Raw genomic sequence first — 134298 nt, 5'->3', positions numbered from 1 at the left:
CTAAAGGACCCCATCCTTTTCTTTCCCTTCTTTTGCTGCACTTATGTTTCTCTAACCAGAGTACTCACGGATTTTCTAAGCTGAAATTGTACCATCCTGCAGCAGATATTGTCTGATGTTGCTGCGAAACCTGTTGTACATAATTGCATATCAATCATGTAAATGTAACTAATTAATATACCTTTCACACCCCAGTAATTTGCAAACATTGTGCTGTTAATTAGTACATCAGTTCTGTTTTATCATCCTTAGATTGTAGCTGTAGTACTTGGATAATTTAATGGTTCTTATAAATGAACGACTTTGATTCTTCACCTATTTATTGTGTTTGATTTCTAAGATTTTAAGTTCGGGTACAGGTTTATTTTTCAAGATCAAAAAATGCTCAACAGAAGGATTCCAAAGAAGAGAAAAATGGGAATTAGACTTCTCATTTGGTGAGTGGTGACAAATTCCCAGTAGAACAGAAACGATGAACAAGGTCAGTGTCCCTCTCTCCCTGGTTAATAATGCAACTTTTTCTACTTCTAGCCTTTCTGTTTCCACCATTGAAAGGGAGTTCTTTCTTACCCTAGATTTTGTGGTAATAAACACTGGGATTTCTGATAAATAAATGAGAAAGTTGTTGCATGGTGTGTATAGGCTTTCTTAGCAATCTGTGTCAATTTTAAAAGAATGTATCTGCAGACTGTTTGTTTAGTGCTGTAAATGATTCTATCTGCTTGCTGGAACTATAAAAGCTTTATTTTAATGGTGAGATAGCCTTCGCATATTGCAAGGTTGTAATAACCTTCTCTACCTACACCGAGTGATCATTCTTATTCATGAAATGAAGATGCCTTTTTGACTCGAGCCGGAGGAGTAGAAGATTTTCTGAGATGGTAAAGATATTCCTGTTTCACCTGCTTTCCATGAATTTGGCATGTCTCCAGGTTCAAGTCGAAGCTTATTTTGTGTTAATTATTTAATCTATTTACTGTGATGTTTTTAATCAGTAATTAGTTCATTGAGACACACAACGCAACACACCGAAGACCAGTTCAAACTTGGATAAGGGTATATATGCTTGTTTACATTATCACAGTTGGATCCAATCGAACTGCACAAATCATCATATCATTTTAATTTTCAGTACTGTGTACATAAACATTAATGGCCCACTCATATCTTTTTTCAATCTGGAGGTTTGAAAATTTCTTGTCTGACACATATAACATGATAACTTTTCTGTACCCTTTTCTTTTTTTAATTTTCATGAAGACCTTTTAGAACGTACATTCACATGGTTGATTCAAACCCCACAATATTTGCAAGGAAAAGCATTCTTGCAAAAGCCAATGCCATTTTTTCTCCTCAAAGTAGTACAAATATCCGCAGCAATTTTCTATTGCCTCAGTTTAACCACAATGGCTCCTCCATATCTCCTCCTCCTCATCTTCTTTCTTCTTAGCCCGTTTCAGAAAGTCTCAGGTGTCGGAATAAACTATGGCACTCTTGGAAACAACCTTCCGTCACCAAAGAAAGTAGCTCAGCTCCTTGAATCCACACTTATTGACAAGGTCAAAATCTACGACACCAACCCTGAAATCCTTGAAGCCCTAACCAACACTGGAATAGACCTCATTGTTGCTGTTGAGAATGACCGCGTGGCAAACATCAGTTCGGATGTATCAGCAGCCGATGAGTGGTTTGCTAGCCGTGTGGCACCCTTCATTCCTGCCACTTCCATAGTGGCCATTGCAGTAGGCAATGAGTATTTAACTTCAGATCCTGACCATCTGCGCCCAAGTAATCTAGTCCAAGCCATGCAGAACTTGCATGCCGTGCTAGTAGCACGTGGACTTGACCGTAAAATCAAGGTCACAACCCCACATAGCATGGCTATTCTAGCTTCTTCATTTCCTCCTTCAGCTTCTACTTTTGCCGCAACACTTATGCCAACCATGACCTCCATCGTAGGATTCTTAGCTGAAACTGGTGCTTCATTTATGGTCAATGCCTATCCATACTTTGCTTACAGGGACAATCCTGATTCTGTTGATTTACAGTATGCTTTACTTGGAAATTCTACTGGAGTCCGTGACCCTGCAGGGTATATCTACAATAATATGTTAGATGCACAGATTGATGCTGTAAGATCAGCTATCAATGCCTTAGGGTTTGGAAATCAGAGTATTGATATCACTGTTTCGGAAAGCGGTTGGCCTTCCAAGGGGGATCAGGGCGATACTGCAGCTACGCCTGATAATGCGAAGACTTATAACACAAGGTTGATTGAACGTGCACAGTCCAGTAAAGGAACACCGATGAAGCCTAAGGATAAAATAGATATATATGTGTTTGCTTTGTTCAACGAGAACAAAAAGGAAGGCGATGTCAGTGAGAGGAATTTTGGGATCTTTAATGGAGATGGGTCCAAAGTGTATGAAGTGGATTTGAGTTGCGAGTTCTGCAGCAATGGAGGGTCATTTGAGTTTGGTGAGAAAATGTCGAGTGGAGCAAGAGGTCCTTCCGTTTGGTGTGTGGCTAAACCCCATGCCGATGAGAAGGTTCTTCAATCTGTTGTCGACTTCTGCTGCGGACCAGGCGGCGTGGATTGCAGAGAGATTTACGAGAGCGGTGACTGTTTTGCACCAGACAAAGTCTATGCTCATGCATCATTTGCCATGAATGCATACTATCAGATACATGGAAGAAACTACTGGAACTGTGACTTCAAAGGAACTGGACTTGTCACCTTCAGTGATCCAAGTAGGTTCATCACACTAACAAATTAATTTAATTCCGGTTAAGTTTTTATAAAGCTCTAATCTAAAATCTAAGATAGTTAATAATTTGCCTGCTTGTGATCCTGAAATTTGCTTTGATGATCAGGTTATGGGAGGTGCCGGTACCGTCAACAGTGACATTACAAAGCAGACGATAAGCATGGTAGTGTTTCTCAGTATTGGTAGTGGAAGAAAGATTGTATGATGAAAAACTTTAATAGAGAGAGAAATGGTTTGCTTTCATTGCGGATTTTGAATATTTTGTTGGTTTGTCTGATAAAAAAAAAGCGTCTTTTATTGCACATGTTGAAACTGATGATGTCTCCCTAATCAAAGGCTTTTTTTTTTTTTTGAAAACCTTTTCTTGGGGAAGGAATCTTGGCTTAGTAGCTCCTCTTTCATGATTTTTTGTTTGTTGTAGTGACTCTCCGGGTCTAGCCATACTCAAAAAAAATAGGCTAAATCTTTTATAAAAGTTCATAAAATCTAAACTTTTAATTTTATCTAATTTATCCTAAAACGCAAGATTTCGTTTCAATTGTGTCCAGCTATACACTTTTGCTTAAATTTACATTGAACTAATATTTATTTTTTATTTACTTGATTAAACCGATTCAAATGTAAACCGAAGACATCAATTTGGTCACCCTGTCGATTTTTAAAACACTGGTTATACCCATATTTTGTGTTACCAAAATATTCCCTGGTCTAGTTGATCATAAATTATATGATTTGTCCGAAAATGGCGCAAAAGGTTACATACTCGCTTCACCGTCTTTTATGGCTGCGAAGTTAATATTTGCCCATCATGTCCTGAAACAGAAAATTGTACTCCGTTCGTCCTATCTAAAACATATAATTATTTTTTACATACATTTTTAGAAAAAATAAAATTATATGTCCAAGTTAATGATGTTTTGTAAATTACGTTTAAAGTATTAACCCTTCATTTGAATAGTAAAATAAAGGATAAATGAATAATTTTAACTTAAATTTTACTTAAAAATAGAAATAGTACTTCTAAAATAGGACATTTAAAATAAAAACAAGATTTTTAAAATGAAACAAAGAAAATATTAATTAAAATATTCTTTTATCTCCATCCATCAGTTATGAAGTCAATAGTGCTGTGCTTTTTCCGGTAACTACTTTACATTTTGATCTCAAAGGGATTAACTTTTCATTTAAGCTTCCCCTTATGGTTAATAACATAAATTGTATGTTCTAAAAATCCTGCATGACAAGGACTCTAAATAAACATTTGAAAAATCAAGTGTGTGTGTGTGTGTGTAATTATACATCAATGGCTAAACAATGAAGCAGCACTAAGGTTGATGTTGCTTGCTCTTCACGTCAATTCTATTCCTTTCTTTTTTGTTGTTCTTGCCAACTCCGCATCTCTATCATTCTCTGATAGTGATCTTTCGAGCTTCCTCCGTTTTTTCTTGCTTTTAAACCGGTCTTCCTTCTCATCCATTATCGATAGCAGTTTCTGGAGGCGACCAGAGCGTGAGGAGGTACCTTGACTAGGGGAAGCAGACAATTCTTCAGGGGGAACACGACGATTTAACTGCAGTATAATCTGCAAAAAGTATATCAACAGAGAAACAAAGCAAGCTATTCCACAAATGAGAAATAGTCCCCAAAAACTTTTGAGCTCCAGTCTATCTGATTCAAGTTCTGAACTGTCCAAGCTGCAGCTGCTTCGCATCAGCCACTTATCATGGATCCTTTGGAGATCCCCATTCTCCGATAACTCCAGAATTGCAGTAGACATATCGATAGCTAAGGGCGAGTCCCGTGGAAACGCCTGATATGCAAAAGTAATCATCAGAAATTATAAAGAACATTAAACTTTAAATTTTAGTGCTCTCTGATTTGAGATGAGTATACAAAAGATAAACCAGGAAATGATTACTTACAAAACCCCAGCCGCTTTTCGTGAACTCTTGACCTACAATTCTGAAAGAGCAAGCGGATGAGAGAAAGAGTTCAACGTAAGGAAGTTCATCGACAATAGCAGCAACGCCGCCCTCCTTTTCAGGACCACGTTGGAGGGCGGTAGCATATTCCTCAGGACTTCCAAGGGCAACAAGCCTAGATTTTGGTATTTTAAGTTCCTCGCTCAAATAATACTCGGCAAAAGAACCTACTTGATATCCAATGGGATCATCACTTTCCTTCAAGCTGTCAATCCCTCGAATAGAAGAATATAGATGTTGCACCGTGAATATCGATGTCAGGCTTGCAGTATAGCTTGAGTTTATTATTAAAACCACAAAGAGCCATATTAATAGCACAAAACGACCCAATGTGCTGACAGTGTTTTCTCCTGCAGACAGGAAGTGCAAAATTATACTCGAACTCAAATCAACTAAATGATGCATCCTTATAACTCAACAAAAGCTTAAAAAAGACAAAAAAAAACTATCACTTACTATGAGCAAAAAATAGAGTTGAGAGGCTGAACCTGCATCCATTAACAAATAGGACAAAGATTAGATAACAGATTGTTGCACACTTACAGGATGATATTTGGGATTAAGTGGTAATTACGAGTTCAGTAGTTCACCAAAAAAACACAGAGTTCTAGAAATCATCCAGATAATCATATAAACGAGTTCCTTTTGCAATAAGGGTTCTTTGCTATTGCTAGAAATGAATGCTAGAAATCCGACAAAATGGAACATACAGTAACTTAGCACAAATTTGGCTGATGTCAATTTATTCTAAAAACTCACCATAAAATGGTTATAATTTGTGTTTTAGGTGGACCCCTGAACTCATCATTTGTCCTGTGCTCCAAAATCCACACAACTACACCAATAGCAATGAAGAAACAGAAGATGATAGCCCACATAAGCGGACGAAATGGCTGCATGAAAGCCCAGGCTCCTGTTTTCAACTTCTTAAATGGAGCCACAACAACCAATCCAGATGATACATATGGCTGTGTAAAATCAACAATTTTTGTTCGATTTGTGACTATAGCAATATCACCGATAACAGCATCGAGGGACTGCATTAAATATTATAAGGATTCAGTAAATTGGAAAGGAAAAAAAAAAGCTGACTCCAAATTTTGAACAAGAAATTTATGATGTATTACTTACACCAGCTGTGAGCAAATTCACAAGCTCTGTGTAGCTTGGGTTCTTTTTACCATCTCCAAAGGGGATAAACTGATATGGAACAGCATATGGTAATAAACTCACAGCAGATGTAAACACATCAACACAGAAACCTTTGAACATGTCTGTTCCTCGCACTTGGGATACAAATTCCTTGAAACTGACCCGAATTGGAACACCAATTCTCAATTGTTTCCCATTGCTAGGAAAAACCCATCCACGAGGCTTTAAGAGTGTCTCTCCAGGCCATATAACACTGTGCAATTGCTGGGTTGCACTAGAACGGTTTGGTGGCCTCGCATAGAGAGTCTCAGGAGGCGCAGTTGATAATCCAGAATAGTTTGACCAGAAACCGATCCGCCTGAACCCAGTACCAATTACATTAATAATATCAAAAGCAGGAAGAATTAGGGATTTGTCTGAACCAAACTCTACAGGACCTGTTAAACCAACAAAATTACTCTGCAATATGTTTTCCAGCAGAAGTGTTCCGTTATCAAATTGGCTCATTGCATCAAGATGAAGATTACTACTTCCTTCAGCAGTTCTCAACCTAGAATCATTAGAGAATGAGATAATACCACCCTGTTCAAAAAATGCATCCATTGCATAAGCAACCAGCCAGACAGAATCATATGCATAGAGTCCATAAGAATTCAGCCCGAAGGAACCGCCAGTTAACTTGCTCCACCCAGAGGTAAATGACTTTTTTCTATCCAAATCTGGTGTGTGGTGACGCAAAGAAAGGACTCCTTGAATCGTGTCCATTGTCTCGGAAGGTAGAGGCGAAAATGTATCCAAATAAGATGAGAGCCAATCTGTGGCTATCCATACATACCCATTACCCATCATCCCAAGATACTTTGCTGCAGAAAATACTGTAAGACCCAGCTTAGAATTAACATGAAGAACAATAACACGAGATTCCATTAATGCAACCTTAACAAGAATATCCATGATAGCTTCCTTATTTACTCCAGTTTCTGGTTGAATACCCACCTTGTAAGAGATTTTACACCGTCTCTGAGAAAGTCTATCGCTCAGAGCCAATATTCCGTTTCTTCCGTAATCATCATCTACAAAAATTGCAATCACCTGCTTCCAACTATAATGATCAACAATCTCGGCTACTGCAGCCATTTGATATAAATCACTCTGTGTTGTTCTAACGAAAAAGGGGTACTGAAGGGAGTTGAGGGTGGGGTCAGTTGCTGCAAATGATAAAAGAGGAACTTGGAGTTCATTTACAACATGGGATATGGTATGAGCTACTACAGAAGATTGTGGCCCCAAAATGGCGACAACATCAGTCTCCATGAATCGTAAAGCTGTCAGAAAGACATTTTAGTTTATGTTTAGTAGTAAAGATTATCAATATAAAAAGCAGAAGTAGGTAGACATTTACCTTCAACCATACCCGAAAAACCACTACAGTTGGAGTTCTGAATTTTGACAGAAAGTTTGGTTCCACGCAGAATGCTGGAATTTGCATTTACATCTTTGACAGCTTCCTGAATGGCAAGCTGAGCCACTCTTCCAATAGTAGAGTCTATTGTAAAAATGGCTCCAATATTCACCACAGATGGTCTCGCAGTAACATTCTTAGTTAAGCCGCAAGGAAACAGTCCAAAGAAGACAAAGAGAAAAGAAACAAACTCGACGACTTTCATTTCAGATCAACTACGCACGTATCCTCATATATCCTTAATGAATTTGCTCATAGCTGCTGACAGAGAATTTGCACTCAGTTGACTTGAGGGTTCTACAGAGGTGATAAAAAATATATATACTAAGCGAGCAAATTTAGTAGAAAGAAATTTGCAAAGATGCAACAATTAGACTAGAAGTACCCAATGCTCCTTTTACAAAAATATAGAAGAATACTAATCTGCAACTAACCAATAACTAAATACCTTCCACTTTGCAGAAGAAAAACCAGCAAAATCACCACCTCAAGTAACCAATAAGGAAATTTTCAGTTATTTTTTTGTAGGCCGGGTGAGGGAGAATAATGAAATAACAAAATGAAGCCCCTAAATATGATGGATAAGCAGATGTCCATATTTACACTTCATAGAATTGATACTTAAATTAGAAAGAAAGTGGGGTTCATGAAGCCAAGTATTGTACTTTACAAAACATATGCTCTCTGATGCAGTTAAGTCCGCAAAATAACATTGAAAAAAAAGGTGAATACTCACGGCTTACCTGAAACGCATGTGAAATGAGAGGACCACGAATGAGCAACCTTGTTTCTGAAAAAAATAGAAAAGACATAAATCTATAATTATTGACAAGAAATTCAAAGGAGACACAGACAAATGAATTCTGAACTTGATTAGAAACAAATGATAAAAAGAAACTGCAACAGGTCATTTAATATTACAGTATACATACAGCAGTAGACAATAATAAACATCAACATTCAACACCATTCGTTTGAATTCTCTCAGCCAAAATCTAGCACCAGGCATTCATCACATCCTCGGTGTTCCAGCAGATATATATAAAAGAAGTTGAATAAGATGTAAAAGAAGAAAGAAATTGAAGCAAACGTGTTCTGCTTGCCATGTGGAGAGAATTTTAAAAAGAAAAAGAAAAGGTGCCAACTGAAAGATTACAATCTCACCTGAAAATTATAGATTCCGACAATTTGGAGAGGAAGTATGAGCATTCAGGTATCAGCTAACTGCTTAAGTCTTCACAATTTCAAATCAAGACGACAATTTTGGAGTTGGCGGCGAGAAGATGGGGAGAATGAAAGACATAAATCCATATAATAGATTGAAATAAGTGAGATGCTGAATTTTGTCTTCGCAACCAGACATAAGCAACTTGTATTTACTGTTTTTTTCCCTCTTGCCTCTTCTTTCAATTTCATTTTTAAATTATTTAGTCCACCATTTCTTTTTAAAATCGAACCCATGCCCAAATTGTCTGACCCAACCGATGATTGGTTCGGTGATAAATTAGGTTGGTTCAGTTTTGGGTTTAGCTTTTTGTTAAGTCAGTTCGGTTTCAGTCTCAACTTTAGAAAACTAAAACTAACAAAACCGACTTTATAACTAAATCTTTAATTTTTTTTAATTACTCTTTGTATTTTTAACAGTTTTAACTAAATTAATCGATAACACAACACACATTTTGGTATTATAGTTGGTTTGATTCTAAAAAGAATTCCAGCCAGTTTGGTTTTTAGTAGAATATAATGTCAGTCGGTATCAATTTTGAGTTGGTTGTTTTTCGGTTTGGTCGGTTTTAGACCAAACCGACTAAATGCTATTGGATTGATTTAACTGAGCGATTTCTCTCAATTAATATTTTTATTAATTTGATTGCTTAATTGTCAATCAGACAATAAAAAATTTGTAAAATCTATAATTTTTTGACTTTGAATTTACATCTAGTCACGGGTTTATTAGTTATCTGATCCACTTTGTAAAATGCTGCTTTCACTGCACGGTAAAACTTTATCTTCATTCACACACAGGTGAAGACTGAAAGTAAAAGAATTGTTTGCTCGTAAAAAACAAAAAAGAAAAAAGTAAAAGATTTGGTGGTGATGATTTTATACTTTTATTATAAGTTTGGATTAATCTCAACTATGACGGCTCGGTAATGTAGTGATGTTCAATCACATTGTGAAATTATTCTTCATAGTTTGATATGAATTGCATTTCACGTTTTGACCATTTGACATATTTTCTTAAGTAAAAATTTTATTAAATATTTCAAAAATATCCTTTAATTTTTTAAAAAGAAAATCATTACGAAACCACCATGTTTAATTCTCATATATAATAGAACTAGTTTTGCTTTACGTATTTCACACGTGACTCGTAGTGTGACTCGTCAAATTATCAAACATAATTTGAAATAATAGTTAATTTGTAGGGATAGTTTATCTTATTTTGAATTATATATGATTAAAAAATAATTAGAATAGTAATTATTAGACACTAAAAGTAGTATATTTTAATTAGTAGTTTAGATAATTATTTTAATACAGTAATTTATTTTAGTTAGTACTCTAACTTATTTTAACATAGTAGTCTATTTTAATTAATACTCTAACTCTAATAATTATCTTAATAATTTTTAATTAATAATTAAAATTTATAAAATAAAAAGGACATTATGTAAATGTGTCTGTCTCCTCCCTCCCCCATTCGTACTTTTATATATGGTATAGATTATAGGAATTGTTTAATATTTTTATTGTTAATGATATTAAAGGGGACCAATTTTTCATTTTTATAAGACACAAAAAGTGCTTATGTTTTCTAGGTCTTATTATATGTAGATTTTGAAATTTATTCCAATGGCTTTATTATTATTATCACCGGAGGTCAGGGGCGAAGCTACTCCCTGACCACCTTAAATTGTTTTCATTTCTTATTAATAAAGATACTAACTAGTATAAACTTATATATTTAATTTTGTTTATTTATATATTGCCCACCTTATTTCTATAATTATACATAATGTCATTTTAAATTTATAATCTATAAAAATTTGCCCCTTTTAAAATAACTAGTTTCGCGTTACGTGCTATGCACGTGGCTCGTAACGTAACTCGTACATATTAATAAATTTATTATAATTATATCAATTTTTATTTATAATTAATAGTAAATTAATTAAATTTTTTTGTAAAAATAAATATAATATATTCGGTTATTAAATTTTTTTCCATACTGAATTTATTCTTCTTTTGATTTTATAATAACCATAATTAGATAATTAATTTTATTTTATTAATAATATCTTTAAAAATTATAAGATAAGATTGAAATTTAATAATAATGTATTGACAAAATACAGTGTTTTAATTATGTAGTTCAATCAAACTAAAAGATAGGTATTCCTACTAATTTGGAGACAATTTAGTTATTTTTTACATACTAAAAACTAAATTGGAGATAATTTAGCTACCTGCTCTAATTAGGACTTTAATTATAATAGTGATTAATTAAATAACTAATTAGTTAATGACTATAAAACCTTTATTTAGTAATAAACTGAAAGGATTATTCAGTAAATTTGCCTGTCCCCCCCCCCCCATCCGTGCTTTTATATATAGTATAGATATAGATTTATGGCTTAGCCCTTGCCAGAGGCGAAGCCGATACTCTAGGTAAGGTGGGGTGGGATCTGCCAAAGCGGCGTCGTTTTGACATTACCATAATTTTTAAAAAATAAATATTAAAATGACGTCGTTTTGTTTAATTTCAAAACGACAATGCAGTGATTAAAAATAATAAACCTAAATCTAACTTAATTATAGTCTTCTTTGTGACCGGATTAACCTTATATTACAAAAATTTATTATGTTATCAAAAGAATAAAGGGGAGAGTTTGATTTAATTTAAGTTTTTTGTTGGCGGTGAAATAGTGTGAACATAAAGGCGAGAGAATGTGCAAGATGCCAACATAAACTATTATGAACCCTCAATGCTGAGTGATTATATGAAGGAACGAATTTTTTAGAAAAACAAATTGAAACATGTAAATAATAATATTCTTACAGAAAAAACAAATACTAATGAGATGCCATTAATTGGTTGAATAAAACTATACGAGCATATCCTTTGAATTGGATTGCGAAAGGAATAAGATATTTTTTTATCACAAAGTGAGCCAATTGCTTGACTATTTTTATCTTTTTTTTGTTTCAGATAAATGAAATCTCTTTAAGTAATTAATTTTGATGTTCTGATTAAGAGTGTCTTCTATAATTAGTTATTTTCTAAACAGTGATCAATATTTTTTTCATTTATTATATTAAAATCTATTTCATTTAATAATCAATTAAATAAATAATAATAATATAATTTTAGTCGGATTTGTTTTTTCAGTTTAAAGTTTATATGGGTTTGGTATCATCTAAAGTAAAGTATCAATGGTTGTAAAACTTGTAATTCTAGTGCTGATTAGACAAATTTCTATCGAACTTATTCTCATAATTTCTTAAACCACAAGCCAAATATAAACATTTGTTTAGCCTAACATATTTAGTTATACACACCCATAACTAATATTTATTCTTTAAATAGTTTCACAATATATATCTTTTAGTGTATGATAGTTATTATATATGGATGCTTTGTAGCTTTTTAATTTAATATTTTTATATTTAGTAATTTTAACAGAATTTATAAATAATATTTTTGTCATATTTATTTTCACATCTTAAAAATTTATTTCATTGTGCAACCTAATGTCCAAGTAAAAATTGAAGTTGTTAAATACACACGAATGGTTGTTAAGAACCCACTAAACACATAATCATCTTATTTCAACTCATAACTTTAAACATATGACTGTAATCCAATTTCAATACTTCATGAACTATGGGTGGGTTTTTAACTAATTAATTAAGCCGACTTCCCTTCTAGAATACCAAATTAACCGAATTAAACATAATTGATGGAATTGAAATATAGGGAGTAGTATAATTGTATAATACAATTTTTAATTTCAGTTCTTATAAATTATGAAACGCGTATTTTTGATGGAATTTGAGTTCTTACAACTAGCCTTAGTTATGGTTCGTGAATGGATGATTTCACATTTAAATTGACGGTTCATGACTCAACAAAATTTGAGTCAGTATATGAAATCGTCCCTTGAAATCATATTAGTATAAGGAGAAAGAAAAGAAGGGGAGGGTTTCGCCGTTGGAAATATAATTTTTTTTTATTGTTTGTGAATTGAAATTGACTGTTTAAAATAGAATCTGATTGATCTCTTTATAGTTTTATACCAATTCGATTATAATTTTCAACTTGATCGGTTATAAGCTGATTTTGATCAATCGGTTTGTTTTTGGGTCCAGATCTGCCCATAGCAAGAGCTGCCCAATTTTGGATATTTGCTGTTAGAACATCTCCGCTCAAGTATGCTAAATTTTGTCCGAAATTTTTATGTCATATTTTAAAGGCCTAATGGTAAAAAAAACCCAAACCTTTACGGTTTGTTGCAATTATATCCAAACCTTTTAATTTTTGCAATAATATCCAAATTGCATTTTTGTTGTTGCAATAATAGTCAAATTGATGGCTAAACTTGTTGTTTTCAATTAAGATATTAGGCTATTATTATGTTTTGATGTATAATAATATAGTAAAAGTCCCAAAAAATGACAAAAAAACTCAAAAAATTTCATATAAAAAGTGCAATTTGGATATTATTGCAACAAAATAATGCAATTTGGATATTATTGCAAAAATTAAAAGGTTTGGATATAATTGCAACAAGTCGTAAAGGTTTGGGTTTTTTTTTTGCCATTAAGCCTATTTTAAAATATACGTGAGTTAATTGTAAGATTGTTATTAACAACTGTAATCACGTTAAAAAATTATTCACCATAATATTTTTTTGATGTTTAGCTATTATTTTTCTATTTTCTCTCCATTACTCCTTTCTAGGTTTTGTGTTATGCTCTCAACACAACAAGTTAAGATAACGTACTCGATAAAATCATCTATTGCTTTTAATAGTCATGATGGGGTCTGTCTTTTTAACGGAGTTTGAACATGCAAAACAGTATAGAATGCGAATTGGATGGTGTTGTCTGATTAGCATTCTGATACTTAAGTTAGTCTTTAAATTTAAGGAGTCGTATCGAATGTAATTTTGCTGAATTCCTTTATATAGTGAGCATCATGAATACTTTTTAGATTTGAAGTAGGAAAAAAGTTCTTATTCAGTTGTATGAATCTAAATAGAAAAAAAAAATTATATTTAGTAAAAGTCCTATTTAGAAATGTCTTATCAAATAGAATTACCTTTCCGGATTTGAATATGTTTTCAAGTATGCAAAATCTAGTCTTTCAGAATCTTTACAACATTTGAGTTATTTATGTAATCAGATTTGCCGTTGACGTGTTTTTGATGTGATTTCGAGATTCACCGAATCATATGGAATTCGGCCCTTCTAAGGATTCGTTTAGGGAGAATCCTCTTGAGTTGTCTTCAGTCACGGCGAGTCCTCCATAACTCGAACTTAGCTAACTTGGACGAGTCCTTGGATTCGCTTCGGTGAGCGGATCCTGTACAACTCTGTTCATTGTATTATTTTGAAATTCGGTTTCCATCAGGTTTGAATAATCAATGAGTAAATTTCAAGAATATGTTTATAGGAGAAAAATTCGTGTATTTTATTTGAAGGATATGCTAAATTTTTATATTTATTATATTAAAGATGAAATTAATTAGTAAATTTATAGATTTAGCATTTTACAATGAAATGAAACTTAATAATTTGTGCCAAAAAGAGCATACCATCTAAAACATGAAATGAAGATACTCCTAGTCGATATTTATGCATATATATTATATATGGTGAAGATTCAAAAATTTACCTGCAATTTATAAATTTTAACCGGATTAAGGTTCAATTTAAAAAATTCCACTTTTATCAATTGGTTAAGGGTGAGAGACGAAGCACTCACCAAACCGACTAATGGCTAAAAGTGCTAACTCCTACATCCAATGGTATTTTTTTTGTTAAAAATGGTATTCGACTCTTAAAGTCTCAATTGTTAGTTTTTAGTTACGAAATTAAAATTTGAATCCACAATCTCTCAATGCACTTAGAAATATATTAATCATTCCAAATTACACCCATATTAGCATCCGATGGCACTATAGAATATACATTATTGGAAATTTATTTATTTTTTCTTTTGGAAATTGATTGTAATTAATTAATTAATCAATTTCTTGTCTCGGTATTTTCAATTGAATTTCGGCCCATGGGTTCTTTTGGGCTTATATGATCGTCATAAACAGTGTTTTAAAAACCGAACCGGTGAGGTCACCGGTTTCCGGTTCAACTAATTCAACTGGTTCAATAACCGGTTCAACCGGTTTAATAAATTTGAAAAAATTTTAAAAAAATCTGGTTCACCGGCTTTTTACCGGTTCGGTCCGGTTTTATATCCGGTTTTTTATCGGTTTAATCCGGTTTAACCTGTCCAATCTGGTCCAACCAAAAAATCCGATTTTTTGCAGTTTCAGACCGGACCACTGGCCGGTTCGTGGTTCAACCGGCCCGACCGGCCGGTCCAGTCCAGTTTTTAAAAAACTGGTCATAAAATCCAATTTTCAAATGTACTCATGCTTTCGACCATTGACATAGATCAGAGCATCATCATTCAATATTCATAAACCCACTTGTCATGGTTTCACATTCGCTATAAAAATCACAAAATTGGTATAAAATAAAGTAAAATTATAAAAATATACTTCCTCCATTTTAAAATAGTTGTCGTTTTAAAAAAAAAATTGTTTTAAAATAGTTGTCACTTTAAAATATCAATAAAATTTTTATTACTATTTTTTCATATATAACCTTTATCAATTCATTGAAAGCATATAAAAATATAAACAAAGGGTTATAGTAATAAATGTTAACAAATGTTAAGAAGGGTTAATTTAATAAAAATACTTATAAATTAAAACATATTTATTGTTTTCTTAATTTGTGTGAAAATGGCTAAAGAGACAACTATTTATTTATGAATGAAGGGAGTACTTAAAATAAAAATAAAAAAGGTTTATTCACAAAAAAATACCAAACTTTTGCGGGTTATGTCAATTTTAAACAAATCTTTAAAAACCACCATATTTAGCCAAACTTTAGGTTGTCCGTTCCTTTTTCAGGCATTTGCGATTCAAACCGAATTTTGTGTCTACATGTCATCCACGTCAGTGTCACTCAACAAAATTAGCTGACATGGCACATTACAAATCACTAACCAAACCAAAGTGTAAATTAAATAAAACCAAATCTAACTAAATCAAATCAATTCATAAATTATTTCTTAAAACTCGTAAATATTTTAACAAATTAATATTAATTTATTTTGTTTTCCCCAATTTTCCTCTGAATCTATTCCGAACACAAAATTTCCGCCCGCCAACTCAAACCGACCGCCAGATTATTTTTTTCCGGCGGTCTTCCTCGACCTGTTCTTCCATGGAAGAACAGAGGTCTGTTTTTCCATGGAAGAACAGAGGTCTGTTTTTCCATGGAAGAACAGAGGTCTGTTTTTCCATGGAATATAGGTTATTGAAGACGACCATCGAAAAAAATAAATTTGGCAGTCGGTTTGATTTTATTTTTTTGCGGACGAAAAATTGTCATTTCGGAATAGATTTAGGGAGAAAATTAGTGGTAATTGAAATTTTTTTATATTAATTTTAGTTGATTTAATTTATATTTTTTATTTAACTAATTAAAATTATATAAAAATTAATTGAAATTAAATTTAAATAAATTTATTAGTCAGAGTAAATTTTAATCGGAATAAAAAAAAATATTAAGATAATGAATATTTATTTTAATTAAATATAATTTTAATAAATTTATTTTAAAAATAATAATTTTTAAATTGATTGGATTTATTTGGATTTGGTTTTATTTGACTTACTCTTTGATTTGTTTAGATTTGAGTTAGTGATTTGAAATGTGCCATGGCTGCTAGTTTTTCTGAGTTGGCAATGTTATGGATGACATGCAGGCATAAAATCCGATTTGATTCGCAAAATGGCTGAAAAAGGAATGGACAACTTAAGGTTTGGTTAAATATGGTGGTTTTTAAAGGTTTGGTTAAAATTGACACAACCCGTAAAGATTTGGCATTTTTTGGTGAATAAGCCAATAAAAAATCAGCACTTAAAACATTTTATTCAACACTGGTGACGGAATCAGAAATTTTATCAAAGGTGAAAGGGCGTCGATTTTTTTTTGATCGAATGATTTAGCATTCGTTTTATGTTTTTCAAGTGAAGCGACATTGTTGTTCAACTATATTTTTTTACTTTTCTTTAGCTAAAGTGCTAAAAGATAAATTATTTGATCTAATATTAAAAAAAATTATTTTGTTTTTCTAATACTAATCATATTAGATTTTTATTAATTATAGTATTAAATTAGCAATTTATATGATTAATTTTTGAATTAAAATTTTAATTGATTATAAGAGCTTAAATAGTCATTTTACAATATTTAGAAGGTTGAAACAAAAATTTTATTAAAACAATTATAATATTTAGAGGTTGAAATGAACCTTTTATCAAACGTTTTTTTATTTTAAAAGCTTTAAAGTTTAAAATGTTTTTTTTCTTTTTATTTTATTAATGGAGCGGTAAGTCATTTGGGTAGGGCAAATGGTCAACACTCATTGTTTTTCCCGGCGGAGGAGGGTTGACTGACCCTCATAGACCCCGCTACACTTGCCCTGTTTCAACATTTAAATTTTGTCACTTTATCAGTCAGTTTTGTATCGAATGTATCTTTGAGATATTTGATATATGTTTACAATGTAATTTTCGTAGACAACAATAAAAAATAAAAATATTTTTAGTTTTTAGATAGAGATGAATTTATGGATTTATTTCGGTTTTTAAAAAATTATATAAACTTTTGGATAGTTTTATGGTTAAATATGAAAAAAATGGAGTAATCCAATATAAGGTCAGTTAACTTTCATACTTTAATAATTGGACCCTTCAACTTTAATTTAACTTTATTTATCCCTAAAATTTAATTCTTATCATTTATGAATCCCTTACTCAGTAATTAGTATGCAAATAGTATATGAAAGAGCGTGAATGCCGATAAACAAGCAATATATTTTTGGCTTAATCACCAAAAAATGCTAAACCTATACGTCTTGTGTCAATTATAGCCAAACCTTTAAAAATCACCGGATTTAGCCAAACCTTATATGTTCTGTTTCTTTTTTAGCCATTTTTGAATCGAACCGGTTTTTCTAACATCGTGTCGTCCATGTCACCGCCAACTAAGCAATTGGCTGACATGACAGCTGAAATATTCAAATAACGTTTGGCTATAACTGACACAAAATGCACAGGTTTGGTATTTTTTGGTGAATAAAACTATTTTTAAAATTAAATATTTATAAAATAATATTTTTATTTAATGCTAATTAAAATTAATTTATTTTTTATTAAATTTAAATAATTTTAATAAATATATTTTACATATTTGATGGATATATTATTAATTTAAATTCTATTAAAAACAAAAAAATGTCATATTCATCTTAAAATTTATTTTTTTTAAATTCCAGTCGTCGGTTCTTTGACACCGCCGCCACCAATTGTTCGTCTTCCGACGAACAATCTGAGAGTAATATACACAACAAACATATGACAGTGTTCATAATTCAACTATACACACATAAACATAAAAATAATCACTGAATAGACTGCTTATTTAAAGGACGAGTGTAATTATTTTTTTTTTATTTTTTTCTTTAAAAAGTGAAGTTCATTATGGTGTAATCAATAAATATCATGATGTTTATAAGCATAAACGCATATGTCATTTTATTCGGCATAGCCAAAAACTTACCTTAATTTACACATAATTATTTTTATTACCTAAACTCAGTCATAACAAAATCTCAAAAACATTAAAAATAATAAATCAAGTTCAAAATCGACATGAACACTAAACCCTTTCACCAAATTTAATTCAACACTAATTACTAAGTAATACATTAATTTATTTTTTTAATTACATATTCATCAAAATATATTAAAATATAAATTTATTAGATTTAAATAGGTTTAATAAAAAATTAAAATTAATTTTAATTAGTATTAAATAGGTAAATATAAATTATTTTTAAATATATATAACTTTCATAATGATATAATTAATTTACTAATTATTAAATTTAAAAATTGGCTTGAATTTAAAATTAGGTTTATTCATCCAAAAAATACCAAACCTATTTTTTTTTGTCAGTTATAGCCAAACTTTATTTAAATATTTCAGCTGTCATGCCAGCCAATTGCTTAGTTGGCGGTGACGTGGACGACACGGTGTCAAAAAACCGGTTCGATTCAAAAATGGCTAAAAAAGAAACAGAACATATAAGGTTTGGCTAAATCTGGTGATTTTTAAAGGTTTGGCTATAATTGACACAAAACGTATAGGTTTGGCATTTTTGGTGATTAAACCTATATTTTTTATAATTAGATTTCTTAACTTATATTTTGATTCAATTGGATTCTAAACTTTTTTTTTTGTTTATATTCAATTATATCATATGGTACTCCTTTTGTTCCAATAGAATCATACACTTTTTCATAACATACAGTTTAAGAAAACACAATTAATACCGTAAATTTTATAAATTTGTTCCTACTTTTCCTGATATATATCCTTATTTAATATAATAATAATAATTTGAATTTTAAAAATTAAGTTGAGTTTTTATAAGGCATAAGATGAAATTTCATTAGTTAGAGATTTATGAATGAACAAATTGAAATTTAGTAACCTAATAAATAAAAGGCTTAATTGCATAAAAAATCACAAACTTTAGCGTGTTTTGCAAATTTAACATAAACTTTCAATTTTGGCAAATTAATACACAAACTTTTGATTTTTGGCAATTTTAGCACCGATCAATTTTTCGTGAAAAAAATGCTGATGTGTACACCGGAATAACCACTATTCCGGCGTCCACACCAGCATTTTTCTCTATTTTTTTGAAGGAAAATTGATCGGTGCTAAAATTGCAAAAACTCAAAAGTTTGTGTATTAATTTGCCAAAATTGAAAGTTTATGTTAAATTTGCAAAACACGTCAAAGTTTATGATTTTTTACGCCATTAAGCCTAAATAAAATAACAAGGTTGTATAAGTGCTATGGACGTGCTGGGCAGCAGTTAGTCAGGATTCATGAATGGTAAAATGATTGATATAAGGCTCCAATCGAACTAAATTAAAATTGGAGGATTCTAATACATAAATTGTACAAGTTCAAGTATCCAGTTATTAAAAAGTCTCAACCAACGAAATCAATGACTGGAAATCCCATGATTGCTAAAAATCCATGCAAAATTCAACTGCATTGACGACGCTCTCTCCTCCTTCTCAAATAATTGCTTCTCCTCTTTTACATTATTTTTTTTTTAAATAAAAACTTATATTAATGAAAAGCTGATTAATCAGCCAGTACATAGAATTTGATAATCGGAAGAACATTACTCCAACCAATTAGATAAATTAAAATAGTCAAATGCTATTATATGGGATTTTTATGGTAATTAAAACAACATTTATGCATCTCAATTAAGATAAAATAATCATGTGCTATAAAACTGATAATATTACAAAGTAAAAAACTGTTGTTGAAAGTATCCATTACAATTTTTAAAATAAAAGGTATTAAATTAGTTTTGTTTGCCATGATAATATAGTAACTTTAATCGCACGACTGCTACAGCTACCAACTATAACTTCATCTTTAAAGTTTATGATCACATCTTCTGTTATATATCTCTTCTCTTGAAGATTAAAGACATTATCAATATTGACGTAAAACATACCTATATTTGATGAAATTCGTCGTAAGATGTTGGCTCTAATTATTTCAAAGATCCAAGTCGCTTGCACTGCAAAAATTAATTCCATTTTTCAAGATGAAAAATAAATTATTTTTAATTTTGATTAGCTTAGATCTAATTCAATTAAAATATTAGAGTAGAAAATAATTTTTAGATACATTAATTAATGTTACAAAAGTGTAACCACTCTTTTACATTAATTAATGTGGCAAAAGTGCAACCACAATATTACAATTTTTTTTTCTTCAAATTATACAAAATTTGAGACTATTAAATTGAAGCAATGGTTGTCATATATTTTTATATACAAATTTCCCACTAACCATTAGTCAAGATTGATGAAAAAATTATTACTCACAATTAGAAAAAAAGAGTGCCAGTGAACCATCGAAAATTTCAATATTTTTTTTAAATAAATTATTCTAAAACTCCTCACGCTTGTTATAATTTACAGTTTGATATCTTTTATTTAAAAATCAAATGATTTAATACCTCAATTTTGATTTTGTAAACTATAAAATACTTCTGATAGTTTCGTTAATAATATAAAATTTATTTTCAAACGATTTGGTACCTCAATTTTAATTATATAAACGATTTGGTACTTCATTTTCAATTATATAAACGATCTGGTATCTCATTTTCAAACGAGTTGGTACGTCACATTTCATTCTGCTAACGATTTAGTACTTATATTTAACAGATAGGCCTTATAGTTTACAAAATCAAAACTAAAATATCAAGTCGTTTAATTTTCAAATAAAAAGTAACAAATTGTGAATTATGATAAATTGAGAGGCCTTAGAATAATTTACTCTCTTTTGTTGCCTTAAATTATTTTAACGGCCGTTAACCAAACCTAACCCTCTCAGGAAAGAAAGAGGGATGGAAAAAAGCAAGGTGTAGCGTCAAGATAGCGGTTCGTAAATCGAACGGATGGGAAGCCACTGCTGTACGAATCCATAAACCAACAAAGTCACAACCAACCAAAGAAAAACACGTGTCGGTTAAGCTATCTTCAGCGCGACAGCTGGAATATCCATTTGGATTACCTGGAATCGCCAGTAGCCAACCGATTGCCAACAACAACAACAACTGCAACTTTTCTCTCTCTGCAATTCCATCGAAAAGCTTTCATCTTCTTTAATCTTTTATTTTTTTAGGGTTTCTTCAGTGATCTGATTGTTAATTTTCTCTACCTTAATTTATTATTTCTGGGTTTGTTCGAGTCGGTTAATCGCTGCTTATTTTATGTAATTAGGGGTGAATTTGAAATTTTTATTGAAAATTTGAGAATTGGTGGATTGGGTCACTTCGATGAAGCTTCTTATTGTTTGTGGAGGTTAAAATTTGGTGTTTTAATAGATCAGAAGGGGATAGATAAACTTTAAAAAGAGGATCAGATAGTAATTTGCTAAAGCAATTGATTTGATTTGAATATATGGCTGCTGGTATGGATTTTTCCCCTCCGTTTACTGTGTTAGAAGTATCGTCCATGGAAAATCAGAATTCCGATAATCTTAAACAAACGACCACTGCTAATGGCAAACCTCCACGTCATCTCTCCGTTATGCGCCATAGTATGAGCTCCATGAGGATGCTCTCTGCTGCTGATCTGGTATCTTTTCAATCTTTTTATATCAGCAGTTTATCTTTAGTATCGCCTTTTTAACGCAGTTTGTGCTCAACTGTTGATCTTGATTTTTCTCCAGGCAACGGATGTTCATGTTGGAATTGTTGTCAGTAAATCTCCTTCTGATGAAAGTTCAAATTTTCTTCCCGTCTTTCGATCAGGGAGCTGTGCTGAAGGAGGGCCTAAACAGTATATGGAGGATGAACATGTATGTATAGATAATCTTATTGAGCATTTAGGTGCCGATGCCAACTTCCCCTCACCTGGAGCTTTTTATGGGGTGAGTCTTGTCTTGTTTCTATCACTTATCTTCAATATATAATCAATAAAACAATACAGATCGAAAGTCGTTCTGATGAAGAATTATTTAAGTTAGGAAAGTTATTGGTACACATTACTGTGCGCAATAAATGATCTAAGAACTTATTAAATTTGTTGGAAAGATGGTTGTTTTTATTTTTCAAAGTTGTATTGTATGTATTTGTTGCTTGGTTGGTTATATTTATTTTGCTGAGACTTCTTGGTACGTGTGCACAGGTGTTTGATGGGCATGGAGGTACAGATGCTGCATCATTTGTTAGAAATAATATTCTCAGGTTCATAGTTGAGGATACTCATTTCGCAATTTGTGTGGAGAAGGCGATTAAGAGTGCTTTTGTTAGGGCAGATTATGCATTTGCAGATGATAGTAAACTTGATATCTCCTCTGGTACCACGGCACTAACTGCCCTTATCTTTGGAAGGTAACATCTCCCACTTCTGATATTTGAGTTTTTCGCCTACGATTTATTATTGGTACTAGTGAAGATTGACTTTAGGTTTAAGCGTAACTAGTGGCCCAAGTTCCTTATGATGCTGATGGACGCTGACCTCTATAGCTACTTCCATTGTTGGGAGATCACATGAATGACTCTATTGACACGTCTTTTGAATTTAGAGCTGTAAGATTATAATAAAGAAGCTATGCAGGAAATGACAGTTATGGTTAAACGTTTGAACTATCAAATTTTGGTTCATTAGGATGCGAACCAATTCGCCTTTGCAAATTGAGAGTGGGAGCTAGGCAGTTCACAAATACACTGGACGAAGGGGGGTGTATCCATCATTCTCTTCATTGTGCCATTTTTCTAGTGAAACCTAGATATTAGTATATCATTCTGAATACTGATTTTGACCAGTCTACCGGTATTCTCTTATTCCTGAATCAGAATGTATGTTACAAGTAGATTTTAGATCATTTAAATATTATCCCTTTTTCTTTTCTCTCGAGATTTGTTTTCATGTTTGCTTTGCATCTGAAACAACATGCATTTTTGCAGGAGTTTGGTGATTGCCAATGCTGGAGATTGTCGAGCAGTGCTCGGAAGGCGCGGTAGAGCAATTGAGATGTCCAAAGACCACAAGCCAAATTGCATTTCTGAGAGATTGAGAATTGAAAAATTGGGTGGAGTCATATATGATGGCTACCTCAATGGCCAGTTATCTGTTGCACGTGCCCTAGGTGACTGGCACATGAAGGGACCTAAAGGTTCTGCTTGCCCTCTAAGTGCAGAGCCAGAATTGCAGGAGACAAATCTAACAGAGGACGACGAGTTCTTGATCCTGGGCTGTGATGGCCTGTGGGATGTAATGAGCAGCCAATGCGCGGTAACAATTGCAAGGAAAGAGCTGATGCTCCATAATGATCCAGAAAGATGCTCAAGGGAATTAGTCAGAGAAGCACTCATACGCAACACATGTGACAATGTAACAGTAATAGTTATTTGTTTTTCCCCAGATCCACCCCCTCGGATAGAAATTCCTCAATGCCGAGTTCGAAGAAGCATATCAGCAGAAGGTCTAAATTTACTCAAGGGTGTGTTGGATGGAAACTCATGAAACAAGCCGATGGCTTAGGAGACGTGTACAAAATGCATTGAAATCTTAGAAGTGGTAAGGATGAATTTTTGTCTCTCAACTGCTTGTTCTCTCTGACACGGATGGCATTCAGCCTTGTTGAGGGAAATAAAGATGGTAACAGAATGCGATTCTTTCGAGTTTCAAACCCCTGTAAATCTCTGATCTTTTATGTTGTACGATTTGGATGGGTTCATTGTTCCATAGGCTTCTTCCTCTCCTTCGTCATTTCTCCTTTGTATATAAACTCAGAAAAAAGGGGTATGTATTTTATGCTCATTTAGTTGGTTGAATCTCTATCATGTCAATTGATTTGACAGAATCTTCCATAACATACCTTAGTTATGTTTACTTCGATCATTTATTTAATTCAATTCGTTATTGAATTGTAGATTTTAAGAAATGCTGTTTGCAAATTGAATAAAATTGGCATTCGGCTATTTATGAGGATGTTGTCTTTGTTGCTACAGTTTAAAACTTTAAAGTGTTTCAGCTATGAGCTTACATCATCCATTATGTACCTGAAATTTCCAAATGAATGCAATGGTGTTGATTAATACTACCGTCTCTATTGAGAGAAATTGGATAGTGAAAACAGCAAACTGAACCAATCCGTGAGTGGTCTGATTGGTTCTCACTCTGAGAATTGTAAAGTTCTCAACTTCAAGTCCTGGTGTAATTCTTGATAAAATAAAAAACAATCAGACAAGAAACGAAGTTGTTGGTGTTTAATGACTAGTTTCAAGTTGGCAAATGGCCACAAACAGAAACATGAGCGTCATTTTCGCATTGAAACAAAATTTGTTGTTCGCAGGAACAGGATTAACAACTATGAAGATTTTTATTGTTGGCTTGCAGAGACTGGATCAACAACCACAAAGATTTTTCCTCTTAACAAAACTGGTTTACATTACATCTATTTTCTTTGACAGCATCACTTTTCTCTGATGGATCAATTAGAGTTCTTCATCTGAATCATCGTCAACTTGCTGAGAATTGCTGCAGACAGAAAAGGAAGTTTGTGTTACATAGAGATCTAAGTACAATAACTCGCACCTCTTTAAGGTTTCCAATTTTCAAGTATAAGAGTTGGCTGTTTATGGTAAATCCCCATTTCAACAATATTTTCAACCAACACAAAATAAATATACCAAACTTGTATTTCCCTGATATCTAATCGGTGCAAGTTCCTGGATAAACTTGGTTCAAGTATTGAAACTTGTGAAATTTCTTGCAAAACTTGTAGTTTTGATGTCATGCTTTTTCTTTTCCCCATTTTAAACCAACACACACCTAAAATGACCCTTCGTTATCAGGAGACTAGGCGTCGTACTTTGTTCAGCATTTTAAGCTAACTTCGCCTATCAATTAAGATCATATCATTTCTTATCTCAAGCACCTCGTGGGGCAGGTAGAACATGCTTAACCAACCGGGTTTGTTTAAATTAAATTACAAGTAATGTCACTTTCAAAATTACCTTGAGCCGGTGCAGTGCTTGCTCAAATCTACACATAGAACCTTGCTTACACTTCCCACTTCAAGGGTACCTTTCTTTATCACTTCCGCCAACTGTCATATTATTTGATTGTAAGCCTTTTAGATACAGATAAGAGAAATATGAACCTAGAAACGGTTAATTAGAATAAGAAAACTCACCTCATCTTCAGTTTCCTCCAGTAACCTATCCAATTTACACACACAAGTTAAACTTAGTGAAATAGTTCTTGCAAGCTTTAATGCCTAGAAACTAAAAATTAACATCAAAAGAATATTTCAGGATGGCATAAACAAGACAATAAGTTAAAAGCATTTGCAATCTCACCTTCCACAATAAGACGATATTGCTTTAGAGTGTGCACGAGCTTCTTGCTTGTCTATTAAGAAAGGAAAATTGAAAACGGCAATGAATTTAACAGTTAGTCCAATGAGGAAGCTACCAATGAACATGCTTCCTTGAGCCAAATCAATTAAATTTGAAGTAAATGAGATGCCCAAAATTCATAGCTATCCTAATCCTACCATTTTGGAAGTATACAAATGCAGAAAGCTACTCTATCCGTCTCATAAATATAGAAATTTTTTCTATTTTGAGTGGTTTCAATATATATAAAAAATAAATTCTATTTCCATAGTTTCTTTCCGTTATGGTTATTTACAATTATGGACTAATATTAATAGTTTCAATGGATTCCTCAACACTAGCCAATTAAAAATTACTAATAAGAATAAGTTAGGGCAAAAAAAAGAATCTTTATGGGAGGGAAGGAGTATAATTTATTGGATAAAAACATGATCCGAGAAATGGTGGAGTGCAGCAAAGTATTGTTCAATCAAGGAGGAAAATCGACAATTAAAGATAGTTGATATAATCTAATTGAGGTACATACTAGTCGTAACATTATCCCAGTTGTCTACTCTAACCCACGAGCTCCCAGTTGAATCCACCTGCAAAAATAAGAAGATGAATAATGAATAAGGACGCACAAAGGTATCCCAGTCATCTACCAATATGTTAAGTAAGGTGGTAATAAAAGAACTACCTTCTGAAGAGTATAATCTAGCATCTTTTCGCAAAGGCCATCCAAGAGTTCGACAACTCTAAGTTCACTAACTCTGTTTGAAACATTTAGAAAAGTGTAACAATGTTATAGATTGTTGAAGAACAATAGAGACATGTAATATATTATAGAAATTCATAGTATACCTGTAGTCAATTAACTTGCCTTCACGCTGACCTTTAGAATTCAAACGGTTTCTCATATCCAAATGATTCCTTGGTTTTTCCTATATCCATAATCCAAATAAATAATTATAGAGCTACAAATAACAACACCGAAAGATGAAATGTGAGGAGATGCTTACATTAGAAAGGCCATACTCTAACTCATCCTGCAAACCATTTTCCGCTGCAAATCAGATCCTCAACTCAAATACTTAAAAAAAAAAACAATTTCTATATGTATTCTACTAATCAAACAATTTACTAGAGAATGAAAAATGTTAAAACTTACCGCAACAGCGTGACAAGCGGAGCACTTATTGTCCACGGCCGACACAACGCTGAAAGTAAAGACGGCGATTAGCATCATCGCCATGACCACTGAGTTCCCCATTTTCTGCTTCGCTCTTGATCTCCTACCAAGCTGAGTCTCTTGTAATTTAATTTGTTGTCCCACACTCTCATTTTGTCGACAAGGCCTTTTCCTCTCAGCTACAATGTTAGGCCCAAAGGGTGTAACCCACCTGGGGTTCTCCACTTTCTAATTTTTTAAAAATAGAAATCATTACAAAAATACCTAAAAAAAAATGAACTAGTTGGATTAATAACGTCGGTCATTTATTACATAACGATAATATTTTAATGGTAATAAAAATATATAAACTCTAACTCTGTAAATAACATGTCAAAATTTAAGGTACAGGACTCAAAATTTGAGTCATATGCAATACATTTTCAAATTCAAGATTTTTATGATCAAGCGGAGTGGAAAACAATAAATAATATGAATAAAGACAAGCTATCTAACTCCTAAAATTACATATTGTTTGATTCTGAATGAAAATATAGGAATAAAGACAAACTCAAACTTTCAATATATGAACCACCACTTATTTAATTATATGATCTAGTTTTTGGACCACCAATTCTAATTCCAATTTATAAGACATTGTATATATTCATTGTTTTGAAATTACTGAAAATTACATAGTGGTCTTCAATTTTTGCAACGGTTTCACCATCTGGGTGATTACCGGTTAAAAATTCTCTACATATTTAAACCAGTCAACGGGAATGTAATGCCGATGAAGAACGAGATTGCTCGGTGGTTTCTGGATTCGGCTACGGTAACAAAACTAAGCAACGACGATCTAACTGTGGTAGCTCAGGTATGCACATTAGGGATGATCTTTCTCGATCCAATTTGATCCGTGACCTCCATAGCATCAACAGTTTTCTACTTTTGTGCTACTTTCAAGTGTATAAGCACTTGTTGCTAACCATACAGTAAAAAGCAACCACGAATTAACAGATCTCTTCCGCAAAGATAATATCAAAAATGAATTGCACTGCATTGAAGAATTAATCAGTAGTTAGAACAAATTGATGAAATAGTAATTGATATTAACAATAGAAATTTGAAAATGCTGCAATTACCAGCTAATAGAGTTGAAGCAAAAATATTGGGGAAGTAAATATATTATTGTTGGAGAAGATACTTCCAACAAAAGATAAACAATTTCACAGTTTCACAAGACTCACTATAAGAGATCAAGCAGGGGCCTCAAAATACTATTCTAATGAAATACCATTCATTTTGCTTTGCTTTTCAAAAAGCTTACAAAGTGGACAGCGGACAGTTTACACTCTCCGTGATTCCATTTTCCAAACAATAAGTAGCAGAATTTTAAAGAAGTCAGAATGGTTTCAGAACTTGGAGAAAGAAGATTTTAGAAATGCAAGCATATGGTTCAAATGGTATCTTATGAACATATTCTTTTTCTAACACCAAGTTCAACTTTCTATACCATCTATGAACTGTGACATCTTAATCAATTAGCTGATAACTTTAAACTAGCCATCACACAGGTTCAATTTTCTTCATAGTGGATATGTACAAGCATGTATTTATGAGAAAGCGCAAATACACACAAATAAGTAGATAAAATTTCCACATGCACTTTAATTTATTGTATGCCGGCGTATACCTTCCTCTTTCGGGATATTAGGCTGATCAACCAAAAGTTGTTGGAGTGCAGCGAGATCACTTGAACTGCAAGTAGTCGAATGCACATTATAAGCCTCAATATAGATTATATAACATTGTATTTGTAACTATATTTGACTAAATCTCAGATAAATGCACAGCTCAAAATTTCTGAGGACATATAGTGGATCTAACCCATAATCATAAGCAGGGGACGAAATGATGTATAAAAACCTTACTCTAAATTAAGAGAACATACATCACATACACACACACAAATTATGCTAAAATTTTAACTTTACAACTGGAACTTAAGAACAACGCTACGCAGATCAGAATTTGAAGCCACCATTTCCAAAGCGTAGGAGCATGCAAAGATTAATAACACAAATTCAGAGAGTTTCAGAGTATAGCGAGGCTTTCAATAATTTTAATAATTAAATTTAAGAAATCAGAGCTTCGTGTACCTCGGTTTCAGAGTAAGTGTTGGAAGTGCTGAAACCAGAGATGATTTAAGCATAAACCTGCCAAAGAGAAAAATTAGATCAGTTACTAAATTCTAAAAAAATATGATTCTGCCAATGATCATTCCACATGGTAATAAATGTAAAGAGAATAAAAATTTGTTGCAGGCATTGAACAGATACAAACTAATTCTTAACTGTCATGACAAACACACAAAACAAACAGAAATCGGGAACATTTCATACTCCGCGTGATGCATTTCATGAAGAATCACGAGTCCGTCCAAGCAATCGGCAAGACACGGCTTAATACCGACACGTTGCTGCAATTGTTTCTTAGTCAACTTACTAGAAGAACTTCCCTTAACTACCTGCTTGCCGTCCCTATGCATCCTCTCAAGAAACATAACAACACTGCGGAAATCTTCCCTGAATAAAAAGTTTTAATTTCAATCCAAAGCTACATATTTTTGCACTACTTAAGACCAAAAAGAAAACTGAAAAAACCAACATTACAATGTCTTATTCATGGAAATTAATATAGTCTGTAAGGACTCCATTTGCTTCCTCAATACTACATTAGCTAAGCCATCCACACCGTTCAAAGTTCCGTAATTCTTAGAATCTTTAATCACCTGGCGATTGAAAAACAAAAACAGGGTCTTGAGATAAAATAAAATTCGAGAAATAGTTGAGAAGAGATTGAAAAAAGAGATGTACCTGTAATCTGTTGATAATTGAAGATGCGTTTCTGAATTGAGAAACGAAGGTAGATTGAACATTATCCCATCTCTCCAATTCTTCTTTGATCTTTCTAAATCTCTGTTGATATTTCTTCACCGTTGATTCCATCTCTTAAACCCTAATAATTTTTGTGTTTTACATTTTGTTGCAGCTGTTTTTATGAACCCTTTTTTTTCTCTTCAAAACAATAATAGGAGCAAATTACTTTAAAATCCTCATATTTGTCACAATTTACAGTTTTGAAAATCAAACAATTTGATATCTCACTTTCAATTCCGTCAATATTTATGGCTTTTGTTAGTTTCATTAATAATTTGATATTTACTTTCAAACGATTTGCTACCTCACTTTTAGTTATGTTAATGATTTGGTATCTTACTTTTAATTATATTAACGATGAGGATTTCCCATTTAAGCGGGAACGGGGATGGGATGGCTTTTCTATACCCACCCTGCTCCATTGTCATCTATATTTTTGATTGAAGCACAATATTTAAAATTTTGTATAAAGAAATCTCAATTTATTTTTTGGCATTTTATAAATATTTTTTCCAATGTTGTTTTAATTATGGCTAAGACGACAATTTTTTTTGGAAAAAACATTTATAACGTTAATGAAAAGGCTACGAGTGTCATATTGTGAATAATGTGTTTAAACAAAAAGGGAATAGAAGATTATTGTGAAGCCTAATATATGTTGTAATTTATAGTTTTGTATCTCTTCTTTAAATATCAAATAATTTAGTGCCTCATTTTCAATTTCACAAACAATTACAACTTTATGTTAAATTAAAATATCAAATTGTTAAAGAAATTAAAATGGAGGTACTAAATCGTTTAAAAATAAGGTATCAAATCATTAACATAAATTGAAAGTGAGCTACCAAAATCGTTCGAAAGTGAATATCAAATTATTGATAGAGCTAACATAAACCCTTAATTATTAACGAAGTTGAAAGTGAAATACCGGATTGTTTAATTTTCAAACAAGAGGCAACAAACTGTGAATTATGACATATGTGGAGAGTTTTAGAGTTTATTCTAAAAAAAAGGCTTAATCACTCAAAAGCTCTCCACTTTTAATTTTTTTTTCAATTGCACCCTGACGTTGAAAAACTTTCTCAAAACCCTCCCACCTTTAAATTCCATTCCAATTGCACCTGACGTAGGAAAATCCTTTCAAAATCCCTCTACCTTTATATATTCTTTCAATTGCATTCTAAATTGGAAATTTTAATGGTTTTAATTTTGATAAGTTATTGAATATAATTTTAGGAAGAATAATTTTTTATATTATTAATAATATTAGTATGTAATTAGAATATAGATTAAAAATAAAAAATTATTTAAAATAAATTAATGTGAAAAGAGGTTAATTTAATAATTTGGAGTATAATTGAAAAAGAATCTAAAGATAGGGTGTTCTGGGAGAATTTTCCTATGTCGTCAGAGTACCAAAAAAAAACCATGAAAAGTGTGATTTTTTTATGCAAAGATGCCAAATAATCCTTATATTATTATGAAATAACAAAAGAATCCCTTCATAAAGGAATATACAAGACTTCTCATTATTGTAGATCCCAAAATATGTCAATGGAGGATGCAAAAGAAAAACAAATGGGTTTGGAAATTGCAATAGAGAAGAAAACCCAAGACCTAAAAGTTGAAGAAGAAATAGGAGATGACAAAGTTTTACAATTTCTGGATTCATTAGACACTTATTTGACTCTTTCCGATTCTTTATCTTCTACACTTCGCCAGGTAATCAAACATTTTCATCATCATCTGTTAGTAAATTAGCTGAAATTCACTAAATTTTAATCACTTTATGTGAATTCAAGTTAAATATTTAGCTCAATGCTGAATCTTTGTGCAGGGATGGTTTGAATTGACGAGTGCTAGACATTCAATGGGGGCTTCACGCCTCAATAGCGTATTACTTGACCTTAAACCTCATCCTGCTGCTACTTCACTCCAACTAACACAACATCATGGTAATCTTATTACTTCTTCTTCACTTCTGGCTAGTCATTTAGCTCAATGCTGCTTTTATTTTTGCTTTGCCCTAATACATTTACATGATCACTGTTATAGACGATTCTATTGACAATCAGCCTCAATTTATTTTGCGTAAATGGGGATCCGTTGATGATCACAGCGACGTAAACACAAAGAAGGACGAGTTCCTGGAGAAACCTGTTACTCCCCAGCTACGGCATCGTGGAAATGCTCAGTTATCTGGTATTCTTATGTTTTCCTTATTTGTGGAAGGTGTATCTGCAAATTAAAGCACAATCTTTACACTGAACTGCAATTTTATCACGACTTTTAAAACTCGTCACTAGTGTTTTTTTTCCTTTTTACAATTTTTTTATTATTTTGTGTTCTGGTATGTTGGTGTGACAATTGGAGTTGGGGGCAGCGGAGGGTAGTTCGTTTGCCCTGTCAGCATAGATTCACCGGAATTTTGAAACGGTGATAGAATTGCATAAAAAATCATGAATGGCATTGCAATTCAGTATAAAGGCTCTGATTTTATTTATATATACCCTTAATGGAAAGTTGTGTTTTTTAAGGTTGATTTTATTGTTTGTTTGTAATGTTAACATGCTGTTTTCAATCTGATTGAAGAAGAGGAGAGCCCCTTAAAGCAAGATTTACTCAAGGTTAATGATGAAGTATGCCCCCACAAACTTCTGTTTTTTACATTTTTAATAAGGAGATTGATCTTGTTATTTGTACATAATTTTTTATTTTAATTCTTTCCGGCATAGGTTCAGAAGGAGCGATCAAGATCACTATCTGTGTTTGGAACTCTAGTTTCCCCAAAGCTTCGAGCTTCTCAACTATCATTTGAAACAGGTGAGCATCTAACACATATTGCACATGAAAACAGCCAATATATAGGTTCCAATATATTCTAAATGTTGACGTCATACAGCTCTCGAGACACTCGTAGAAATAGCAAACGCGCGCTCAGCCATGCTGTCTGCTTTTGGTGAAGTCCGTGAAGAACTGAATGCGCCAAAGAGATGAGATCGATCGTGTTTCTTCAGCCATTTACAACCCTTGCATAGTCCGACAGAAATGTTTTTGTGGCTTTCTGGAGCTTGCTTTTGATCTGCCTAAAAGACCGGTCAAATTTTAGTTTCAGCCTGTGGTGGGTTGTGAATTGTGATTTGTTAGTGTTATTGCTCATTCAAAGGCTTTGGCGTTGCATAGACTCACTTTTGGTATAATATATTGCACATATGAAGGCCTATTTGCAGATTGTGCAGTGCTGGCTTGCTAGAACTGAAAATGATGGAAGTTCTCCACAATTTTTATACCATTTTCAAGAAATTGTTCTCGGAGTAAATAACATGAATGTAAGTATTAAAATCGAAAACAAATGGAACATTTTATGTTGAATGAATGTAAATAATAAAATTGAGAACAAATGGAACATTTTATGTTGAGTAACTTTCTTCTGAAATCTACACACCAAAATAAACACGGAAATGTTTCTAAGATTTTGTTCTGAGGTACAAACAGGGGCATATGCTAATTTTCACCCTTGAAATAACGCAGAACCAGAATGAAACTGGAAAAGAATACAGAGTATTAACCTCACTTCTATGTGTCTGACATCATCGTCATCCTAAATTTGTAACTCGAAAAAACAATCGATATATTTTCCACAGGAAAAAATAAAGTTCTGCCCATGCGCAAATTAGACGTTACCACACCAAAGAAAATTTACATCAATCCAGCTCTTCAATCTTCACCCTACTATACAGCACAGACAAAACTGGCCACAATGAATTCGCCCAAGAAGAACGATGGTTGAGACTTGGACTGCCCACTAAAAAGTAGAATCCACTCCAATTTTCAGAACCTCTTATTTTGAGTTTGATTGTCGGATGAAACCTTAAATGGTCCGCTGGATCCAAATGGGTCTGCATCGTCAAAAGATGAGAAGGCGCCTCTATGGCCGAAGTCCTTTGAGCTGTTCATGGAATCAAACCGTGAAAACCTCTCTCGTGGAGAAAATCCACCTTCATGCGTGTTGAAGGAATCCATTCTTGAAAAATTGTCCATGTGGTCCCCTGCTTCGCTATACCTCGGGGAGTTCCCAAACCTGGAAACCGGGGAGCCAGCTACTGAATCTTCAAAAAATGGACTCTTTTTCTGGAAAAAATTGTCAGAGGAAGGGGATCCTGTTCTTATTGGATTTAAACCAAAATCATCAGTTCCAAAGAAATCGTTGTGCTTATCAGAATCTGCATCCTGCTAGACAAAATAAAATTAAGATAATTGATACAGAGTATCTACCAAATATCAAATGAACCCAGTAGGCAGCAGCTAGCAACACACATACAGCCATAACCTCTACACCCTTTTAAAAATAAAACATTTCTTTGCAAGGAGGATTGATCTTTTTAGGAAAAACCATCATCTGTTGCAAATACATGGCATGTACAGGACGTTCAAAATTAAGTCCAACAATTAGAATGCCCTAACCAAAAAAGTGGACAAGATCAGGGGAACTGTCAAATTAGTCCCAAGTCCATAACTCCACCGTAATCTATAGAACATATAAAATTTTGGATGCCTCTTTGGACCTTAAGGCAAGAAAAAAAAATGCAAATGAAAGTTTTAATATAGTGGACAAGATCAGGGGAACTGTCAAATTAGTCCCAAGTCCATAACTCCACCGTAATCTATAGAACATATAAAATTTTGGATGCCTCTTTGGACCTTAAGGCAAGAAAAAAAAATGCAAATGAAAGTTTTGATCACATATTAATAAAAACTTCCAGATATCCTTCCATGTTTTGCCTTAAAACTAGAAACCTAAGATAACTTACAAGGCCTAGAGGTATTCATCTTAGGTAAAAATCATTGTCCAGTACTCAACTAGCTATCTAGCCATCTAATAGAAATCCAAATGAACATGATGGGTTAGGAAAAATACATAACAATTGTTCACTTTACTTTATAAATAAAATGGAACAGCATGTTGGTTTAACATACAAACAAAACAACAGAACTAAAGACCCAACACGGATTCGTGATAAATTTCAGAAGCATAAGAATGTGCTTTAGTAGAATAAGACTGACCTTAGTACTAGCACGGTTAAATCCCCAGACTGAGTCTGTGTCATCATGAGTATCAAAAGCACCCCATGTCGATTCATCAAAACTTCTATTTCCAGAAAATATAAAGGTTGTCATCAGTGTAACAAGTGAAAAAAAGAAAGAAAAGAAAAACACGAAAATGATCTTGCATCTGTACCTATGCGATTCTGCATCTGCATCAGCACTCTTTGTAAATACATCAGAGAAGTCCTGTGATGGACTTTCTAAGGCAGTTCGTCCAGTTGAACTGCCTCGAGGGCTTCTTGCCAATTCATCATCGCTGTGGCCATATGCAGATTCACCCTCAAGAGCATCATCCCCAGCAAACAAGTTTGCTGACTTGCCACCACCATTAGATAAGGAATCAGGTGTTAGACTACCATCCTGCGACCCTATTTCTTTTTGCATAGTGGAATTTGAATTTGCAGCAGATACATTTTTCATGTCAATAGTGAGGTCTTTGGAAAATCCTGAAAGTAGCCATAAAAAGTTGCAAAATGAAAACCTTACCAAGATGGTCAAATTATACAGGTAAAAGAAGAGTACATAATTAATGATAGTTATTAGATAGTGATGGAGAAGAGCAAGAGAAAAGGAGGAGGAGGGAGGGGATTGAGAAGATGGCAGTGAACAAATGAGGTGTGATAAAATGTGGCATGCATAAACTTGCCTTCATCCTCAAACTTATCCCAATCTTCATCCCAGCCAGCTGCACCCTCTTGAATTCCAGGTTGCCAGCCTTTAACATCACCACAAGGAAGAAAAGTCACAAGTATGCTGGTTAAATCAATTTGTTTGCGATATAAATAAAAAAGGCTCCAATGATCATTAACTCACAAAACAATAAGCATTTTCAAGAACAATTCTAGAATGTGAATTGCGCGCATCATAAATGTGACATTTGATCATTGCTAGCAAAAAATTATATGCTCAAAATGCTTCTCAACAGGAACCAAAAGGCAAAAGCAATCAATAAAAAGTACAGCTATAAAAATACTTCGTTCCCTTGGAATCTAGGCATATAAACCTGCATAACAATGAATGATCTAAATGCTTTCATGGGAAATTGTGAATGAGAAATACAGTTTTAAAGTAACAACAAAAGAAATTCGACCCCTTCTAAACCCTGAAAGATAAAGAAAACATAAATGAATGTTGACCATAGCAACAGTGTTTAAAAAGTGACCATGAAATAAGCTTAAACAGAATCGTTGCTCCAAGAGAATTCCTAATATTCATAATGCACAGGCACAGCAACACAATGCTTCCTGAACTGTGGGCTCACTATGCATGAACACATAATTGATATTTATTATCAGGTCAAATGGTGTAGATTATAACCAATCTTCATCATAAAATACTACTGAAATTAAATTAGCTCATCAACCCAACTGCATAACTCTTTTCTCTAAATAGATACAGCTTGTTGAAATGTAATTATGACATGAGTGCAGTGTGTAACAGGTTTAAAACTCGAGGGGAAGTATTAACAAACCTAAATGCATACCAGTTTCATATGACAATCTTACACTTACAACGTGTGATGTAGATCTTAAACAACGTGCTATAAGAGATGATAATGTGCAAATCTTGAAATGTAAATGAATAGGGATGAAAAAAAGGTACCAAAAGGAAGCTCAATCATTGAACTTGACTTGATCTCTAACCCGTGTTTCTTGCAACGCTCAATCAAAACTCTCACTAGCTCATCAAGATCAGATTGTATACGATCAGCACGGACCTATACAAAGCACCAACAGACTAATGTTGAATGGAAGCATCACTAAATCAATATACATAAAAATGAGAATGTAAGTGTTGAATGGAAGCATCACTAAATATGTTACCTGAAGAATACCATCAGCACTTCCTCCTTGTTCCATGTTGACCATTGCTTGATTCAATTCGTTCTTCCTCTCCTAAATTTTTATTTCAGATAATCTTGCATCATAAACTAATTCCATGTGGTCAAAAATTTCATAACTAACAGACTAGGCATTGGTCACAACACAAGCATACTAGAAACATACACGAGGTACATCATGGAGAAAAGAACCAAGGGTTCAATATGAAGTCATAAAATGCCGCCCTAGGTTAAGTATGCGGCAGTAAAAGTGTCGAACTCTATGGACTCTGACTTGTACAGATTTAGATTTCCGCAGAATTAGTTAGGAAAACAAAAAACAAATGTACCACGCATAAAGACAAAAAATTAATGATGAGAAAGAGGGTACTCCGGACACTGAAAAGGCTTTAATTGATTGGAACAATTGTCAAATTGCTATTGTCAGGACAAAGTATAATTTGCACCTGAATATCACGGAAAGTTGCCTCTTCAATAGTTAATTTAGATGCCACTTCTGCAACTTGCTTATATTTCTCTTCATACTTCTTACCCAGCATCTCGGCCTGTTAACAAAAATGGGCAACATAAAGTCAACATAAGTCAGATATTGATAAGTAAGAGGAATCCAATCCTTAAATTTAATGAATACCTCACGCTTATCTGCCAAGGCCCTTTCTGTAATTTCATTCAGCCTATTGTCGCATCTGCTTTTATAAAGAACCTGAAATTAAAACAAAGATGGCAAAAATTAAAGAAACATTCATTTGAAAACAAAGTTGAGAATTTAGAATTTTCATCAAGAGCTTAGAACAAATTATATAGCATAACAAAATTAAGATAATTCAAGTTAATAAACACATCAAAGACATTACATCAAAAAATTCAAAATTTAGAAATAATTTTTTTATTAAAATAGAAGTATAAACAGTCAAAAATGACAAAAGCAATAGGTGAAATATGCTACTTACAAGGTCCTGCATTTTACTCCGGTAAAATTCCATCTTCTCTTTCGAGTCCAAAATAACCTTTTCTGGTTCACCAGCCTACAATAAATGTAAGATGATCATTTAATTGTTCAAAAAACACACTGGCACCTTTAATTTATGGAGTAATGTACATAAAGATTTTATAAAGACGACCAAACCAACATTAGTACAGTCAAGTTCAAGTCCACATGATATGCTTGAGTTTATGCTGCTGTCCTCAAAACATGGTCATGAAGCTACCAATGTTTATGCAAAGAGATGTTCAAGTCAAAGTTTCAGACCGTATATAAAAATGGACTAATCACTCAAAAACCCCTCACCTTTCAACTTTTTTTCAATTCCACCCCGACGTTGAAAATTTGTCAATTTTACCCATTTTTGAATTTTCCGTTTTCAATTGTACCCCAATATTTTAATTTTTGTTAATTTTTTTACTTAAATGATGAAATCATTCAATTAATTAAGTCAAAACATGAAATTAAATTCTTTTTTATTCAAAAAAGTACAAATAAGTCCTTTATTTTTAAAAACTAACTAAAAACCATAATCAAATTAACACTAATTTAAATTCTTAATTAATTTAACTAAATTTAAATAAATTTTAAAAATATACAATCAATATATGCGAGACATGGAGAATGTTTTAAACAAATTTCCAAACGCAAAAGACGTTAATTTAATTTTTCAGGGTACAATTGAAACACAAAAATGCAAAATAGGGTAAAATTGACAAATTTTCAACGTCAGGGTATGATTGAAAAGGGGCTAAAAGGTCGGGGTTTTTTAAGACATTAGGCCTATAAAAATTTACAAAATGACGCTGAAAAACACCTTTTTCTCCGTGCCAGTTCCATCTTGAGGCATTGAGTTCTGCTCTCCACTATTACTTTGGTTCAGAAAGGAATCATCCAAACCAACTGCTCTTGGATTCTGCTGATTAGACACTGCACTATCAGGCTGGGACTGGAGGGCAGTCACCTGAACTGGTGGCCTCAAACCAGTCACAGGGGCCATTGATCGAGCACCTATTCCAGGCTGCTGCCCAAAACCTAATAACAATGACAAACTGGGCTCACAATCTGAAACAGAAGGAGAAAGGAGAAATGAAATAAAGACAAAAACCAGGATATACCAGGATTGGGACCCCATGCTACAGTTCCAGCTTTTGGTTGACCTGTCATGGACAATAACGTATCATCAAGCATAATGCTACTTGGAAGAGATGCTGGAAGTTGTCGACCTTCCCTATGCCGCTCCATCAAATAAAGTGCAAAGCAAAATTCCCTCAAAGAAAGCATGCTATCACTATCCTGATCAGACAAGTCCCAAACCTGCTTCAGAACCTCTGTAAACAGCCAATAAAACTTATAAAGCATAACCCAAGCAAAAGAAAACAAGTACGCACAAAGAAATATGCAAAAGAACAAAAAATAATACGCAGAGCACACCAGCCAAGACATTATTTCTCAACATCAAAGTATACGCCAAAAAAGAAAAAATCCTCAGTTTTATTAGTTATGGTCGTTTGTAAGATGGAATCAACTACGTAGTTGCTTTGCCATGAATTAAAACTATTCTAAAGCCACAGGACAACAGAGTGGAAGAGAGCATAGAGCCCAAAAATTTACCTCTCGGTAGCCTCCAGCTTAAAAATAGATTCCGTGCCTGCTCACCAGTGATTCTACCATCTCTATCGGTATCTACTTCCATAAACACTTTAGAGTACTTTTGAACATCTGATGGTTTCATCTTAGGCCATGGGGGTTGTGCATTATCAGACGAATTTCCAACTCCAACTGAAGTGCTAGGAGATGCAAGGGAGGAAGAAACTGAAGTTGAAACCTGTTGGCCAGATGTGGGCAGTGACTGAGTTCGCTGCAGCTGACCTCCTAGAGGTTGCATTGCATAAATACTCTGTAGCGAATCAAGTGAGTTGGACTTTGAAGAGAGGCCCCCACTTGTAGCTGGAACTGCAGTTGATAAGGCTGGTGGTCCACTAGAAGAAAATGTAGGCACAGAAGGTTCTTGATTTCTGGTAGACGGCATGGCAGAAAACACATCAGCTCCAAAGGACGAGCCAGTAGCAAACCCATTTCCAGAAACAACCAAGGCTTTAGAATTATTAGCAGATTGCTGGGATTGCATGGAATACTGAGTTTGTGATTGTAAAGCAACATTGGATGTAGATGGAGGACCGGACATAGCCGCGCTAGGCTTTCCACCAGACCAATCAGTTAGGATGTTTGAGGTTGATATGTTGGGACTGGCTGTAGAGCCAGGCATGGATTGAGGTGGACGGGGAGCAACACCGGTAGGCATAACCTGCGAATGAGCCATCATACCACCTCCTCTGGAAAAATCTGGACTGTTAATGCCCTGAGGGGGACGAGAAGCAATTCCAGGAGGAATAGCCTGAGGAGGTCTCATGGTCTGACTATGTTGAGAAGGAAAATACTGCTGGCCCATAGTTGGATTTGGAACTCCAGGCCCTCTAAAGCCAGGATTCTGAACTGATACCGGGGGGGCAACAGCACCGATTTGAGTAGCAGGAGGCCTTGGGTTTACCTGTTGCATAGGAGTGGCTGGAAGATTGATTTTAGGTGGTGGGATCTTAGCTGCAGCAGGGCCATACAATGCTGCCTTGACAATATCAGGTGTCAATTCTCTTTTACTTTGTGCAACAGTTGCAAGCTTGAGAAAGTTGTAAAATTCAGGACGACCAAGGAAGCCGGTACGACTTTGATCAGCATGCATCCATATCTAAAATTACATAGCAAATAGAGGAAAATAAATCCGACTAGCACAAACCCATATAGAATGACAACTTACATATGCGTTTAATTTAACTATAACCTCCACTATTCTCCTCCATCATAACAAGATTACAAATGCAACCACTGCTTCTTTAATGTAATCACTCGAGTTAAGTAAATATCATATAAAGCTCTAATCCAAACTAAACATTAAAAAGGGCAATGATTATTCAAACAATCTACCATTGGAAAAGTGCACAAGCAGTAGAGTTCACTTAGGTTAACTTAATAGTAAATATTATGGAATTAGGCATCTGATTTGATTAGATGACTAATAATACTGCAGTTTTGGCAAATGAAGATGAAAAATTAAAATAAATAGGCAGTGAGGTGACCTGAGCAAGGATTTGTTGGGGTAAATTGGCTCCTTGAAAGAAAGAAATAGCTTCATGTCCACTGATTCTACCGTCTCCATCTAAATCTGCTCTCCTGAAATAAGCTTCGAACTGATCCATATTCGCTTCCCCTGCAATTCAATTCCTCAGATAATAATTAGATCTCTTCTCTCCACGAACATGTTGATGAATTAAATTACATCTAAATCAACTCCTGACGATGAGAATTTGAAAAGGAAAGAAATCTATAAGGTGAAAGCTGATCCAAAATTCGTCGGTCGTGGAAAGGAAAGAAATATGGAGGCGGTGACGGTAATTCAGAAATGACCCGATTCCGGTTCGTTAGATCGAAGACAGTAAAATGGTTATCTAATTTAATGTTTTTTTTTTTTTGCCAAGTCTAATTTAATGATTGGCCTTTTGAAATTTGTCCTAATATTTTAATTTTGTGTTAAGTGGATTTATTTTGTATTGTTGGTTGATTTTATGGATGATTTTTTCTCTACTCCAAGCATTTATGTCTATATATTTTTGGCAAACCCCATGACAAAATCCCTAAGCTTTTACTATTTTGTAGCAGTTGATTCCCCTACTTCCCTTTTGTTTAATTGAATCTCTAAACATTATATTTTAGTATCGTGTTAATATTATAAAATTTCATAAATTTTACACATTTTTTTCCAGTTTAATCACGACCAATAAAAATATTAAATTTATAAATTAATTTTTATTTTGTGTCAAAAAAATACACTGTTTTAAATTCGGAATTATTTGTTGAGATTAAAATCATTTTTCATTGGAATCTGCTAAAGTGTAATTTATAGATGTAATATAAATTTGTTATAATTCAAAAACTTTTAAAAATAGAGATAAAAGCGAATCCCTATAAAAATAATTCATCTTTGAGAATTTTTCATAATTATTGTCATAAATGCTGACAAACCTTAATAGATTAACCAACAATTAACCAACGCAACGAAAGTACAAAAGAGTTATCGATGGATCTATAAATCTATCGATTAATAAATTAATGTCAGGATTATAGCTTTTAAAATATAGCGATTCTAATTAATAATAGGAATTAATAACAGTTCTAAGAAAAACAAACAACAGAGGCGGTTGAAATACGTTTTGAAAATTTAAAGACTGTCAGGATACTTCTAAAATTTTAGGGACGGTTAGAGGAGAGAGATACTGTTGGTGAAAATTACACAAACAACACATCATCTAAACATAGAGATGTAAACGGGCCGAACCGAAGCCAAGTTAGGTCAAGCTCGAGCTTGAGCTCAAGTGTGTTTTATAAGCTCAAACTCACAGACTTAAATTATTAAGATCGAGCTCGGGTTCGAGCTCTAATAAAATTAAAAATAATAATTGAAACATGATCATACTTAATTCGTTTTAATTATTTTTTACTATGTAGTATGCAATTTAACCTATTTATGTGATACACATTTAGATTTAAAAGGTAAAAAAATATATAATTCAAGCTCTTTTAGACTTGTTTAAACTCGCTAATAGATATTCGAGCTCGGCTCGAGATGAAGTTCGAATAGTTCGAGTTCGACTCAAATTTATTGAGTCGATTTCGAGCTTTTTTCTAGTGAGCTCGAGTAACGCATGAATAGCCCAATTCGTGTACATTAATATGTGGACGTTACATGTTTTTTTGGGGTCTTTGGGCCTTGCCAACAAGGCAAGGGCACTTGCATTGACCATGGTGTATTTTTTTTTGTCAAATATGGTAATTGACTCTTTGGAGTCTCAGTTGTTAGTTTGTTATTACTGTTGTTCGAACCCACAACTTTTTGATGTACTTAAAGGTGTCTTAACCATCGAAGCTAGGTCCACATTGGCTGACCATAGTGTATTGCCACCTGTAATACGTGGCTTGGGGCACGTCATCTCTAGATGATTAATAAGCTTGTGGATGAATGAAAAATAATTTACCGCCTAAAACTCTAATCAGCCATAGCTTTCCCGCCAAAAGTTCCGAACTCGCAGTAGCAAAATTTCAGTATCAAATGCTCATGTAAGGTCCTCTTTGAAGATACACCACCCATACCAAAATTAGGCTGCAATGGTGATTGCGAATAATAACGATAATCTAAACCTAAAACCTAAACCTAAACCTAAATCCAAAAATGCATACAATATCAGTGGAATTTCAGTTGAGTTCCCTTACCAACCGTACGGGACCCAGCTAGCGTTCATGGGGAGGGTCATTTCCACACTCGATCGAGCCCTAAAAGATGGCCACTGCCATGCCTTGCTGGAATCTCCGACCGGTACTGGAAAATCCCTATCGCTTCTTTGCTCAATCCTGGCGTGGCAACAGAGTTACAAGGTGAAGCAGCAACATGCCAATCTTACTCATTCAAAACCTAATCCCGAGGCAGTCACTGATCCTTTAGGTCATGGCGGTGGATTTATTCCCGAAACTCAACCTTCAAGTATGATTGACATTTTATTGATTCAATTTTATTAAACCCTTAAGTTTTATTAATAAAACGCACAAATGCAAATTTTTTAAAAAGCTAAAATACTACCTTTTATTTTGTTCATTTTAGGTATTCCACCTTCGGGAAATGCGGAGGCAGCTCAACCTGCTGTAAATAGCAACAATCAAAAGAAGAAAAAGGCTGCCCCAACTATATTTTACTCATCGTAAGTTTCTTTAGTTTTCATGTCATATTGTCATTCCTAGAAAGATCATGGCATGAGAAAGTATGCATATTTCCTGCCTAAATGATGTATAGGGAAATTTGCATGTTTTGCTTGAATCGTTTGGGCCTTCGAATTTATTTTAATATAATGTGAGCTTGTTTGTGTGAAATCATGCAGATGTCTTACTGATTTCAATTTAATGCTACACTATTTAATGAATATTTGTCCTCTTGCATTTTTTGTGGTTCATAAAGGAGGACACATTCACAAATTACTCAAGTGGTTCGCGAATATCGAAAGACTGCATATAGGGTGCCTATGGCAGTGTTGGTAGGTTCATCTCTTCCCTCGTACTAAAGTTAATCTGCGTTAACTATGGGGCATTCATGAATTATTGTGCATTTGACTACTCTTGATTTTTTCAAGTACAGAACTTTTGTAATTTCTAGAGTGAGTTTTCACATTATGCCTAAAAGTTTAGTTGCATCACTTAAAATTGTGATAAATGTCACAGAAGTTCATCTTGATCATTATTAAATGTAACAGAAGCTTGTTTTTGTACTTTGCAGGCTTCAAGGAAGCATTATTGCACAAATGCCCATGTACGTGGGAAGGAGAATATTGATGAAGAATGGTATGCTTTTAATGTTAAGAATAAATATCCTTTCTCTAACATATATCATTTTACCACCCTGAATTCTGTTATCAAATTTATCAGCAAATTGCTCTTGAAAGATCGAGAAGCTGGGTGCTCACAATTCAAGTAAGTTGCTTGTGCAACAATATGTTATCGCCTCATCTATCATTTGCCATTAACGCCAATATTATCTACAAGCAGAAATGTAAGTAAAGTCAAATCCCATCTATCACTTCAAAAGGGAGGCTGTCATGAGGTCCATGATATTGAAGATCTGGTCAAAGTTGGAAAAGCTGTTAAAGGTTAATGTTGTGCATATTAACAATATTCTTACAGCATATTACTTCAAGTTCGTTTTGATTCAGTAATCATAGGCACCTCTTCATTTATTTTCTTTTCTTTCAGGCTGTTCATATTATGCAGCTCGCTCAATGGCAGATGAAGCACAATTAGTTTTCTGCCCGTATAACTATTTAATAAATCCGGTCATTCGAGGAGCAATGGATGTAGACATTAGAGGAGCCATTCTTATCCTCGATGAAGCTCAGTATGCTCTTTTATTTTTTCCATTCAATTATCAAATAATTTAATAAATTCTTATTGTTCTTCAGCAATTGTGCATATAAATATTAATTCTCATTCTTATTAAAACCAAATCATGCTGCTTCTTTTCTTGTATTCGTCCATATTACCAAAATTATGGCCCATTTATTGGTTTGAATGGTTTCCTAGTATCATTTGGTATCTGTTGGAATACATTTTACACAAGCATAAGCATACACTCCTTTGCATCTTGCCATCTTCGTAACCTATTCTTTAACTTTTTTTCAAAGTTTAGAAAAATTGACATCTGCCAGCAGTTTAGTGCATATGAGCTACTTACTTGGTAGTTGATGTTTATTAATTGATGCAAGTATTTGAGCAATGTTCCAGTAGCACCAGTCATTATTTTGATTGACCAAGTGACTAGGTTTCATTCTACATTTGAAATCAGTTCAAGTTTATTTCTTACTGAATCTGCTTGATCTGCAGCAATATAGAAGATGTTGCCCGTGAAGCTGGTAGTGTGGATGTTGAAGAAGATACACTATACAGTAGGTTATGGACATGTTACTTTTCTTGTATCTTAATAAAGCATTATGTTGCTTATTCATGGCTTGTGTTGTTAAAGAATTGCAGACGGAGTTGGAGCAACTTTGCTCGATTGATACTTCAATCTACCAGCCATTATATGAGATGTCACAGGTAATCATTAAATTTCATTTGATGATGTTATTCAGAAATTTTTTACTAATTTATTAGTTGATAACATGTGCTAGTTCGGTGAATGTTCAGGATCTGCTGAGTTGGGTTGACAGAAGGAAAAGCACATTGCAGAAGCGTGAATTTCAACACTATTGCTCTTGGTGAGTTATTGTGTTTAACATTTTTGGCCTTATCATGCTTGTTTTTTTTTTTTTGCACGTTTTATTATTGTTTTGCTTATTCCTGTACATAAATTCTTAACTTTAGAATTGATTTATGCATTTTGGCTCTTATTGTTGCATAACCCCTTTTGCATCTTATTTTTCATTTTTATTTTTGGGAACATATGATTTATGCTTTCAATATGGTGTATCTGAAATTGCTTTTTTGGGCATTCACTACTGTACTTGCTAATTTTTGTGTTAAACTGTGTTATAGTTGGACTGCTGATAAGGCCTTGAAAGAGCTTGAAGAGGCTAATATTTCACAGCAGTGCTTCCCAATCTTGCTGGATTGTGCCTTAAAGGTTTCTTATCACATTAAGATATTTTTGTTTGATGCATGGTATTTGCTTATTCCTTTGCATTTACACTATTTCTGAATTTGACTTTTGTTAAGGCAATTAAAGCTGCAACAGATCCAGAATCGGAGATTGCTCATTTAAGTGGCATGGCAGTGATAGTATTGGAAGGTACAGATCCTTTCCTGTGTTTGTTTTGATGGCCATTGAACATCAACTTTGTAACTGACTGCTTCTGAAAGTTTCAAACAGGGTTGTTTTCCGCGCTTACTTATTTCTTCTCGAGAAGTGGCTCTCATGTGTCAGACTACCAACTTGCGTTGCAACGAAAAATTAAGAGAGATAGAAGTAAGTAACAATAGAGTTATTTGTGAATTTCTTGTTGAATATCATTATAGACTTGGCTATAACTCAGATGGAGTGGATAAATTGTATATATAGGTTAAAGAAATTAGCCACGAGGCAAATGATCTGTGCCATTTGCCTGATGCTATTATTGTTGGTTTCTTGTGGAACATAGACTCTTTTTCCTGTTTGATAAACAAAGAATACCAAACCGTAAGAGTTCTCCCATAGTAAAATAACTTACTTTTTTTATACTCATTTTAAATTTACGCAGAAAGTCCTGTGGGTGAGTGGACACTAACTCTAAGCTTATGGTGCTTGAATCCTGCTGTTGTCTTCAGAGATATTGCTGATCTTTCTTTGTCAGTCATTTTAACTTCTGGGTAAGTGCGAAGCATTCACATATTTTATGATGTACAAGATATTTTGTCTGTAAATCAGCATTACTTCACATGTCTGTACTAGTAGTTCCTATGTACTTGCGATGTGGTTATGTACTTAAATCCAATTTTCCAAGTAACTCTAGGATAGTAAAAATAATTAATCAATCAATGACTATGTAATTGCAATCAATTTGCTACTCAATCTTCCAAGTTCCAAGCACTTAATTATTGGCTAAATAAATATTACTAGTGCGAATAGTCAGTTTTTCCATAATGGTCTTAATATTACAGCTCTTGAACACGATGACATGCAACCACTCTAAACATTTCCTCTTACCTTTCCAAGAAAGAACAACTGAAGAGATATTTCATTCATTGTAGTAGTGAATTAATGTTCATAAATTAATGTATCCTTCTTTGATGCGTCAAATGCTCCAACCAACTGTCCCACATTGAAGTTGTACTTATGTGGGGGTTCTGGTATTTTAGGACTCTCTCACCAATGAATTCCTTTTCATCCGAGCTTGGAGTACAGTTTGGAACCTGTTTGGAAGCGCCACATGTAGTTGACACCGACTCGCAGGTAAAATTGACACCAAACATTTTTCTTAACTTCTAAAGTGTCACATATTACATTGACGGTATATCCATCTTTTGCTTTAGGTCTGGGCTGCTGTGGTATCCACTGGTCTAGATAATAGTCCACTGAATGCGAGTTACAAAACGGCAGACGAGTTTTCTTTCCAGGTATCTTCTATTCTCTATCATTTGTCTTATCATTCAGAATCTTCTTCTATGTGTGAATAGGGTATTGTGTTTTATTGTGAAGGATGCACTTGGCAAAACTTTGGAGGAAATTTGCATGATCGTTCCAGCTGGATCTCTTGTTTTCTTCCCAAGTTATAAGCTGATGGAAAAATTGTGCAGTCGCTGGCGTGAAACTGGTCTATGGTCTCGACTAAATGCAAGAAAATCGCTCTTTGTGGGTGAGATTTATGATGTGGAATTATGTAATTGACCATAAACATTATCACTACTCACTAGCACTTGATAAATTAAAATTGAAGATCACATGAGTTCGTTGGATTAAAACTTTATCCTGCTTATATGTATTGCTTGAGCTCTATTTTTCATGGATTCTTTGCTGGAGTCGTATTAGTTGAAGTGAAAATGCTGTGGTTAATGCAGAACCAAGAGGAGGAAGCCAGGAAGAGGATTTTGACTCTGTTTTGAAGGATTATTATGATTCAATTTGTCAACGTAATGTACATGCCATTGGGAGAAAAAGACGGGTAAAAAAATTGGATTCTAAAATGGCTGCACAATTTTCAGAAAATTCCAAAAGAGATGGAGCTGCTTTTCTTGCCGTTTGCCGGGGCAAGGTGCACAAATTTTATTATGGACACATAAATTTTTGAATAGTTAGATTCTTTACGTAGCCCATGACATTTTCCTTTTCCCATTTCATCATTTTCACTTGCAGCATGCTTGCTCATGTTTGATGAGCCGCTTTTTATTTTGTGTACATAATTTTTGGCTTATGTGCAGGTTTCAGAAGGAATGGACTTTTCTGATGATAATGCTCGAGTTGTTGTATCCTTATACTAGTTGCTGCTTTATTGAATTTTTCCTGTTGTAGATATTGGTTTGAAGTGCCACTTTAGTCTCTGTCATGTCTCAATTCTCAACTTGAGATATTAGATCTTTACGGTTGGTGTGCATGTCATTGATTAATTTGCTCCCCTGTCTGTTTTAGTAAAAGCAGAAATCAAATAAACATCATTGATTTTCCCCTTGGTAAACCTTAACTCGGAATGCATGATCATCTCAGATAGTAGTTGGTATTCCATTTCCAAACATGTAAGAATCTTTGAAAGTTCTAAAATGATTTCAGAAACATATTGCAGTTTATGATTTAACACTTCTGATGGATTTGACATTTCTTATTAGGTATGATATCCAAGTTGGCCTAAAGAAGAGCTACAACGACACATACAAAACATCCAAGAACCTTGTTAGTGGGAACGAATGGTATTGTCAACAAGCATTCCGTGCTCTGAATCAAGCTATTGGTATGCCGTGTCATTAGCAACGCTTTTGATGCCATTGATGATTAATTCATGATACCACGCACAAATGTTGTATTATTCTTTTCAATGGTTAGCAGTAATTTTTTTCTTTGTTTTCTTTGATATCATGCAGGACGCTGTATACGGCATAGGTTTGACTATGGTGCCATCATCCTATTAGGTGATTCTTCACATCTATTCATCGTCAATATCCTTCATTATCAGTATTATGAAGTAATAAGTTGTAATTATCATATCAAGGTTGCTTCAGCCAGTGCCCTTTTGTGTTTTGAAATGAGATTCTGTTTTACTACTGTATTAGGCCTAAATATTCTGGAGTGATTACTTCAAAGTTTTTGTGCTAGGCCAAACTGGCATGTTTGGTATACTGACAATAAAATACAAATGATATACACTTACTAATTTATGTTTTAGGATTTCAATTTATCTCTTCACGTGTAAGTTTATTTTGTCTTTGTAAAAGTAATTACCTCAAGCACTATTTCTTAAGATAGCTTCATTTATTATTATGATTATTGCATGCATGGCCTATATTTATTTTTCCATTTTCGCAGCGTAACTCTTATGTTAATTTTTACAAGGATACCTGGTGTTTTGAGCATGTGAATATTAATGCAATCAAATGAATGCCATCCAATGTTAAAAGATTTGCTACTTATGAAATGGACTTTCAGTAATCTACCTTTAATGAAGTGCCATTTCTGCATATCATTTTATTAAGCTTCATTTTGAGCTTCTATTGACAAGGAAGCTCTTGGATTTTCAATATCAGAGTCAGATTGTTGCAATTAGTCATTACTTCTTTTTCTCTTTTTTTCTCACTAATGTTTCCTTTGATGTGAGTTTTCTCAAGCAGATGAACGTTATAGGAAGGAGCAAAACAGAATGTATATTTCGAAGTGGCTAAAGAAATCTATTTGTCAATATGACAGCTGTAGCATGGCTATAGAGGGGTTAAGATCCTTTTTCAGAGATGTCAAGGTCAGTGGATCTTGATATATTATGCATCTTACATGTGAATGCTTCTTTCCTATGGAAGTGGATGACTGATTGGGATTCTTTTATTCGTGTAAATGAAATTGCTTCCAGGAGAACGTTGGCAAGAAGATGGTGGATCTCTTACCAAATACTGAAGCTGATGGGCAACAGATCTCTCCAATGGGTCCTGCCAAAGGGTGTAGAAGGGGAAAAAATCAGAAATTGAACGAGTCTGATAATTGTGGAGAGATACTAGTCTCCTGGACAAAGCGTGATGCTGCTTCTCAACTTAAGCCCAATAATGGTGCTGGACAGTCATATATGCAAGTGGATATGGATATTGACAGTCAGAAAGAAATTATAGACCTGGAATGTGACTCTCAGGAAGAGCCAGGGTAAGTGTTTTGCTATTCTTAGACTCTTAGTCCTTGTCGCTTAACAGAATTAACAACTATTACTGTCGTCTAGCAGTCTTTTAATGGATTTGCCAGCAACTTATGGGATTCATCTTACTGTTAGATTCCATCTTAAAACCAATTGGTATTAAGTGGAGGTGCCCAACTAATATATAAACACGAATCCATTCACACACACAACCAATGTGGGATTTCCCACTTTAACACTCCCCCTCACGCGTAGCGTGTACGGACCGAGCAACAAAATCCCCCCTCACGCAAATCTCACGTGGGCCGGGCCAAACTCAAATTGTGTGAATGGACAAGGCTCTGATACCATGTTAGATTCCATCTTAAAACCAATTGGTATTAAGTGGACGTGCCCAACTAATATATAAACACGAATCCATTCACACACACAACCAATGTGGGATTTCCCACTTTAACACTTACAAATAATTTTTCATCGGAAGCATTTGTTATGGTCCATGAAATATTACCATAGGAACATGATGCCGAGTGGATTGCACAGCTAAAAACAAGCCTTAGGAAACTTCATTCAGTTCATTAGTTGTTGAAAGCTCCAGACTCAATTATTTAAAATTCATTTTTCAGATTCAGCCAAAAAGATAATCTAAGAGCATCTTTCTGGAACATTATGAAACAACTTCAACAGAATGTTAATATGAGACTTTTTTGCCTATCACTTGCTGCAGTTTCTGTACCACACTTCACTTTCAAAAAAAGCTCTACTGGCAAGATAGCTATAACAAACAAATCTTAAGTAATTTATTTCTTCATATCTATTTGCATATTGTAACCAGAAATACTAAGGTTGAGTAGAATTCTCAATGATTTGTATTAGATTAATCATAGGTATTTATACACAAGTATATGCTAAAGAAAGGAAAGGAATTCCTAGAGTTATGCTAATCTAATCCCTATAATTAAGCTATGTAACTGACAATTAAATGTATTCACATTGTAACTGTAACACTCCCCCTCAAGCTGGAGCATAGATATTTGTCATGCCCAGCTTGTTACAAATATAGTTTACCCGAACCCCATTTAAAGCCTTAGTAAAAATATCTCCAAGTTGTTCCTCAGTGCCAATGTATTCTGTGGAAATAATGTTTTCTTCTAGCTTCTCACGAACAAAATGGCAGTCAACTTCAATGTGCTTGGTACGTTCATGGAACACAGGATTAGAAGCAATATGAATAGCTGCTTGATTATCACACCATAACTTTGCTGGAGTGTTAACCTTGAATCCAAGTTCAGACAAGAGATGACGGATCCACACAATCTCACAAACAGATTGAGACATTGCTCGATATTCGGATTCCGCACTAGAACGAGAGACAACATGTTGTTTCTTGCTCTTCCAAGAAACGAGATTACCTCCAACAAAAACACAATAACCAGTAATGGATCTTCTATCATTCTTGTCTCCTGCCCAGTCTGCATCAGAGAAACACTCAATCTTAGTATGACCATGATTCTTGTAAAGTAATCCACGTCCAGGTGTCCCTTTTAAGTAACATAAGATCTGCTCAAGTGCATTCCAGTGATCAATGGTAGGAGAAGACATGAACTGGCTAACAACACTAACTGAATAAGAAATATCAGGTCTTGTTACAGTAAGATAATTCAGTTTACCCACTAAACGCCTATATCTTCCGGGATCTGCAAAAGGCTCTCCCTCTGATGTGAGATGAGAGTTTGGAGTCATAGGCGCACTACATGGCTTAGCTCCAGACTTTCCAGTTTCTGTCAATAAATCAAGAACATATTTCCTTTGAGATAGGAAGATCCCTTTCTTGCACCTTGACACTTCAATTCCCAAGAAATACTTCAGAGCCCCCAAATCTTTTGTATGAAAGTGATCATGAAGAAATGTTTTCAGAGATGAAATTCCCGAAACATCACTTCCTGTAACAATAATATCATCTACATAGACAACAAGAAGGATGATGCCTGAAGGGGAACGCTTATAGAAAACCGAGTGATCACACTTGCACTTCTTCATCCCAAATTGTTCAACTACTTGACTGAACTTACCAAACCACGCTCGAGGACTCTGTTTCAACCCATATAAAGATTTACGGAGACGACAAACTTTGCCATACTCCCCCTGAGCAACAAAACCTGGTGGTTGCTCCATATAAACTTCCTCTTGAAGGTCACCATGTAAAAAGGCATTTTTGATATCTAGTTGATGAAGGGGCCAATCAGAACTGGCTGCCATTGAGATAAAAAGGCGAATAGAAGACATTTTGGCCACTGGTGAAAAAGTGTCAGAATAATCAACCCCATAAGTCTGAGCGTAGCCCTTTGCAACAAGTCTAGCTTTTAGACGAGCTACTGAACCATCAGAATTAAGTTTTACAACAAACACCCATCGGCATCCTACAGATTTCTTTCCCACAGGCAAATGTACCAAATCCCAAGTATCATTAGCATCTAGAGCATTCATTTCTTCCATCATTGCCATACGCCATCCAGGATGGGATAAGGCTTCCGAAGTAGATTTTGGAACAGATGTAGAGTCAAGCGAAGCAATAAAACATTTTGAAGGGGAAGATAAAAACTCATAGGAAACAAAAGCAGAGATAGGATAAGTACATGATCGTCTACCTTTGCGAAGGGCAATAGGAATATCATCGGTAGCATTACTTGACTCAGGAGGATCTTCAGCCGAAACAGGAATTGGTACTGGACTGGAAGCTGGAGGTTGCTGACGTCGTGAATAAACTTGAGTAATAGGTGGCTTAGGCTGTTGCTGAGGTAGCGAAGTAGGATGAATATGATAAACCAACATATCATTATCAATAACATCATCAGATTTTGACACATTAGAAGACATGGGAAAGAAGGGGAGATGTTCCATAAAAGAGACATCATAGGACACAAGATATTTATCAAGAGAAGGGGAAAAGCAACGATACCCTTTTTGCAGGCGAGAGTACCCGAGGAAGACACATTTTAGTGATTTTGGATCAAGCTTAGTAACATTTGGACGAACATCCCGAACAAAGCAAGTACTTCCAAATATACGAGGTGGCATGCTAAATAGTGGTTTATCCGGAAAAAGAATACTGTAAGGAGTCTCACCATTCAACACCGCAGAAGGCATGCGATTGATCAAGAAACATGCTGTAGAAACAGCATCTATCCAAAAATGTTTTGGAACCTGCGTTTGAAACAAAAGAGCTCTAGCAGTTTCAAGAAGATGACGATTTTTACGTTCAGCTACACCGTTTTGTGAAGGTGTATCGACACAAGAAGTTTGATGAAGAATGCCCTACAGCTAATGATTCTTGATACTTGGCATATTCTTCCGCGGTAAGAGTGTAAGATTGAGCAGAGGATGGAGTAGAGGATGGAGCAGAGGGTATAACATCAGTAGTAGCAACCTGAGCAGACCGATAACGTTTCTCCTTAGCCTTGAGAAGAGGACAAGTTCGTTTGGTATGATCAGGCTCATGACAATAAAAGCATACAACGGATCTGCTACCATCATTTGGACTTCGCATGTCCCGGTTACTCCCCCTGGTTGGACCCTTAAAAGGTCGGTAAGAATTATGCCTTTGACTATAAAGAGCACTAGAACCAGGATCAGAAGGAGTGGCTGAAAGAACTAAGTTACTGCGCAAAATACGAGTCAGGGCCTCCTCACCATCAGGAATGTCAGCACTGGAGAGAATCTGAGAAGTGACCCCTTCATATTCTGAACCGAGTCCACATAAAAATCGGAGAACAAACATTTGTTCTCGTTGAGCTTGAAGGACCGTGATATCTGTGCTTAAAGGTAGCAATTCATTCAATTGCTCAAAGGTGTCCTTTAACTGCATATAGTAATCCTGAACAGATTGCCCTTGGCGATCAGTAGTATAAAACGACTTATATGTATCATATAAGCGAGAAACATTACCCTTTCCAGCATACAGAGATTTCAAATAATCCATAATTTGTTTGCAATACCCACAATGACGAACTAAGCTAACAATCTTAGCATCAATAGAGTTCTTGATGCCAAGTAAAAGACAAGCATCATCAGCCATCCAATCTTCATCATCCGTTTTCGGGTCGTCGGTCAAATGGCGGGATTTTCTGATACTCCGAAGATACAACGTAACATTGGTGGACCAATCAACATAATTAGACGCCCCGGTCAATTTATGATCAGTAATCCTAGGAGATACCGCCATAATACCACTAACCATAGGTTTATTATGCCCACTAGTTTCAGCTTTCTTTCCCTCAGCCATAATAATCAGAAATAAGCACACTAAAGAACAGTTCCAGCAGGTACAAAAATAAAATGACAGCAGAATCACCACAGTACAGGTGCACCAAAAAAAAGAAGTTGCTGAAATTGAAAACTGACCAGATGGGAAGACCGGAAATAAGGTACTGATCTGGAAAAAAATAGGACGGAGAAGAACCGGTGGCCGGAGGTGGTCCCACGCGCCGGCGCGTGGCAGAGAGTGGCCGGAGGGCGGAGGCGCGTGGTGGCGCGTGGATGAAGGAACAGCAGCCGAAGAAGCAGAATCCGGCAATTTGGCGGGCTGCGAGTCTTCTCAGAGGGGTGGTGAGATCAGGTGATGGCTAGAGGTTGGTCACAAGAAGAAGCAGGTGATGGCTAGAGGTTCCTGAAGAACTGCTGTTTGCACACAGGGGCAAACCAAAAAAAAGAGGATCTGCACACTAGGGCAGCTCTGATACCATGTAACCAGAAATACTAAGGTTGAGTAGAATTCTCAATGATTTGTATTAGATTAATCATAGGTATTTATACACAAGTATATGCTAAAGAAAGGAAAGGAATTCCTAGAGTTATGCTAATCTAATCCCTATAATTAAGCTATGTAACTGACAATTAAATGTATTCACATTGTAACTGTAACACATATCATAACAAATTAACAATATATCCATACACTCACAATGAGTGTCCAAGTTATAAAGTTAAAAGTGTCTTTTCTTCTAATATGTTGAAGTGTTGCGACTTCCACAAAGATAAAATGATGCAATTTTGTAGGTGCTCTGAAGCATACTCCCAGGAAGAACTAGAGGTGACCTATGTTAAAGAAACCCCAGGAACGGGCTGCAATGGTACCAGTACCACATCTAGTTCAGGCTCCTTCTCAAAGGATGAGAATGTTAGTTTAACCTTATTTCAAACCTCAGTTGGGTGTACAGATCAAGTATCATCCTATTCAGTGTCTCTAACAAACGCGAGCAAAGCTATTGGCAAAGTCCAGTGTTCAGAGATGGTCACTCCTAAAAAGAACTTCAATGCAAACACCTGCAGCATGATATCAGAAGCTGAGTCTACGCTTAATTTAAGTGTTAATTCTCATACACAGAAAAAGAGGAAATCTATAGGCCTGCCATTTATGATAGATGAAGAACAATCTGCCTCTCCTGATGCCCAAGCTCCTGCTTGTTTAGGATCTAGAAGGATTGAATTTGATTTGGTGACTAACGGTGCAGAACCGCCCACTGAGTCAAAATCACAAGCTCTGGCAACAGATAGCTGTGCTCCATCCTGCATTTCTTCCGATCCTGTCATTGATCAGAAATTACGAATTTCTTGTTCACTCTGCAAAAGCCCCTTAGGTCTTCCTGAAAACCAGTTATATGTCACATGTTCAGTGACTTCGTCGTCAAAAGTTCACTTACTGTCTCTTGTAAATGAAAGACATGAACCCTGCAGCAAGAACCCAACAAGCATACCTGTCCTGATAGCCGATGCTGCGTCAGTAGATCAGCATCTGTGCAAAAGTGCTAAAGATACTCCAGGATGTGGGGTTTGGCGAGAAGAAGATGGGTGTGTTTTCAATTCTATCTATTGTCCCTTCTGTAGCACCTCTAACTGTCTTGGAGCGCAGATCATGGCAACTGATGCATTGAACACTCAATTACTTAACAAGGTTTGTATGAATGGAATTTTGACATTCTTCAATTCTGCCAAACCAAGAGTAACTGCTTTATTCATATTTGTGCTTGCTATTTTTTCTTACTACTGTTAAATATACAGATTTTGTTTTACTTTGATCGTCTGAGAATTGAGAATCTCGAAGGGTCAAGGGATAATACATCAACAGAAAATGTATCCAAGCGGAAGGTAATTGTATATAGTTTGTGAGGTTTATGATTCCACTATGAGATTTGTGTGAATACGACGGAGTGATGAGAAAACTCAATAATTGGAGTCTTCACAAAGCTAAAAATAGCAATGTTCCAAGTTCTGTTTACTGCTTTGGTCTTAACTAAACTAGTTAGAGTTTCTCTATTCACATTGCAGGAAAAGGTAGCTCACAGTCCAAGCTTCAATAAAATGGATGCTTTAAATGCCATTGATAGATTTGCGTATTCCCCGCAGCAGAATTCTGGAGGTTGGAGGACAACAAGGACAAAGGTAAGAATTACATGCATGCATTTAGCTATTACTCGTGACAAATTTTTGCTAGGCTAATGTCTTACATAGATGTTTCATGCTCTGCAGCTGAGACTACCCAAGAGAGACCAACTCTTGAATGGACAAAATAATTACTGAATCTAATGCAGGACAGCATCATTTTATACATTGCATACACCTAGTTTTAATGCACAATTCATTCACTTAGAATTGTGATATTATTAGAGATCTGGGTGAGATCTTCCTTCTTTATCAAGTGCATATTGAAGGGTGTACATGGATCACTGTAAATTATCTTTTTGGTTGTAAGAGTAGTTTTTTATTTCTTGGTACAATAAATCAGGAATCTGCAGTTATATTCCAATTAAAAATATTATTTTTAATTGGTTATATTCAATTCTTGTTCATTATTTATACTCATATGAGGTATTTAGGCTTGATGGAGTGTGAGGGCATATTTTGTAGAGGTTGAACCAATTTGTTTAATGACATTTTGTAGATACGTATTCTATTGGGTGACATTTATTTAGGCTTGATGGAGTATTTATTTTTATGGATTCAATTCATCCACTTCATACATGTTAATTTAATTGCCAAACAAAGTAAATCTTATGATCTATTTTTGTCATATTGTTTGTTTGCCAGATCAATTTTTAAATTCGATACCTAATGCATAGTTTTATTTACAGTGTATCCAAAAAAGAATATAACTTATTAATATAAGAAACCCAGTTCTAAAAGCATTTCATTTCATTCCTTGAAATAAACATTTCATTTCATTAGTCCACATGATATTTTTAGCTTGAAACAATATCAAACCAATTAAAATCTAACAATCACAATTAATTGAATTATCAAAAGCCACAATCAATTGTTTAAAGGGCTAAAAAAACCTAACTAAATCTAATTACTGTTTTTATTTAATCTTCCATCATCATCCAAGTAAGTCATGCTCCAATTGACGGTAAGGATTATAGCTTACTGGAATTTCTTCTTTGCCCATCAGATAATCAATCCCTGCGTACACAAAGCATGCGCAATAACCAAAGATGACAATGCTTGATTAATGACAAAAAGGCAAAACACATAGTATTTGTCTCCATGCACTATCACACTTTTTTGAATTAGATCTTTCCACTATAATTTATATACATTTGAGTCCTTTTATTTTATTTTTTCTAGACATTAGGTCATCCGTCACAAAAAGTATAAATAGCGTCATCAGACCGAAAAACTGATTATAAACTTTTTTGTTCAAGTTGCATGGAGTACACGCATTTTTATTTCTGTAACGGAGAGTCCTAACATTTATGAATATATGAACTCATTGTTGATAAATAAAAGTGAAGGAATCCAATTTTAAAAAGTGTAACAGTGCATAGATACAAATACTATGTGTTTTGCTAAAAGAAAATCAATACCTTGTATTTCAGGACTCTGGCTGTACATTTGATTAACCATGAACTCTAAATTCTCATCAGGTTGGATTTCATCAACTTCTTCTGTCTTCTTTTCTTCGGATTCTCTAATTTCCGGTGGTGCTAAACGTGACTTTTTTCTTTTAGAACGAGCCCTTCTGTTCTGAAACCAATTACACACATTTGCTTCAGAAATTGGGCCATGCACTAAAAGTTGAGCAGCTATCTCTTTCACCTTCTCCCTATCTGGAGTTACACTCGATTCATTAAACATGCTCTCTAGTTTCCCAAGCTGTTCTTGTTTCGGAGCCCATCGCTGCCTAGACGGGATTCTGTTCACAGTATACGGCCAAAACGGACCATTGTATGAACTTGGCATTCTCATTCCTACATAAGTAAAACCAAATTAAATCAAAGAAAGAGCTAAAAACACTATTAATATAAAAGATACCCATTAAATTACATCAGACACTCTCATTAAAAGCAACAAAGTTTTTCAAAAACAACAAGAAAAACATATAATAAGAGAGGGAAAAAAACCAGAGAGATGATGTTGGCCAGAAAAGGCGGTGTGGGTCTGAACAAGGCTTTCACAGAGAGAAGAATAAATGGATATCTGTTTTCTAAGCATTTCCAACTGATCATCAGTCATCACTTTCACTCCAGCTTCATTATTATTTCCAAACAACATCTGATTCTGATACTCTTCCATTTTCTTGCCCTGTCTTAATAAAAACAAAGTATTAGCTGTTTAATATTACAGAACAGGAATATTTCTGTTGATACCTTTGCGTGTGTAGTATACTCATCATTATCGTAAAACTAATTAGGAGTTTGTATTTTTGGAAGAGTATTAAATAGTGATTCTACGAAATATATGATCAGTATTACTTTCTTCTTTTATGTATAGTTTATTTATCATTCACTCTGTAATTCCATTTTTAGTCAGATCTTTACAGATTCTTTTTCTTATTTATTTTTGGTAATCAGATTTCTAAAATCACTCTGTTTCCGCGTTTTTTTCTTTCAGGAATTCTTTTGCTTACCTATATTAGATTCATGCATTGTTGGGTACTATCATCAAATAATAATTCTTATCAGAATGTTGCCTCCACGTCAGCAGCCTCTGCTCGGAGTTCAAACTGTACCTGTCATGGCAAAGAAGGTGGAGAGTATCGGAAAAGCTTGGCCTGAAAAGTCTGTTATTCGCCGTATGGCTGATTACAGAATGTTTCTTCGTGATATAGCGAGAGATGGTGTTGATATTATTTCTGAGAAGATGAACCGGTTGTCTGGTGAGTTTCTTGCTGAGTTAAAGAATGGACTCGGAGCTATTCTTGAACCAAATGGCGATCCCCGTCGTAGGGAGGAATGTTTTATATTGCAGAAGCTTGTGAAGACTAGATCTGATTTGACTACAAATATATTACTCAGAGCTCACAGAGTCCACCTCGAAATTCTTGTTGCCATAGCTACTGGAATTCGAGCATTTTTGCATCCAACGGTTGTCCTCCCTCCGACATCTCTGATTGAGGTGCTTATTTTCAAGAGATGTAAGAATTTAGCCTGCCAACATCAACTTCCGGCTGATGATTGTGTCTGTAAAATATGCAGAAATGGTTTTTGCAATCAATGCATGTGTGTGATTTGCCACCAGTTTGATTTTGAAGTCAATACTTGTCGATGGATCGGTTGTGATGTCTGCTCTCATTGGACTCACACGGATTGCGCTATTCGTTATGGACTAATTTGCTCGGCCCCATCGGAAACACTTTTCCGATGCTTGGCGTGTAATCGGACGTCTGAACTGCTGGGATGGGTGAAAGATGTTTTTGGACAATGTGGACTAACGTGGAATGGAAGAAACGCTGTGATGAGAGAACTCGATTTTGTGAGCAGAATCTTCAGGGGAAGTCGAGATGGTAAAGGCATGAAACTCTTTTGGAAATGTGAGAAGGTTATGGATGAAATGAAGCGTGGACTCGCTGAATCAGCAGCCTGCAGAGTATTTCTGACGTTTCTACAAGAACTCGAGGCAGACTCGCTGAAGACTCCAGTTGAGGAGCCATGTGACCGAATTGGTCGAGTGTTGAAAGAGGTCGTAAAGAAGATGGAGATGGTGGCGGACGAGAAGATGAGAATGGTTATGAAAACCCGCACAGCTCTCGAGGCTTATGATTGTGAACTGGAGAATAAGGCTAAAGAAGTGTCAGAATTAATGGTGGAGAAGCAAAAGAAGAAGCTACAAATAGAAGAACTAGAAAGAATTGTAAGGCTTAAGCAGGAAGAGGCTGATATGTTTCAGCTTAAAGCAAATGCGGCCAAACAAGAGGCAGCGAAGCTGCAGCGGACTGGTTATTCCGAGACTGATCATTCAGAGGAAGAATATGGCAGCAGTTACCTCAAACTTAGTTTAAGTTAAGCTCAAGTAGAGAAGCAGTTCCTGTTTCAGAAGCTTCAGCTGCAGGAGACCAAAGCTAGTTAATAGTTTACTAGGTTCTAAGAAGATGTTCTAATAATAATTCTTTTATTTTCTTGCTAATTTTAGTTATATAACCTTGAAGTTGTTCATGGTGTATGTCTTTGATATTAGCTTATTTAATGAACCAGTAACTTAATCATTTGTGTGTGAATCTCTTCTGTTACTTTCATCGATCAGAAATGCCAACTTTTTCGCTCTGCAAATTCTTGTAGGGTATTCCTGAAGATCAGTTGTATGTCAGGTGCACTGGCTAGACACGCACCATGAACAATCCATGAGGATGTTGGCCTCGCCATTTGGTTAATGTTTAGACTTTAGATACTTTAAGAGTAGAGAAAATGGAATTGTTTGCATGTAAGCAGCAGTTTTGTTTCAGTTGACAGTGAGTGATGGCAGAACCTTGCTGAATCAACAATGCAAAATCTCATTAACTGTTGTTTCATCCACCCGTCGGACGGAAAGAGAAATCTCAAATTAACAAACAATTCCAACAAACCAAGTAAATTGAAATTAAATTATCAAGAGACCTTACACGCACGATCTACTGATTCAGATACTAAGAAACCTAGCTATCAAAAACGTGTATAAATGAAAATCTCTTGCCATGTCTGTCCGTTTCCCTAGCATGATCATCCAAGCAACTCATGCTCCGCCTGCCAAAATGGAGTATAGCTCACTGGAACTTGAGAGTTGCCCATCAACTGATCAATCCCTGCATACATAAACCATAACCTTAAAGTAGAGTCAATCAAGCTATTGAGGTATGAAACTCAAAATTAAAGAAGAACATTTTAGCACACCTCCTATCTCAGGACTCTGGAAATACATTTGGTTAACCATAAGTTGTAGATTCTCATCCAGTTGGACATCATCAGGTTTCGTCCTCTCGTCTTTAGAAACTTCAGGTTCAGATTCCGTATTGTCTGGTGGCGGCAAAGCTGATTTCTTTCTTTTAGAACGAGCCCTTCTGTTCTGGAACCAGTTATAGACATTTGTTTCTGAAATCGGTCCGTGCATTGAAAGTTGAGCAGCTATGGATTTGATCTTCTGCCTATCCGGAGTTACATTGGATTCATTATAAAAACTTTCTAGTTTCTGAAGCTGTTCTTGTTTCGGAGCCCATCGCTGCCTAGAAGGAATCTTGTTCAGTGTATACGACCAAAACGGAGCATTATATGAGCTTGCCACCCTCATTCCTAATCAAAAACGGCAATCTCACTTTTAGAGACATAAATAAACAAATTTATATCGAAACAAGAAATTCTTAGGTAAACTCAGTTCACAACATGTCAGATTATGAACCGAAAGTTGATAATCTTAAGCAGTGGCGGACCCAGAAATTTATTATAAGGTGGGCAAAATTGTACTAAATATTTATAAGAATGAAAAATTTAAAAATTTAAGGTAGTCAGTACTATTAATTTTAAGGCCGAAAAACTATACTGCTAAAGTGTGTATTCATAATTTTTTAAAGATTCGAAATAATAAGGTGGTCAACTGCCCACCATAAACTCTTCCTAGATCCGCCCCTGATCTTAAGTGATGAACTCTGTTAACTGAAGTAGTTTTCCATAGAAACAGATCAGATTAAAGTAAAGAGATTCGAAAGAGAAAAAAACCTGAGAAATCTTGTCGAGCAGAAATGGAGTTATGCATCTGAACCAGACTTTGACAGAGAGTAGTATAAACAGAAATCTGTTTCCGAAGCATCTCCATTTGATCATCAGTCATCAGTTTTACTCCCAATTCATTGCCTGATAACATCTCATCTTCCATTAAAATTCTGAGTGTGTTGTTTGTAGTGAAAGAATAGAAAAGTTGACATTGGCATTGATAGATAAGAAAAAGAAAAGGTAAAGCAGGTTTGGATTGGAGGCGAAGAAGCGCATTTTAGCTGTGATTGCGCGGTTGCCTTTGTTGTTTAACTGTTCAAGTCTACAATACAAACAACAACATATATTCACATATCATGTCATGATCTTAATTAGGTATATATATGTATATTTGGAATTCAATATTTTTAATTTATTTTTAATTGGAATACTCCATAATCGAATAAATTCAGAAAATTTCTAACATTTTAGCTTATTTATTTGAAAGGAAACAACTTATTATATTAAAAAATGGAAAGGAATATTTATATGTGATGAGTTAATTATTACTATATTAAAAAATATAAATGAGCTATATAACTCAAATGGTATAAGTACTGGGCACCAAACTGATAGGTCATTCAAACTCTTCCACAAGCGCTCTTCCTTCCCAATTATAAAAACAAAAACCAAATTAGAAAATCAAAAGTAGTTTTTGAATTATTTTATTGACATTAGTTTATTTAATTAAATTATACCATATACATCATTTTATAATACATTAGGGTTTAGGTCTTATCTATTCTTTTTCTTATGAATTTTTAAAAATCACTGTTTATCCATTTTCTTTAACTAAAGTCCCTTTTATAAGAGAGTTTTAATCATATAAAATATATCAATTAAAGAATAAATAATAATTTTAAAATTATAAGGAAAAACAGTAGTTCACGGAATAATAGTAATTAATCCAAAATATTATAATACTATTTGGATTTTTCATTATTATTAGAAAGACATGTTTTTGGCACTTGTGTAAGAAACATTGTATGCCATATATATTTATCAAAATATTTTTAGCATTACTTTCCAATAATATTGAAAAAAAAGAAATGGTCTAGATACTGAATTGAGGTCATTACACTCATAATATAAAATAAAAAATGGAAGATCAGATGGGAATTTGATTTGAATATTTTTAAACATCATAAATTTTAATTTGGCTCGACCTATCATTTAATTTGGAACACAATAAAATTACATTTACATCCATCACTTGACAAAAGTACATGGAGATGGAATGTGGGGCGAATGTAGATTTGATATTTCTGCACAACTGGTGATTAGAATAGAAATCTACATAAGGCCCAGATTCATGATTTGGTCTACCACTTCCTTCGATTTATTTACAGTAGAAACAAAAAAGTTTTGATCAGTAGGTACTCTCACCTGCTAGACAGAAAAAGTCTATATTTTTGTATCTAGATTTTTCAAACAATTTTAAATTTTCCAAAAACAAAAATAAGCTTAAGAAATTTAAAGAATTTCCTTTTAAACTTTTAATGTTTGAGACTTCAACAAAATTTATATATTCTCTATTTAAATAATACTGTTTATATATTTTATATAATGTGTACTAATTGAGTATCAATCAACTTTTAAAATACTTTGACAGTTAAGTCATATATTATATTATCTGATAATTAAAAAGTAAAAGGTCAATCCGGATTTCGAATTTGTGTTTAAGAATCAAATAAGTTACTTTTATTTTTTTAGTCAATTAGATTACAAACTCTCTTAATTTATATATATACCTCAAACATGTGCCTCCTTTGATCACGAGATATAATTTTTGGATATAGTTGACTTAAAAAATGACTTATTTGACCCGGAGACATAAATTCCAGAGCCGAATTGACCTCTTTCTCGATAATGAAATAACAACTCACTATTGGCTTAAAGAAAGACTCAATCACGTAATGTGTTTTAGTTACTTTTTAAAATTGTGTTTGGAGCACCACAGTAAAATGTTACGTGGAGAAGTGATCTACTGCTGAGATGTATAATATAAGAAGATTATATTGATTTGAGTTTGAAATATAGGTGACTGAAGAGAAGATGGCAGCAACAAGAATTCAAGAAGAAATGGAGGAACCCACATCTTTACCAATTATGCCCCTTTTGACACCTTACAAGATGCAAATTTTCGATCTCTCCCACAGGTGAGTTAGCATCTACAGAATGGTGAATTCAAGTCGAGTTAGGGTACAATCCGAGTCGAGCTGAGTGGAGTATTTGCATACTCAAACTCCAGCTCGAACATAACTAGTCGAGTTCAAACTCGAACTCCATGTCAGCAAATTTGTTGAGATTTAGCCCAGTTCGAGTTGAGTGTTTGCATACTTAAACTTAGCTCCGATCTAGTAATCGAGTCTGTGGTTGAGTTGAAATTTAAGTAACTTAAACTCGAGTTGGTGACAAGAAGTAGTGTTATGTAGGATTGTGTTGGCACCTCTGACAAGGATGAGATCGTACAATTTCACCGCTCAACCAGAAGCTATTTTATATTACTCTCAAAGAACAACAACCGGTGGTTTCTTGATCGGAGAAGCCGCTGCTATTTCAGACTCTGCTCATGGGTACACAAACAAACTTTTCTCTTACTTCTGCAAATTTCTACTAAAATTTTTCAATTTGATTTAGTGTTTTTAATGTTTTGGTGGTGCAAATGCAAAAGTCTTCCGAATAGTCCTGGAATTTGGAAAAGAGAACACGTGGATGCATGGAAGCCTATTGTGGAGGCTGTTCATCGGAAAGGCGGCATCTTTTTCTGCCAACTATGGCATGCCGGAAGAGCTTCTGATTTTTGTAAGAAAAATCTATGCTTAATATAATTAAAAGATTTTTTGTCGTAAATGCGAAAATATAATATGGCACAAAATATAGGATAACCACTCATATATGATTCTTTTCATTCAATTTATTGTTGAGCGTAGTGCACAAATTCAAGAGACTCTTGTAAATTATTCAGGTTTAATGCTGAACGGGCAGCCTCCCATTTCTAGTACTGACAAGGCAATAGGAGCTAAGGTTTTCATAGATGGCACTACTCCGGCAGACTTCCCGGCACCTCGGCGGCTCAGGGAAGAAGAGATCCCTCAGATTGTCAATGACTTTAGAATCGCTGCAAGAAATGCTATTGAAGCAGGTCAATTTTTTTTTCTCAGATATTCAAACTTGCTTTGGTCTTTCTATGATCAGGTTTAAAAAAAAAAAATCATACCTTTTCTAGAGGAGTCAATTCTAGCTATTTCTTTTAAAAAAATAAATTTTAGCTTATTTTGCATTTTTAACTTTCAAGTTTAAGTATAGTTTGATCAAAAAAAAAACTTTCAAGTATAGCTATTTATCCAACTTTATGGCCTATTTATCTAGAAAGTGTGACATTGTTTTGGTGAAAATTATTAATCAAAATTAGAATACAATTGATAAAATTAAAAAAAAAAAAAGAAATTCACAAAATATGATATTTTCTGAGTATAAGCCTTTAAGTTGTTGTTCCTATGATTTAAGTTAAAAATGAATTGGTTGTTCCTATGATTTAAGTTGCAGGTTTTGATGGTGTTGAGATCCATGGAGCCAACGGTTACCTCATTGACCAGTTCTTAAAAGATACAGTGAATGACAGAAGGGATGAATATGGAGGGAGTATGGAAAATCGTTGTCGGTTTCCCTTACAAGTAATTAAAGCAGTGGTTGATGAGATTGGAGGCGATAGAGTCGGCGTTAGACTTTCACCATTTGCTAATTATAACGACTGTGGTGATTCTGACCCTGAAGCACTTGGCCTATTCATGGCTGAGTCGCTAAACAAATGTGGAATTTTGTATTGTCACATGATAGAGCCGAGGATGATCACACAGTTTGAGTCAGAGCAGATCAAATATAGTTTGTTGCCAATGAGGAAGGTATTCAAGGGAACTTTTATTGTGGCTGGAGGTTATACAAAAGATAATGGGAACGAAGTTGTTAAAAATGGAGGCGCTGATTTAGTTGCATTTGGACGCTGGTTTCTGTCCAACCCCGATCTACCCAAGAGAATCGAGTTAAATGCGCCGCTTACCAAGTATGACAGAAGTACATTTTATACATCTGATCCTGTGGTTGGATACACAGATTACCCATTTCTTGAAGCTGATCACTAATGTCTTTCACAAATCTATTTGATACACAGATTATCCAATTCTTGAAGCTGATCACTAATGTCTTCACGTAAACTATCTTCTAATTCTCAAAATTATCATTCAGACAATGTATTCTTCTGGTGTCACAAATTTATCTTATATTGATTATGTTCAACGGGATTATTATATTAATTCAACATATAATGCATGTGAGAACAATCATACCATTCAACAACACGTAATTTGTTACAATAATAAACAGAAGTCGATCACAGCAGTCCATAAGATTTAGTCAATTTTCTTTTCCAAACAGACATGAAGAGCAATCATTAAAGATCAAATATATTAACCTATCAGATGCTAGATCCCACAACATGATCTCACACAAAAGTAGTCAACATTCAACGAGAATGCAACATAGAACTTTCGACAAAGGTACAATATTCAACGCATGCAAGTCCAAACAAACCACGGGGGACATCACAACTATAAACCTGCACCCCTGAAGCATACAACACAACAGTGCACCACAAACGCGATGCCACAGACAGCATAAGACAAAATCCAAAAACTATGGCTTACCATTTTTACAAACCTAAATGATATCTAAGGTGCAATAATACAAAATTTCTTATTATGTTCAATAGTATAACAACTACCGAAGATACATGATCAGCATGAAATTATAGATAGAATTGGAAACCACTAACATAAAATACAAAACTGCAAGCATATTTTTGTGGAGAACCAAATGCAACGACATATATGATATAACCGAGTGAGTAAAGGCAACAAAATCAAGCAACATCAAAAGTAAGGCAACATATTCTCTACAAAGGCTGACCAGCTAAATCATTGATTTTGGAAAAAGAGTACACAGAAGCAATATCCCTTCTACAACTATTAATTTTTTCCCGATAACAGAGAAGGATAAAATAGGAGGGAGCAGAGATACCCTTCTCTTTAAAGATAGAAGTAACAAAAAATTTAACAAGCAAATATCCCAACCATTATCATGGGTTGTTCAAACATTGTAGCATCCCTACATTACTATGCTATTCTTCTTTCCACTCGCCTACTCATCATCATCATCATCGTCCTGCATTAGTCAATCACCAACAAACCATCAGTCACCATATAATGAATTTATAGTCTAATAATTGAATAAACAAAATAACTTCATCACTCAAACAAACCTCTCCACTGCCACCCTCTTCATCATCATCGTCGTCATTCACCTCAGACATAGACTTCTCAGACTCTTCTTCTTCTTTGGGAGCTTCAGCCTAACATTATTTTGAAACAGAAAAAAGCAAGTTAGTAAATTGAAGTACATCCACATAAATTAAATGAATAGCAAATAAATAATCTGTTATCACTGAGTAAACAAACTCACCTGTCCCTTATTGTATGCTTTCATTTTCTTCTCATACTCAACCTTACGCTTCTCAGCCTTGGCAACAAAAGGTGCTTTATCCTGTATGGATCATAAAAATTGCCAACATGTCAGATATAACATCAAAATTGCAATATTGCAACCAATAATTACAACAAATATTAAATACTTACAGACTCGGACATTGACTTCCATCTATCGCCACCAGCTTTACCGACCTAGTCTCATAAACAACATCAAATTAATAAGAACAAAATTCCAAATTCAGTCATAACGATAATGGAACAGCAAATTAAAAAAAAAACTACTCACGGCGGCAACAGATTTGTTCTTAGGGTGCTCCTTCTTGTACGTTTCTCTGAAATCCTCCCTTCAATCACCAATAATAATGCACAGATATAATAATCAAAATCTCTAATTATGCAAATAAATACTAAAAATGCAAAATTAAGCCATAATTAAAGAAAAATCGGTCGAGCGTTGATTTTAATTCTTACATGAAAACGAAGAAAGCACTAGCTGGCCTCTTGGGTTTGTTAGGGTCCTTAGCTGCCTTGCCGGCTTTCTTGCCGCCCTTAGCAGCAGCCGGCTTCTTAGTCACCGATAGCCTGTTGCCGTACAAATAACCACGGTCACAATACGACAGAAATAGATATATGTAAACAAAATTAAAAAAATAAAACATGCACGCAAAGTCAAAACCGTTCATATTTCAGATCTAGGAGCAATAAAGAAAAACTTACTTGGTGTTCTTGGTCTCAGCTCTTGATTTACCTCCTTTCATAGCGAATCCTGCAAAAATGAAATTAGATCAGCAAAAAACGAATGAAAATAGAGAAAAATGGAGGAGAATCGGCGAGAAATACCTGAGGTAGGGTTAGGGTTTGAAGGAGGAGAGGGGTTAAATAGTAAATAAAAAAAGAGAGAAAAGGGTGTGAATTGTGAGGGAGGGAGAGAAGGGGTTGATAAGGCGGAGATATTAATATAAGGTTAAGGCTTAAAGAGAAAAAGGAAATTGAAATTCAATTGCGGATGAAATGAAAGAAGGGGTTTAGGCGGGATTTTAAAAATTGTATCCCACGTCATCCATCTGTGTGCCTTTGTTTATTGGATCTCTTATACTTGTGCTTCCTTTGTGCTTCTTCCCTCTCACAACACTATCCCTTCCTTACCGTTTTCTGCTCTTTTTGCATTTATTTTTCCTTTTTTTATTATGTATTCAGGTTTCTATTTGGGCCCTATGTTAAACCCAGTCCTGCCTTTTCATATGGCCTTTTTAATGGTCCATTCCCCATTTTTGTCTTGAAAAGTTTATATTTTGAAAAAATATACATTTTTTCTTTTCAAAAAAAAAAATAGCGTGTCAAACTATTATTATAACCTTATCATATATATTATCATAGTTGTATTATGCAAAAATATCTCACATACTTAATCATAACCTTATCATAAAAAATATTACCATGTGGTAATGTTATAATACTGATATGATAATATTATGATACTGATTGGGGTGTGCTCGAATTTTAAATATCTCCAAAACCGAACGAAAAATATCCATGACTGAAAAAATTGACCATTGATTTTTCCATAATCGTACCGAAAAATTTATTGGTATTATTCTGCATCTTAAAATGATAATTGTACCAAAAACCATAACTGAATCGTATCAAACAAAGGAACCAAAATTATATATACATTAGTCTATTTTTAATCTAATTATTATATTTATATTATATTTAAATTACTAAACATTAATATTATTTTATGATATTAAATTATATATTCTAAATATATTAGTCTATTTATATTACAATTTTCAGGCTAATAATCACCCATCCCCCTCGACCTTTACCCTAAACTTCTCTTGGGTTTGAGAAGACGAGTTGCTGCTAGTCTTCTCCACATTTGTTCTTGGAAAACAGATGTGTATCTGTTCTCCAAGAACATATCGCTTTGGTCGGCGGCGGGTGGCGGTGAGTCGTTCAGGTTGGCGGGTGGGGTCTGTCTAAATAGGTTGACCGGTGGGTTGGGTTTGATTAAGCGTAGTTGAATTTTGGTTTGGTTTAATTCTTTTAGGGAGTATTTTGGGTGTTTTAATTTTTTTGACATTAAATGACGTGTCAACTAACATGTGGCACCGCTATTATTTTTTTCAAAAAGAAGAACAACTGCCAAAAAATAAAGGGTAGTTTCGTCCATAAGGAGTGTGAATGGCGCCGCCACAAAGATCAGGGGGTGGTTTAGTGACCGTTTTGAAAGCACAGGGGGTTTAGTGAAGGTTGAGTCAAAAATCGAAGGGGGTGGGTGATTATTAGCCCAATTTTCAATGTTTTATGTAATTGTGTTTAAAATTATATCAAATAAATATTACTTGTTTCGGTAAAAATTATATAAATTTGTTAGAGATCTAATAATTATTAACATTATTTTTATGGTAAAAGTGTTTAAAGCTAGGTACTTTCCTAATTCTTCATTTCTTAAAGCGAAATTAGGTTAGAATTCGAACTATGTGTGAAGTAGCATTTTTAAAATCCAAACGGTTATGGTGAGAGGGACTAAAGTTCGTATCGCGAATGGTAAAAAGACAAAGGTGTGGAACAGCCCATGGCTTTTAAGTGAGGGTAACAGGTACATCACTACACCTATGCCTAATAATCTTGCAAAGACAAAGGTTTGTGATTTGTTTAAAGTTGGCACGTGTTGCTGGGATACGGGGCTGATTAGGGACGTCTTTGAAAGATCAGATGTTGATCGGATCTTAAATATTCCTACTAGTTCTCAGAATATCGAAGATGGTTGGCTTTGAAAGTTTGATCCTAAAGGAAAGTTCTCGATTTGTAGCTGCCATAGGGCAGTTTTTAGCAACATCGGAGGGCAATCAAGCAAACTCTGGGGTCTTATTTGGCAGTTAAATATTCTGTTACATATTCAAAATTTGTTTATGGAAAGGGTGTAAGAGATTTCTCCCGTTGCTGGAAGCTCTTGCAACTCAAAATGTTTTTGTATTTAATCAATGTGCAACGTGTGGTGTAGGTCCTGAAAACGTGTCCCATATTCTTTATAAGTGCTCAGTTGTAGAACAGGTATGGCGGGTTGTTTTTGTTCGGAAGCTTGAAAATGATGACAACTTATCTAGTTGGGTTCTACGGTGGTTGTCAGAGATGAAACACGATGATAAAGCACTGGTGGCAGTAATCTATTGGCAGCTCTAGATCAATAGAAATAACCATGTTTGGAAGAATAAATTTGGGATAATGGAGTCTATTTTGGCGACAACGAGCACTATGTTATCTGTATGGAATGTTGCTCATTCTTCTTTATTTCCTCTTCACGTAGCAGGAATGGTGAAAGAAGATGGTTACATTCAGTGGAGGCCTCCCAAGCTTGGCTTTCTTAAAGTAATCATTGATGCAGCCAATTTTTCAGATGGGAGTGGCACTCGGATAGGCATCGTAGTGCGGGATTGGAATCGTGAGATGGTGAGTGCTTGTCAGGTTTGTTTACGCGGTAGCCTTAGCACGAGAGTGGCGGAGACGATCGGTATTAGAAAGGCCCTTAGCCGGCTAAAGGGCTATCCAAATTTGATTGTTGAATCCGATACGATGGAGGTTGTTTTGGAGTTGAGGAATCCGAGTTTGGTGGATCCAGACTTTATTATTGGCGATTGTTTAGATTTAGTTAAGCAATTTAGTAATGTTATTTTTGTTTTTGTGAGACGATATGCGAATCAGTAACAGAGATACAGATTACAATATTACAACTACTACTACAAAACAAAGTTACAAACAAACAATATATATACTTATATTTACAAAATATGTGCAAATTTAAACGTCAAACACGCCATCCACACCGTTTACGTTAAATGCATCGCCTTTACGAGTTCGCCAACATGTGAGAAACGATGCCGCATCCGCTGATTTTGACACTTCTGACGCTGTGAACCTTCACCAAATGCCTTCAATAAATCTTTAAATTTTTTCTTTCTCTTGTCCACATGAGGGATCGAACCAAAGACATTTAGATCTTATGCCTCACTCCTTAACCGATTGAGCTAGGAGGTCATTGGCTAGTCGCTTTCTTGAATATCTCACAAATATAACTGTTTTGGATTTTTAATAAAGTCTATGTTTTTTCTAAAAAAAGGTAGAAAAATAAATTTTTAAAAGTAAAATATTGAGAATAAATAAGTTTAAAAGAGGAGTGTTTTTGTGTAAATTCCTCGTTGTGATTTGTGACAAACAGCTTAATACATCCATAAACCGTAAACATGGACCTCGTAGCCCAATCTCTTATTTGATAAAGAGCCCAAGTTGTGTTCGGATAGCTGAACAATCAACCATTTTCCCTTCCACTTCCATATTTTGTTGTTCTTCTCCAGGTAATGTCTCCCCTCTCTTTTATATTTCTCTCCTTTTGTTTGTTCTCTTCTCTAAATTTATTTTCTTTAGCTTGGATTTGCTACCGTTACTCCATCTTAGGGGTTTCTTTACGCTGGTCAGGGTTTTCCGCTTGCTTTTTTTTTTTTAATTTAAATTTGGAATATGAAAATTGGTGTGAATTAAGATAATTTGTAAAGTTTTAAATGTTGATAAAGCTGTTTATTTTTTATATGTGTTTGTGCAAAGTCAGTGCAAATGATGCTTTACACTTGATCTCTGAACTTCAGGTAAGTTCACTTGTTGACAATTTATCTACTGATGCTCTTGCCTTTGCACTACAATCTGTTAATCTACTTTCTAAAGGAAAATTTTAATTTATTTTTCTTTTGGTTTGTCATTTTAATGGCAATATTTCAGTATTTTCTTTATTACTAATCTATTTGTCTTATATGTCAATCTGCAGGGAAGGGACAAAGTAAACTAATCCATACAAATATGTGGTATGTGTATTTCTTCGCTTCTGCAATGCCTATGAACTCCAAGTTTCAATATTATTGAGTCCGCTGCGAAGAAAAATGGTCTGCAAATTCTTGTCGTTGAGCCTGCATCCCACATTGCCATTGGAAAGTAAGTTTTCTGCTGTACATTTATATTCGATAGCCCATTCGAATACAAAAACATTCTATAGAAAGAAGCTCCCCAAAAACCTTCAAGCTCCTCGACGAACCAAGCTTCCTCCTGATTTTGGGGTTAATTTGTTCCTTAAAAAGCCAACCACCGGCATAGACCCGTCCCAAATGGATTCCTTTCTAGAAAATGATGGTGATGGTAATTTGATCGAAGAAGAACAAAAAGAAGCACAAGATGGTGATTTGGTTTGGGATTCAGGTGAAATTGAAGCCATAACATCTCTTTTTCAAGGGAGGATCCCTCAAAAGCCAGGAAATTTGAAGCGAGAACGACCCCTCCCACTTCCACTTCCTTACAAGCTAAGACCTTTGGGACTTCCTTCCCCCAAGAAACACACTAAGACTCGTTCACGGTCATCTGTATGCAATCAAGTGCATAAGAATCCAAGCTTTCTTGTCAATTTGGCCAAGCAGATTAAATCTCTTAAGCCAGATGATGATGTTTCTGTGGTTCTTGATGGCTGTGCTTGTTTCTTGCGGAAAGGGTCCTTGTCCTTGACGATTAGAGAGTTGGGTCACATGGGTCTTCCTGAGAGAGCTCTGCAGACTTACTGCTGGGCTCAGAAACAACCCTCTCTTTGTCTTGATGATAGAATTTTAGCTTCAACTATTGAGGTTTTGGCTAGGAATCGAGAATTGAAAATGCCAATTGATTTGCACAAGTTCACTAGTTTGGCCACTAGGGATGTTATTGAAGCAATGATTAGGGGTTTCATCAAAGGTGGACGCTTAAATATTGTTTGGAATCTCCTCTCTGTTGCCAAGCATGAAAAAAGAATGATAGACTCCAGTATATATGCAAAATTAATACTTGAGCTTGGTAAGAATCCAGATAAATACATGCTAGTTGAACAGTTATTGGATGAGCTTGGAGACAGAGAAGATTTGAATTTAAGCCATCAGGATTGCACTGCTATAATGAAAGTCTGCATTAGGCTTCAAAAATTTGAATTTGTGGAGTGTCTTTTTGTTTGGTTTAAACAATCAGGACATGAGCCAACTGTAGTTATGTACACTACTTTGATTCACAGTCGTTATTCTGAGAAGAAATACAGAGAGGCATTGGCTGTGGTCTGGGAAATGGAGGGTTCGAATTGTCTATTTGATCTACCAGCTTATCGGGTTGTGATAAAGCTTTTTGTTGCCTTAAATGATCTCTCGAGGGCTGTAAGGTATTTCTCGAAGCTTAAAGAAGCAGGTTTTTCTCCAACCTATGACATTTATAGGGACTTGATTAAACTTTACATGGTTGATGGGAGGTTGGCTAAGTGTAAGCAGATATGGAAGGAAGCAGAGATGGCAGGATTCAAGCTGGATGAACAAATGAGTTCAAACTTGTTGCAGCTTGAGAGGCATATTAGGTCAGGTTCTTGAACATACTTCTTTATGTTGATATACTTGTATCGATTGCCGTAGGGAATGTGTATTGATCTAAAAAAATTGAATGAAAAGTTTCGATGCGTTTGCTTTCTTAAATGCTAAATTACCTGCACATAAATAACTTCAACTCTTACCATCAGTTGACATGACTGTAAGACTGTTTGTTCATTATCCATAAGCACCATTAATCTTTGAATTCTTGATTTAATTTATGCAATGCAGTGCCCAAGTCTTTATTATAACTCCTGTTTGTAGGTCCATTCTATACAACTGATTACAGCTAAATAGAGTTCTCTTTGGAGGTTCTAGTAATCCATTATTTTTTACCATTTTAAATGTTACAGAAACCATTCCCAGAAATAATCATATAAGAAAACAGTTATTTCTAAAATTCTGTTTTGGTTCTTTACATCATCTAATTGGGTTTGAACTTTTCTCAGTAGTTTTGATTGACTGGTCATTGCAGTTTGAAAGTATCTTACTCAGAAGTATTTGGAGATTGGTAAACATGAAAAAGAGAAAGATCAAAAAGTGATGGGTGCATAGTACTATAGAGTCATATTAATAGTGATACTCCATAGATATTTATGCCTAATTGATACAAAGATTATAATACACAATCTGTATTTGGCAATAAAAATAAAAATTGGTCTATCTGTATGTTAAGTTTGGTTTTACCATTGGATATCTGATAGATTTTGGTCATGATGTGCGTTGAGCAATTTGTTTTCTCATTTCTTCTTACTTTTAGTCGCAATTGAAAGTAAATGCTTCAAAACTAGACTGGCAAACGCGTAAGCTACCCACCCCTGATGAGCATTGAGGATCCATTAAACAAATGGAATTGAAAGCTTTAGAACATGTGAAAATCTTATAACTTCAACTGCATAATTCCTATTTGTATAGTTAATTTTATCAGTTCAGTAGCAGAATAGCTAGTTGTAATTTGTTCTAACATGTTTTTAGTGTGATTTCTCTCACAGAGATAATTTATATGCATGCTTGATACAATAGGCATGCTGTCCTCAAACAGTTACTGAATCAATTTGCATGGTTTGACAACCAATAATAGTCATTTTTTGATATCTTATTTGTTTAATAGATCTGGATCCTGATGAAGACGCATTGAATTGGAGCACTTGGATGAGGATTGCTGTTGGTGCTGCTCGGGGCCTTGAATACCTACACTGCAAAGCAGATCCACCTGTTATATATCGTGACCTAAAATCTGCAAATATTATGGTAGATAATGATTTCAATCCAAAACTATCAGATTGGGACCGGTTGGTGAAAAGTGAAAACACACATATTTCAACCAGTGTTATGGGAACATATGGATATTGTGCCCCAGAATATGCCATGAACGGAAAATTGACTCTTCAATCTGATATTTACAGCTTTGAAGTTGTGATGTTGGAGATAATCACCGGCAAAAAGGCAATAAATCCGAGAAGACCCTAGTCGCTTGGGTGAGTCGAGCCTTTTTCTTTTCTTAGCCTGGTTCTTTAACATGTTTACTCACCATGCTCCAACTATTTAATGCTAATCTTGATACCCCAATAAACTGTTTGATGATTTTATCAAGGTGTTAAATAGTTAAATTGTTTGATGGTGCAATTGTGACTAAATGATCAACTCATGAGAGCCAGTGCACATTTACGTATATGACGCAGGAGTAGGTGATTTTTCTTTTGAAATTGTTTGTTATAGGCTAGCCAATTTCTGAAAGACCAGAAGAAGTTTTTTCAATTGGTTGATCCTCTGTTGCAAGGATGCTACCCACGCCATTGTTTGAACTATGCAATTGCTATTACTGCACGTGTCTTCACGAGGTAGCAAGTTTCCGCCCTCTGATTGATGATATAGTAGTTGTCCTTGAAGTAATGTCTTGGAGTACAACACTTCAAAAGCCGTCAGGCAGAAGCTTTCGGTAAACCCTCTGATTACTGTAAATGAAACTGTGAAAGCATAAATCATGAGCAGTTTTACTATGGATTAAGAATCTAAAATGAGATAATTTTTCCTCATAAATGAATTCTCTTATTTATGTGTTTTAATTCAAAGTTTAGATATTTTTTTTGGTTAGTGGATAGCTCTATGTTTCTTTCTTGTTGTGGCGGTGTTCTGCAAAATTGAAATCTTGAAGTGGTAAATTCTCATTGCGGAATTGCTTGTTAATACCATTACATCCTGTCTCAAAGAAGAAGATGATCCTGTTTTTGTTATGCTTATATGCGTCGTAGGGATTTCGATCTCAGATACTTGGATATAAAGTTATTTCTATAAGCTTCACTTTTTGTATAAGAATGATGGTGAGTAATGGTAGTAGAAAATTTCAGAATACTTAATCTTTGTTGTTTGCTCTTTGTTTGTACTAGAAGAAGAAAATTTCCAATATCGATTGCGAGTCTAAGCTTTCTTCTGCTACATTTGAAGTCCTATCGCAATTTACTAATGATATATAAATTTACTAATGATTATAGCTCAAATGGTATGCATTCTGTTTGAACGGCCTTGGTTAGCTGGGCTGCGTTCTGCTATAATTATGAGATTAAATCCACCCACAAGCCCTAAAATCTAAATATCAATACGCTATTATGACCTCAAAAAGCTGTTCTGCTCATCGCATCTCTAGATTATTCCTCAATTTGCTGTTTCTTGCAAGTAAAAGGATCCAGAAGATGAGCCTTTTTCTATATTCTGGTTCTTTAAATTATCTGATATGGTTTGAACTTTTCTCAATAGTTTTTTGATTGAATTGTCATTGTAGTTTGACAGTATCTTATTACTCAGAAGTATTAGGAGATTGGAAAACATAAAAAAAAAATGAACAAAAAGTGATGGGCGCATAATATAGAGTCATATTAATGTTGATACTCCATTGATAGATTTGCCTAGTTGATGCAAATATTATATTGCACAAATGATTTACCAACCTCATTGACTAAATAAATCAAACTAAGCATGAAAATGCATGTATATTATAAATAGATGAATTTCCTTATTTAGGCACTGGTAATCACTTCAGTGAATTTTTGCTTTTGAAATGCGATAATTCAGTCTTGTTCTTCCAGATATCGTCTTCAAGATATGTTTCATACAAGCTTACTTCTCCGTTTGCTCTTACAGTCAACCCGATACTGCTTCTTGTGCCGTAACAACCCTGTACACCAGACAAATACTTTATAAGCAAAATATTGTAACTCGCATTCAATCAACGAATTTACTTAGTCTAACATTATTACCAGTGGGGTGTCAACTTCAACGAATATGGAACTTAAATTGTATTCCCAGTCACGAGAGCAAATTCCAGGCAACCTATTTATCTCAGCTCTAACAGTGTCTCTCATTAGATTTTCAAGCAACTCTTCAACAGGTATTTCATCGTCACCATATTTTTCGAGCTGCTGTTTGAAATTCAGTTTCAAGCGGTTCACCTGAATGAGAATCAAATCATAAGCTGTCAATCTTGTTCTATGTCTATCAGAATTTGAAAAATGAAAAACTTGTGCCAACCTTCGGCCAGGGCGAGTTGAGGTTTGCATTTGAGAGCACATGAATTCCCGGAGGAACCTCTTGAACGACAATAGGTTCACCTTTGGGCCTGTTGGAGATATAGAGCATAGTTTTGGTTGATAAGTCTGCCAATATGAGGTTAAATCCATTGTACATGTGAGCCTCTTTCACCAGCATGTCTGCAAATTCCTTGGGAGTCTTTAGGCTCTGTAATAATTCAGAAAGTTGACAACAAAAAAGTGAGGCAATCTAGAGACTAAATCCAGTGTTCTGCAATCCAAACCGGTGGTCGAACCAGTTCAACTATCGGTTCAACCACCGGCTATTCTTGAAATATATATTTTGATTAATTTGTCACCTCGAGGAAAAGGACAGGAAGTTGCCCTCGGCTCTTAGCTTCAGGTAGGGCATGAAGCTCCAAAACATTTGTAAGAAAGGCAACCCGGCCTGCTCTTGAACATCCCAACCATGTTCCTCCTGCCACCGCATCTCTTCCGCCTAATACGTCGCATCCGCCCCACCACGCCAGGGGCTCCGTTGGCCTGCATGAAACAGAAAATGCAATTAGTTAAGCGCTGAAGCTTAGGTAGATAATGACATAAAATGTAGTGAAAAAGAAAGTTGCCTGTGGTGATATTCATCTCTGTTTTGCAAGAGAAGGAGAGGGTACAGAGGGTGAGCTCGCCAAAGAAACGCAGCAATACACATTATCAATCAATTTAGCTTAATTATGGAATCATGGCGTTGAAGAAGAGGCGTAATATTATATAGGCACATCCCGCAGCCGCAGTAGTATAACTATAAAGGATAAACATGAACTGCTTTTGCGTGCCTTTTTGGATTTTGCATAAACCATAAATAAACATGCATATCTGCTATTGCTGCTTTTTTATAATCATCAAACCAACCAACTATAAATAGATATCTATATATATAAACAAAACTACGCGCCTTATTCCGCTTGTTTATTGGCAAAGTTTAGCACTGTCGCGTTTCTTTTAAATTAGACCCCTTTATTTTTATTTTCAATATTAAAACTCTTTTACTTTTACTTTCTATGATATTGTGTTTCACACGCTGTTAATGCGACTTAAATATAAATTTTTTTATTCACTTTTATATCTCTAGTTTTGTTGAAAGAAATCTCAATCGATTTTTTTTGTCTGATTTTACATCATTAACACTTTTTCTGACTGAAGTATCTAATGTCAATAAAATTTAAAGTGTAAAGATTAAAAATTATGATAAAATGACCCGACTCAAAAAAGTGCAATGTTTATATAAATATAGATATGTGTTTACTTTGTTTATTGAATAAATTGGTGGTGAACACTGACCGATCTAAGAGCATTTCCAGTGATCTATTTAAAATTGTACAAACTCTCTAATTTAAAGAATTTTGTCAATAAATTAAGCATAATGGACTCTCTAAAATTTAAATTTAGAGTAGATACTGAAAATGGCTCTCTACATGTGAAGAGTCATTTTCACTCTTTATTTCATTTTTAAAAAGATAAATTTTTAAATTTTAAAATAAGATGATTATTTTTTATTAATGTATTATTTTGAGTTTTTAAATTTTTAAATTTAAAAACTTAATAAATAAATTAATATTATTAATATTTTTTATAAAAGTAAAATAAAACAAAGAGTAAATATTAAAGAGTCTATTGGAGTAAATCTAAATATATTACTCTTTATATTAAAGGTGTTCTTTATTTTAACATTCTAAAGAGCACCATTGGAGGTTCTCTAAACATATAATTTTGAAGAGCCAACTTATTATTAATTTATATATATAATTTCTAATATATTTATTATATTCAGTTTGATTTTTAAAGTAAAAATTGTCAGTTCAGTTTTATTACAAACCGAACTAAAAAAAAGCATATAGAACAACAATTAAATATATTAGTTTAGTATGATTTGGTCTTTTGATAAATTGGTTTGATTTGATTGTAAAAAATAATAATAAAATAATTAGATTGGTTATATTAACGAGTTATAACTCAATGGTATAAGCGCTGAGCATCGAATTCCTAGATCGCGAGTTCAATTACTCCCACAAACACCCCTTCCCCAACTATCCAAAAAAAAGTCGGTGTTAAGTTTTAACTGAATATACATTCCTAAAAATAGACTCAAGACATATTATTTCAAATCTCAAACTCAACTCGCTTTAAATTACATTTTAAATTTAAGTACTATCAATTATATGAAATTTAGTTTTTTTGTTCACTGTAATCTTAAATAAAATCTTCATAATATTTTAATTATTTTTAATTTAATCTAGAATTGAATTAAGGGCTTTTTACACAAACAACCAACTTTCTTTAATATTTTACTTTTATACAGGTCTAACTTTTATATTTCTAAAATACGGTACACGGGTGAAATAATATCTTTTATACAGTTTACATATATACCTCTCCTCTCAAACAAACCCTCACAATTACAATTATTTTCTCTCCTCATATTTCTCTCTCAGCTCTCTCTCAACTCAAATTTTTACAAAGTTTCTTCTTCTTCTCCATAATCATCTTTGTTCATCTTTAATTTAGTAGATCGGCATCTTCAAATCTGTTCTTCGCGCTCCATCTCCGCTGTTACATGTTTACCTCGCCATCGAAGTCATTTTCTCTGCTCGTTTTTACTATCGCCGTTTTTTATTTCGATTTCATCAGATCTGAAGTTCATCATTTCTATTCTTCTTCTTCGTTTCAGATCTGTAATTTTTTTTTCTGTTTACTTTTTTTTATATAATAGTAAGTTTTCATCATTAAACATGTATAAAGATTATCTTTTCATGATATATAAAATGGTTTTATGGTTTTATGGAAGAAAAATCTGTTATTTCTGCATTTTTACTGTGTTTGGTTGTATTTCTGCATTTTTTTTAATTCTGCAGTACAATTTGTTGATGATTGTTGATTGATAAATTATTGTAATGCTACGGTGTTGTTGATTTTATGTTGATAATCTGTTGATATTTTTTTTGATTTTGACATTAACAAATAAGATAATACTTTTCGTGAAATAAACTAAAAATATAAAAATTAAACTGAGACTGGATAATGATATGTTAGCATTGAGGAATAAGACAAATAATCATGTTGAATTATTGTAATGTTGCAGTGTTGATATTGTGTTGATTTTCGGTTGATATTTTGTTGATTTTAGCGTTGGTGAAAAATAAATAATAATGTTGAATTATTGTAATGTTACAATATTGATATTGTGTTGATATCGTGTTGATGTTATGTTGATATTTAGTTGATTTTAGCATTAACAAAAAAGACCACATTGTACGTGAAGTAAAATAAAAAAATAAAAATTAAATTGAAAAAATGATGAAAAATAAAAATAAGTATAAAAAAAATTTAAAAATTTAAAATAGTTAGTTTATTAAATGTTGTTGATATTGTGTTGATTTTGTGTTGATATTAAAAATGACAAAAAATATCAACAGTTAAAAAAAGTCAAAATTCAAAACAGTCAAAAATAAATAAAAAAATAAAAAAAATTAAATTTAAATATGTCATATATATTAAATGCAGGAATATAATGGTGAAAAAATAAATTAAAAATAATAAAGAAAATGTTGAAAAATAAGGATTAATATAAAAAGTAAAGTTTTTCAAAAAGTAGTATAAAAAAGAAAAGAAAGTTGGTATGAAAAGTAAAGATTTAGAAAGGGTAGTAAAAAAGTAAATGTTAGAGAAAAAATAGTATTTCATATAAAAAGCCCTTGAATTAATAGCTAGTGCTAAATATATATTTTATTTTGAATTGAGATGCTAAATGATGATTATTATATAATTTCACTTATTTACTGCCCTAATTATATTGTTTTGTTTATTTGAGTGAATGGTATGGATCTAAATATTTGTTTGGAGGGGCATGGCCCTCTCTGGTTATCGGGAGAGTCCATCTCCTGTGGTGGATAAACATTGCAAACGATCACACGATTTTTTTATTAATTATATTACATTACTCTCTCTAATTTTATCCATAAATATTAGGCTTAATTTCTTAAAAACCCCTCACCTTGCACTTTTTCTCCGTTTATACCCTGACCTTGTAAAAACACCATTTTTACCCAATTTTGAGTTTTTATGTTTCATCCCTACCCAAAAGCATTAAATTGTACTCTTTTCATTTGGAAAAGAGTTTAAAACATATTTTTTTCTATTTTTAAAAATACAAATAAATCCTTAAACTTAAAAAATAATCAAATACATCCAAATAATTAATTAATTGTTTTAATTTTATAAAATAATAAAAAAATTATTATTATTTTAAATTTTTTTATCGGAAATATTTTTTTTTAAAAAATTAAAAATTTAAAAAAAAATTCGGAAATATTTTTTAAAAAAATAAAAAAAAATAATTTTTTTTTATTTTTTGAAGAAAATGGTATTTTTGTACTATTAATAACATTAATATCTAAATAGTATATAAGTTAAAAATAAAGCATTGTTTTAAACTCTTTTTCAAATGAAAAGAGTACAATTTAATGCTTTTGGGTAGAGATGAAACATAAAAACTCAAAATTGGGTACAAATGGTGTTTTTACAAGGTCAGGGTATAAACGAAAAAAAAAATATAAGGTGAGGGTTTTTTAAGGAATTAAGCCTAAATAATATAGTTGATAAACTCTATATAAATATTTTTTAATCAAGCAATCTCAAAATCTTATTAGAATAAAAATCTTTAGTTGATATGAGATAAAATAAGCAATAATAGGTTGTTGATTAGGACTTTTATATGCTAATCACCACCAATCGCATATCAATATGGAATGCATTGAACCACTAATAGTTAATAATTGTATGAAATAGATCAGAAATTTAAACTTGATTTTCTTTTCAGAAGATCAAACATAAAAGTAAGCAACAAAAAGAAAGTCATGAACATCAATTGGTGGCAATTAAGCAAATTAAAAATGTGTCATTGTACTAAACCCATAAAAATGGCTTACAAATTACAATGATGAATGCACATCCATTTTCGTTGCCTTATAATTGTACCAAATTTTTTTTTTTTGATTTAAAAGGAATGGCCAAGGCCAAGAAGACTAGTTCATCCTACACATTCTAGGAATAGAAACACCCGCAATATCCTACACATTCTACAATGCTATGCTAATGCCTCTTAAAATTATACTCTCTTAATCTAATTAAAAAGATACCATATACATTTTTTTTAAATAATCAATAAATAATAGTATTACTAAAATGTTTCTTTCATATCTTCATGTTACATTAAATAGACTACATGTTATATTTCTTTTAATAAAGGCTTAATTACTTAAAAACCACCCACCTTGAACTTTTTTTTCGTTTATACTCTGATCTAGGAAAAAATTCATTTATACCCTGACGTATGTGTTTATGTTTCACCTCTACCCCAAATTTCAAAAAAAAATGATTTATTGAAAATTACTAAATATAAGGATTATTTTATACTTTTTCTATTAAAAAAATACAAAAAAATACTCCATCTTTATAAAATGTTCAAAAGTAAGGATTATTTAAAACTTTTTTCTAAATGAAAAGAGGTTAATTTAGTGCCTCGGGGTAGAGGTGAAACATAAACACATACGTTAGGGTATAAATGAATTTTTTCTCAGGTCAGGGTATAAACGAAAAAAAAGTTCAAGGTGGGTGGTTTTTTAATAATTAAGCCTTTAATAGAAGATATTAATCGAAGATGGTTAAAAAATGAAATATTAGATTGAGACATCTAGAAGAATTATAGACAGAGCAATTAGTGTGACACTTTCTAGAATTTGATTTGTCATTATATTTTGTAAAATAATGTGATTCATCTATATCGATACTATCTATAAAAGCACGGATAGGGAGCACATTTATATTAATATCATTTTCACTTTATAAAATATAATTATTAATTTAAAAACTATTTAAATAATATTAAAGTTAGAATACTAACTAAAATAAACTACTATACTAAGATAACTATTAAAATTATAATACTAGTTAAAATAAACTAATATATTAAGATAATTGTCTTGAGCACTAATTAAAATAAACTATTTAAAATATTTAATAATTATTATTTAATTATTATTTAATCATATAAAATAAACTATTCCTAATTAACTACTATTTTAAATATAATTTTATAATTTGACAAGTCACACTACGAGTCACGTGTGAAATACGTAAAATGACACTAGTCATTTAAAAATGCTAGTCCTTTTAAACATGGAGAAGAAACAAGTAGGCAAAATTCTATTAGAAAGTTATAGCACAAATGGTATAAATATTAGTAAATAAACTGTTAAAATTATGAATTCGATCTCTTTTACGGACGTTTCCTCTTTCAAATTATATATACATATATAAAAAACAATTAAATCCCAAGGCGTAGATGAGTTGGTAAGACGCTCTTCTAGTTTAAGTGAGGTCGCGGGTTCGAACCGTACTCATATATGCAACCGTTTAAAACTTGGGGTCAGAGTTTGCCTCTCGCAAGGGACCTACACAGCTCGAATGGAAATTAGTCTGAATGTGAAAGGCTTAAAGGTGCCGTCTTATAGTTGAGACCCGTTTAGGAAATCTCATGGACCCTGTACCCAAAAAAAAAAAACAATTAGGCGAAATCCTCGGAAAATGGGCGTCAAATTAAATAGGTCACCATACATTTGGGCCTCCAATTATAGCTCAAGGTTGTTTTAGTTACGGTCCAACCTATGTTAGATTTTCAATTCATATCATTTCATTTATTAATTTTGGGGACAAACATATAAAATAAACTGGAAAAACAATACTTAATTTTACATGTATAAAATTTATCAATAAAATAAACCTAAAATATTAGGTTCAATCTCTTTCTCTTCATTTGTAGTAAAAAAATAATATTTTTAAATAAAATAAGATAATAAAATAAAATAGAGCAATAAGTCCTAAAACCTTTCAGTTTCCCGATGTAAAATAAGAAACAACATCATAACTAAATAAAAGTTACAATTGGATGATGGTTTGAGCAAAATAGATTAATAAAATAAACCAAAACGTTACTTAAACTGAATAAAATAAATATAAAATGTATTTTAATCACGTGACTCGCTGAGGTCCTGGCCGGGTTAGCAGGCCGTCCGTACGAGTCGCACGTACCAAACCCAATTCAACCCGACCCATATTTCCTCGACTTATTTGATTACTTACAGCAATTCAATTAAGAAAAAAAGAGTTAAATAAAATAAAATAATAAAAAAATCTTAACGCCTGTTTGGGGAGAGAGAAAAGATAATAAAAGTACAGAAAAGAAAAAGAAAAAGGAAGAAGAATGGGAGAGATGGAAGCAGGGGAAATGGCGACGAAGAAGAGAAAGAAAAAGGGACGCCCGTCTCTATTAGACCTTCAAAAACGCTCTCTCAAGCTTCAACAACAGCAACAACAAATCCCTGATTTTAAAAACCCTAATTCTCTCAATGTCTCTTCTACTGTCCGATCCAATCGCCGTATCCCTAATTCTCTCAATGACTTCGACGACGACGACGAACGCGCTCAGAAAAAACATAAGCTTTTGCTTGGTTTGAACAATTCCCGAATTGCCCTCAAAACCCGCAAGATCAGCTCCGGATCTGATCATTATTTGGTATTCTTATTCTTATTACTATCACTGTTGTTTTTTATGAAAAATATTTGGTGGGGGATAAGTGTTGTTCTTTTCAGTATTGTTTTATTTAAATTAATTGAATGCTTTTTTTAGATTTTCGCGCGTTCTTTTTAATTTTTTTAGTGTTGGATCGTATTTGAATTGACGGGGTCAATTTTTTCTTTTTCTTTTTTGGAATGTAAATAAATTATAGGAATTTATTGTTTTTGGGAAATCTAGGAATTGGTGGTTTTTTTTTTCATGGGTAGATATTTTAATAATAATATTTGATTCTTTTGTTTGTAAATAATCTGGTGTGGTGTTTCAAATAATAGATGCACAGACATCTTGTCTGAAATAAAAAGCTCTGTTTTGTCTTTTCTTTTAAAATTCCTTTCTTCTACTTCTCTCCATAACTTTTACTGTAACTTCCCCCTTTTTTAAATTAATTATTGATTGTTGTAATTAATTTGTATAATTTACTTGCAGGGTGAAAAGGGTTTGAAAGGGACAGACACTCTTCAAGGTATTTACTGAAATTCATGAAAAGGATATGAGATTTTCTTTGAAGGTTTCTCTTTTGTTTTTTTAAAGAAAGTTTTGAGCAGTTGTGATTAATTGAAACTGTGGCATTTATATATTTATGTATGCAGAGTCACCGGTGGAGCCTGGCCCCACTACACCTTTGCCAGACAAAAAGTTGTTGGTCTTCATTCTTGACAGGCTTCAAAAGTGGGGTTCTTCTTCCCAGACTTTGTTTCACCTGGCTCATTACTGCTTGCTTTCACTTGCTATTTGATTGACTTGCTTTAACTAATTTATGCTTGCAGAAAGGATTCTTATGGGGTATTCTCTGAGCCTGCTGATCCTGAAGAGGTGTGTATTTTATATCTTTGCCAGTGATACATTTGAGTACATTGTTAACTGAGAAGACAAATTTTGATGCTGTGCTGCACTGATTTTGATGCAGCTTCCTGATTACCATGATATTGTTGAGCATCCTATGGACTTCTCCACCGTTAGAAAAAAGCTTGATGGGGGAGCTTATACCGACTTGGAACAATTTGAGGTTAGTTTGTGGCTTTTGCAAATCTGGATTCTTGAAGTAGAAGTTTTTTAACTGATTTGCTTTGATGATGATTTTAGTGAGTATGGTAGATATTGTTAGTTAGAAAAGCTCGAGAATTTTCCACTTTGTTTCCTTCTTGTGATTCTGCTGCTATTCAGCTCTTTATATTTATGGAAACTTTCTGTTGGAGTGCGATTTTTCTTTGAGAATTTCATATATGTTATAGATATAAATATTTGAAACATGAAACTTTTCCCTTTAGGTTAATTTGTCATTGGATAAATAGACTAGGGGGATAAGAGAGAGAATAACACTTTTTTGATATTGTTGCCAAGTAGATTTTTCCAGGTGTAGATTTATACGATGTATAGGGACTGTTAATTGCAAAAGCTATAAGTTAGTTCCAAGCTCCAACTCTCAACTTCTGCCTATTTGTCTTACAAGTTGCAACATATAACAGGTTTTTTTCTTATTGCTCAATGAAGCATTTTATTTGCACATCTGGTCATATTAAGGCAGGCTCAGTTTTTTTTATTCCGAAACGAATAAGGAACCTCTCAATTTGTCCTCTAAGACTAACTGCAGATCTATAATTTTCTAATACTGCTGCACTCTATAGGCTACCAAGACCACAATAGCTCTTTGGTTTGAATTGGTGGATGATAATGTCTTGCTAGTTACATAATTTGACGGTATTATATTTATAATTAACCTCAATATATTTAAAACGGCTTGAAATTGAAGTATAACATCATCAACACATTGATGAATTTTGTGGTGAAATGCTCTGGTTTTGTTATTGAGAGATTATATCGAAGAGTTTTGTCTGGAAGCTTCACCAAGTTGATTCATCTCGCTTCTTTTTAAGCTGATTATGTATTCTTATTTTTGTGATTACTGCAACATATACTTGGAAGCGCAATTCCTACGTCAATTGATGCAAATTTGCGCGTTGACAGTTTCGTGTTAACTGATTGTTCTGAATATTTTTTGGTGCAGAAAGATGTGTTCCTGATATGTTCAAACGCAATGCAGTATAATCCTCCAGACACTATTTATTTTCGACAGGTTTGGTTGGCCATCCTACTTTGATTGGTTACCTGTATGATTCTGTCTGCCATAATTTTAATTTTTTAACTAATAACTCTTTTTCTAGGCACGATCTATACAAGAGCTTGCAAAGAAGGATTTTGAAAACTTACGGCAGGACAGTGATGATGGTGAACCAGAACTAGAACCAGAACCAGAACCGAAAGTTGCTAGGAGGGGAAGACCACCAGGAAAGCAAAAAAAACCAGTTGAGAGGTCGCATTTGGACCGTGTTGGTCCTGAAAGTTTCTCAGATGCAACTCTTGCTTCCGGAGGGGATAATACCAATTCAACTACTGGTTACAATCTCCGAAAAACCTATTCTTACAAGTATCAACCTTCAGAAGTTCTGGTTAGAAACTCTTATGGTGGTGAAACTTATGCTAGCTGGATGTCCGAATGGGAAAATGAATTTCCAGGTTTGTAATTTAATTGATTTTCTTTTTTCAAATTCTGCTTGCTTCTTCTGTCGTAAAATTATTTTGATTGCCTCTCTTGGCTTGCAGCTTCTGTTCTGAAGGCTGTGCTTAAGTATGGGAAGAAACCAAACGCAATAGATGAGAATAAGCGCGACACATATAAACAGCCAATGGATTCCATTCATGAGTCATCTGCCTTGAATATTTTCGAAGTTGAACAGAAACAATTGATGGCGGTATGTAAAAAGAACTCATCATTTTTTTTATACATTTTTTTTGTGTTTTTGTAATGATACATATTTCTCAATATTTCCTTCTTTGTTTGGTTTAGAGAAGGTACTGTACAGAATGCAGTTTCATATTAACATCATATTAATTGTCAAAAATAAAATAAAAAATATTAACATCATATTCTTGGTTACAAGAAAATAGCAGATGAGATTTTCTGAATTTTTTTTGAATGGCTTTGAATTTTGCTTGGTCCAAGGAATCATTAAGCTGGTCTAATGGAATGACGATCACCTTTTAGAACCCGGTGTTGTCCAATTTAATTTCTCTATGAAGACCATCAATTGTTTTATTTGTTGGTAACCTGTTCTTGTGTCTGATTGATATACTTCAGGTGGGTTTAAACGCGGAGTACAGTTATGCAAGAAGTCTATCTCGTTTTGCTGCAAACCTCGGGCCCACTGTTTGGAAAATTGCTTCAAAAAAAATTAGAAGTACGCTGCCTACTGGACTTGACTTTGGTCCTGGTTGGGTGGGAGACGATAGGGTAGTTGATGGAGAGCAGCAACTTCTATTTTCCCGTGAGCAGAAGTTTTTAAACAATTCTCCGGGTAAAGATCTTTTAAACATGCCTCAATCTACTGCTACCGGCAGAAATTCTGCCGTTACAAGTAGATGTTCAACATGGAGTAGAGAAGACATGGCGGAAGGTATTGGCGGATTAAGTTCCCAATGTGAATTAACTTCACTAGATAGTAGTATGGATGGGATAAACCAAGAGTCTTCCGTCCCGGTTCAACAGAAACCCATGTTTCATTCTGATTTAAATGGTTTGAATGGTGGTTTTGGATATAATAATAACTGTTCACCGCTATTAGGAACCGAAAGATTTGGGATTTCGACTGGGAAACCCAGTTTGGATCACAGTGCAGTTCCTTCGCAAATGTTTGGCATGGTTTCAACTAGCACCAGTAATCACTTCTCAGTGCCAGTGGATTATTATAATATAAACAGAGGGAAGCTATCAGAAACTTCAAACGGGCTATTACACTCAGCACCAAATTCGCAGACAATGGGGCATTCGGGGATTGTTGGTGGTAAATCATCTTGGCAGGGATTATCACCGCACAATCAACAAGAAATTATTCAATTTCCACCAGACTTGAATGTTGGATTTTTGGCACCGAATTCACCTAGTTCTTCTAGTGTGCCGATAGGCTCAACTCAGCAGCCAGATTTAGCACTACAGCTCTGAGGAGCTTTTCGCATAAACAATGGCGGACGGTACAGCACTAGGTATGAAAATTTATTTACCCAGAAAAAAAGAATAATACTTTTTAATTAGCAAGTTGTCTCTTCAGAGTTAGGGTGGCTTGCTTTGTAGTTAGTCAAATGATTCATAACATGAGAAACTGTAGCAGAAGATTTTGTACAGATTTATGCATTTATTTTTTAGGTTAAAAACCACAGCTTTATATTTAATTTCTAATTTGCACACTTTGAAGAACAACATTGAAATTGTAGCTTGAAAATGGTAGAGACTGCTATGTCGTCATGCTTGTTGATTTCATTGTCTATTACCCTGTTCTGACATAGTGGAGGGGTTGGATTTTAGCATTCTGGTTTGGTATTTTTTTTCTCGAATCAAAATTCTAAGATTGATTTGTCTATTATAAGAATGATTTGCCTATCAAAATTCTAAGAATGATTCTAAGAAATGTCCCTCCTGAACTTTTGCATCTTGTAATGGCTGATATAGCTCTTTGATTAATAAAGTACTGTGTTCCCTCAAAAAAAAAATGAGTTGGTTTGGTTATATTCTTATAAATGTCCGGTTTGGATATTTTAAAAATCAAAATAACTAACTGAACAAATGATTAAAGTAATCTTTTTTTTTTAAAAAAAGCTGATATATACATTCATATATATATTTTATTGGTAATAATTCAAAAATAAACATGAGTTATGCATATTTGTTGCCATATAAATGTGTATTGTATTTATAATAAGTAAATTCTTTTATTTTATTTTAAAATATCGTAACATTCACATTTGATGCTAATTTTTTTTTTCCATAAATTGAACTTTTTAGTATAAAAAGTTTCTGAAAGTAAATTTTTAAATCATTTACTAAGGAATACAAATGAATTGTTGTTTTTCAAAAATTCTAATCAAGTAACATTCATATTTAACATTAAAAATCTTAAAATTAATATGTATTTATCATTATAGATTCAAAAAAATTTAATCAAATCTATATGACCAAATAATTAAATTTGATTTGGTGTTCGTCTGAAAGTGCCAATGTCTAACATGTGTGTAGTTCGTTTGAAATGACCAAATAGTTTGGATAAAAATTTAATCAGACCAAAATGACGGAATAGTTAAGTTCAATTTGGGTTTGGTTTGGATATTTAAGATATTTTTGTTTTAAAATCGAAACCACCGATGCACAACAGATGCAGATGAATAACATCGGGCTTTGTGATTGTGAGAAATTGCCAATATTGTTGAATCTCACATAAAGTGTGTAAATCCTTAAAGCAAATTTGGCCAAATTTCTCATGTTTTGCAGGTTGTGTATATCAGTTAATATGTACCTTCAAACAGAAATGTTTGTATAGATGTCACTAGTACAACATAAGATGGCAAAGCACCAAACAGAAGAATCTTCAATTGGAGGCCGTTTCTTTATTCCTTCACTTTCATAAGGATACTCATTCTCAAATATTTTCCAGTTTTCTATAAAATCTAATTTTATCCCTCATACAATTACTCATCAATACTAAAATTTAAATGAAAAATCAAAATTTGTTTTGAAGGGAGAACCGAATATTGCTTACTTGTGCTGGCAACGGGAGTCGTATTCATTTCCCCATTCAAATATAAATATTGTCCCAAGTAGCACGGATGAAAAACCCAGACACAAAAAACCCGAAACATCATGTCTACAATGTTTTCAAAATGGAGCACGTAAATCTGATAAAGTGTCTGTACATTATAAAGTGATGGGTATAGGATGGATATTTTGCCTATATCTTCATATCAGTTATATGACTTGGTTACATATTGAAAAATGTTGGAAGTAACAAACTTATCGAAGATGAGAAAATAATTTTGTAGCCTGAAATGAAAAAACGTGCACACTTTCATGAAAAATAAGATTTATGTACACCTAAGCCACTACTTGCAGCTCTTGTATATTCTTAAGAGAAGTGAAAATAAACCTAAATTAATCAAATTTTACAATTAAATGAGAAATTAAAGAATGAATTAAAATGGAGCTTTTTGTTATCACCTAAAAGAAACTAAACAAGTTAGAATTACAAAACCTCCCCCACATTTTTTAGTCAAAAATATTAGCACCAACCGAATTAAGAGTCCAAGAACCTGATGTTCAACTTTGCCATGCCATCCTGAACCCTGACTCCGTCTCTGTACCGAACCATTTCTGAGTCAGCAGCTTCAACCTATCATCTCTAACCTCACAAAACATATTTTCCCATCCCGGTGGCTCCACAGCCTCGTGCCCTAACCCCGGCGTCCTATCCTGAGAAGCTAGGTTCACCGTGTTATTCCAGTCCACCACATAAGAAGACACTCTTCTTCTAAACTTGGCTTTAAACTCCGACCACGCTTGATACTTATAATGGCTCACCACCGCCGTTTCCAATCTCAGCTGTATCATTCTATACTGTTCTTTCAAACTAAAATGATGTATCACATTCAGCAACGAATCGTCGATTGCTTCGATTAGCACGATCGATTTGTGCCGATTCTCTAACCGCCGTCTGCAATCGTATCCTTGCGTCACGCCTTCCGCCGGATGTGATTTCCGATTCGACGGTCCAAATTCGTTGCACTTGATCGAAACTTCTCCTGTCATTTGACTATGATAATCATCATCTGATGATGGAAGTAGGGATTTTAACATTTGATCAGACGGCTGAGATTGAGTTTCCCATGAAGGTGAAAACACAAATTCATCGACGTCAACGTACATCATCCATTTACATGAATCTCCGGCGAGTAAAGCGGCGTGTGAGAAACCGGCTTCTTGCGTCTTAGGCCAAATCCAGAGCAACGTTTGGACGTTAAAACCTTGTTGATTAAGCTCTTTAACCACACTAATTAAATCATCGTCGCTCTCATTATCGTATAGTATAAACTTATCAACTCCAATTTTTGAATGATACATTACCCATTCTTTCAGAAATTTCCCTACGTTGTAAACCATTGTAGCGGCGCACAGTTCTGATTTTGTAACCGATTCTGCTATCTTACGCTGATAAGGTGTGTAATACGCCAGAGTCGGAATTACAGTTCTGCCCTCTATTATTTCGAGAGATACTTTGAGTTTGATTGGCTCATTATTATTCTCTCCTTGTTGCGCGCCAGAAAAAAACGGCGTTAAATCCGGATGACGACACCTAAACACCTCTTGTATTGAGCTAGTAACGGCAGTCCTAACGGCGTTAATACCATCGACGAACACGCACTCGAACTCGTCGGGGGACCTGTTAATCCCTTGCCGATTGTTTAAACCTTTAGCAAACAGAACGACGTCGTCCTCGGTGGAAAACGACTCGTAAACGAGTTTATTCCATCTTAACAACTCCACCGGAGGTGATGACGGCGGCCAGGGAACCGGTAACTCCTTATCGGACAATCTGGTCAATAGCGGAGCCAAAAACGGTAATCTCCGGCGACAATTTCTGGGAAGGGAGCACTTGAAGGTAATCTGGTTGGTAGAAGGCAAAATTCCAGAAAATCTGGCGGGAGAAGCAACATTGTTAGGGTACAAACAAGTGAATTTATGATGATCAGTGTTGTTCGGTATTGTTGTCACCTCCGGGGACGAGACGACGAGGAGAACCTCCCAGCCCGGGAATAGAACGGAAACAGAAGGAATAAAATTGGAATCAATGGAAACGGTGCGTGGAGGATGAGGGAGGCTGAGATTAAGATCTTGAATAAGATTATTGGTAGATTGATGAACAAGAAGAGGAGTAGCGGCGTAAATTGGATAGCGAGATGAATAAAGAGAAAAGGAAACGCATAAAAAAACGGAAACGAAACAGAAAAGGAGGACAGCAGAAACGGCGCGTTTCATGGTTTCCGTTATGTGAGAAACAGAATAGAGATTGGAAGCGGCATATGGTCCTGCTCCGGTTCCGGCGCCGCCTGATGATCTGCCTACAGAGAGCAAATAGAGAAGAGGAGCCGATGGGGATTTCTTTATAGGAGCAGCCGTCATGTTGTTTGAGTTGGAGTTGGATACGAATTCAGGTTTTTTCACAGACTTTCTTTTTATTTTTATTCAAATAAATTATTGAATTGGAATGTTTGATCGTTGTGTGTTAATTTTGGGAGGATTGCGTCACAGGCGGCATTCAATTTGTTTGTGAGAATGAGTTACTATTATGATTGGACCAGGTGGAATGATTCATAATCAATTACTACTAATTTTTTTTTTATAATTAAGGAAGTAGCCATTATGGGTATTTTAATAAGGAAATTTGCTTCATTTCTGTTTACAAGAGAGACTTACCAAATTAAAAGACTCCGCACGTTTCTTTTCAAACATGACAACCCAATTCTATTCTACATACAGATTATTCAAATATTTTATTTTTATTTACGTATATTTGCATCATTTTTAAAGACAATGTTTCAATTTGAGATTTCTAGTTTTGATGAAATTTTTAATATATGAGACGTGTAATTTATAAATTTTGAAAACTTACCATTTAAAAAATACGTTAATTTATGAGAATGTTTTTAAAATAATAAAAATATTATAACATCATTTATTTTAGAAAATGACGATTTTTTAATATTTGGTAAAATGCTCTTATATATCCACAACTATGCCTCGTTTGCCAAATATTACAATAATTTTTAAATTTTGCTAGATTGATCTATTACTTTTTTATTTTTATCAAATATACCCCCACAACTTGATTAGAGTTGTTATGGCACAATATTATACCTCGACGTATACACAATTTATATTCTATTCGGTGTGTATAATGTCGTGCTATGTTGACTAAAAATAGGCATAGATACGTTTAGTGACACTCAGTCAGTGGACCGAACTTGTAAAATTTTAAAGTCATAATAAGATAATAGACAAATGAGATATCTCTGTGTATTGATAAAAAAATTCCTCTATATATTTTTATCTGATTTTTTTATCTTATAGTAACATCCTTTTTGAGTAGGATAGGAAACGAATTAGGAATTGCCTGAGCAGGAAGTAGTATATAGTGGATAGAATTTGGCTTTACAGATTCTATATAACTGGATCATGTGGACGAATGGACTTGCATTGCACATAAAGCTTCGTTCCTTAATTTTGAAATTTTGTTGAATAAAGTGGATAATATATCCATTATTTGCTGCTTAAGTTATCACATTTTACTTTATAAATTATATTTCTCTATTTCAATTCCATGTATCAAAACAATTTATTACAAACTTATAATTATGTTTTAATTAAGTTTAACTGTTTTGCAACTAAACAACTAAGAGCATCTTCAACAAGCTCTTTCAAGAAAATTTAACTTTTTATTTTAAAGAGTTTAGCATTAAAATGGGACTCCAAAGAGCATTTTCAAATGGTACTCTTCAAAATAAAGAGTATATTAAAAATAAAGAGTGATCTAAAAAATTACTCTAATGGACTCTTTAATATATTAACTTTTTTTGTATTTTATTTTTATAAATAAAAATAAAAATGTTAAATAGTAATTTAATTAACTCTTTAATATTAATTTAATAACTTTTAGTATTTTATTTGCTTTCATTAATAATAACAAAATATCAAATATTAATAAAATAAATTTATTTTTTATTTTTATTAATTTATTTTATCTGTTTTTTTATTGAAAATTAAAAATATAATATTTTAAAGTTAAAATAATTAACTTATTTTTTGAAATTTAAAATTCTATCATTTGAAAAATGAAGTATAGAGTGAAAATGGCTCTCTACATGTGGAGAGTCATTTTCACTCTCTACTCTAAATATAAAAAATATAGAGTCCATTGGACTTCTTATTTATTGTCAAACTCTTTAATTTAAAGAATTTGACAATTTTAGAGAAATGCTCTTAACATAATTTCAAATTTAAAACACATGTATTATTTTTTTGTTGTTTAAAAAATGATTTTTTGATTTTTTTCTCACCATAAAACATATAAAAAAATAAAATTAGAATAGAATAAAATTAATAAAACATTTAAATAAATTAATTTTATTAAAAAAATATAATAAAGTGTTATATTTTAAAGAGTTCATTGGATTAGAATTTAAAATTCCACTCTTTATATAAAAAATGCCTTTTATTTTTAAAAATATATTTTTCATAATAGAGATCACTATTATAAATGCTCTATCTATTTCATTTATATATTCAAAACTTTGTTGCAATTAGTTGATAATAATCAAATTCTAAAGCTTAAATTTGTCAATTTCTTGGGCTTAGACTCGTATGTCAATTTAAGTTTGGGCATGCAACCCAATTTAATTTATAAAAGCTCAACTATGCTAGCCCATCTAAACTATTTTCCTCAATTCCGTCAAATGCTAAACCCATAAACTGTGGGCCTCAACTCAAAATTCAGAGTCTACCAAACTGTCCTTTCCATAAATCAAATGATTCACATCCTTTTTCTTACAACAAACAAAGCAAAGACAATTATAACAAACGACATTAAGAGTGAAACGACATAAGCTGAACTGAGGTATATCAAATTGATAATCCATTGCCATTGGGCTAAGAATAGGTGTAGAACAAATCAAATTATACAGAGTAAATATAAGAGTTAATTAGACAAAATACTACAACTTATAAACTTAATTAGATAATTACGTCCATATCTTTTGTTTTTGAAAAATACAATTTGTTCTTTTCTTTTTTAATTTCTATACTTTTGATTTTACACAAATATCAAATACTCCTTTAATCCTTTCATAACCTAATTTCTTCAAATCAAACTTAAAGCCATAACAGCAAAGAGTAAATAAGAGGGGAAGCAGAGGAAGCAACTGTTGACGCCGTTCGCCGGTGGACTTGAAGCCGCCGCCGTTCATGGGGCTCATGACGCTGATTATTTCATGTTTGATTCTTCATCTTCTAACCGGACTGACTGTCACTGCTATTGGATTAAGGTCATTGCCGTTGCCGAAGAAATCACCGATCGTCGCTGTTAGTTAAGAAGACGCATAGCCTCCACTATCGACGATGAAGATCCATGAACCTCCGCTGCCATAGAAAAAAATAAATTGCTAATCAAAGGATAAAAGTTGATTTTCAAATTTTTGATTTTAATCTCTTTTCAATTTTTTTTCTAAACTTGTTGATATGTATAAGTTTAGATGGTGATTTGCTTAACTATCAAATTATATGTTTTATGGTTGCCGGGTTCGATTTTCTGGTGTTGCACAGATTTGCATTCTAGGTGTTTGAAGAAATGCTTATGAGAATTGTAATATTTTTTGGGTGTTGGGTAACTAGTGGTTAATATTGGATAAACCGTTAGGTAACCTGTAATTTTTATTTGCGATATATCATTAATGAAATCGTTAGTAAACACCGTTGCTGAATTTTATGTTTCTGGTTCGATTTTTTTGTGTTAAACAGCATGTTGCACTGTAGGTGTTTGAAAAAAATGCTTGTGAGAATTAAGTGATATATTTGGGTGTTGGGTAATCAATGGTTAACATTAGGTAAACCGTTGGATAACTTATAATAAATGTTATTTTAAATATATTATTAATAAAATCGTTAGTTAACTGTTGTTGATTTTTTTTTTTTACTATTTAACCAATGGTGTACTAAAGGTACACCAACGACCTTTGTTTTTAATACATTGTTGCTTAACAAATGATTAACTAATGGTTAATCAATAATTTTAGATTTTAAAAAAAGACGATTTAGGTTTTATTTGCTGATTGCTCTTGCGGTGATAAAGGCGGAGGGGTTTATAATACAATTTTCAACTAGTTTAATAGAAATAGAGGTTTGAATTTGTAATAGTTTTGTTTGTTGGTTAACCAACAGTGTTAGTATACCGCTGGATAACCAAAATCGTATTTCTGAGATTAAAAAAGATATTTATGAGATTAATAAAAGTCATTTTTGCAAAAAAAAAAGTACAGATTGTATTTCTCAAAAAAAAACTTTATGGTAGTATTCTTGAGATTTTTTTTTTTGGTATTTATCTAAAAAACCCTAAATATAATTAGTAACAAAGTCAACAAAACCAACTGGATAATGATTATTATGCCAATATTTTCGCTCTACTAACAGAGAAATTATTAGGTAGACTCGGTCTACCACGTCATCCGTAGACCAAACCTATCACATTATGACACATCATTAAAATGATGGCAATCTTGTAATATTACTATTCAAAGGTGTAGATAAGTAAAAAACGAATTTACAAGATTGCCATCATTTTAATGACGTGTCATAATGTGATAGATTAGTCTATAAATGACGTGGTAGACCGAGTCTACATAAGAATTTCTCCTACTAACAACGCCTAACAAGTGAAATTAGGTTGAAAAAATAATATATTTGATCCTTTTATATATTTAAATTACACTTTAATCTTTAAATTTTATTTATTAATAATTCAATTAATTTAATATTATGACAGCTTATTAACATAATTAAATAAATAAATTCTATTACTATAGCATAATAAAATAATTACTATAGAAAATGAATGCAAGGCTGGCTTTAAAAATTAAACATTATAAAATAATTTTTAATCTATTTTGAACTTTATACAATAATTAGTATACATATTTTTATATGATTTTAATATTAATAGACTTATCAGATGGAAAACAAAAAAATTCAATGCATTTTATATTTTAAAAGTAATAGTAAGAGTCCAAATTATATTAAAAGTGGAAGTGAAAAAGATAATATATAACTATCGATTAGGACAAATGCATGAGGAAAAAGATACAAGTATTAGAAATATAAATTTTATTCTCATCATAAATTTAAATTTCACAATAATTTGTCTCTTTCAGTTTATTTTTATTACAATTTATTATTTTAGAGATATTTTCTTTCATGGGTGTTCTTTTTTATCACTATTGAGTTGTCAATTTTTTAAAAACTAAAAATAGATATTAAATATAGAAAAATAAGAAGAAATAATTATACCCAAAATGGTTCAATTTAATATCATTATATTATATATAATTATTAATTTAGACAAGTAAAGAATAAAAAAATTACTTAGCACTGGTTAAATGTAAATATATTTTTCTATTGGCAACTTTATTTCTCATATTAGTTAAAATAATTTAAAATAATATAAAATATTTTTTCATAGTAACGTCAAAAATAAATTTACGATACTTTCATGATTTTGAATTTTTTGATGTATAATTTAAATTAACAATTCTATACATGATATTCTTAAATTAATTTTGTAGTACATATAACTATTCTTAATGTATATTATTCTTTGTACTTTAATTTAATAAATTTTTATTAATGCAATCTTTATCGGTGTAAATAATCTTTTTAAAATAAAATATATTAAAAAAGTTGGAATGTTCATTAAAATATTTTCCTTAAAATATAATATATTAGATCTCAAAAGAAAAAGTATAATATATTAGTTCAATATTAATAATTTGATTAGTCAGAAAAAGTCAAAGCAACGCTCGACCGTTTTTGCTAGTTTCCATGGTAAGTAGGCAAGAGGACCATCCGTAATGGTGTCAAAATAGGCAAGAGGACTATTGTAAGGATGAACATGACTCATTTAACTAATCGTATTAAAATCTCGAATATAAAAATAACACGAATTTTAAACAGATGACATGATTAACACGTTAAGATAAACGGATAACACGATTGGCACAATTAAACGACTAACACAATACGATTAATAAAACTCATTTAATATATAAAAATATTTTAATCACAAATTGATCGGTTAATACTCAAATGGTGAAATTTAAATAAGGCAGGGCGCGGCGAGAAGGCGCACCTCGCATCGCGCCCTAGCCTTTCTTGTTAAGTTGAATGCTTTTGCATATTTCATCAAAACAACATCTCTAGTTTTTGAACCCAAAACGTTTAATGTCTTTTTTGTTAATTTCAAAACGCTTAATGTCCATCAATTTTTTAAACTGGAATATTATTTGCCAATACAATTTTACAACTAAACATACATATATTTTTTTTGTTAGATTTCAGGTTAAATTAATTGTTTTCTTCTCAACATTTATTTTTTGAACTGTCGGTTCAATTTCATAAAGTTTAATGTCAAGTGAATTTTTCTGATCTTTTTAAATTTAAATTTTATTTACTAACACAGTTTTCAAAGCTTGACATGAATTTGATGTGTTAGATAGAGCCACAATGAGTACTGCTGGAAAATTAAAGGCCTTTGACCCATTGATTCTTTTTTCTAAGCCCCTTCTTTCTAAGGTTTGTAATTTTTTTACAGAAATCTCCTATTTCTAAACCCTAACCCTGATGTTTATCAAGAGCTACTGCTAAACCCTAGTTCTATTAAGATATTTTTTATTACAGCGTAACAAATACATAAGTGATGGACATTGTAATGAAGGAGAAGGACATGGATGTGAAGGAGAAGAACTTGGTAATACAGTTGGTAATCAGGCAAAAAAAACTTGAGATGAAAGAGGACCTGTCAATGTAGTTCACAATCAGGCAGAAAAACCTGTCAATGCAGTTCACAATCAGGCAGAAAGACCTGGCAATTAAGGAGAATGAGAGCCTCCACTTCTTGGCAATTGAGGAGAAAGAAGTGGTTATGAAAGAGAGAAAGGGAGTTGAAGTTTCGACCGCATCAACAACAAAGTGATGATAAGGCTATGATAAGTAGCTTTCAAACAAGGATTGCAAATATGAAGACAAAAGAAATGTCTCTCATCAAGCAAGGTAATGATGTGGTACTTTTACCTATTCAAATGCCTTTGTATGGGATATTGATTGTTGTTATGAGTTTGATTTTCCCATATGAGGACCCTATTGTTCAAAACAACACCTAGTAGACCCAAAACATCATCTCTAGTTTCCGGATCTAAAACATCATTATGTTTTGATGCAGAAAAAATTGACTTAAAATATGCAGCCCAGTTGTGAATGGTTTCCAAATAATCAGCATCAATTTTCTCCGTAGCTCCTTCATATGAAAAAATCAAAAATCAATTAAAATATTAAAGATCAAACAATAAATTGAAAAATAATAAATGAACTAGTTTACCATGATACTTCGCAAAATCTTTTTCGGATAAACTCTCACCAGCTTCTCTTTTGGGTTTCAAAATCCACATCTGCTGCCAACTGTGTTTTCCATACTTTAAAAAGTACTGCAAACCAACTTTTTATATTCGTCACTTGCTCGGTAAACAAATAAAATCAATTAGGCTTATTTTCAAGTGGTAATTTCCTGAAATACATGTTTTGGTAACTTATTTACACATTTACCTGCCAAGTTTTGATTTTTTTTTACTTTTTTTATTTACGAAAAATACCTTTTTGTTTTTTTGATTTCAAAAATACCTTTTTCTCGGTTTCCAATTTCGGTTTTTGGTTTTTTCAGTTCGGTCGACCGAACCGACCGACAATTTTTTTATATAATGTAAGATTAGTGTATGTACAATGTTAATTTTCAGATTGAGACGTCAACCATACTAGGTGAGCGGCCCGCTGAACCCCGCCCACTTTATAATGTCACATCATGTAATTTATTTATAATTTATATAATTATATAAAATATTATTTAATGATTTAGTATTTTTAATTTGTTATTCTTTTTATATACTAACTATTAATTTTATTTTATTAATTTTTATAATAAAATATGACTATATCTACAATATAAATATAATTAATTATCAAAATTAATAGTAAGTAAAATTATTTAGAAAAAAATAATAAATGAGATAAAAATACTTACTCTATTATGAAAAATAAAATGTCCAATATATCATTTAAATCGGGAGCACATGTCTTAGTTAGAAAAGAGAAAGACGCATATTTAGCCTACTGACTAAGTAAACGTCACAAAACTTTAACTGTTTGACGCAACCTTAAATTGTTGGAATTTTCAAGCTTTTATGAGAAAATACTCTTACTGCTCTTTCTTCATTAATGTGAATATCTGAATTTACATTAATCTGACATCCTTTTTGAATTTTAGGAATTTCAACACTTTAATGATTTGTTTAAATTAAAAAAAATCAAAATTAATTAAAATATTAAAAATTAAATAATGAATGAACTAGTTTACCTTAACACTTCGCAAAACCTTCCTAAGATAAATTCCCACCAGTTTCTTTTTAGAGTTTCGAAATCCACATTCGCTGCCAACTATACTTTTCATACCTTAAAAAATACTGCAAACATAATTTTTATATTCGTCACTTGCTCGGTAAACAAATAAAAGCAAATAGATCTTGTGAACGAGTTGAAGAACCATTTTGTTGGACTAAAAATATTTTCAAATTATCAACCTCTAATTCTCTTTTCACTTAAACATGTAATCTTACCCATAAGTTAAATGGTTTCGTGAGTTAATCCGTGACATGACCCATTTATTTCGTGTCATAAACGGGTTGATACAATTTCGGCACGAACCCGCTAAACCTTAACCCGGATTCTCTAAATACGTGTGAGGCGAATCGTGTTACCGTGTCATGATTCATTTTGACATTCCTACCTAGCCGTTCGTTCAAGTTGAGTTAAACTGAATTAATATATATATTTTTAAATCGAGATGAGTGCAAATGAAATTTTAAAATAAACTTAACTTAATCGGGTCGATCGATTTAAAAAAAAAGATTTATACTAACATTTAGCCATTTTTTGATATCTAGAACTAATTCGTCTCAAATAAATTAAATAATTTTCAAATTTTCAAATCAAATTAAAGTTTAGCCAGACTCTCCATTGCTTTTTTGAGGTACCCGTTTCAAGCCTCAGTAAGTAGTTTATAAAAAATCTAACTAATAACTTGCTACCGTAATTCAATTGTATTTCAATAATAAGAAGCATTCACATAGTTAGTTGCTAAATTGGTATAGAAAGCTTGATCATGATTCATGTGTAGTGTCACCCAAATATGAAAAATGAAAGTAAAACCCCATGTACGAGTCCAATGAAACCAAATGAAAATTGAGGATGATGATGTTTGACCCACTTTGGGGTTGGGGTCCCTATGTCTTTAAGATAGTCTTGTGATCAACAATTACTGTACATAGAGAAGTGGGCCCTTTTATGTTGAGTTGCTCAAGAATCATTACAAAATCGATAAATTGAATTGAACCAATTGGGCAGTGTTAATTAACACTAATCATAATTAATTATGACATTTGAGGTATTGTGTTTTGTAGTACTACTATTAATATGGGAGGCGTGGCAGTCAAAAAGGCAAAAAATGTCCATGATCATTTGCTTCCCAAAAGTTAGTCTTTCATCACTTCATGGAATGGGAAATAGAGAAATGACCCTTTGATTTTGACCCATTACCAACCATACTCTTAATCTTTTGTTTGTCATTTTCAATCTCTTTGCATCAAACCAACAACCATTTCAAACCAAACCCTCTCCACCGACTCAATCAATTTCACTGCAAATCAAAAATAAGCTAGTTTTTCTTTTTTCCCAAAATCAAAATTTTAATTCAATCATTTTAAGTTGAAAGAAAATAGATTATACGTACAGATGAATCATTGAGCCGGTTGAACGGTAAAAAAATGACCATTTCATAAAATTTGAATACATATTTTTACTAAAAATCTTAAATGAAATTAAAAATGCATTCGGAGAGCCTACCCATCAGGACCGGCTGATTCATACTTACCAAATCTATAAAAGATACCTTTTCTTGGTTGTTGGTGCGACGCATATCAAGTCACTCTAATGGAGTACTAATTAAATAATTCAACCATATCTTAATCTTTAGTATCTTATAACCAAAGATCCATCATCCTATTTACTTTATTTTATTTCACTATCAAAAAATCTTCCCCATCATTTCAGAAAAACTTTTTGACTTTTTTTTAATAACAAAAATGCAGCTGTGGAATTCTGTTTCTCAATTGATTTTCAGTTTATAAGAATCATCAAAAGCTACAAAACACAAGATTTGTTAGAAAAGGACCAAATCCTAAACTGCTGGGCTGGGATCAAACCAAACCATAAAAGACAAAACCGAAAAAGCTGTAATATCGGTCACATTTTTTGTAATAAGAAAGAACAATGTAACCGTAATAATGTCAAAAGCCAGACGTGAACCGGACGTTATCCACCGAACCGGAAATTCTAAAAAAGTGGGTCTTCTTTCTTTGTGTGTATGAGAAGGATAGAGAGCGACTTACAGTTCAATCATGCACAAACATTAATGAAAAATACAATAAATCAACGCTGTATTATTATTCTATACTTTCTTGAGAAAAAAAAACAGTAAAAACGCACACAAACAAGAAAAATAGCCCCACATTCATTACTACTACTACATTGCTCTCTTTAATTTATTTGTTGCCGCTAAATCTGCCGCTTAATTTGTTGTATGTATATTCTCTTTTGCTAAATTTAGCTTTTTAGCAACTTTACTTACCTGTCTTTTTCTCTATTTTGCCCCTTCCCTTACCATTTCAGAGCTGTTGATGTCTTCAATTCTATTTCTGGAAATTCTTAGTATATACTAATTTTTGGGTTTTTAGGGGTTGGTTGTTGGCTCAGCTCAGGGCATTCATCATTTGGCTACTTTTTTTGGTTTCTCTCCTCTTCTGGGGAGAGAAAAAGTTAGCATCTTTTTCAGTTTTGGAATTTTAAACTGCAGGGTATTTAGGGTCTTCATTTAATTATGATTAGTTTTTATGTTAGTTGATATTATTACTGTTCGGTGTTTTGCTGAATTGTGAGGCTTTTAATCACTAGAAGAAAGATTTTATTTTTGTTATACAAGAAAAAGAAATGGGGTGTTTTTCTTGTATAACTCCTCACCGGAATGATACTAAAATCGACATTGAAAATGACCCTCGATCTGCTTCTCACCATTCTACTGATTCCTCTGGTTTGTTTCTTCTTCTACTAGATTTTTTCATTATGTTCTTGGATTTCTTTTTCTGGTTTTGATTTGCCAACTGCATTTTTTTGGGGTTTAATTGTGTGCAGGTATAGGTAGCAAGAAGGGAAAATGGAATTCTAATGGTATATTTTGAGTCTTTTTTACAATGAGTTTGGGTTAAATTTTCATTTTGTTTTGTTTTTCTGAGAAGGAATCTCTGTTTGTGGTGTATGTAGGTAGTAAGAAAGTGATGAATGGTAAGGACAACGGCCAGGACAGCGGAGCGCAGAGTTTCACATTTCGAGAGCTTGCTGCTGCAACCAACAATTTTAGAGATGTAAATTTGATTGGAGAGGGAGGTTTTGGAAAAGTTTTTAAAGGCAGGTTAGATTCTGGCCAGGTATATTCAGAATCAAGTTATGCAAAAGTTGAATGTTGAATGCTCTCTTTGTGTCAAATTTTGTTCTTGATATATGTATAGTGTTTCTGATTCTTTGTAATCGATGATCAGGTTGTCGCTGTGAAGCAACTTAATCAAGATGGTGTTCAAGGGAATCAAGAATTTATAGTGGAGGTTCTCATGTTGAGTCTGTTGCATCATTCTAACCTTGTTACCTTGATTGGGTACTGTACTTCGGGTGATCAGAGACTATTGGTTTATGAATACATGCCCAAGGGTAGTCTTGAAGACCATCTTTTTGGTAAGTTCTTTTTCCAACAGAGTAACTAATGCTTATTCTTTATTTTTCTTCCTGTTGTGTTCTTATCGTGATCATTTTGCAAGAAATTGGTATATCTGTATATTAAATTTGGTTTTACCATTGGATATATCTGATAGATTTTGTACACGATTTGTGTTGAGTGATTTGTTTTCTCAATTCTTCTAACTTTTTGTCACAATTGAGAGTTAAAATGCTTCAAAACTAGACTGGTAAATGCGTAAGGCTACCAACCCCTGATGAGCATTGAGGATCCCTTTAAACAAATGCAATTCAAAGCCTTAGAACATGTGAAAATCTTGTAACTTCAACTGCTTAATTCCTAATTGTATAGTTAGTTTTATCAGTTCAAGAACAGAATTGCTGCTTGTAATTTGTTCTGACATGGTTTTAGTGTGATTAAATAATTGTGATTTGGTTTAGTATTTCATTAGTTTATTCTCTCACAAAGATAATTTATATGCATGCTGTTCTCAAACACTTGCTGAATAATTTTGCACGGTTTGACAACCAATAATAGTCATTTTTTGATATCTTATTTGTTTAATAGATCTGGATCCTGATAAAGAGGCATTGAATTGGAGCACTCGGATGAAGATTGCTGTTGGTGCTGCTCGGGGCCTTGAATACCTACACTGCAAAGCAGATCCACCTGTTATATATCGTGATCTAAAATCTGCAAATATTTTGCTAGATAATGACTTCAATCCAAAACTGTCAGATTTTGGTCTTGCAAAATTGGGACCGGTTGGTGAAAACACACATGTTTCAACCAGAGTTATGGGAACTTATGGATATTGTGCCCCAGAATATGCCATGAGTGGGAAATTGACTCTTAAATCTGATATTTACAGCTTTGGTGTTGTGATGTTGGAGATAATCACTGGCAGAAAGGCAATAGATCGCGCTAAGAGGCCTGGAGAGCAGACCCTAGTTGCTTGGGTGAGTCAAGTCTTAAACTTTTTGTTTTAGTATTGTTCATTAACATGTTCACTCACATGCTCCAATTATTTAATGCTAATCTTGATATTCCTCTACTCCTTCCCGACTCTACAAACTTAGTTTTTTGGCTGTAAAATTTTAAAAATACTCCTCTTTCCGCAATTTTCTTCTCTTAAAACTCACATGGATCATCAAAGCAATCTGTGATGCTTTACATCTTTAGTCAATTAGTTTACACATGCTTTTTTTTTAAGTCTCTACGTCTCGTCATAGAAGTGTGTTATCCCATTTGTCAGGAAGTGGTAGCAAATGATCTTAAGTTTTTATCCAGGTGTTAAATAGTTAAATTGTTTGTTATAGGCTAGCCAATTTCTGAAAGACCAGAAGAAGTTTTTTCAATTGGTTGATCCTCTGTTGCAAGGACGCTACCCACGCCGCTGTTTGAACTATGCAATTGCCATAACTGCAATGTGTCTTCATGAGGAAGCAAATTTCCGTCCACTTATCGGTGATATAGTAGTTGCCCTTGAATATTTGGCCTCCCAGTGTCATGTCTCAGAATCTAATAGCAGGCAGGTAAAAAGCGCCATTTCAACAACAAACAGGGATCCTGTAACTCAAGAAGTAATGTCTAGGAGTACAACACTTTAAATGTTATCAGGCAGAAGCTTTTGGTGAACCCTCCGATTACTGTAACTGTAAGTGAAACTGTGAAAGCTTAAATTATGAGCAGTTTTACTACGGGTTAAGAATCTAAAATGAGAGAATTTTTCACCGGAAATGGAAAATTCTCTTATTTATGTATTTTAATTCAAAGTTTAGACACTTTTTTTGGTTAATGGATAGCTTTATTTTTTTTCTTGTCGTGGTAAATTCTCATTGCGGAATTGCTTGTTAATACCATTGCGTCCTCTGTGTCGAAAAGAAGATCCTGGTTTTCGTTATGCTTATATGCGTTGTAGGGATTTCAGAATACTTGGATGTAAAGTTATCTCTGTAAGCTTCACTTTTTGTAAAATAATTATGGTGAGTAGTAGAAAATTTCAGAATACTTGTTGCTGTGTTGTTTCAGGTATCTTAGGATCTGAAATCTGTGAAATTAAAGTAGCAGTATATGTATGCATAGGTACTTCGGTTTGGAATATAATTTTTATTATTATTAGTCATGAGCCTTAGATTCTTTAACTTTTATCATTTATTACTTGTATATCTTATTTCCATTAGTATTTTAAAAACAACAGTATATAGGTGTGTGCAAAAACCGAACTAACCATAAAATTGAACCGAATTGTACCAAACCAAAATTGCAACTATGGTTCTGTTATTTGATAAATACGGTCTGGTTCGGTTTACAAATAAGTAAAAGCTTGGTGATCGGTATGGACATTTTAAAAACCGAAAAACAAAAAAAAATATTATATATATATGGTCTTTATTCCTTTATTATAATTGATATACAAGTTGATAAATTTTATACAACATATAAATATACAAATAAACATATGTAAAAATATATTAAACACTAAATATTTAACATTTAAATTAATTTTAAGAGAAAAAAATTAAAAAATAATATTTCTTTTGATACAGAAACAAACTTTTCAGTTGTTTGGTGTAGTCTGAATTTAAAATTTGGTCTGGTTCAATCTAAAAAATTTACAAATTTTAGTTGGTTAGTTTCGGCAAATTCCAAACTGAATCGATGGATGTTCAGTCCGAAACTCTTCTTGAGCAAAGCCTTATAGACTGAGTCCGCAGCACAAAGCTAGAAATTATTTGACCCCAAACTGGATGAATTTTATGACAAATAACTATTTTAAATTTTCTTTTCACCCTAAAAAATTGAATTTAAAATTATCTTTTCTGGACAGAATATAATGTACTGTTTCTTTTATGGCCATTATATTCCAATATGTCTTAATTGTGGTCAAATTTGCTTTTTATTATTATTATCCACTTTAAAACAAATTAATCTATATGGACAGCTATTTTCTTTTGTTTGGCCGGCAGGTGGACTAAGTAATTGGAGGTGTTTAAGAATTTTATACGTCATATAAAGATAACCTGACTGCCAGCATTTCTAGAAGAACAAAATGAAGAAATTTTCCACATGATACTATATAGTTTTAATTTGATTTGATTTCTTTGCAAAGTCAATCCACTAGATCTATTTACTGAATTATAGTCGTACAATTATAATATTTTAATTAGAGTGTAATAATAGTAGATTTGTAGTTTTTGATGCAAATTTAGCTTAATCTTTTTATCATTGTTGACTAATCCTGCTAATTTATAATATGGTTTGACACAAGTTAATAGGAATTATAGGACTAGGTCCTTCAAGACCGAGTATAATTATTTTAGATAAAATTAATGGCATGATTAGAAGAATTCTTCTTCGTTCTGATCATTGATTTATTTTTGGGTGTCAAATGCATACAGTTCAAGTCATGAGGTTGACATGCATTATTCCTATATTTCAATTTAATTGGTAAAGTGCTAAGTCAAGCGAGCTAATTTTATTATAAAAAAGAAATTATTATTAATTTAATTAGCTTAATGTCATGTTATAACAAACGATTGTATTCATCAGTCACCTAAATTTACCTGAACTGTGAAAATGAGTATAGCTCTAAAACTAGGGAATAAATGTATAAATTATAACTTAGGAGATTAGAAATTAAGATACCAAGTAATGTGGTTATATTATATGGACAGTCTAAATAAATGTATAAATTATAACTTAGGAGATAAGAAATTAAGATTCCAAGTAATGTGGTTATATTATATGGACAGTCTAACTTCACTCAATTTCTAGATATGAAAACTGGTCGAAGCTACTGCTCCATTTGACTTTGTGCTTTCAAAAATATATATGTATATATTTTTAAAGTAATACTATCTAGTTCTATTAATTTAACTAATTTTCACAAAAGATACAAAAATATAAAGGCATAAACAATGTAGATATTTTTATCATTTTGTGATCAAGAATTAATTAGTTGTCAATGTACTATATCAATTAAATTATTTACATTACTCTTTGTCATAATTCATTTCTTCATTAGAGGGGATTTGATTATATTATTCTAATTAAATAGTTAAAAAAATCTGAATTTATATGGTAATCCGAGAACAATGTTTGCACATTATTGCTCAAACATTCCGTTCTATGTCACATGTCAGGTCAGCGGGAACGGTTTAGATTTTTAAATGCATTTCTAATTTTAATATGGCTAAAGAAAAGTTTTCATGATAAAAAAAGAACAGATTAAGAAAAAAATTACTCCCTCCGTCCCACTTTATAAGTCCCATTTGACTTTACACACAGATTAAGAAAACATTAATTATTCTTGTCTTTTCATGTTTTTTCATGTTTTGCCCCTATTAATGATAGTATAATTTTCCATAAAACTCTTTTAAGATAACTAAAATAAGGGTAAAATAGGGTATTCAATGGAAAAATATTCTAAAAATAGTAATGGGACTTTTTAAATGGGACATCCCAAAATAGAATATGAGACTTCTTAAACGGGACGGAGGGAGTACTTAATTACTAGCGTGGAAACGGGGCAGCAAAGAGCAAGAAAGTCTCGCTATTTAAATACTACTACAATTCGAAAGGTATGTTTGTTTCTTGGTTGTTTCCTATAAAAATATCTCTAAATATTTATTAATTTATTATACAATTTCAATTGAAACTATGGGAACTTGTTTCGGAACTCCGGTCAGCAATCATCATAGCTCATCCACAACCATAAATTCAGGTACATATTTTCATTTATGGCTCTGAAACTTTTTATTTGAAATGGAATATATTAATTTCTGTTTGTTTCATAGAAGCATCCGGCGGTGGTAAGGCCGCAGGAAAAGCGGCGGCTGTTGGTGGATATGAAAGTGAAAGTAGGAGGAATGATCCTCCTCCGGCCGGAAACCCTAAACTGAAGATGTTCACATTAGAGGAGTTGAAAAGTGCAACCAGAAACTTCAGACCGGATACTATTTTAGGAGAAGGTGGATTTGGAAGAGTTTTTAGAGGCTGGATTGATGAGCAAACTTATGCTCCCACCAAAGTTGGCGTCGGTATGGCAGTCGCCGTCAAAAAGTCAAACACTGATAGTGCTCAGGGTCTAGAAGAATGGCAGGTAAATATGCTCAAAACTTCTTTCCTTGATTAATTTGTACTAAAAATAAGTTGAGGTGTTAAATTAAACTTTATTTTTATCATTGAAATCCTTCAACGTCAACATTTGATAGAGAAGAAAATAATGTAGATACTTTACTTTTTGAAAATAAATGTATAAACTAGTAATTATAACTTAAATGTAGGAGATTTTAGCAATTATTTTTATATTATACAGATGACACCTATGACCGATTATTATCTCAAGATATTTAATCACCATGAAAATCTTGATTAATAGATTTATTTAAGTCTTACTTAATTTAGTGTTGAATTTGTTTTGTAATTGTAGTCTGAAGTGAAATTCCTAGGGAAGTTTTCACATCCAAATCTTGTGAAGCTGTTGGGGTACTGTTGGGAAGAGAAACAATTTCTTCTTGTGTATGAATGCATGCAAAAGGGAAGCTTAGAAAAACACCTCTTCAGAAGTAAGATGTCAGACTGTTTTAACTAGTTAATAAATTAATTTTGAATGTTCATAAACAAAATAATTTCCTAAATTACGCTGTTGATAATGATTACAGAGGGGGCAGAGCCACTTTCATGGGATATTAGACTTAAAATAGCAATTGGAGCAGCTAAAGGTCTTGCTTTCTTGCACACATCAGAAAAGAGTGTTATCTATAGGGACTTCAAGTCATCTAACATTTTACTGGATGGGGTAAAACTTCCTTCTATCCCTTTCTTTAAAACCACCCAATTCTTTTAAAAATCACTACAAGAAATACTCTATTTGGCAACAATAATTTTGCAGCAAAAATATATTTTATAGCAATAATTTTAAAAACTGTTGCCACTAGTTAGTTATAAGCAACATTTTACATCAAATTTTATTGCCAATTATTTAAGACAACATTTTATTAACAGCAACATGCCATAATTTTTGAAAGTTACTATATATAATAATAAGGGTTATCCCCTTAAAAAACCCCCACCTTTTAGCCCCAATTCGTTTGCACCCTCACGTTGTAAAACCACCAAATATACCCAAATTACGACCTTTCACTTTCAATTGCACCCTCAAACATCAAATTGACCTTTTTTCACTTGAAAAATGTTCAAAAAAATAGTTTTATTCTCGTTTTAAATATAACATTAAGGCCTATTTAGAATATATGTTAAAATTTAAAGTATTAATTTGAACATTTTTCAAGTGAAAAGAGGTCAATTTGATGGCTGAGGGTGCAATTGAAAGTAAAAGGTCGTAATTTGGGTATATTTGGTGGTTTTACAACGTGAGGGTGCAAACGAATTGGGGCTAAAAGGTGGGGGGTTTTTAAGGAGATAAGCCTAATAATAACAATTCTAGCACTAATTCTAATATTTCTTATAGTGAATATACTTTTAAATCCCTTGGCATTTCAAATATTTTTCACTCAACACCTAAATTTTGTTGTTTTATCCGCTACGTATTAAAATTGTATATGAACTATATCGACATCATATTTTTTATAAGATAAAAAATAAAGGTGTAGATAGTAAAATTATTTTTGGTTTTTTAGATAAAGATAAAATTTCTAATTTTAGAGCATATTTTTTTAAAAATTAAATGGTTATTTTGGATAGTTCCATGATTAACCTATAAAAATAAACTAAATTCGAACTTGATATTTCAGGACTATAATGCTAAACTTTCAGACTTTGGGTTGGCCAAATTGGGCCCAATAAATGGCGACTCTCATGTCACAACAAGAATTATGGGCACATATGGATATACAGCACCTGAATATATAGCCACTGGTATTTTTCATAATTCATTCCCTAATTTTTCATTTGAAATATGTAAAATTTAATTACGTTTACGTTAATATTTAATGTGTCTGGGAGCTTTGGCCTGGTTGGCAAAGCTCTTAAGACATCCTTCTGAGATTTTGGGTTCGACCCAGGCCTCAGCAGCCAGTGGGCTACTAATAAGTAGAGTAGGTCTATTTTTGGCAAAAAAAAAATGTTAATTTTTTAAAAATTGAATTTAAACCACTAGTCCTATTGATGTTTGAAACCAAAACTTCGAAAATACACTCAAAAAGCCTTAATCATTTGAGTTAGGCTTCACTGGCAGCTCATTCCCTAATCTGTACATTATAAATGAAGAAAATGGTAACATTTTGCAGGTCATTTATATGTGAAAAGTGATGTTTATGGATTTGGAGTTGTGCTATTAGAAATGCTAACGGGCCTAAGAGCATATGATACGAATAGGCCCAGTGGGGAGCACAATCTGGTAGATTGGGCTAGACCAAATCTTCCTAGTAAAAAAAAGATGAAAAGGATAATGGACCCAAATCTTGAAGATGAGTACTCGATAAAAGGTGTAATGCAAGCAGCTGAGATTATAATGAAATGTCTTGATCATGATCCAAAAAATAGGCCTTCTATGGATCAAGTATTGGAAACATTACAAAATATTAAGGAATTGCCTAAAGATACCAAAGCTAAGACCAAAAAAGAGATTAAGAAGCACAAAGAACACCACCACTCTGCCTCTCAACCTCACAACAATTATCAGCAAAATAGATCTCCTTTTAATTCTAAGTATGGTGGTCACCATAAGAATGGAGCTCGAGCTCGAGCTCATCCGCCTACCGCTAGATCGGTCTAAAATGCCTGTCAGCCGGTCTGAATATAATGTTACATATGTTCTTACTTAGATGTTTCGTTCTAGCTGTTGTAACTGTTTTTGATACTATTTAACAAAAGTTCCTATATATAAAAGGAAAAACTAAGAGATTGTTGGATGTTATTTTCATTAAAATTTTCTTTCTTGGTGGTCTTTTGAGAGTTTGTTTAATTTACATTCTAGAAAAAAAAGTGAGGATGGAAATTATGTATATTTAGTTAGAATAAATTACATGAATTGTGGAAATAAGCATTAATAGGAAGAGCAAAGGGTCATTTATGCCCCAAAAATTGTCTTCATGAATCAAGTAAGCCCTCAACGTCCAGAAAGATTCAAATATGCCTTCAACGTTTTATAAAATGAACAACTAGACCCTCAATTTTAATGCATAAATGAGATGTTAGGGGCTTGGTTTTCAAAATTGAGGGTCTAATTGCTCATCTTTTAAGACGTTAGGATCATATTTGAACCTTATCGGACGTTGAGGGCTTAATTGATCCTGGAGCTAAATCTTAACTGCGTAAATGACCGTTTTTTCTAATAGGTATCATCTATTTTAATTCTTTCTATAGAGATCAGTTTTATTTAATTTTTGTATTCACATCTCTATATCATACTTGGCATTTTAATTTGTATTTCTATTTTTAATATTATACCAAATTATTCCTAACATAATTACATTCTTCCAGGGACGTTAATTATGCAATAAAATAATTTATTTTCTTATTTTAGTATAAATCTATAAATTCCAACCGATGTTATTATTTGGATGCATAAAAATTCCGGCCATTTCTATTAAATTAAAATTAAAATGGGGCGTGAAGTATGCAATAGAGAGATGGGTAGATGTGATGAAGAAGAGTGAAACCTAATTATAGGTCCTGTTTTTGTTTGCAGAGCTAAAGTTATGGCTTGGTCCTAATACAATTATGCAACTCAAACCTGACTTCAACTGCCCATAATTGTATACTTGAAAAGGATTTTTTTTATTTTTTTAAAAGATAAAAAACGTAATGTGAAGTTGTGAACTAAGAAAAAGGAGTTGCTTAAAAAAAGACGATGATTCCAAAAGTTGATGACAAAGTGTTGACTGTTGAGTCGCAGAGTTTCAAGTACAATATAAGAATGTGAGCTCTAATTCTCTATATATATATGTCACATTTATCATTATCAACAATAATGCAACGGCCCACATATATGTGCGTGTTGCTTCTGCTGCACGCAACAGCATTGCATGCTTAATTTTTGGCTCAGGCTAATTAGCGAACGTCTAATTGTTTTACGTGCTTAAATAGGCACGCGTCAGTTAATAAATGATTAGTGACATCGGCTTGGTTGTCTATATTCTTACATTTCAGAAGCAAATAACCGTTATATTTGTCGCTATTTTGTTATCTCATAAATTGAAGACCCATTACCATATATAAAGCCTGGTGGCCCTGCTGCACAATAATGTCAACGTTTCTTGCGTGCACAATATGGTTTTGCTTCGTCTCTTCGTGTTAATTAGCGCGTCTTTGTTGTATTAGTTGATGAACAAGACAGAAAATCCATTTCTGAGTTGTGGTCTCATTGTTATTATCACTCAACCACATTCGTCTCTAAAGATTTATATCTATATACTTATATAATTGAGAGGATCAACGGAGGCCTCTCATTGATTTCTACAAAATAGAGCACTCTCATTGATTCTCACCAAATAGAGCATTCTCATTAGTTCCCATTCTTTTTAAAACACTTGTATTATTTTAATTTTATAAATCACATTTAATTTACATTAACTTTCTAATGTAAAACTCTAAGGTGTAAAATTTAAATGACGTGTAAACCATCATCACTAACCCTACCGCTAACTTTGAAAAATTCGAGATCTCCAATTCATTTCATCTTCAAGCAGAAAGCTCAAATTCTGTAAAATCCATTATTTAACTAAATAATATTTAGCTAGCCAAGCTAAAGTTGCACCCATCTATATATTTCTTTCTGTTACTCATAAACTCATGTGAATAATTGGAACCATAAATTAGAAATTAGCTCAGATATGACATTCGTGAAATATGTATTCATCTAGGTGTATAAGAGTGTCTTATTAAGGATTTAAATATCTTTAGTTGTGGAAAATATGTACTACCTCCGTTCTTTTTTAGTTGTCCATTTAGCCAAAATTGCACATATTAAGATAGTGGGATTTTTGTCTTAAATAATAGGAGTAAATACTTATATAACCCTACTATATAATAAATGCTTTGTAAATTGAGTTATAGAGTCATTTATTAGGGAGGGTTAAATTTGGAAGATAATAGCTAATGTTATCTTAAAATTCTAAATGGACAACTAAATATAGACAAATTTATTTGGCTAAATGGACAACTAAAAAAGAACGGAGGGAGTATTTATTATTTGCTTTGCCCTCTATAATAGTTCCTCTCCCATAACTCAGTGCATATATATTGTTGTATTAATGGAAAAATCATCAGAGTGGTCTTATTGGAATATATATATTGTTCTACCCAGGATTGTTTATCCATGTTCATACATACAAAAGGGACTTCTATCGCAGCATTATTCAGGTAACTACGAGAATTACATTGATAAAACGCTTATTTAATTTTTAAAATTTATTATTATTATATAATTCTCATTAGTCTACATCTTGAAATAAATATTTATACCAAACAAATATTTTTATAAATACTAAATTTAAGTAAAATATTTATTTTAATTTTCTATTTTTTAATATTAAGTAATTCTTATTAATTTTTTAAATTGAATAAAGTAATTATTTATTGTTTTATAAACTATAAGATATTACATTTAAGTCATTATTTATATGAATTTATTTTTAAATTATTATTATTAATTAGATTCCGTGCAAATGCACGGGCTTACGACTAGTATTATATAATTGAGAGGACCAACGGAGCTGTCTCATTCATTCTCACCAAATAGAGCATTCCTGTTGGTTCCCACCTTTTTCAAAATACTTATTTTAATTAAATTTTATAATTATTTTAAATTACTTATTGTTAGTTACCACCTTTTTCAAAACACTTATTTACTCTTTTTTTTTTTAATTTACTAATTAAATTTACATAATCCTACGTACTAAAAATTAGCTCTTCCATATTCATCTACATTAAATTTCAAAAGGTATATTTTTCTCCATCTTTCAATTATAATGATATTTTCATATTAATCTTCTTAAATTAATACTTATTGTTACTGTGTGAATGAATTCTAACTAAATTAGAGCCTTGAGGAGGCCTGTAGGAATTCTCAACGTGAAAGTTGTAAGGGAAATAAAGCTAAAGAAGAAGAATATGCTGGGTGCATCGGAATGCTATGTGAAAATAAACAAAATTAAACCACTGGAGGACTTTCCCTATATTTCATTCAATTAGAATGATATTTTTATATTGCAGTTTGATTATAAGAACTGTAAAAAAGATTGGTTAGTTCGGTTAATATTAGAGCCTTTTACAGGGATAGTGCTAGAATTCATTCATAAAGTAATAAATCATTAGAGCCTTGACAGTAAAATTCACCTATTTTAATAAATAGAAATAATTCTTATAATCAAATTGCAGTTCTTATAATCAACCAATCTTTTCACAGTTCTTAGACATTGATGATTTATTACTGTGTGAATGATTTATTATAGCACTATCCCTATAATAGAGCCTTGACGGTAAAACATTATTAACACCAAGGTACGTAGTCTGTGAAAATACACTACATGAAGTATTTAATCTATCTATCTATATATATATATATATATCTATATACTTATGTACTTATATAATTGAGAGGACCAACGAAACTTTCTCATTCAATTTCAACCAAAGAAGGCTTCTCATTAATTTTCAATCAAAGAAGACTTCTCATTAATTCTCACCCATATTCTTTGATGCCGGTCTTATTAGTTCCCACTTTTTTTAAAACACCCATTTTAACTAAATTAATAATATTTAATTTAGATCAACCAATTAATGAGAAATTAAGATAACTTAAGAGACCTCACATCAATTTTCTGCAAACATGTAACCTATCAAAAACTTTTTTTATGTTAGATTCCCGTGTATCAAAAATTTATTTGTTATTATGCATTCATAGCTTCAAAAAATCGACAAGGAAATAAATTGTGAGCTATTGATGATTTATATTTCCAACATGAGCAGAATCACATAAAGCCTCTGAATTTTGTTTGTAACCTGCAATTCTCTTCTAATCTCTTTTGTATTTAAACGTTAATTGTTTTAATTAAATATATTCAGGTGTCTTTTATTTGAATCATTTCTCTCTTCAAATACCAAATTCCAGTTTCGTGAGTGTTGGAGACTTGATTTCTTTTCTTTGTAGAGAAATTGAGCTTCACCTTTTTGTAAAATCGTCCAATTACCAGCCGGAAAATAAAAAATATTTTAATTATCTACGGGTTTATTGATGCGTTGGTACATCTTTGAAGGATTTGACAAAGTGTGATAAACTGTTGTATAATTTTTTTGTCAAATATTGTATAGATTATCATATAATGCTTAATTAATGTTGCTATTTGTTTCGTGATTTCATGTTTATGTTAATTATGTGTGCCAAGCCGTTTCCATCTCCAATTTTGAAGTGCTTAAAAGAAGTTCATGTTGAACGAGGGTGTTATCCCCAGATCTTGGATTCTTTTATTACGCATAAACTAAATCTTGGACCGGATTGCTGCAAGGTTGTTTCAGAATTAGATGATGATTGTGTAGGAACTGTTTTTGGTAGGTTTAATAATTATTTATTTGCTAAACTTTTGAAGAAACATTATTTCGAAGAAGGTGGTCATTAGAGTTCCGATTTTTTAGGGTTATAAATTCATATACTCCTTATTAGAGTTAGTTCTTAGTTTTTATATTTATTGTTTGTGGAAGGCCATTTCTTTATTTGTTTCTAATTTAGTAAGGGTGGTTTAGTTCGGTTATCGGGGTTTGCACACCAAACCGAATCGTACTATAAGACTATAAATAGATTCATTTCTCAAATCTAAACAAATCCAAAATATAGTTAAATAGATTCATTAATATAAGTATATACTATAAGGGTTAAGAAAAAGAGTGACACTACTAGAAAACAGTCGATTTGCGACGGATTTTAGCGACGGATTTGAAATCCGTCGCTAAAATCAAAATTTGCGACGGATTTAGCGACGGATTCAAAATCCGTCGCTAAATCCTAAAGAAAATTGGCGGGATGAATCCCGCCACTTTTAGCGACGGAAATTCCGTCGCTAAAAGTGGCGGGATGAATCCCGCCAATTTGTTTTTCACTTTTAGCGACGGATTTTGTAATCCGTCGCTAAAAGTAATACATTTAGCGACGGAATACCACGTCCGTCGCTAAATGCTTACTTTTAGCGACGGATTACTAAATCCGTCGCTAAAAGTATTATTTTTATTAAAAAATTATAATTAAAAAATATATTTATTAAAACAAATATTTATTAATAAAAACAATATTAATTATAAAACAATTTATTAAAAAATTATTTATTGTAATTATTTATTAATAAAATCATTATTTATTTAAAAATAATTATTTATTTATTATAATTATTTATTTAAAAATAATTAATTATTTATTATAATTATTTATTAATAAAATAATTATTTATAACAAAATTATTATATTAGAATGTGGGAGTAAAGTGTAATAGTAATAATTTGTTGTTTTTATTTAAAATAATTATTAAAAAATAATTTATTTTATTTAAAAATAATTAGTATGAAAAAATAATTATTTTATATAATATGGGAGTAAATTGCGGGAGTACCTTTTTGTTATATTTAAATATAATATACATAGATATAAAACAAGAATCTGAGCTGGATAAGTTGGAGTCACGCGCGGGGGAACTACAAAGTTAAAGAGGAGTGTATGGGAGTAATGTGAAGGATGGGTGACCTACTGGGAAGTTGGAAAATTTGCGATATTTGCGGGTCAGTGCGGGTGTGTGTTGTATAGCCAGTGGGTGTGTGACGGGGGTTGACCGTTTAAATAATATTTCATTTTACGATTTTAATTAAAAAATAATTTTTTTTTTATTTTTAAAAATTTGCGACGGATTTAAATCCGTCGCAAAATCCGTCGCAAATTTTTTTAAATCCGTCGCAAAAAAAAAAGTATTCGGTCGCTGCAAAATTGGCGACCAGATATTTAGCGACGGACGTTGTCCGTCGCTAATCCGTCGCTAAACGAGTTTAGCGACGGAATTTAGCCATTTAGCGACGGAAAAATCCGTCGCTAAATGGCTGTTTTTTAGTAGTGTGATTTTAACTAATACTGTTTTCTTCATATGAAATATATTTTACCACTTATATTAGGATGGATTGGCGACATGAAGGATTAATTACCACTCATATTGTTGTATTCATATTTTTGTGGGTTTTTCTTACTACCAAAGTATCGAACAGTTTATAATAAACAAAGAACGCAAATTTTTTTGGTTTCTATCTCATTGAAATATTTTCTTGGTATGAATAATTACTATCATACTTCCTATTTATTTTAATATTATTATATAAGTTCTGAGAGAGAATCAACTATGAGATAAGAATTTTGATTTTCTCTTAATAGGTTAAATGCAAATTATATCAAATTATGGAAAAATCCAACATATTTTTTAGCGTAAGTTTAATAGATTACTTATAGAAAAAAAATTATTATTTGTATTTTTTAACATACCATTCAAAATTTATGCTACAATTCAAAATTCAAAAGCATGTCTTTTATGATGAAAATTGAATTTGGCTATCAATTGTAGACAAGACAAACATATTTGAAAATTATTTAGAGTATTATTTATATTTTTTTAACAATGTCATTCAAATTCTATTCTACAAAAGGTTAATAACAAGAAAAAATTGTAAAACAAACTACTCAAAAATACAAAAAGGTTTACTATATAATGTTATAAAATTAAATATCTATTATTTGAACTAATCTAAACAAGAATACAATAAGTTTAAGAGATTTTATGATATATTTTTATTACTTTTGTAAGATTATTTAAATATTTATTTTATTTTGTACCAAATTTTATCTATATTTCTTTGACTACTGATATTCAGCAAATAATCAATATATATATATAAATTAAGTACAAAATAAATTTTAATATAATTATTCAAATATAATAATATTATATTTATTCCGCGCAACTGCGCGGGCATTCGACTAGTGGAAATTAATTGTAAAGAATACTAATAAGAGTGTTATTCCTGTTATATAGCTGAAGCCTTCAATAATAACAGTGATTCAAAAAGACACATTAAAATGTAGTCCCAATTTAATTTTAAATGGCCTAATGATGTTTTAAAAAAAATTGACCTCTTACAATTTTATGTAATTTTTTTAATTTTTTCACAACTTAATAATTTTGTTATAATTAGATTTAAATTTTTTAATCAATTGATTGTGTCAATCTTTTATATCATTATAATATTCATTGTCTTTTTTTTTTTTTTTTGTTATTCTAACCACAGTTAAATAATTAATGTACTTGTGTCATTCTAAATGTATAGTGATTTAATTCATTAAATAAATTAATTTGCAATTTCAGTACTGTTCTAACAAAGGAGATTATCAGTCAGGAATATTCTTAGCCAATATTAAAACGGGACTGCATCGTCAGATTGTGCCTAATATACAGCATGTACTTCCAAACAAATTTTTAAAAGTAGCACACTCGGCAGCTATGCTGAAATAAAATGGGGGGAGTTTCGGAAACATCACAACAACTGCAGTAGTAGATGCAAAAATAGCATACAATACAAGTAAAGTGATTAGCATAAAGTCCATACTTGTAAAAATGAATGATCAAATTAATTTCATGGCCATGAAGTGAAGATATATACACACATGATGATAAAATAAAATAATTAGAGCATAAAATGCACATATTTAGAAGCATGGTTTCACATGGCTGCGCCCTCCCAATTACTGACCGACTTTTTTGATGCAGCAAAAAGAAAAAACGAGGGCTGGTTTCATATGATGGCCTGTTATTAAGTTAAAAAAAGAAAGGGCCACGTCTTGATCATCTTCTCAATGGTGGGGGTGGCCCCATACCATACACATGGCTCTTCATAGTCAAGCACTCATCACAGCATTCTCATTCTTAATCATCACACCATCATCAACAATACTCATCTTATGTTTTATGCTTTACTGCACTCTTCATCCATCATCTTTTCTTTAGCATATGCTTATACTACTCATAAGATTCTAATTTTTAATTTCATTCAAAGAAGATAGATGATTTAATTTTCATTACAGAATTATTCTCATCTTTAAATTTGTAAGATATATCTTATAAATCAAATTTAGCATATACTACATATTTTGACAAATTAATTCACAATTTTTTCAAATAAAATCAATTACATCAATTTTATATATGTATTCTTATTTAATATGTTATGTGTTTACTTCAAAGTATTGGTGGTAAATTTTGTATTTAATATTTTATAGTTGTTTTTCACATACTATGAAAACACCATAATTGATCTTATTTTAAAGATTGTACAAGGTTAATTATTGGTTTATTACCATTTCACTCCACGGTTAAAAGAGGGGTGTTCCTAGGAAGGGCATCATGAAAGAGAAGGCAGCCACACTGCCAGTTTTTAACTTGAGGCCACCACTAGAGTCAAACGTTCAATGCACAATGATGAATTCTCCCATAATACTAACAAAAATTGTTTAAAATTGACAAAATGCTTTGTCTCTAAGCAGTAATTAGGCATCCTAGGCTGTATTACTACTATTTACAAGGATTCTCAATCTCACATGGAAACTTAAGATTAAAAGCTCGACATAAACATATTAAAAACAAATAAAATTAAATTTGTGATTTTAGGAAAAAAAAATACTGTTATTTTTTTTCTGTCTCAGTTTTCTCCTTTTGCATAAGATATAAAAGAATAATTGAAATATTATATAAATTAAAGTTGAAATGGTAAAAATATATTGAAAATTGAAGTTAAAAGAATAAAACGAATGAAAATATTAGATTTGAGAGATTTTTTTTCTAAAATTCAACTTGGCCTTCTTGTGATAAAGTTGAGCAAATTATTCTAAGACTACATATGTCATAATTCACGTTTTGATCTTTTCTGTTTGAAAATTAAATTATATAGTCCCTTATCTTTATTTTTATAAACAATTTAGTCCATCATCCATATTTAGTATTAGTCAATTGTGTCATATGCTCAAATAAAAAAAATCACATTAGTCCTTAAATTTTTTGGTATGTCCAAATAAAAATTATATTATTATGAAATTTAGTGAGTTAACTGCATCAATCCCTCAGAGATTATATAAAATAGGCTTTCTAAAGACCTCCAATGACCAATCTTGGCATGAATTGCTAAAGATCCAATAAGTCCAACATTGATTCCTTCAGATGTGTCAATTGGGCAAATGCGCCCGTAGTGAGAGAGTGAAATATTCTCATTATGAACTGAGCGGGGCTAGTTTTTTTATAAGAAATCTCTAGCCAACCCGGATACTCAATTTAAAGTGAGTAAACAGAATTCCATACTCGATCTCATCGTGGTAGAGGAACTGGATCGGAAAAAAGAGGGATTCTAGTTGTAAGATATCTAATGAATTTTAATTTTTAAATTAAAAAGCAAGAGAAATAAACATTAAATAAATTATATTTATTAAACCATTAAATTTTATAAATTTATAATTTTTATTTATTTTGTGTTAAAAATAAATAAGTTTAAGAACTAAGTTGAAATATAAATTTTTTTGATTAATTTTTTTGACCAAATTAACTAATACTAAAAATAGACAGAGAGACTAAATTGTTGACAGAAATAAAAATAAAAAATTACTCCCTCCGTTCTTTTTTAGTTGTCCATTTAGTCAATATTACACATATCAAGATAATGCTTCTTTTGTATTAAATTATAAAGAAAAATAATATTGTAGCCCTATTAGTTAATAAATGCTATTCAAATGAAAACATGGAGTCATTTATTAGGGATGGGTAAATTTGGAAGATAATAGCTAAAATCACATTGAAATTCTAAATAGACAACTAATTAGAGACAAATATATTTTGCTAAATGGACAACTAAAAAAGAATAGAGGTAGTATATCGTTTGATTTTTAAATAAAATATATTAAAATATAAATTATGTAACATAATTTGCTCCAATTTTAAAGGGAAAAAAATGAGTTTTAGTGGGACAATTGCCCAATGAGAATGAAAGAAGAGTTACTCATAGCACAAGATCCCAGTTCTAGATGTTTACAAAGTTATCAGACTGCAGGCGGTAGTATACAAATTAAGGACCACCAAGCAGCACATCTTGCATGCATGAATCCAATAAAAATTTATATATTTTAAATTTAAATAATATTGTATAATTCATCTGTTTAATTCACTTTTTAATATCAATTAAAAAGTTGATGAATTAAATTCTGTTTTCTTTAAATATACACTTTAAAAAAAAAATTAATTAAAAAAACATCGCCACTTAAAGAAAGTTACAGAAAATGAACAAAAAAAAGGGTGTGTGAATTGATTCAAGACTTATCAATTTTAAATGGATTTTTTTGTCACTTGAATTTGTTGGAATTCAGAGTAAATAAACCAAATTATATTAAGTATTTTGTGATTACAAAAATCAAATTTAAACTAAAGGCTAAACCTCTATTTATACAAATAAAATTGATAACTGTTTTTTAGTATCATAGCAATTGATGACATGGACACACACGTTGTGTCATGTGTGTGTTACTGCTGAACAAACATCAACAGTTTTGGTACATCAGAATGTAGATAGGAGCTTCTATATTCTCCATTAAAATTAACTCATTCCATCAATTTATTTGATTTATAATAAACTTTACCTAAGATATTTTTAAACTCATATATAGTGAAATTATAAATTTATAAAAAGGATTTTCATTTCTAATTTTAAAAATATTAATTTAATTTAATTATTCGATCTGACTCAATTTCCGCAGGTCCTGCGATGAGCAAGCAAGGGTTGTAGAGAGCAAAAGGATAGTCGTGATTATTTAAAACTAGTCGTAACCCCGCGCATTTGCGCGGAACTAATAATAATAATATTTTTACTGTGAAAACTTTTATATAAAAAATGGCAAAAATAAATCCCTAATCAATAAACTAATAAAACTAAGTAAAATAATTGATTTATTAATTATTTTTAAATATTTAATATTCATAATATTTTATTTTTATTTGGTTACTGTTATAAAAATTTATTTAATTTATATTTACATTAGTTAATTATTTTATAAATTTGTCATGCTCGATTTTATCATTTTTGTAATTCCAAAAACATTCAAGAATAGTACTCTCTTTATCCCATTTATAAAGTTCAATTATTATTTTTTAAATTGTGTGTAAAACTATATAAATTTTATTAAATGTAATGTTAATGATAAAAAATATATAATATTGTTAAATTCTAAGTGTAAAAAAATACATTTGATCACTAATAACAATTAAATTAATTGAGATTGTTAAAATTTTCCAAACAGAGTTTAAGTTTTTATCAGTAACTTTGCTTATTAGAGTTGTTTTGTATAACAATTTCTACAACTCATACAAATGTTAATGTTTTACACAATCGCCATTTAATGATAACATATTTAAAATAGTCGAATTACAACATTTTTAGATGTTTATAGATACTATAATAAAATTGATATAAATACAATAGTTTTAAATAAAATAAAATAAATGATGATGCAATAAAATTTAGGATTAAATGCAAATTCATACACCAACTTTGACCTAATTTGCAATTACAACATAAACTTTTAAACTTGACAATGTCGGTAATGAACTTTGCATTTTTGGCAAATCGATACACCGATTATTTTCCGGGACAATTTTACTGAGTTAGAAGCCGGAAAGAACACGTATACTGACACAATGGATTTCAGTATTTGCCACGTAATTTGGCACGTTTGCAAATGAAATCACAAACTTTAACGTAATTTGCAATTACAACCCTAATTTTAAATTTTTGGCAAAAACAGGCATCAACTTTTACTTTTTGGCAAATTGAAACACTGTTTATTTTCCAACTTGTCAGCCTACGGGGGAATTCCAATTCCAACTCAACAAAAATGTCCCGGAAAAATATTGGTGTATCGATTTGCCAAAAGTGCAAAGTTCATTACTGACATTGCCAAGTTAAAAAGTTCATATTGTAATTGCAAATTAGGTCAAAGTTGGTGTATGAATTTGCATTTAAGCTAAAATTTAAAGGGTGAAAAAATTGTAGTTACTTATTACTTGTCATACATTTTAATTCCTACTATATTTTATTTTCTTTGAGACATGAAGATTAACAAAGCTCACCAACTGATCCAAGAAAAAACACATATAAACAGAAAAAACAATATACCAAAATTATAAAGCTATTCTTACAAATAAATTTTCATATCTCAAAAAAACACAATATAGTTAAATATATTCACAATGTTTTTAAATCATTGTCAATTAAAAAAACAATGGGAAAAAAGAAACAAAATAGAACAAAAACAAAACACATATAAACATGAAAAACAATATACCAAAATTATAAAGCTATTCTTACAAATAAATTTTCATATCTCAAAAAAACACAATATAGTTAAATATATTCACAATGTTTTTAAATCATTGTCAATGAAATAAACAATGGGAAAAAAAGAAACAAAATAGAGCAAAAACAATAAATGTGATTAAAATTTCAATGAGTTAGTAAAGAAGTTAACCAAAATTCAATTTCACAAAAGTTTAGCAAATACAATAATAGCATAAAAATAGCATAAAAAAAAGTACTCAATATCTAATTTAAACAAACAACTGAAATCTTCAAAGAAAAAATTTACCATTAATAATTGAAGATGTAATTTTTAGGTGGAGGGCTTCTTAGTTTCCAACATATTTTTGTTCAAACAATTCTTCTTGTTTTTCTTAATCTGTAGTAATCTAAACAACAAAAAGAGATGGACATCTGAAATATGCATACTTGTATTATCATCTTCATTGACCTGTCATTATCTTCTATATGAACTTCTCTTTGCTTTCCAATGCAAAACCTGAGTGTTTGCAATCTGCCGACTTCGAAGTTGGGGGCTATAAATGGACCATCGTTAGTGTTTAATTTGTTGTTCTTCATGCAGAAGCTGAATATATGCAAATCTGTTTGATATGTATTTATAAATTTATTGGTGAAGGATGTTATATGTGTATCGTGGAGGAAACAACGACAAAAATGCAGCGATGGATTAACATTCATATGAATTGAAGTGAAGAAACAATTTAAATAAATTAAGATGTTTAGTATAAGTTAAACAGTTAATTAAAAATAAAATTTAAATAAGTTTTTATATAGATTAAGAAGTTTAGTGTAAGTTAAATAGTTAATTAAAAATTAATTTTAAATAAGTGTTTTTAAAAAAGTGGGAACTCACCAAAATGTTTTTATATAGATTAAGAAGTTTAGTGTAAGTTAAATAGTTAATTAAAAATTAATTTTAAATAAGTGTTTTTAAAAAAGTGGGAACTCACCAAAATGCTCTATTTGGTGAGAATGAATGAGAGGGCTCCGTTGGTCCTCTCAATTATATAATACTAGTCGAATACCCGCGCAATTGCGCGCGATAAATATAATATTATTATATTAAAATAATTATATCAAAATTTATTTTATATTTATTTTATTTAGGTAAATATATTTTATATTAAATATTATTTGGAATTTAACTACCTTGAATGGTAATTGATTATTTTCTATACATTATTAATACAACTAATTGTAGATAAAATTGGATATAAAAATAAAATAAAATTTTACATTATCTTTAAAACTAATAAAATTGTATAATAAAAATTCTTAATTTTTTTGTATTTTGTTTATTCTGTTTTAGATTAATTCTAATAATTGATATGTTTATAAAATAAAATGTCTATATTTTAAAAAAAATCACTTCTAAATTTCTTTTGTTAGATTTTTGGATTGATCTCTCCAAAATACTTTTTTTACCTTTGGTATATTTGATCCTGAATTAGTTTAATATGATATTTCAATGAAATAACATATTTATATTTTATTTATTTTTAAATTTTTCACTTCTATAAAATATATTAATTGGATATTTGGACCGATCTCTCCAAAAACCATTATGTATTTCTCAGTATTTTTTTTCAATTTCTTCTTGTGATGAAACATTCTCTTTTATTTATATAATTAATAATAAAATCCAATTTTATATTATAAAAGGCAAGTTTTTGTTTTGACTTTTAACGTAGAATTCGAATAACATGTTAAAAGTAAATAAATGATATTTTTAATATTTTTAAATAAGTTTATCTTCTCTGCAATTGATAACAAAATTTCTTTTACATCGTAAAGGGTAAGCTTTTAAATTATTAATTGTAACATATGATTCAAATGACATGAAAACTATAAAAAAAATTGGTCTTTAGGATAATATAAAAATTTACAAACTTTACACGGTTTGTTATTTTAATCACGCCTTTAGAAGATTGTCATTTTCATACACTAATTACTGGTTTTTTCAAACCGATATATCGTTTTAAAATCCGGTGAAAATTGATGACGTGTCACTATCCGATTCGTTCTGACATGTCACTATCTGGTTTCAACTCAACTATTTTCACCAGATTTTCACTCGGTGTATCGATTTGAAAAAAATGACAGTTGGTGTATGAAAATGACGATTTTTAAACGGCATGATTAAAACGACAAAACGTCTAAAGTGATAATTTTTTATGATGGTTTTTTTAACTATATGAACATTATTAAATTTGTAATAAAGATAATATTGGAGTTTCTATAGTTTTAATATAATTTACATATCTAGAAGCACGAATCAAAATTCTTCTTACATAATTAAATTCGCTTACTCAGGCGGATTAAATTATATGGTATATATATATATATACACACACACACACACATACACCACAATCTCAACACTCGCTTGCTTAGGTGAATTAGTAATAATCAAATTGAAAAAATTAGATGAATCAAAGATTTCAATGTATGATACTTTACGGTACTTATTATTTTATATCATAAAGTCTGTATTAATTATTAATGTGAAAATGGAAAAAATGAATAAGATAAGATAAATAAAGGAACCTTAATGATAAACTTTCCTCGTTAATGCAATATAGTACAGATATGTCTAAATTAAAAAGGAAAGATGAATTTAACAGTACAAATATATGGAATATTATTTGTATGATGTTTTGTATGATGTTTATCTACTCGACTTGAATACATGATTTTGGCCAAATAGATTGCGGCCGTTTTCATTGTTATTACTTACTATCAATTTGTTTTTTAATCCAACAACTCGGTAAGCAAAATGAAAAGAAAAAAAATTTCAATTAATTTTATATTAAAAACCACCAAAAAAATCTTCGGCGATATCTATCTTTCTTTATTTTCTTAAATTTAATATTTTATAAGTTTTTTGTAGGTATTTAAAAATTATTTTAAATAAAAAGTTTGACAATTTTAAAATTAAATTTGAATTAATTTTGGAGACTCGTTTTAGAGATTTAATTTATTGAATCTCTATAATGGACTCTAAGAATTAATGCAATGAGGGAAACTACCAATTCAGATTTGATCACTTAGATAGAAAAGTGATGATGATAGTTTTACTTAATCTATAATATTTACAATAAAAATATACATTAATAATTTTTTTTTTCAAAAATCAATAGTGTATATATCTTTAAAGTCTGTACAAAATTATATCAGTAGTTTATTGCCGTAAAAAGGTTATTAATAAAAATTAAAACCTCATTTAACTAAATAGCTTGTATATATAATGAGTTTATATAAATCAAAACTCTTAAAACTAATCTAATAAAAATAAGCAGTTAAAATTACTGATTCACATGTGTATTTACTGTTTATAATTTGTTTTTTTAGAGAATTATTAGGCAAAGATTTTGCTTTTAAAATTATAATATAATCAATTAAAAAAATTATTTATATAAGTAGTTTAATAAAAGTGGGACTGATTCACATGTGTATTTACTGTTTATAATTTGTTTTTTTAGAGAATTATTAGGCAAAGATTTTGCTTTTAAAATTATAATATAATCAATTAAAAAAATTATTTATATAAGTAGTTTAATAAAAGTGGGAACTCATAAGAATTCTCTATTTGGTGAGAATCAATGAGAGAGCTCCGTTGGTCCTCTCAATTATATAATATATAGATAGATGGTCAATGAATTGTGGACTTCAAAGTTCAAACTTTGTTGAGATTGTACACAGGGCAAAGTTGGCAATACACATACTCTTGTGTTTCAATTTTATAATCTTTTTTCTCCTTTTAACTAAACTTTAAACATTTTAAAGGTACAAAATTCCATGTGGAATTTTGACTTTTATCATGAGAGGCACAACAAAACTAATATAACAGCTCAATCAGAAATTTTTTGTAACCCGGGTTAAATTGATATGTAATTAATAATAATTACATAAACTTATTTGTATTAAATTTATATTAATAATTTTGTTTATATTACTATTTTATTGATGATGATTTTATGTTAATGATAATTAATCTTATTTTATTAATAGTTGATGAATTGAATCTTTTTGTCTATATTTTAAAAATTAGCTTGATAAAAATTAATAAAATTAATAAAATTCAAAGACACATTTTTTAAATTTATAAATCTATTGTTATCTAATTTTCAAGGATGGGCATGTTACTTTCATTGCATCTCGAGGTCACATGTTTGACTCAGACCTCGCCGGGCAGTTGTTTTGGCTGCTTTAAAAAACATTGCAGGTTTAGCGATAATACTAACAATTAACTATGTTAATTTTTTTTAATTCTCGCTAACTATATGTTGGATAACCAAATATATGAATTTATTTTAGTTTTATATTTGTAATGAAATTGGAAGGATAAAAAAGATCTGTATTGGTTAGTTAATTGCATTGCATGATCAAAGCGTGGGCCTAGGGTATGATAACGTCAAACTCACAGCAATGATAGAAAAGGAGGTAAAGCGGCCAAAAGCAAGCTGTGTTAAACCAACCTTTTGTTAAGTTTCGGAGGCATCTGTCCACCGAGTCATCATCACACTTACCATCATTATTCCCACTCACTATATCCTTTTCTCCTACATATGTTTTTTTTTGTTTAAACTTTACTTTTACACGTAAAATTTGTATATTCGATATATTTTTATACGAGAAAAATACACTATTTACTAGTATATTTTTTTAAAATTTATTTATAAAAATACTATAAAATTTTAAAATTATACTTATACTTAAAAGTTTTTACACTTCTAATTTTATCAACAAAAATAATGCATTCAAAAAACACCTGGACCACAAGAGTCTTGCCAGAGAATTCTACGGTAGCCGAAATTTGGTCGGAAATGTAGTTGTCAACATTTGTCGACAATATGATCAACACGTGTTGTGTGCATTGTTAACTTTTGTTGCTTTTTATGAAAGAGTGTTTTTTTTAAGTGTTTTCGGTATTTTTTTTGTTTTTGAGGTGTATTTTGAATATATTTTTTAATTTATTTTGAATGTTTTTTTTTTATGTTATTTGAGTGTTTTTTATATATGTTTTGGTATTTCTTTTTGGTGTATTATCTTTTTTGATATTTTTAAAAAAATCAGCACATCAAAAAATTCCGAGCTCTTGTCCAATATTTTTATAAATATTTTTTTCCGGATAGTTTGAAAACCCCCTTTTCATATTATAATATAAACTCTTTTAAAATATTTTCCCACTTATTTAAAACTTTTAAAAATACTAATACGATTAATTATCGCTATTTTTTTAACTAACGGATTTACTAACAAAATATTAACAAAATAATAGTTTTTTTTTTTGCTAAAATGTACCAAAGAGATATATTAAGCTCAACAATCAAACAAACAACTCAAGAGAACAGAATAATAGTTTAACATAATATAAAAGTAAAAATAAAATTGATTTTTTTAAAATGACAATCGGTTAGGAAACAACCCCAAATTCTTCTCAATTAAGTGTTGGTTAACAAAATTGCGATATTATATTTATCCACGATGTTACACTAACAGCAAATTAAAGAAGTCATTTGAGGTTTGTTTTGTGGGTCTAATCTGCATTTACTTCTCTTACATCCCCAACTCCTCACCCTATTCTAATTTTAGCTAACTTACATGAATTTCATGCACATATGTATTTTTTTTATAGAGTATGTGCGTATCTTATACTAAAATTCTAATATTGTGCATTGAACTTGATTAAAGAACCATAAATATCAATATATCATGCCTAATTATTTAAAAATTCAATTCCATATTTATATAATTATGGTGTATAATTGATAAATTATTGGTTCAATTAGCTGTTCTCTTGATTTTGTTGGGATTGAAAATCTCAAACTTGATTTTTTGTTGGTTTTTAATGATTTTAAATCATTGAATACTATATAAGTAATTGAAAAAAAAAACTTATATCTCTATCAATTACACTCGAAAATGATTAAAAGAATTGCTCACTAAATGCATGAATCATCAACCTCCCAGCATACAAATTATATTGCTTATCATCAAACGATAATTAATTTAAATTCATGCATACTGTTGAATAGCATAATTTAAAGACATCAATGAAGCAAGGAAACTAAATTTTCCATTATTCAGACATAATTTAAGTTGACACGTCTGAAACTAATAAATTATAACAACAATTATTACAATTATTTTAACTAAAGGGACTTTTAATTATATTTTCATACTTCATAGACTGTGAACCTAAAATAAATAATACAAATTATATTCATCAAAAAAATAATAATACAAATTATAAGTCTTTACACCTTTAATTTGGACAATGTTTATTGACGGTCCCTAAATTTTTGTCTATCTCATATTATAATATCTAAATTTTAATTGTAACCATTATCTCTCAAAATTTAATTTTTGTATCCATTATATATACAGTGTCTCTACTCTCTAGTGTCACTTAAACTTATTCTCAAAATTTAATGACATGGCAGCTAAATTAGAGTCAAATTTGGATTGATAGTTTTTATTGCCATGCGCAATACGAGTATTTTTCTTGCATTACAGCATGATCGTGAAATTTTGACCAAAAAAATAAAATTAAAGTGATGTTAGTGATCATAAATGAATACAAAATAAAAATTTAAAGATAATTTAGTTATAAATTAAGGTTTAAGGACTATAGTCAAAAATTGCCAAAGTCGAGAAACTATTTTTGAAAATTACCCCATTAAATTTTATTATAAATTTAAATTATAACAGATTCTTTGGAATAATTAGGCAAAACGCATATTTTAGTCCATACACTATTATATTTTTAAAATTAGATCTCCCCATTATAATTTGTGTATATCAAGTTCTTACATTTTTAATTTTATAGACTTTAAGTTTCTCTATCATGAAAAATATTAACGGTACTAAATAATATTATAAAAAAAATTGATTAAAAGACTTTTAATAACAATAAAATATGAGGATCCAATTAAGAAAATTAAATGTATGAATAAAAAATTTGTATCAGTTGCTCTGATCATTTCATTTTCGTAATAGAGAGTATTAATGTCGACAAAATTAAAAATATAAAAATTCAATTTCGACGATTGTAAAAGTGTAAGGATTTAAATATGCCTTTTTGCTAAATAGTTAGAAGACGAACTAACATCATACATCATTCCACACGAGAGATGACGTAAAATAAAATTTAAGTAGTGAGGTTGTTTGTTTATAGCAATTAAATGTGAAAATATGAGTCCAAGCTTATCACATCTAACTAAAATCCATATGAACTAGGAAATGCAAAATGGTAATGCGATTTGAATATTGGCAGTCATCCCATTATGTTATCTAGAAGAGTGGCATTTTATATTAAGGTTCAGTGGTCTACATATATAGTATTATAAAATTATTATAACTTTTTAATTTTCAATAATTTTTAATTAAAATCTGCTTAGAAATATATCAATATAAACAATTAATAAATCAGATACTGCAAAATATATTGAAATGTATAGTTTAGATAATTTAAATATGTAAGGAAACATTTCATTAATATTTGTTTTTATCTAATTATCTAATTTAATGATATGTTAGCAATGATAAAATTAACATCCAATGCATAAAAGAAGATAAATATAGTTTATTTATCTAATGAAAATAAAATAAAATTGCGGTGTCATTTTCAGTTACCGACTTAGTTAGAATCAATATGAAGAAAAGAGTTGGTAAATTTAGAACTTAGAAGAGAAGAAAATGGCAAGTGACAAGTGTGAACTTCCAAATTATTTTCACTACTGATGAGTCTGCTCAGTGCTCACTCACCCCACTCACTGTGAATTCACACCCAAATTCTAAGACCCATAAAAGACAAATTAATCAATTGAAAACATGATTAGATAAGTGAAACGACTATGCAACCCTGTTCATACGACACTCATCTTGTATTCTAACACACGATCCTCGTCATTACATATTTTATCCACGAGCAAATTATTTTAAGGTTCCTGAGATATAATATAACTGACAATTTGATATTTTTTATTTAAAAAGTCTATTTAATAGTCCCTCAATTTCAATTTTATTAACTATTAAGCCCCCTTTTAATTTTGATATTTACTTTCAAACGATTTGACACTCCATCTTTAATTTTGTGAACAGTTTAATCCCACATTTTTAATTTTATTAAACAATTTAATATCTCACTTTTAAACAATTTTGTATTTCAGTTTTACTTTCGTTAAACGATTGAGTCCTTCAAATTAATATATAGAAGGGTTTCTCAATTAACAGAATTAAAATTAAAGGATCATTAAGTAGACTTTTGAAATAAAAGATACCAAACATGTTATTTATACTTTATATCTTGTGGACTTCAACATAATTTGCTCAAATATGTATAAATATTTAATAAAAATAGTAATTTTTCTGTTCTGTTTAAAAAATAATAAATGCTTTTGCATATAAATTAAAAAGGTATAAATATTATTGATTTTTTATTTTATCTATTAGTAATGGCCTTATAATTTGTATATAGAATAATTATCATTACTTTTAAAAAAAGAGAAAAGGGTGATTAATGAGGTTTTAGATAAAATGGAACAAAAACTATAATAAGGCTTTTATATGAGACATAACTAACTTTAAATATTTTTCTTCTTAAATGAGACAAAATAAATATTTAAATATTTTTATTTTTAGCAGAGGTCGAATTATTCTATATTAATTGTTAGCAAGATTAATTATTACCAAATTCATCATGCAAATCATGGCATGAGGGAGAGTCGGGGGTTGCATTATAAGAACATGACCATTAGACCAAATTCTCATATACTATTTGAACATTTTAATATACTACATATAAAAGTTCGGAAGTTGAGAGAAAGACATGTTTTTTACTTTATAAAATATTAATTAATTTAAAAATATTAAAATAATTATTAAAATTAGAATAATAACTAAAATAAATTATTTTAAATATTTAGTAATTACTACCTTAATTATTTGTTAATCATATAAAATTGCAAATAAACTAAACTATTCTTAATTAATTACTATTTTATTTGGTATTTTTTACTTAAAATACAATTTATAATTATAGAAGTAATTACCAATTGAATAAATATAAATACCGTAATCCATAATAAATATAAGGGGTAATGTTATAAAAATTCA

The 134298-nt window shown here is 32.1% G+C and overlaps 21 protein-coding genes and 1 non-coding gene across 32 annotated transcripts in view; 13 read left to right on the top strand and 9 right to left on the bottom strand.

The window, feature by feature from the left end:
- Positions 1-318, top strand: part of LOC126660112 (serine/threonine-protein kinase/endoribonuclease IRE1b) — a 4367-nt gene extending 4049 nt beyond the window's left edge. For both annotated transcript variants that reach the window (XM_050353449.2, XM_050353458.2), the window contains one exon: positions 1-318. This exon is cut by the window's left edge and continues 447 nt beyond it. In XM_050353449.2, coding sequence (XP_050209406.1) covers positions 1-4 — 4 coding nt within the window. In that variant the 3' untranslated portion in view covers positions 5-318.
- Positions 319-414: 96 nt separating this feature from the next.
- Positions 415-3011, top strand: LOC126660124 (glucan endo-1,3-beta-D-glucosidase-like). Its single transcript, XM_050353470.1, has 2 exons — positions 415-2751; positions 2875-3011. Exons 1-2 carry the CDS (start codon positions 1338-1340, stop codon positions 2904-2906), a joined length of 1446 nt encoding a protein of 481 aa, XP_050209427.1. The 5' UTR covers positions 415-1337; the 3' UTR covers positions 2907-3011.
- Positions 3012-3842: 831 nt separating this feature from the next.
- On the bottom strand, positions 3843-8762 carry LOC126664211 (glutamate receptor 3.3). Its single transcript, XM_050356487.2, has 8 exons — positions 8529-8762; positions 8108-8154; positions 7305-7661; positions 5882-7227; positions 5510-5787; positions 5207-5238; positions 4691-5100; positions 3843-4578 (listed from the first exon to the last, which is right to left on the bottom strand). Exons 3-8 carry the CDS (start codon positions 7567-7569, stop codon positions 4117-4119), a joined length of 2793 nt encoding a protein of 930 aa, XP_050212444.1. The 5' UTR covers positions 7570-7661; positions 8108-8154; positions 8529-8762; the 3' UTR covers positions 3843-4116.
- Positions 8763-21351: 12589 nt separating this feature from the next.
- Positions 21352-24175, top strand: LOC126656580 (probable protein phosphatase 2C 27). The gene is made up of 4 exons (XM_050351179.2): positions 21352-21913; positions 22008-22208; positions 22466-22671; positions 23248-24175. The coding sequence occupies exons 1-4, from the start codon at positions 21737-21739 to the stop codon at positions 23804-23806; spliced, it is 1143 nt and encodes a 380-aa protein (XP_050207136.1). The 5' UTR covers positions 21352-21736; the 3' UTR covers positions 23807-24175.
- A 367-nt stretch (positions 24176-24542) lies between these two features.
- Positions 24543-27005, bottom strand: LOC126656591 (uncharacterized). 2 transcript variants are annotated; one of them, XM_050351191.2, is made up of 9 exons: positions 26837-27005; positions 26688-26714; positions 26530-26609; positions 26366-26438; positions 26213-26270; positions 25648-25699; positions 25482-25506; positions 25303-25394; positions 24543-24823 (listed from the first exon to the last, which is right to left on the bottom strand). In XM_050351191.2, the coding sequence occupies exons 1-9, from the start codon at positions 26936-26938 to the stop codon at positions 24781-24783; spliced, it is 552 nt and encodes a 183-aa protein (XP_050207148.1). In that variant the 5' UTR covers positions 26939-27005; the 3' UTR covers positions 24543-24780. The 2 variants fall into 2 exon arrangements, with proteins under 2 accessions (XP_050207148.1, XP_050207155.1); XM_050351198.2 differs by having other exon boundaries at positions 24543-24820.
- A 461-nt stretch (positions 27006-27466) lies between these two features.
- LOC126668219 (uncharacterized protein At5g43822) lies at positions 27467-29910 on the bottom strand. Its single transcript, XM_050361446.1, has 6 exons — positions 29716-29910; positions 29512-29630; positions 29242-29424; positions 28999-29055; positions 28533-28597; positions 27467-27893 (listed from the first exon to the last, which is right to left on the bottom strand). Exons 1-6 carry the CDS (start codon positions 29845-29847, stop codon positions 27850-27852), a joined length of 600 nt encoding a protein of 199 aa, XP_050217403.1. The 5' UTR covers positions 29848-29910; the 3' UTR covers positions 27467-27849.
- Positions 29911-31298: 1388 nt separating this feature from the next.
- Positions 31299-33001, top strand: LOC126666205 (uncharacterized). Of its 2 annotated transcripts, none has more exons than XM_050359211.2 (6): positions 31299-31500; positions 31616-31733; positions 31834-31980; positions 32374-32417; positions 32514-32601; positions 32681-33001. In XM_050359211.2, the coding sequence occupies exons 1-6, from the start codon at positions 31327-31329 to the stop codon at positions 32773-32775; spliced, it is 666 nt and encodes a 221-aa protein (XP_050215168.1). In that variant the 5' UTR covers positions 31299-31326; the 3' UTR covers positions 32776-33001. The 2 variants fall into 2 exon arrangements, with proteins under 2 accessions (XP_050215168.1, XP_050215167.1); XM_050359210.2 differs by having other exon boundaries at positions 31300-31500; positions 32371-32417.
- Positions 33002-33168: 167 nt separating this feature from the next.
- On the bottom strand, positions 33169-41298 carry LOC126666204 (uncharacterized). 4 transcript variants are annotated; one of them, XM_050359208.2, is made up of 13 exons: positions 40841-41298; positions 39321-40452; positions 38825-39037; positions 38524-38741; positions 37675-37749; positions 37356-37427; positions 37171-37269; positions 36708-36779; positions 36487-36601; positions 35531-35599; positions 35018-35330; positions 34843-34924; positions 33169-34011 (listed from the first exon to the last, which is right to left on the bottom strand). In XM_050359208.2, exons 1-13 carry the CDS (start codon positions 40958-40960, stop codon positions 33610-33612), a joined length of 2982 nt encoding a protein of 993 aa, XP_050215165.1. In that variant the 5' UTR covers positions 40961-41298; the 3' UTR covers positions 33169-33609. The 4 variants fall into 4 exon arrangements, with proteins under 4 accessions (XP_050215165.1, XP_050215166.1, XP_050215163.1 ...); XM_050359209.2 differs by having other exon boundaries at positions 33169-34008; positions 40841-41297; XM_050359206.2 differs by having other exon boundaries at positions 34843-34927; positions 40841-41296.
- Positions 41299-42761: 1463 nt separating this feature from the next.
- LOC126661090 (uncharacterized) lies at positions 42762-57092 on the top strand. Its single transcript, XM_050354857.2, has 28 exons — positions 42762-43296; positions 43414-43510; positions 43765-43840; positions 44080-44144; positions 44229-44273; positions 44349-44449; positions 44553-44694; positions 45180-45241; positions 45319-45392; positions 45483-45553; positions 45831-45918; positions 46011-46083; positions 46165-46260; positions 46532-46640; positions 47130-47223; positions 47304-47387; positions 47470-47626; positions 47829-48022; positions 48189-48233; positions 48472-48500; positions 48591-48712; positions 48843-48890; positions 49587-49711; positions 49820-50103; positions 55148-56042; positions 56150-56236; positions 56417-56530; positions 56618-57092. The coding sequence occupies exons 1-28, from the start codon at positions 42924-42926 to the stop codon at positions 56666-56668; spliced, it is 3801 nt and encodes a 1266-aa protein (XP_050210814.1). The 5' UTR covers positions 42762-42923; the 3' UTR covers positions 56669-57092.
- Positions 57093-57404: 312 nt separating this feature from the next.
- LOC126678667 (WUSCHEL-related homeobox 8-like) lies at positions 57405-58660 on the bottom strand. The gene is made up of 3 exons (XM_050373565.2): positions 58489-58660; positions 57952-58335; positions 57405-57547 (listed from the first exon to the last, which is right to left on the bottom strand). The coding sequence occupies exons 1-3, from the start codon at positions 58658-58660 to the stop codon at positions 57465-57467; spliced, it is 639 nt and encodes a 212-aa protein (XP_050229522.1). The 3' UTR covers positions 57405-57464.
- Positions 58661-59043: 383 nt separating this feature from the next.
- On the top strand, positions 59044-60490 carry LOC126678658 (OBERON-like protein). Its single transcript, XM_050373557.2, has one exon. It carries the CDS (start codon positions 59051-59053, stop codon positions 60368-60370), a length of 1320 nt encoding a protein of 439 aa, XP_050229514.1. The 5' UTR covers positions 59044-59050; the 3' UTR covers positions 60371-60490.
- A 344-nt stretch (positions 60491-60834) lies between these two features.
- Positions 60835-62364, bottom strand: LOC126678677 (WUSCHEL-related homeobox 8-like). The gene is made up of 3 exons (XM_050373573.1): positions 62050-62364; positions 61231-61626; positions 60835-61142 (listed from the first exon to the last, which is right to left on the bottom strand). The coding sequence occupies exons 1-3, from the start codon at positions 62204-62206 to the stop codon at positions 61060-61062; spliced, it is 636 nt and encodes a 211-aa protein (XP_050229530.1). The 5' UTR covers positions 62207-62364; the 3' UTR covers positions 60835-61059.
- A 1609-nt stretch (positions 62365-63973) lies between these two features.
- LOC126661415 (putative 12-oxophytodienoate reductase 11) lies at positions 63974-66378 on the top strand. The gene is made up of 5 exons (XM_050355272.2): positions 63974-64241; positions 64518-64658; positions 64757-64887; positions 65051-65227; positions 65632-66378. Exons 1-5 carry the CDS (start codon positions 64138-64140, stop codon positions 66222-66224), a joined length of 1146 nt encoding a protein of 381 aa, XP_050211229.1. The 5' UTR covers positions 63974-64137; the 3' UTR covers positions 66225-66378.
- A 651-nt stretch (positions 66379-67029) lies between these two features.
- LOC126661425 (high mobility group B protein 3-like) lies at positions 67030-68677 on the bottom strand. Its single transcript, XM_050355284.2, has 8 exons — positions 68466-68677; positions 68343-68391; positions 68097-68207; positions 67912-67969; positions 67773-67817; positions 67600-67680; positions 67400-67489; positions 67030-67302 (listed from the first exon to the last, which is right to left on the bottom strand). Exons 2-8 carry the CDS (start codon positions 68381-68383, stop codon positions 67279-67281), a joined length of 450 nt encoding a protein of 149 aa, XP_050211241.1. The 5' UTR covers positions 68384-68391; positions 68466-68677; the 3' UTR covers positions 67030-67278.
- A 3200-nt stretch (positions 68678-71877) lies between these two features.
- On the top strand, positions 71878-76138 carry LOC126664360 (pentatricopeptide repeat-containing protein At2g01860). Of its 4 annotated transcripts, XR_007637397.2 has the most exons (5): positions 71941-71983; positions 72235-72271; positions 72448-74034; positions 75156-75522; positions 75764-76138. XR_007637397.2 is itself a non-coding variant. In XM_050356722.2 (3 exons), the coding sequence occupies exons 2-3, from the start codon at positions 72560-72562 to the stop codon at positions 75166-75168; spliced, it is 1488 nt and encodes a 495-aa protein (XP_050212679.1). In that variant the 5' UTR covers positions 72112-72271; positions 72448-72559; the 3' UTR covers positions 75169-76138. The 4 variants fall into 4 exon arrangements, 1 of the variants encoding a protein (XP_050212679.1); XR_007637396.1 differs by lacking the exon at positions 72235-72271 and having other exon boundaries at positions 71878-71983; XR_007637395.2 differs by lacking the exon at positions 71941-71983 and having other exon boundaries at positions 72112-72271.
- LOC126666405 (small nucleolar RNA snoR101) lies at positions 72245-72307 on the top strand. The gene has a single exon (XR_007637906.1). It is a non-coding gene; the product is annotated as a small nucleolar RNA snoR101 (small nucleolar RNA).
- Positions 75197-76872, top strand: LOC126676158 (probable serine/threonine-protein kinase PBL21). The gene is made up of 7 exons (XM_050370309.1): positions 75197-75490; positions 75764-75885; positions 75935-76001; positions 76297-76365; positions 76432-76488; positions 76689-76717; positions 76824-76872. Exons 1-7 carry the CDS (start codon positions 75197-75199, stop codon positions 76870-76872), a joined length of 687 nt encoding a protein of 228 aa, XP_050226266.1.
- Positions 76873-76888: 16 nt separating this feature from the next.
- LOC126665013 (uncharacterized) lies at positions 76889-78524 on the bottom strand. The gene is made up of 5 exons (XM_050357666.2): positions 78195-78524; positions 77928-78111; positions 77570-77776; positions 77299-77490; positions 76889-77216 (listed from the first exon to the last, which is right to left on the bottom strand). Exons 1-5 carry the CDS (start codon positions 78275-78277, stop codon positions 77073-77075), a joined length of 810 nt encoding a protein of 269 aa, XP_050213623.1. The 5' UTR covers positions 78278-78524; the 3' UTR covers positions 76889-77072.
- Positions 78525-84788: 6264 nt separating this feature from the next.
- LOC126664488 (uncharacterized) lies at positions 84789-89617 on the top strand. The gene is made up of 9 exons (XM_050356891.2): positions 84789-85195; positions 85685-85721; positions 85849-85927; positions 86026-86071; positions 86166-86264; positions 87264-87332; positions 87421-87772; positions 87860-88008; positions 88395-89617. Exons 1-9 carry the CDS (start codon positions 84884-84886, stop codon positions 89253-89255), a joined length of 2004 nt encoding a protein of 667 aa, XP_050212848.1. The 5' UTR covers positions 84789-84883; the 3' UTR covers positions 89256-89617.
- Positions 89618-91249: 1632 nt separating this feature from the next.
- Positions 91250-93420, bottom strand: LOC126677213 (glycosyltransferase family 92 protein At1g27200). The gene has a single exon (XM_050371732.2). It carries the CDS (start codon positions 93255-93257, stop codon positions 91398-91400), a length of 1860 nt encoding a protein of 619 aa, XP_050227689.1. The 5' UTR covers positions 93258-93420; the 3' UTR covers positions 91250-91397.
- Positions 93421-103407: 9987 nt separating this feature from the next.
- LOC126664941 (probable serine/threonine-protein kinase PBL21) lies at positions 103408-106794 on the top strand. The gene is made up of 6 exons (XM_050357577.2): positions 103408-104088; positions 104190-104225; positions 104319-104482; positions 104594-104783; positions 105352-105743; positions 106104-106794. Exons 1-6 carry the CDS (start codon positions 103989-103991, stop codon positions 106392-106394), a joined length of 1173 nt encoding a protein of 390 aa, XP_050213534.1. The 5' UTR covers positions 103408-103988; the 3' UTR covers positions 106395-106794.
- Positions 106795-109364: 2570 nt separating this feature from the next.
- Positions 109365-112666, top strand: LOC126666285 (probable serine/threonine-protein kinase PBL11). 2 transcript variants are annotated; one of them, XM_050359303.2, is made up of 7 exons: positions 109365-109510; positions 109587-109625; positions 109659-109888; positions 110219-110354; positions 110451-110587; positions 111543-111666; positions 112038-112666. In XM_050359303.2, the coding sequence occupies exons 1-7, from the start codon at positions 109447-109449 to the stop codon at positions 112523-112525; spliced, it is 1218 nt and encodes a 405-aa protein (XP_050215260.1). In that variant the 5' UTR covers positions 109365-109446; the 3' UTR covers positions 112526-112666. The 2 variants fall into 2 exon arrangements, with proteins under 2 accessions (XP_050215260.1, XP_050215259.1); XM_050359302.2 differs by having other exon boundaries at positions 109584-109625.
- The last annotated feature ends 21632 nt before the right edge of the window (positions 112667-134298 follow it).

This window comes from Mercurialis annua, linkage group LG1-X (assembly GCF_937616625.2).
Source record: "Mercurialis annua linkage group LG1-X, ddMerAnnu1.2, whole genome shotgun sequence".
In the NCBI taxonomy this organism is placed as follows: Eukaryota; Viridiplantae; Streptophyta; class Magnoliopsida; order Malpighiales; family Euphorbiaceae; genus Mercurialis; species Mercurialis annua.
The sequence above is the reverse complement of the archived record's forward strand: the minus strand, read 5'-3'. Positions and strand labels throughout refer to the sequence as shown.

Bases quoted from the DNA above. Each gene is read 5' to 3' on its own strand.
- LOC126660124 (XM_050353470.1), top strand. From the start codon at position 1,338: ATGCCATTTTTTCTCCTCAAAGTAGTACAAATATCCGCAGCAATTTTC. The intron at 2,752-2,874 runs GTAGGTTCATCA...TTTGATGATCAG, and splicing joins TGTCACCTTCAGTGATCCAA to GTTATGGGAGGTGCCGGTAC.
- LOC126664211 (XM_050356487.2), bottom strand. From the start codon at position 7,569: ATGAAAGTCGTCGAGTTTGTTTCTTTTCTCTTTGTCTTCTTTGGACTG. The intron at 5,239-5,509 runs GTGAGTTTTTAG...TAATGGATGCAG, and splicing joins CAAATTATAACCATTTTATG to GTTCAGCCTCTCAACTCTAT. The intron at 5,101-5,206 runs GTAAGTGATAGT...TCCTGTCTGCAG, and splicing joins AACTCTATTTTTTGCTCATA to GAGAAAACACTGTCAGCACA.
- LOC126656580 (XM_050351179.2), top strand. From the start codon at position 21,737: ATGGCTGCTGGTATGGATTTTTCCCCTCCGTTTACTGTGTTAGAAGTA. The intron at 21,914-22,007 runs GTATCTTTTCAA...ATTTTTCTCCAG, and splicing joins TGCTCTCTGCTGCTGATCTG to GCAACGGATGTTCATGTTGG. The intron at 22,209-22,465 runs GTGAGTCTTGTC...ACGTGTGCACAG, and splicing joins CACCTGGAGCTTTTTATGGG to GTGTTTGATGGGCATGGAGG.
- LOC126656591 (XM_050351191.2), bottom strand. From the start codon at position 26,938: ATGGGGAACTCAGTGGTCATGGCGATGATGCTAATCGCCGTCTTTACT. The intron at 25,507-25,647 runs GTGAGATTGCAA...TAAATTGGATAG, and splicing joins ATATCGTCTTATTGTGGAAG to GTTACTGGAGGAAACTGAAG. The intron at 24,824-25,302 runs GTAATTTTGAAA...TTCTGTCTGCAG, and splicing joins AAGCACTGCACCGGCTCAAG to CAATTCTCAGCAAGTTGACG.
- LOC126668219 (XM_050361446.1), bottom strand. From the start codon at position 29,847: ATGGAATCAACGGTGAAGAAATATCAACAGAGATTTAGAAAGATCAAA. The intron at 28,598-28,998 runs GTACACGAAGCT...GACTACTTGCAG, and splicing joins ACACTTACTCTGAAACCGAG to TTCAAGTGATCTCGCTGCAC. The intron at 27,894-28,532 runs GTATACGCCGGC...TCTTCAATGCAG, and splicing joins TAATATCCCGAAAGAGGAAG to TGCAATTCATTTTTGATATT.
- LOC126666205 (XM_050359210.2), top strand. From the start codon at position 31,327: ATGTCAATGGAGGATGCAAAAGAAAAACAAATGGGTTTGGAAATTGCA. The intron at 31,981-32,370 runs GTATTCTTATGT...ATCTGATTGAAG, and splicing joins TGGAAATGCTCAGTTATCTG to AAGAGGAGAGCCCCTTAAAG. The intron at 32,418-32,513 runs GTATGCCCCCAC...TTTCCGGCATAG, and splicing joins TACTCAAGGTTAATGATGAA to GTTCAGAAGGAGCGATCAAG.
- LOC126666204 (XM_050359206.2), bottom strand. From the start codon at position 40,960: ATGGATCAGTTCGAAGCTTATTTCAGGAGAGCAGATTTAGATGGAGAC. The intron at 39,038-39,320 runs GTAAATTTTTGG...GGCTGTTTACAG, and splicing joins AAGCTGGAGGCTACCGAGAG to AGGTTCTGAAGCAGGTTTGG. The intron at 35,600-36,486 runs GTACCTTTTTTT...GTGATGTTAAAG, and splicing joins AATGATTGAGCTTCCTTTTG to GCTGGCAACCTGGAATTCAA.
- LOC126661090 (XM_050354857.2), top strand. From the start codon at position 42,924: ATGGTGATTGCGAATAATAACGATAATCTAAACCTAAAACCTAAACCT. The intron at 45,393-45,482 runs GTAATCATTAAA...GTGAATGTTCAG, and splicing joins CATTATATGAGATGTCACAG to GATCTGCTGAGTTGGGTTGA. The intron at 56,043-56,149 runs GTTTGTATGAAT...TTAAATATACAG, and splicing joins ACACTCAATTACTTAACAAG to ATTTTGTTTTACTTTGATCG.
- LOC126678667 (XM_050373565.2), bottom strand. From the start codon at position 58,660: ATGGAAGAGTATCAGAATCAGATGTTGTTTGGAAATAATAATGAAGCT. The intron at 58,336-58,488 runs GTTTTTTTCCCT...TTACTTATGTAG, and splicing joins TGGCCAACATCATCTCTCTG to GAATGAGAATGCCAAGTTCA. The intron at 57,548-57,951 runs GTATTGATTTTC...TTGTGTACGCAG, and splicing joins CCAGAGTCCTGAAATACAAG to GGATTGATTATCTGATGGGC.
- LOC126678658 (XM_050373557.2), top strand. From the start codon at position 59,051: ATGTTGCCTCCACGTCAGCAGCCTCTGCTCGGAGTTCAAACTGTACCT.
- LOC126678677 (XM_050373573.1), bottom strand. From the start codon at position 62,206: ATGGAAGATGAGATGTTATCAGGCAATGAATTGGGAGTAAAACTGATG. The intron at 61,627-62,049 runs GTTTTTTTCTCT...GTTTTTGATTAG, and splicing joins TGCTCGACAAGATTTCTCAG to GAATGAGGGTGGCAAGCTCA. The intron at 61,143-61,230 runs GTGTGCTAAAAT...TTATGTATGCAG, and splicing joins CCAGAGTCCTGAGATAGGAG to GGATTGATCAGTTGATGGGC.
- LOC126661415 (XM_050355272.2), top strand. From the start codon at position 64,138: ATGGCAGCAACAAGAATTCAAGAAGAAATGGAGGAACCCACATCTTTA. The intron at 64,659-64,756 runs GTACACAAACAA...CAAATGCAAAAG, and splicing joins ATTTCAGACTCTGCTCATGG to TCTTCCGAATAGTCCTGGAA. The intron at 64,888-65,050 runs GTAAGAAAAATC...TAAATTATTCAG, and splicing joins CGGAAGAGCTTCTGATTTTT to GTTTAATGCTGAACGGGCAG.
- LOC126661425 (XM_050355284.2), bottom strand. From the start codon at position 68,383: ATGAAAGGAGGTAAATCAAGAGCTGAGACCAAGAACACCAA. The intron at 67,970-68,096 runs GTAAGAATTAAA...TGGTGATTGAAG, and splicing joins AGTGCTTTCTTCGTTTTCAT to GGAGGATTTCAGAGAAACGT. The intron at 67,490-67,599 runs GTGAGTTTGTTT...AAATAATGTTAG, and splicing joins AAGCATACAATAAGGGACAG to GCTGAAGCTCCCAAAGAAGA.
- LOC126664360 (XM_050356722.2), top strand. From the start codon at position 72,560: ATGGTCTGCAAATTCTTGTCGTTGAGCCTGCATCCCACATTGCCATTG.
- LOC126676158 (XM_050370309.1), top strand. From the start codon at position 75,197: ATGAGGATTGCTGTTGGTGCTGCTCGGGGCCTTGAATACCTACACTGC. The intron at 75,491-75,763 runs GCAATAAATCCG...TGTTTGTTATAG, and splicing joins AGATAATCACCGGCAAAAAG to GCTAGCCAATTTCTGAAAGA. The intron at 76,489-76,688 runs GTCCTATCGCAA...TCGCATCTCTAG, and splicing joins TTTCTTCTGCTACATTTGAA to ATTATTCCTCAATTTGCTGT.
- LOC126665013 (XM_050357666.2), bottom strand. From the start codon at position 78,277: ATGTGTATTGCTGCGTTTCTTTGGCGAGCTCACCCTCTGTACCCTCTC. The intron at 78,112-78,194 runs GCAACTTTCTTT...TGTTTCATGCAG, and splicing joins AGAGATGAATATCACCACAG to GCCAACGGAGCCCCTGGCGT. The intron at 77,217-77,298 runs GTAATAATGTTA...TCTGGTGTACAG, and splicing joins TTGAAGTTGACACCCCACTG to GGTTGTTACGGCACAAGAAG.
- LOC126664488 (XM_050356891.2), top strand. From the start codon at position 84,884: ATGGGAGAGATGGAAGCAGGGGAAATGGCGACGAAGAAGAGAAAGAAA. The intron at 87,333-87,420 runs GTTTGGTTGGCC...CTCTTTTTCTAG, and splicing joins ACACTATTTATTTTCGACAG to GCACGATCTATACAAGAGCT. The intron at 88,009-88,394 runs GTATGTAAAAAG...GATATACTTCAG, and splicing joins AACAGAAACAATTGATGGCG to GTGGGTTTAAACGCGGAGTA.
- LOC126677213 (XM_050371732.2), bottom strand. From the start codon at position 93,257: ATGACGGCTGCTCCTATAAAGAAATCCCCATCGGCTCCTCTTCTCTAT.
- LOC126664941 (XM_050357577.2), top strand. From the start codon at position 103,989: ATGGGGTGTTTTTCTTGTATAACTCCTCACCGGAATGATACTAAAATC. The intron at 104,483-104,593 runs GTATATTCAGAA...ATCGATGATCAG, and splicing joins GCAGGTTAGATTCTGGCCAG to GTTGTCGCTGTGAAGCAACT. The intron at 105,744-106,103 runs GTGAGTCAAGTC...TGTTTGTTATAG, and splicing joins AGCAGACCCTAGTTGCTTGG to GCTAGCCAATTTCTGAAAGA.
- LOC126666285 (XM_050359302.2), top strand. From the start codon at position 109,447: ATGGGAACTTGTTTCGGAACTCCGGTCAGCAATCATCATAGCTCATCC. The intron at 110,355-110,450 runs GTAAGATGTCAG...TAATGATTACAG, and splicing joins AGAAAAACACCTCTTCAGAA to AGGGGGCAGAGCCACTTTCA. The intron at 110,588-111,542 runs GTAAAACTTCCT...TTGATATTTCAG, and splicing joins CTAACATTTTACTGGATGGG to GACTATAATGCTAAACTTTC.